Genomic DNA, 121,896 nt, shown 5'->3' on the forward strand with positions numbered 1-121,896 from the left:
AAACATCTGGGCTTTGAATCCTGGAACTTTATCTTAATAGCGGTGCGCCCTAGAGCAAATTGTTTAACCTCTCTGTGTCTCAATTTCCTTATCTGTCAAAAATGGGGAGAATGTAATTGTACTCTACCCATCCTACAGAGGTGTCGTCAGGATTCAAAAAGATAATGCATATATGAAACACTTAGAGCAATAGTAGCTGGTACACCAGTCAACACCATAGCTATTTCTTATTGCTTCAGGAGCTGAGGCCGGAGAGGACGGTGGCTCATGTTAAAACAACAGCACTAGAGAGGGAGAAGGAGCAGAGATTCAGGGCACCCTTGGGCAGGGTGAGAGGGAGGAAGGGAAGGTTGATACAGGTGTGAAGGGCTGAAATGGGGAGGTGGGAGAGGCGAGGCCGGAGGAGGGAAAGGTGTGTGGCCCGTGGGACACCTGAGAGACAGAGAAGGGTGTGTTTTGCTGGGAAGGAGAGGATGGAAATGGCCGAGTGCTGGAAGGGGACTTGGGGCTGAGGTCTTTTTGTTTTGTAAGATGGGGTGATTGCAGGGAAAGCCTGAGACATGCAGAGAGGGGAGGTGCAACCTGGGTGATATCTTTGAAGTAGAGGCAAAGGGATTGGGGTCCTGTGGGGGGGGGTTGAGGAGAAGAGAAAGCTCTGATAGGGGCCAGGAGACAGAGAGAGAACAGAACTCAGTGCAGAGGGTACACTTGACAAGAATGGGAACTTTCCGGTCCTTCCTGTTTATTTCAATCCCGTAAGAGGTGGCGTGTGCCTCTGTGTCCATTTGTGTCTGTCTGTATGTGTGTCTATGTGCATCTGTGTCTGCGTGCATGCGTGTGAGGATGTGAATGTGTGTGTTGGTGTGCAATTGCTGTGTATGTGCTGGTGTGTGTCTGTGCCTGTGTGTGTCTGCATGTGTGTGGCCTCACGAGGTCCAAGAGAGCCTGACATCCCTGTCCTTAGAGTGGAGCCCATGCCCTTGCAAGTGATTGATGCCCCTACCCTAGGCCCATGTGATGGGTGAGAGGCATTGGGGGTGTTGGGGAGTTTGGTATTAGGGCAGGTGGGAACCTGGAGCTGGCATATTGGAGAGTAACCTCTGGGGTCAGTCCAGAGAAAATGAGAGGCAGAGCACAGCGATCCCAGGGTAGGGAGGCTGGAAGTGCTAGGTCCTACAGGCCTGGGGGATGCGCCATCCTCAGGAGCTGTGCACAATTGGAGTACTGCTGCCACCTCGTGGCCAAGCCAGGGATAGCAAGGTAGCCGCTCAGCCGCACAGTCTTAGCCCCACCTGGTGGTCAAGGATGGTCACTGTGCCTGTGGGGACCACGCAGATGTTACAGGGGTGGGGGTGGGGGAGGGCTCAGCCAGACTGCTGGGGAAGTCCCAGCTCCAATTCCTGAGGCTGCAGTGCAGCTCTGGCCAAGCCTCTGGTGCCACAGCTCCACATCTGTAAAGGACGGTGTCGCGTGGTTGGACAGGGCCGCTGGACAGGTGAATTAGGCAATGCATGTGAGGGCACAGCATAATACCCACTTGGCACAGTCGTGAGCTCCTGGTTCAGGCCAGTACACCAGACAATGTGGCAGGGCCACCTAAGCCCAAGATTGGGAATGACTCACTGCTGACCTCTGTCCCTTGACCTATCTTTAAGACTTTTCGCCTGCTCTAGTCCTCACTTCCTCAAGCCAGCCCAAGAGCCAGGGGGGGACAGGTCCATCTGTTCCCAAGTGACCTCAGCCCAGCCCCCTGGCTTCCCTCTGCTTCCACCTCCCAGCGGAGCCCCTTGTGCAAAGGGTCCCCCTGGGCAGTGGGAGGAGCCGGGAGCAGCACTGGCCAGGAGCAGGAGCAGGAGCTGGCCCCTTCCAGTACCGAAGCCAGGACTCACAATGTCCTCGCCCCACACCTGGGGGGTGGGGCTCCCCAGGGGATCATCCAGAGCACTGCTTAATCCCCACCCAGGAGGCATGGGGTCCCCAGGGATGAGGGCAGTATCTGAGCCCAGACCACACCACCCCCAGCTCCCTGGAGAGGAAAGGGTGGAGATGAGGGCAGGGACAGGAGGTGGCCTTCAGTCCTCAGGGCCGGGTTCACATCCCCCAGTGAGGCAGCTCACCCCTGAGGATCAAACTGGCAAACAGCCCTGCCTGAGAGTGGGGGACTGTCCATTGCCTGCCTGACCCTGCCCTGGGCCCCTTGGACAGGACTGTAGGGACCACGAAGCCACATGGAGAGGGCAGGGAGGCCTGTCTCAGAGGCCAGAGCTGCCTGACTCATACCTGTCCACAGTCTGGGCCTTGAGTCTTATCTCCCCAGGAGACTCAAGGCCCCGGGGCTCTCTGGCCCCAGGAAGGACCCTCGGCTGGGGATGTCTGTTTTCTTCACCTCTCAAAGAGCAAGGCTCACATCTGGGAGGTTTCAGCCAGCCAAAGCCAAAGGCCCAGTGGGAATTTCACTGGGGGCTGTTCCAGAGAAGCCCCAACTGGGAGTTGACAGTTATTCTCCCAAATCAATGGGCCTACTTGACCTCTGGGAGCTGCCTGTGGCCCCTTCTTGGGGACATGGTCAAATGGTGCCCTCCAGACTATACCCAAGAAGTGGTGAGCAAACGGGTCAGGGTCAGGAAGGTCGAGCAGATGGTCTCAAAGAGGGACACAGACTGTCCACAGTCCCATCCCCAGTCACATGCAGGCTTATACATGTGCATGCACCCCTTCCTCCAGACACAAATACCACCCGCCCCCCTGACTCCTGTGCTCACACCCACCTACTCCCACAGCACAGGACCAGGCACCATGTAAGACACACACACACACACACACACACACACACACACACACACACACACACACACGTGTCCCTGTGTTGGAGTTGAGTCCACCTTCCCTAATCCCTATGAAGCTTGGGATGGGGTTGGCTCTGGAACTGGATCCAGCTACACTTCAGTGAATTCCAGGTGGAGCCTCAGGGTTGGGCCTCTGGCCTCCAGTAAGAGGTCATGCTAGAGGCCAATAAGTGGTAATTATGGTCTTTGTCTGGATCCTGTGCCTGCTGTCATTACCAGGCAGGAAAAGAAAGCCCCCTTGATAAATGTGTTGTGTGTCCATCCATCCAGGCTTGGGTGTCTCTGAGAGGTGACCCAATGAGGATGTCTTATCCTGCCCCCAACACACACACACACACACACACACACACACACACAGTGGGGTAAGGGTGGCCCAGGGCAATCCTGATTGTCTCTAAGCAGCAGCATGGGGTAAAGCTGCCTGCAGGCTATCCCAGCTGGGCCTCCAGGTGTCCCCTTGCTGAGCAGATGACATGTGACACTCTGCCTCAGGCTTCACCAAATGCATCCATGACCAGAGACCCTCTTGCTGCATCATGAATTCAGTCCCACTCTAAGCCCCACAGCCCAGGGGCAGCTGTCTCGGGGTCATGGTCAGCCGGGGCCCTCCCTGCCTCCTCTCATGTGGCCCTGACCAGGTGTGGGCCAGCCTCTGTCTTTCTGAGCCCCTTGGCATCTGCCTTCCTGCCTTCCCTGAGTCCTGAGCCCCTCAAGCCTGAACCACAGTCTCCTCCCTGCCCCTCTGTTCCAATTGCAGCTGGAGCCAGAGAGGAGGCGCACCCCTGCTTGGGCTCCCGGGTGAACATGGACCTGAGGAGGGAGGCAGGAGGTGGCCTCAGCTCCTGGCTCTGCCTATGCAAGGTTTCAGAGCCCACGGGAGAGGCGGGAAGGGAGAAGCCAGGGCGCGTCTGGCTGGAATCCAGCCCCGCCCATGGCAGGCATCCATCCCTGTCTCCTCCCAGGGTCTGGCTGCAGCTCCACTGGCCAGTGGGAACAGACTGAGAGCCATCTCCTGGAAGAGACAGCAAAGACGCCCACAGAGCGATTCAGAAGGGCAGGCAGGGGCTCCTGGCAGACGCAGGCTGACAGAGCGAGACCTCCATAGGCAGGCCGCACTTCCCTCGGGTGACAAAATCCAAACACAGCGCAGTCACACCCACACTCTAAGCCCCAACAAACACTCCCTCGGAGACCTTTCCAGCGTCACCCTGGCTTCTGGTAATCTCAGAACCATTTCTGGTGTGAAATGTGTGCGTCGGAAGTAGTTTCTTTTATAGCTTCTCCCACTTTCCCCCTAGAACTGCTTCAACCAGGCACCGGCAATCCCAGCAGCCCTAAGGTGGTCTTGTCAGGTGACCAAGTGCCATGGTCAGAGTTGGGGGTCCGAGGTTCAGAAGGCTGGGGTAGCATCCCTCCCCACCTGCAGAACCACACCCAGTGCCCCATGGGCCCCGGGGGTAGGTAGCCCTAATTGGCAGCTGACAGAGGCCTGCCACTGCTCTGGCAGTCCTCAGAGGGCCCATTGCAAGTTACTGTGACAAGGGCCTCTGTGGTGACAGGCCTATCTCCTCCCATCTGGGACACTCCTGCCTCAGGCTCCCCTGTACCAGGGCTGCAGCTGCTTGGCTCAGGCCGTCCTAGGGAGGCAGAGAGAACTCCAGAAGGCAAAGGGCAAGGTCCACGTGTTCCCACACCACCACGCACAGGAGACACCGCTGCTCTGAAAACCATGTGCTTTATTCCCCCACCCCCACCCCTGTCATAGAAAAGCTGCAAACCATGTGGTTTGTACAAGGCAATGGCTAAGGGACTGCAGGAAGTCCCTTACCGCTGGGGCCCTCATCCTCTGGGCCTCAGACTTCCCTGGTCATCGGGGACTCTTGACTGAGTCCATGGGGCCTCTCCCTCAGGCAAGAAGTTAGGAAGTGGGTATGGGACAAGGGCCAGGGTCCCCATCCAAGGCCTCAAGCCTCTCTTCTCCACGGGCCTGCTGCCTCCGAGAGACTCAGCCTCTCCCATTCTTGGAGCCCAGGTGCTGTGAGCACGTCTCAGTTCCCAGTGGGATGTCCCAGCTCCTGCGAGTGGGTGGGACAGGCCCCGCTCCTGGCCAGCCGGCCCCGCCCCTCAGTACAGGTCTGCAAAGGGCTTGGAGTAGTTGAACATCAGGTAGTCCATGTAGTAGAAGTCGTAGGTGCGCTGCCGCTGCAGGGCCGACAGCTGGGCGAAGTACTGGTGCGTGATCCTGGCCGTCGTCCGCGCCTCCTGGGAGTGCCGGTCTTTGAACCGCGGAAAAGTCAGGTTGCGTGGAGCGTGGATGAGGCTCAGGAAGAAGTTGGCATCGTCCTCCATGCTCTCGAACTTGCCCACAAAGTCATAGTCGATGAGGCAGGGGCTGCACAGCCGGCTGACGTGGTCCCAGTGGATGTCCATGCCCACGGGTCGGTGCACGTCCAGCAGGTACTGGACGAACTCGGGGAACCGCACACCAGAGCCAGTCCGCAGGGCCTCCCGCGAGGCGTTGGCCCGGTACCGGGCCAGGATGGCCTTGCCGAAGACAGGGTGATAGTAGCTGTTGGGGTGCTCAAACTTGTCTCGGAAAGCTGAGACCAGCCTCTCAAAAGGCTCACGGACAAAGAGCATCTTGGTGTAGGTGCTGAGGCGGTGCAGGATGCCCTGGCGGTCGAAGGTGTCCAGCCGCTTGAGGGCGCTGCCGTAGTGGACCGTGTTGTGCTGAATGTCCGCGGTGGATGAGGCCAACCCGGCCAGCACCATGAGCACCCGCTTCCAGTTGGAGCAACCCGCCTTGGGCACCTCGCAGTAGAGCACACGGTGGCGGTCCTCCACGAAGATGCGGGACACGTGGCGAGGTGTGACGGCTCTGCGGCTGCTGCTCGCCCGGTACTTGGCACACGCCTCCTGCATCACCCGCTTGCGCTCCTGCTGGCTCCGGTGCAGGCCGACCCAATGGCTGTCCAGCGCCTGGGTCCCCAATCGAATAAAGGCCTCTGATGAGCTGTTGGCTGGGATGGCCACCGCGGCTGGCATTTTTTTGATAAGCAGACGGCGGCGGCGCTGCGGGAGTCGCAGTCGGGCTCCCATCTTGGGGTGCGGTTGAGGCTGGTCAGGCACCCTCACGTTGAGGTCCCTTGGGGTCCGGTTGGACAAGTCCCGGATGACCTTCTCTGTGGATATCTTCAAGTCACCATCCTGGGAGCTGCCCGGTGGGTGTGCCTGAGACAAAAAGAGAAAGTTACCAGGTGGACAGGAAAGTTAAGCGCAAAGGTCATGCATACCATGCCTTCCTCGCAGCAGCTGTTTCTGCCTCTTTGTGGTTAGAGGTATTCTCAGGTGAGGAACAGGGAGACAGGCTGATACTGCAGGTGTGACCCTCCAGTCTTGAGTCCTGATCCCACACCCAGCTGCCCATAGTAGGGTAGTACGTGAAGTGCAAGTGTCATATCCACCACTAGATGGCGCAGTCCTCCCATAAACCTCCACCTGACCACAGCGGGCCGTGGAAGTTGATGGCCCGAAGGAGGTGGCTCAGATTTACCGGGTCTATTAGCATCGTCCAAAGGAGCCATCTAACAGGACAGGGAAATTCATGAACCCAGGGCCCAGGGCTTTGTTCCCAAGGCTCCTGGGAAGAACTAGACACATTTTTCTTTCCAAGAATGGATTTTATATTGACTCCTAAAAATTGTTACCCTGCTGTCCCCAACTTTCTCCAGGGTGTGTATGCTGAGATTGATCTGACTCTCAGAACTTACGTTATGGGGCTGCTGTGGTCTGATGTTGAACTTAATTCCTAAAAAGCAAGCAGAGGAGAGGGCAGTGTTAGCAGCAGAAGTACCTCATGGTTCCCGGGACCGGCTTACAGTCTGTTGCCCGTGGATGCCCAGGCTGGAGGGAGCTGGGAGTGGGCTCTGGGGAAAGGCAGTTCTGGGGGCAGAGGGCAAAAGCTTGGTTCAGTGCTAGACTCCCTCCACCCTTCACCCATAAGAAAATAGGGGTGCAGCAAAGACATGGTCCCATTGGCTCCCAGCTGAAGCTAACTTATCTCACCTCCTGATAGGACCTAGAAGGAGTGGATAGGGAGCTGCCCAGGTGTGTCCACAAACCTGCCCAGTGGAATTCAGGGCTCTCACAGACCACCTTTCACCCCACCCCACCCTGTTATTTAGTCACAGGAAAAGGACTGTTCACAAAGTTCTGTCCATCTCTCTGCACACCTGTCAGCCATGTCCTGGTCCTAGTTGATGTGGATTCTCTGTAATTGGAATATGACCTATTTGCACTCACATCTGGCCCATACAGGGCTTTGGGATGGAGCACACTCTTTCTCCTCCTGCTCCAAGAAGTTCTCTGACCTTGGCATTCACTTTGTGATTTTGATCTTCTCAGCTGTGTGTACGATGGGAAGACACCATATCTGGCTCATCTCCAAAGGCCTGCCTGAAGCCCAGGCATAGAGTAACTGCCTAGCAAGCACTAACTGCTGACTGGGGGAAGATGGAGAGAGGTTTGCTTGACACTGACCAAGCACCAGAATGTCCCCTCTGCTCACCAGGGAGACCCCTCACCCGGGCTGAGCCAGAACAGTCCAGGTTGCAAACTCTAGTGTGGGGAACCTCTGGCCAGAGAGAGGATTCTGCTTGATGCCATGTTTGGTCTGTTTGGGGTGAAGATATTGGAAGCATAGAATTCCCTTTGGGGGATCCCATGCAGCACTCTGGGTCACCTTTCTAATCCCTGCCTAGCTTTTGGAGTGTCAGGGGTTCTGTCCTGCTCCTGTGCCGTATGGGTGGACACTTGTGCCCTGAGGCTTTGCCAGAAGGCACAGTCATAATCAGAAGTTGCCATCCCTTAAGCAAGCAGAGAGGTGGAACTTCTGGAAAGCTCTGTGCCTGGCCACACCTGACCAAGTCCTGGCTGCTGCCTAGGCAAGGAGAAGGTGGTTCTGATGGTCCAGCACTTCCCCAACTGTCTCTGTATACTGGGCAGAAGTCCAATGGCGGGAGCCCAGCTGGCAAGGGGGGCATTTAGGTCTTCCCTGATCTGGAGATTTCTCCACAGGGTCCAGTATTATAACCTTGACCTCATCAGTTTGAGGCTGTGCCCACACACCTTCACGTATTAGCAAACAAGTGTCTATATGAGAGGGGGGGGGACCACAAAAGCCACTATGGGTGGAAAAACCTAAAATTCTCTGAGCTTTCTAGAACCTTCACCTAGTCCCAAGAGAGGTGGGTACAAAGGCAGAACTTGAGCATCTTCTCTGTCTTCTACTGATCCCCTTTAGGTGGAGAACAGGGGAATGCCTTTCCCAGGGCAAAGGGCAGTCAGTGTTTGCCATCTTCTTGGCCATTCCCTGTGTGTGTGTGTGTGTGTGTGTGTGTGTGTGTGTGTGTGTGCGCGCGCGCGCATGTGAGTGTGGAACTGGTGTGAGTGGTGGTGCCTGGCCTGAGGAGAGCCTTTTAGATTTAACGCCCCTGTGTGGCCCCGCCAGCCGCAGAGCCTATTTCCCTCCCCACCCGCCGCCCCCCTCTTCCTCATCCATTCTGCAGCTGTCCCCAGCTTGAGCGTCCGGAGCTTGTTTCTCCCCCAGTGTGTGGGGGTTCTCTCCTGCAGCCAACGATGACAGATCTCTTCACCAGAAGGGACCCGCCGCAGCCGCTCGCTTTTCCTCTACACCACCGGGTTTCCTTAATTATTTTCTTCTGGTGACGGCAGCTGGGTCTGTTAAATCACCGCTCCTCCTCGGAGTCTCAGATATGGGAATTTACTCTGCTTGTCACCGCTGTCAACCTGTCAAGGTGTGATGGCGCTTATTTATATTCCTTTTCTGGAGCAAATGAGTCACGCTAGATTTGGCCAAGAGTGGGCCTGAGGAGCCACTTCCAGAGACAGCCTGCCAGTCAGTGAAGCCGGATGGGGATGTCTTTATCCAGGTCGCAGCCCCCATGGCTGTGGGTCCTGTCTGTGTAGACTGGTTGGAAGGGCGTCTCCTGGACCGCCGGACTCTAAGGTTGGCCCACTCTGAGGCTGGCTAGGGTCCTTGGCATGTGCTGAGGGGGGAAAGTTCCTGCTAGACAGAGCCCAGGGCTAGGTGAGTGTCCTGACCCGTTGGTCACATCAGCCTGCAAAGCCAGAGCCGATCTTAGGTGGCGCCTGTGAGTGTGCCCTAAGCTGTATGCCCACCTCCCGTTCTGGGCAGGCCAAACTTAGAGACCCTGGTGCCTTGAGTCTGGGGTCTGTGCCTGTTCTGCTGCATTTCAGAACCCTGGACAGCTCTGTGGAAAGCCTGGGAAGGGTGGTTGGTGCCCTGCTGCTCTGAAGCCTCCCCGAGGATTGATGCCAGCGCTATGGGAAACTTAGGTAGACAAGAGGTAGCACTTCCTTCTCCAGTCAATCAGCACCAGTCCCTCCCAAGCCCCTAAATGAACACAATCTAGATTTTAATCATCCCCACCCCCCCAAAACAGTGAGCTTGTGAGCACCAACACAAGCTCAGCCTCCTCTTCTGCCCAAGGCCACCAGTGCTGTGTTGCACCTCTCCTGTTTCCAACCCCACCTGAGAGACAGGAGAACTCCAAGGTCCACCTCGGACCTACTCCACTCTCAGGTTCTGGGTTACCTGTCCACATAAGGTTAAATATCTGTAAGGGAGCTCCATCTCTCTGCACACCAAGAAACCAACAACCACTTTCTCTTTCCGGACAGATGACATTTGCAGTGTGGCTGAAACACAGGCGATAGGTAAGAGTGAGCATCGGTGAGAATAAACGAAGCGTGAGTTATGGGCACTGCCAACTGTGCGCTCCACGCTGTGAACTCTTCATCGGCTGAGGGTTTTTTTCTCCAGGCCGAAGCTTCCTGGTTACCTGCTAAAGCGAGGTGGGGCTGGTGGTGACGGGCAGCCTGGGCCTGGGGCAGAGCTGGGAGGGGCTTCGCCTGCACGTGGGCTGGTGGAGAGAGGGGTCCCTTGCCTGCTCCTCTCCAGAGACATTGAAAGACCTGCTAGGTACCACAAAGAAGCCTCAATCCCCGATGTGGGGGGTCACTATGGGTGGCAGCAGGGTCCAGCCTTTCGGTCAGATTTCGTAGACACACCACACCAACTGGGGTGTCGGGGAACCACGGGCTGGAAGTGCCTCATGCACATTCAACCTCCCTCTGTGCCAGGTGAGTCCCATTTGAGAATAGGGACAGTTGCTCTCTACTTGCTCAAATCCCAACTCATGCCCTGATCGGCAGTGGTGAAAGGGTCCTGCCACTCTGAGCACCGTGGTCCGGGTGAAGCTGCCCTGAAGCTGTCAATCTTTGAGAGGGACAGGCAGGAGAGACAACTTCAGGGGCCAGGAGAGGTGTGGGGTGGGTGCCAGTCCCAGGTGCCCGCCTGTTCGGAGTTTGGCTCATGATTTCTGAATCTCTTGGAGTTTCCTGGTTAAGCTGTTTCCCTGGCCACTTTCCATGTCCTGAATCTGGTGGCTGAGCCTGCGTGGCAGGCTGCCCCACATCCATCTGCACTGTGCATTATACGTCCACTCATGTTGACCCACAGGCCAGGGAACTTCCAGGCGTTTCTGCTGCTCTCCTTGGCTCAAGGCTGGCTCCAGGCCAGGGGAGACCTTGGAGGCGAGGCCCCAACTGCAGCTTGGCTCCCTACATGTGCATGATCCTGGGTCCAAGCCTGGCCCCGACCCAGATCCCCTGGCAGTCGCAGGGCCGGGGCAGAATGCTGGTGCCTGAGCCGGGGAGGGTGTTGGCATCTGCTCTGCCACTACTGATTCCCAACTAGAAGGCTCCTGCGACTCACACAGCAGTGAGGAGCCGTGTGTGGGGCGCCCACCCCAGGTGCAAGATGCTGGCAGCAGAAAGAAAGGCAGCAGGTGGGTGTGCTTGTCCCCGCTCCAGCTGTGGGGAGAAACCCCCGAGGGAACCACCGGGCCCCACTTACAGGAAATGGGGACGGTTTCCGAATGAGGAATGTATTGACTAGGGTTCTGCAGAAAAACAGAACCAGGGGAGAGAATGTGGAGAGGAGAGGAGCGGAGGGGAGGGGAGAGGAGAGGAGAGCCCTGCTGGGTACCTCACAACAGTCCCAGTCTTTGATGCCAGAGCCCACAAAGGGTGACATCTGGCCAGTAGGAGGGATCACTGGTTCCCGTGCTTGTGGATGGCAGACTGAAATGTGCAGGGCAGGCCAGCAGGCTGAGATGGAGGGAAAATCTGATGCTATAGTTCAGAATTCCCTTTGGGGAATCCCATGCAGCACAAGGCAGTTTGGAGGCAGAATTCTTTCTTCCTCGGGGAACCTCAATCTTTTTTTTTTTTCCCTTCAGGACTTCAGCTGATTGGGCGAGGCCCACCCACAGTACAGAGGGCTCTCTGCGGTCCTCATAGACGACTGATTTACGTGCTAATCATGTTTAAAGATACTTTTACAAGACTTAGACCTAACAGCTGTGTCTCATGGTTCAGCCACACATACAATTGTGGATCACAGAAGGTGTCTCCCTTTGCCGAGGCTAAAGTAACAAAGTATCACAAACCAGGCGACTCAAATAAAAAAGTATTCTGTCACATTCTCCTTCTGAAGGCTAGGAGTCGGGAGTGTCGGAAGGGCCATGCTCCTTCTGAAGCCTCTAGAAGAGGATCCTTCCCGGCTCCTGCAGCTTCTGCGGCCAGGGGTTCCTTGGCTCTAAGTTCCGTTTCTGCTGCTGCCCCTCCATGCCTCTTCTCATGTTTGTCTCCTCCCCTCTCCTCACCAGTCACCCCAATATACAGCCACACTGATGACCTCATCGTCACTTGATTCCATGGTGCAAAGAACCCGTGAGACCCGTGGTACCAGAACTGGAGGTTGGGACTTCAGCATCCCTGTGGTTGTGGGGAGGGACACCATTCAACCCAGGACAGGGGACCTTAGAGAGTTCTGAGGGCAGGGCAGGGACAGCCTGGAGAAGGTGCAGAACGAGTTCCCCTGCTGGGCTGGGTCTCTGGATCAGTGATGATGGATTCTGTCAGTGCCCAGTGACCTTTGGGGATGGGCCACTTATCTCTGTCATTCTGATGGGGCCTGGCCCGTGGCGGGGGCTCACTAAACACCTCTGGCAAAGCCGATGCTGCCCAGATTGACAGCAGCTGCTGGGGGTGGGTGGGTGTGGGGCCTCCCCCTGCAGAAGCTGAGGCTGGGATTCCAGTGGAGTCACCCACCCCTGGCAGCCTGGGAAGGGCCTGCGGGTGAGGTGGCAGGTGCCAGCCTGGGTGGCCAGATGCAGACAAGAGACACCTGGCTGGGTGCCTACGAAGCCCTGGCTCCCCTGGACCTTGGACACCCCCGGCTGGCTGCCTTCTGAAGCCCTCTGTGGCATGCCAGGCTGGGGGCCTGCTCCTGGGGTGGGCCTTCTCTTGTAGATGCCCCTCCTTTGGCTATTTTTCCCACCAACCCAGGCCTTGCCATTTTGAGATCTCCGCTGGTCCAGGGGTGAGGGGCGAACTGACCCCATGGGCCTCTGACTGCCTCACAGTGAACAGCTACCTTCCTCTGAGCAAGTTGCTAATGTATGCAGATGAGATGCAAAACTGAAGATCAATACACTCAGCAATTAGAGGGCAGCCTGGACTCCAGGCATAGAATATGGGAGGAAGAGGCTTCACTAAAGGGCCTTCAATTCTCTCTTGTGTTCACAGGAAAATGCAGCTTATTAAATTCTCTGCTAGGTTCCCAGGGTACAGCCTAGAGACTGGCGTCTGTCACAGTCATGCCCACCCTGGCTGCCCTGGACACAGCTATCGCTGGGATCCTTGTAAATGAGGTTCCAGGAAGCAGGGCTGCTTTGGACACAGGTGTCAGCTGACCTGGATCCTGAAGGTGGCTTTGTGGTCAACGTGTGGACCTTCGGGCCACACATCTCAGGCCAGGGCAGTGGTTGCCCCTGTAACAGCCTCTACCTGGGAGCCTCAAATCTTGGCCTCTTTGGTGGACTTCTTCCAATTGCTCTGTGACAACTCTACTTAGTTATAGTGGCCTTTCTACTATTTTCTGTTGCTATAACTGAATACCTAAGACTAGGAAATTTGTAAGGAATAGAAGCTTATTTGGCTCATAGTTCTGGAGGCTGGAAAATCCAAGAATGTCACTGACATGGGTGAGGGCCTCTCTGCTATGTCAAATGATGGGTGGCATCCCACGGTGAGAGGGAAAGATCTTGAAATTCAGGTCTCTCTTTTTCTTAAAAGCTACTCATCCTGTGAAAGGACCCCAACCTCACAACCTCCTCTAACCCCAAGTATCTCTCCAAACCCCTTCCTCCAAATATCACAGACGTGTGGATTTGGGGAGTACGTTTCCAACACATGAATTCTGGAGGGACACTGTGAAACCTGAGCAGGACCATACAGTGATTCCCAAGCTCTGCTTCAGATCAGGGCTGCTTCTTTTTTTACTTGGAGAATCCACACCAAGTCACAGCTTTAATGAGCAGTCAGTATATCAGAGAGCCAGAGAGCCAGAGAGGGACAGAGAGAGAAAACACTCCTGTGTGACCTTGAACTCACTCTTCAACCTCACTCAGTTTGTTTCCTCATCTGTAAAATGGGCCAAAATATCCATCTTGCAAGTTCACGGACAAGTCAATGAAATGAGGTACAGCAATGGGCACCGCTGTCCCTGTTAGGAAGCTGCCCATTTCTGGTGTTCTGATGCCCCGGTTCCCTCTGAAGCAGCTGAATTTCCCTGAGCCCAGCTCCCCCATCCAGTGCAAAGACTCTGGTATGCATCTGCGGGGGAAGGAATCAGGAATATTCCTGTCTCAGGCTGATGGGCAGCTGATGGCTCTGACGGTTACTTGTTTTGTTTAGTGATTCCATTCCCTCGCCTCTGTGATTAGGATCTGCGATTCAACTGGGTAGTTCCCTGTCATCTCAGCCCTGGCTGTGAATTCCCTTGGAGCTGTCAAAGAGTCGAGCATTGGAGCCTCCTGTCAGTCAACCAGCCAGCCGTTAGCCGGTCTGCGAACCCAACAGCTGTCTCACCCACCCCATACCCACCCACCTGCTCATCACTTGGTGGAGGGAGGGGAGTCCTGAGCATGTCCACGTGCAGCATGGACCCCTGTAGACAGGGAGGGGTCCACAGCTGCTGTTTCAAGGTGCTTCTGTCCACGTTCAGGGTACACACAGCCCCAGCGCACACGTGCCATGCGTGAACAACTTGCACACGTGTGTTGGGAGAGTTGGATTTGTGCGTCTTAGGATCTGTTGTACCACAAATGCTGAGGGGATGCATCCCCATGCACATCTGTGCTTTGGAGCACATGATTTCTGTTGCATGTGACATGGCATTCGCTAGGTGGGAGGTGTGTGTATGTTCGCGTCCCCATATGGTCTCTGAGTCCACAGCACGTGGCTTAGGGCAGGCCACGCCTTTTCTTTCCTTCATTTATTCTTCAACATGCTCAGGCCAGGAAGGACAAGAAGGAGTTAGCAAATACTGCTGCAGATGAGCAAAAGTGAACTTCGGAAGGAGCTGGCAAAGCTGAGTTGCTGTCCTGCATCTTTGTCTCCCACTCAGTGACTGGCAGCAGGATCAATCAGCTGGCCCACCACCCGAGAGCCCCCAGAGCAGAAAAGTCATGAAGTCTAGAGCCATTGGTTTACCTGCTCACACAGACCGAGCACCTATAAGGGTCAGGCAGTGTCTAAGACACTGGTGACAGTATCTTAGCCGTGAATGGGATGCTCATGACCCCTGGCCTCATGGGATTTACAGCCTGGCCTCAAGTGGGCCACTGGCCAGCAACTCCATGCGTGCTGATGTACTGGAGGCCGTATCGGGCAGTCAGCCAGCCCAGTCTTCAGGTGCTGTCTCTTAAGAGTCGTGACAACAACTGGCACCCAAGGGAAATGAATGAGGACATTTCCGGCAGTTTGGTGGCCTTGCACCATGACGGCAAGGCTCACAGGATGAAGGGATAGATGTAGAGATTGACAGGTATCAGAAAAAGACAGGAAGGTGCATGGAGGAGTGTGGAGGCTGGCGGACTCGAGAGGAAGGGGCCTTGCGGTCATGGCCAAGGCATTAGACTCATCCCCGCAGGCCCGGAGGAGTCTGGAAGGACTTCAAGCTATGGAGTTATTTTGAATTTAAGGTCCATTCTGAGATGAACAGCGGAGAAGATAGGGCAGCAAGATGGGTCAGGTGACGCTGCCATTGTCCAGGCTGCGGTTGGGTTTGGGATGACTTTGATCTGCCAAGTGTAGAGATCCAGAGGGCAGCTGCAGGAAGGGGAGCGAGGAGCTGAGCCGTGGCTGGCGAGGGCATGGGACCAGCACTTTGAGAGGAAAAGTGGGGTTGAAAATAGCAATACGAAGGTGTCAGGCCTGGACCCGAGTTCTGCCTTCCTCTGGGGCCCATGGAGAGCTACCGCTTCCTAGCCCTGTGCCAAGTACATCAAGTGGGAAAGTTGTAACGACTCCTCCTGTCTTGGGGATGGGGCACCTGGTGACTGCTCTCCAGCCAGCACTGCATGAGCCTAATTTGGTCCAAATAATGGCAACGTCTTGCACTGGGGTGACTAGGAAATAAAAATAAATGAGTCAGAGGGAGCCTGAAGTGGCAGGAGCTCCACAGATAGGCTGCCAGGAAAGTGCCAGCAACACCAAGTAGCCCAGACCATGTCAGGCACTCCGGGCGTAGCCACATGCAGCGCATCCTTCACTGGAATGGGGTCAGGCCAAGGAGGCTGCTGGTGGGGCAGCCTCATTACCATGGTGGCCCAACCGAAAGATAATGATCTGTCCAGCTCGAGTGGCCTCGGGATGTGTCATTCTGGCTGCAGCATCAATTACTGAGCTGGCCTGTGGCTGTCAGACCTGTCACAGCTGTTGCCTGTGATACCCTGAAGAGTCACGGAAGTAAATCCGCCTTAGCCGATGCTTCTTTGAAGTGTCCCCCGTTGCAGGCCACTCTATCCTGGGGGAGGCACTTCAGGCCCCCCTGTGGAGAGTGAAGTTCCTGCAGGCAAGACTGAAACAGGCTGCCCACAGGCTCAGGGGTGGATGCTCTGATCCTCGGCAGAGCTCCCCAGATGGCCATGCCCTGTCCACTGATTGTATCCAGAGAGGTCCCTGAGTCTAGGCAGCAGCCCCTCCCTCCCAGCCCTGATGCAAGCACTGGGGATGGGCAGCTGCAGCTCCAAGCCCTCCCTGTCTCCAGTGTCCTCTCCAGCACTCTAAGAGCATTGAGGGGCAGCTGCATTCCAGGGGTCATCCTCTCTGCCCTGGAACAGAACAGAGCCTCTGGCTAGTGGCAGATGGCAAGGGTAAGGTCAGAAGTTGCCTGGGGCGCCTGAGGGGCATTGCAGGAGCTGAGGAGGTATCCATCTAGTTATTTCCTATCAAGATTCCAGATAACTACAGTCCAATTTTGAGAGGAGAGGGGACTCTTCCAGAACAAGGCCTTGAACTTGGAGTTGGATCAGTCAAGGGCTGGGGCAACAGCAGCTCAGGAAGCCTATGGTCTGAGAATTTGTCTGGCTTCTCTAGGGGGTGAGACCCTCAAGTACAGATGTTAACCATGGACTTGGCAGTGGCTGCCTATGGGAAGCTACCCTTTCTGGACAATTGGGCAAGAGCCCACTTCTTGTCCCTTCTGAATGGCCAGCCCTGGCTCTGCCCAGCCCAACCTTCCATAACTAGGAGAACTCTTCTAGTCAGCAGCAAAATCCACCAGGCCAAATGCGGTGGCTCTAGACCTTCATGGGGAGCATCTTCCAATGAGGCTGGGCTACATGCTCCATCATTCACTCACACCCACAGGCCCATGCACAGTAGCACTCAGCCCAGGAGAGGTGACCTGTCCTGCAGCATAAACAGCATGCCAAAATAAGGGGGAAGAAGGGTCCTCTAAAGTTCCAAGGTCATTCTGGAAGTGCCTCAGAAACAGCTGGACATGATGGAGGCCCAAAGGAGGCAGGAAAAAGGATTAGGATTGGGACCCATCTTGATGTGAGGAGTGCCGGGGCCTGAACCTGGGAGGGGCTTGGGGAGAAAGGGAGGGTAGATTTTGTGGAACCACCAATCAGGAGGGCTTGGCGAGTCAAGGGTATGAGGGGCGAAGGTGAGGGAAATACCTGGGGACCCCTCCCCAACATGCTACCAGCATCCTTCACAGAGAAAGGAGGTCTAGGGAGGTGGAGGAGCCAATGGAAGAGAAGAGGGACCCCGGGCCATCCTGCACCTGAGACACAGACCCGGAAACACCTGCAGGTTGAACTCTGAACTGGAAAGAGTACTGAGCCTGGGTGTAAAGTGTTAGCCAGTTCTGGGCCACACATCTCAGCTTTGGAGACTGCATGGACACAAACCGTGTGACCCAGCCTGGGGACTTTCAACATGGCGGCATAATGCTGCCCTCATTAGATCTGAGCCCAAGAACATCAAGGAGAACCAAACACTGGAAATGTCATCCAGAATTTTCACACTTGTCATGTGTACTTGGAGTTTGCCAAGGTCTTTCAAGGAAATCCCTCAGCCCAGATCCCTAGTCTTCTCCCCCTCCAGGATTTTGGGGATGTAGTCTCCATCAGGGAGACACACATGCCAGAGTGTGCCTGGGTGGGGATAGTGGGGCTGCTGGGGTCCCTGGAAGACACTGTCCCAAGTCCCTGAATATTTCTTCCAAGGTTTAGTGAGTCTCTTCTCAGCCTCTCTCTGCATATCTGGCAAAGCTCTGGAAATTAGACCTGGCTGGCTTTGCAAATAGAATATGCTTCCCGTGTAGTGGCTGTGTGTAAGGTGGCTGGGGTCACCGTGAAAGGAGAGTTAAAGATATTCTGAGCTGTTTTCTTGCTTCCTTTGAAATCCAACCAGTGCAAGCGGATCACAGGCACAGAGCCGGCCCCTCCCGGCTGCCTGCATTTCCAGAGGAATTAAGACCCCAGTCTAGATCACTAGGCTGTGTCTGGGGCATCTCTTCGCAGTCATGAAATGTGCTGTTCCAGGAAACAAAAGCAGTCTGGCTTGCGTCTTTGGCTCTCCATGGCTGTGTGTGGTGGAGGTGAGGAGCTGCCCCTGTAGGTGCGGGTGGGGCCATCCTCTCCAGAATTAATGAATCCAGAGCTGAGACACAGAGCTGCTCAGCCCACTGCAGCGTCTTCTGCAGGATTAAACGTCACTCTTTCTAATGACTTGATTTATGTCTGGAGGTTTACAGCTCCAAACAAAATATTGTGATGATGGCAATGAATCACACGAGGGATGCATAGAATGGCGACTTGCGTGTTTGCCGTCTGAGAGTTGATTGCAGAATGAGGCGCTGCAGGATAATGGCACCTATTGGGGGCAGGGTGAGCACAGGGCACAGGTGGCATCAGGTGGTGGGGAGCTTCAATGGGGGCATCAGAAGGCTTCCAATGCCTAAAGGCTTTGGTGAGGATCGATGTTTGGAGATGGCAGTGATTTTGCAAAAGCCAGAAGGCCCTATCCTGGGCTCTAAGGGCAGCACCTGGTGACAGATGTCCCAAGAATGTAATTTTCAGCTTTCAGCCAATGGACCCTGTTGCATCCCCCAAGTGAGAGATGCAAAGATGAGCCAGGCTAGGAAGGCTCCGCGAGACTGAGCTCCCTGGAAGAATGAGGACAGGCTGCAGACAGGCGTCTCTCATTCAGGTGATTGGCAGACAATGATCCCTGGAAATCAGAACCCTGCCCTCCAGAGGAACAGCTCAGACACAGTAAAATAATTATCAAGGTTTATCTCCATAACAGATTTGGATAGAGCCCAGTCAGCTCTGGCCGGAAGTCTTTGAGAGCATGAGTCTCCTCCTTGGTGAAGCTAGTCCTGGCCCTGGCACCGAAACAGAGGGAAAGGGGATAGGAGGAGGTGGGACTGGGGTCAAATTTCAGGCCCAGATCTACTCATCTCAGCAGAACACAGCTGGTGGCAGAGAGATGCATCCTTGGAAGACAGTGTGTCCTGAAGAGGTCATGGTTCCGGGTGACTCTAGATGCTAGGTACTGGTGGAAAGTGATCCATTCCCGGGTATGCACTCCCAACGCGGGCTCAGGGCCCTTTTAACTGGGAAGTATGGTTGGGGTTGGGTTCATATGTCAAGGGATGTTTTTCATGACAGATGCAATGGTACAGCGAGGAGGAGGAGATCCACAGGGGTGGCACATCGATGGCAGGTGGGATGTCGGGAGTCAGTGCACAGAGGATAGTGGGTGGGATGATACCTGGGTTGTGAGTGGTGGATGCGTGGATGGCTCGTGGGTAGGTGTGATAGTACATGGCTGGTGTGTGGATGGTGCACAAAGGGTGGGTGGGAGGCAATAGATAGTGGGTGCCAGAGATGGACGGTGGGTAATATTTAAGTTTTGTGGAAAGGATTTAGGATAGAGGTCCAACAATGGCTGGGATTGGACAGGCCGGGAGCAGAAAGGGAGATGGAGACGGAGCCTGAACCAGAGATGTGGAAGCCACACAGCCACAGGCAAGCTCCTGTCTAGTCCCACTGGAAGGTGCAGCCTTTGGTTATGCCATCTCCGTGGGCCAGAGTGACAGGAAGCTTGAGCCTCCCTGACCTTGTTTGGTTCCTCTGATCCTCAGGGGGAGGCAGCACACATGACAGTAGCAGTGTCAAAGGAAAGCAAGCCCCCCCACCCTTCCACAGACCCCCTGAGAGCCCTGAATATATACTCCTAGCTGCCAGGAAGGATATTGCTTCTTTTTCCACCAAATGAATGCTAAAAGCAACCTCCAATGTCAGAAGACAAAGCTTCTACCCATCTTTGATTAAAACAGGGCAGAAAAAAAAGAAAGTGTTGTTTGTTTTACAAAGTCTGGCAAATTTTGATAATGAAACCTTTGGAACATACAATTTGGAAACCTTTCTAATTCCGTGGCAGATAAGAAATAATGGTAACGTATTTCAACCTCAGAAGCAAAAATAACCTTTTATCACCTAATTTAACAACGTTGCTGGCAAAATATGTTAGGGGAATGTAAAATGCTATTTAAATGATAAAATACGCTGTCTTGGATGGCAAGGAATTTAATTGCCACAATCAGAGTCCAAACACACTTCCACGCCAGCCCTGACAGACATCGCTAATGACGCAGTGTCCGTAATGAGCAGCGACAGAAAGGGTCAGCCTCGACTTCTGCCGTCTCCCCTAGGAACTGCCCAAACCCGACAGCTGTCTGGGCTTTGCGGCACTCATCCACATAGTTGCTTTGTGAAGTATGAATTGGCTCGGATATTAATATTAATCGGCCAACACATTAATATTAATCAGTTAATATATACTTCCCATGACAACAAGAGATAAAGGAATCTTATTATGTGGCGGATCAGGGAACACGGAATACCTAAGTAGATTTCCTCGGGATGCACAGCATAAAGAGGACTAAGCCTCTTAGGCATGTCATCTCTGCTGAGAACCAAGCTGAGGCTCCTGCGTGGGCAAAGGAATAAGCAGGGAAAGCCCCAGGGGCAGGACGGCGCTCCTCTCGTGGGTCGGTGGGACTGGGATTGGTGTGGGTGGCCCCCTTTCTCTCAGGGCTCAGGTGGCCACTGTGGAAGCCTCAATCCAAGCCCAGGGCAAGCAGGGGGCAGGGTCAGCAGTCACAGCAGAGGATATGATGAGGGCGCTCTCTGCCCCGCCCCTCCTAGCCCTGGTGAAGGGGGAACACGGATTCTGTAATTATTCATTCGGGACCTGGTGCATGCCAGGCTTTGAGCTGAGGACACGGGGTGGATAAATAAAATGGTCCAGGCTCAGGTGGTTGGTCCATTAGCAGGGGAAGTTTTCTGATCCTTGATTGGCAGGGGGACACTGAGTCTCAGAGAGGTGAAGCACTTCACCCTTATGTACACTGCTGGTGCGGTGTGTGGCTCAGCCCGGGTCTAGACCAAACCCAATGCCCTGGTTCTAATCATTACCTATCAGTGCCTGTGGACAGGGGGCTGGCCAGGCAGGGGGTGGGACAGGGGTGGGGGCAGGGGAGAGGGGGTCACAGCAGGTCTCCCACTACTATTCCACCAGTGCACACAGTCAGAATGAACACGGGGTCTTGGCCTTGGGTAGCCGACAGTGGGGTTCCTGGGGTGGGGGGGCCAGCCTGCTTGGTGGGGAAAGGGGGCGGGCGGAGAATCACCTCCGTGTCTGCTGGCTTGCAGACTGCCTCCACCGTCAAAGGCACATCTGAGCACAATTAACATTTTAAGCACTAATTATTTTACTTGGATGTTTAAGTCTGAGGATCCTTCAATTTCAGTTTAATTGGAGAAAAATGGTCATCAGTTATTGAACAGCGGGAGGGCGGCTCCATGCTTCCCCAACACCCGCAGAGCCATGAATCAGCGGAGCATCTGGGGCCCGCCACAGCAGCTGGGCAGCTGGGACGGGCGGGGGCGAGGTGGGGACAGTGGGGACGCCTGGGCACCCCGCCCCAGCATCTCGGACATCTTGCTGGGAAGCCTTTCCGGCCAAGTTCATTAGTCGCCTTTTTGTCGTTTCCATTTTGTTCCGTTTTCCGCAGTAGCATCTGTGGTTAAGGAAACCAAGTGAAAGAGGAAATGGGATTCCTTATTAAATGGAGAGCTTTTGACTTTCCCATCTCTCCCTCTTGTACTTGATAATAATCGGGGCTCATAATGAAATCCTCAGGCCCTCCCCGCCTGACTGACGGGCTGGCAGGGGGTGCACTTGCCTGTTGCCGGGGGACACAGGTGCTATTCTGGGGAAGAGGCTTCGTCTGAGGGGTCCTGGAGGGGTCCCCGCTGAGGGGCTCAGGCAGTGCCTCTCCTCTGCCTGGGGGAAGGGCAGCTGGTGCCTGGCATCTCCTGGGAGCACCGTAGGCTTTGGTATTCATGCTTGTGGAAAGCTAAAAGGAATGTTTTATTCTGTGTTTGCCTGTTTTCCCCCTTTGGTCCCCTATGCACAACCTACTCAAGAGGATGAATCATCTGGATCCCTGATGGAAAGGTGGTCCCCAGGACCTGGCTGCTGGGGGGAGTGTGGCTCTCTTTTCTGGTGGCCTTCCAGGACGGCCTGGCCAGCAGGCTCGGGACGGACAGTGCAGATGGGGGTGGCCCAGGACACCTGGAGAGGCTGCCCTTTGTGGTTTCTCCTCCAGATGGCTCTCAGGTCCAGGCCAGAGGGTCCTGGGGTAGCTTCAGAGAGCAATGAACAAGAAACACTGGTCTTGCCCTGTGCTGGCCTTTGCGGGTGACCAGAGGCCCTGGAGGTCATGGAGTTCTGAGCCCTGGGGAAATGGAACACAGCCAGGACCCTACCTGGAACAGCAACAGGCCCCTGCTCAAGATCACGTCCTCCCAGCCCCACTGACCAGCTCCAGGAACCCTCCCCTAGCCACGCCCCGGGTGATCCCTGTGTCATCACTCCCCTGAGACCCCCACCCCTGTTCTCTCAGGTTCAGGACCTCCTTGCCTCTCCTACTTGAGGGGGGCCTTTACCTTCTCGAGGACCGCCCAGGCCTGAGCCTTCTGGGCTTTCTTTGGGCATTTTGATCCCCCAAACGTGCCCGTCTCCTGGTTTGGCCCTAGCCAGGGCTCCAGGCTTACAGGACCTCATGCCCTTTTTGGACATAGTTTGAGGACAGGTGAAAGCAGGCACCATCCAGAGACCCAGAGTGCAGGCCGATGGCTACTGCATAATCCTTGTAATGACGCAGACCCTTCCCTGACACAGGCATTTCAGAGCCAGGTGGCACGGCGCCAGGCAGGACCCCAAAGTGACCTGCGGAGTGCCCAGGACGTGGTGGCTCTTGCCTGCTCTTCTTAGAGCACTTGGCCTTCCCTCCACCCCGTAGGGTCTCTTGATTTGGGGGTGTCCCCCTGTGACTGCTTCCTGCCAGTCTTCCACCCAGGCCCTGCTCAGCTGCTAGAGCTCCTCTGGTGCCCTCGGGAGGGCACACCATGGGCAGGGGGCTCCAGGAGGCTTCCTTAGACGCTGTCTCTGCCTTCAGTCCTGGTGTGGGCCCCTCCCTCCTCCCAGGGGCCTGCCATTGCCTGTTCCTGGGGGAGGCCTCTCCCTCCTCGATGCGCTGCCTTTCAGGTTAGCGAAGATGCTCTGAGTGGCAGGATTTGAGTTGTGAGCGCTCCTAGAAAGCCCACGGCCAGCAGTGTTTCACCTGCCTCAGTTTCCCTCTCTCTACAATGGGGAACCTGGGGCTTGGTATCCAAGGCTGCAAGTGTCTTCTAGAACAAAGGATAATGTGAACAACCTGGCCCACGGCTAGGCAAAGGAGCCCCTGGCTTTCCAGGTCTGAGCCAGACCGGTTTTTTCTCCCTCCCCAGCTGGGACCCCAGCCAAAGCTTCCCTTGGGGAGGGACGGCTCTGGTGAAGGGAACTTGGGCTGTTGGAGGGGAAGGAGCTGCTTAGAGGTGGCGGGAGCTTGGGCTTCGGGACCAAGTCTCTCCACTTCTTGCCAGCTGCAGAGCCCTGGGCAGGTCTAGACTTGATCAGATCCTGCATTTTCTCACATGAAAAATGGAGAAAAATGGATGTCAGAGGTTTCGGGGAGAGAATGTGAAGAGGGAAGCAGGGAGTCTGGCCTGGAAAGAACCTGGGACATATTTAGGAGGTGTGAGTCAGGCCTGGCTTTTGACAAGCACCTCCCGGTCAGAAGAATGGGCTTTAGATAAATGGAGGTGACATTGCCCATTGGTAGTTTGGGTAGTCTGGGGTGGAGGAAGCCCGGGACTGGGCCCTTCTGTTAACAGTCCCCATTCACCTCCCTCCACCTCCTGCCTCACCAGAGGGAACTGGAAATCCCGGTCCACAGGACCTTATTTGTTCTTCCCCAGAACTCATTAGGAGTGAGAGCTCTGTATCATACCCCTAGGCAAGTGCAGGGGAGCCAGGGGACCTGCCTGTGAGCCTCCACCCAAAGCCTTGTCCCATAAGTGTCAGTGAAAACAATCCAATTAAAAGGTTTCCTTGGAATTGTTTTTGCCGTGAAACATTTTATTCAAGCAAAAGAAAACATGTGCACTATAAGGAATACTAACAGGACTAGGGGAGGAGCTCAGAGGTAGAGCACTTGCTTAGCATATGAGAGACCCTGGATCCCATCCCCAGCTCTGTAAATAGTAATAATAACAATACAAACACCCAAGGGTTCATCACCCAGGTGAAGAAAGATAAGTCCATCAGTATCACTGTAGCTCCCATCTTGGACATCCTCCTGCTCCTGCAGGTGACCACTACCCAGAATTCTGTGGTTATCATACCTTCCCTTCTTAATTGATTTTTTTCACATATGTTCTATATCCCTAAGCAACTCATTTATTTTTTACATGGAAGTTTAAAATTGGACATGGTGGAAATATTTACACCATAGAAATTGGCAAATGCTACAGTTAGAGGCTTTCTTTTCTTTCCCCCAAGAGAATGAGTTTATCCAAATGTGGATGGAGGCAGGCCACCTGCAGAGGAAAGTGTCACCTTCAACCAATAGAGGTCACTGTCAGCCAAGGTCAAATCTCTGATGATGGGGGGCAGCTGTGAGCCACTGGCAATCCATCCAATTCCCAGGCGTGGGGAATGGGCACACCCACGTGCTAAATTAGATTTGCATGGGGCACCTACAGTTTCTACCATAATAAGTTACAGTGAGGTCCAGACTAGAAGTGACCCCACAAATCTGCCCCCTCATTTTTTATTCTATGGTACATAATATTTACAGGCCATTCCCTGGAGTCAAACACATGCTTACCAGAGCTCTTCCCAACCTGAAATTATTTATGACTTGGCATTCAGGGAGGAAAAGCAATTTTCTCAAAATGTCTGATGTCATGATATATAGTCTGTTTGACATGCATGTGCCAAAACAGATTGCTTTGCAGGTCTGCCCCTCGATTATTATTACCCTGAATTAAAAAAAGGAGAATTAATATTGCTTGTCAGGATGCTAACTGAAGTGGTATCCAAAGAAAATGCCTAGAGCATCTTATGGAAAAATAAACGCTTTGGAAGAAATAACAAAGTGTACCAGTTATTTGACCAAATCATTGTTTCCTAAGGTCTGCAGCTACGTGACTCCGAAGTGGAGTCTGCGCTCCTGGTTGATGTGCTCTTAGTTACCTTCTGGATGGGTGGTTGTGTGTACAGGTCACATCTCCTACCTGAACTTCACTAGGGATGACACTGCCTGGGTCCAGGCATGCTGTGACAGTAAACGGAGAGAACACGTCCATCGACAGGTGAATGGATAAATGCATTATGTCACATCCATACAATGGGGCACTACTTGTCCTTGAAAATAAACAAACTACCAATATGCATGCCAAAGCGGATGAACCTCACAACAGGATATTGAGCAAAATAAGCCAGACGTAAGAGTACGTACTGTAGGATCTTACTTATATAAAATTCTAGAACAGGCAAAACTAATTTCTGGCGACGGAATAAGATCAGTGGTTGCCTAGGGGTGGCTGGCGGGACTTGAGTGAACAGGGGCGTGAAGGCATGTTCTGGAGTGAGGGGATCTTCACTAGGATGATGGGATACATTTGTCAAAACTCACAATGAATGTGTTTTCTTGTTTATAAATTAAACCTCAATTAAATTGACAGAAAATCGTGTGAACATATTTTCAAACGCTAAAGTGTCATGTTAAAAAAAAAAACCTATTTCAGTTTTGCAAAGATCTTGCTTGTATCTCAGAAACCAAATGGCAACAGTTGGAAAGAAAAGGCTTTTATAAAACTGAAAAGGGAAGTGGGTTCAATAACACCAGCTACAGTTAATGTTCAATGATCCCTCAGTATGCAAATTTGGAAAAACTGGCACCTTGTGCACAGCACCCTCCCTCCCCCGCCCCTCATGCAAAGCCAGCTTTAGGCAGTTCTTGTCCCTTGTGGGTGGTGCTGAGAGCCAGAGGTAAGGGGGCAGGGGGGCTGGGATCAGATAAGATGTGGAAGCCCAGCCAGGCAGCTCAGAGCTGAGTCTCCCTCCAGAGACCATTCTTTGCTGGAGAAGGTCACCTCACCAAGGTCGCAGTTTTTCCCTGGGGCTGCCTGCATCCTGCAACTGGTTGAAATAATTACATTTCAAAGGCCCAGCTCCCCTTTGCATCAATCCAGCACATCCCTGAAGCCCATCCTGATTTCTCCCTCTGCCCACTCCTTGCTTCTTCCCCTCCCCCCAACAGGTGTCAATCGAAGAGCATCCCCCACCCCAATGCACTTCCTGCAGTTCCTCAGAATCTGCTGTCAGTGGTCTGAGAGGGAAAATGCTATGATGAAATGTTAGGGTTACAGCACCTGCTGATCCAGCCAGCAAAAGGATATCCCCAGAACTGGTGGCAGGTGGAGCACAGGTCGCCCCAACAAGAAGCAAGAGGCAGTAATGCCATTGTTAAAATGTTTACTGCTGGTGAATGAGGCTGGCACAAGGTGGAAGGAAATACTCTGGTTTATACAAAAGTGCATCCAAATGTGGAGAAATATGGAAAATAGTAGCTTGGGGACAATGGATTATCTGGCCACTGCCTCTTTGGCAGCTTTTTTTTTCTTTTTTTTTAGAACTGGGGATGGAACCCAGAGGCATTTCAACATTGAGCCACATCCCCAGCCTTTTTTACTTTTTATTTTGAAACAGGTTCTCGCTAAGTTGCTTAGGGCCTTGCTGAGTTGCTAAGGCTGGCCATGAGCTAGCAATCCTTCTGCAGCTAGCAGCCTCCCGGGCTGGGATTTCGGGTATGCACCATCACACCTGGCTTGGCAGCCTATTTTTTTAAAAAAAGACCAGAGGACCGACTAGTCCCAGGACTTAATGATAAGAGTAGCTCCAGGTGCGGTGGCACACGCCTGTAATCCCAGCAGCTCATGATGCTGAGGTAGGAGGATCCTGCGTTCAAAACGAGCCTCAGCAAAAGTGAGGAGCTAAGTAACTCAGTGAGATCCTGTCTCTAAATAAAATACAAAATAGGGCTGGGGATGTGGCTCAGTGGTTGAGTGCCCCTGAATTCAATCCCCAGTACCAAAAAAAAAAGTAGCTTCAGAAGATGAATTCTTGACAATATTAGTCACCTGAATGAGAAGGAATGGGACCCTCAGAAATGGAATGGGGACATCTGAATGGATACATGAGTAATCTTGGATTTCCTTATTTTCTTGAATCCTGTGGGCTGCAGAAGCTCCCTGCTCCGCAATATAGGCTGGTGGTCACCCTTTCATTGAGAACATTGCAGAGGTCTCTGTTGTAAAAGACAGCAACACCCCCCAGGATCTATTCCCACCTCTTCTTCACTAAACAATTAATTATAGTTAAGTTGTAATATAACGCAGCTGGGGCAGTGCCAGATTTGCTAAGGGAAGAAAGGAATAATACCCCGAGAGAGGCAAAGGACGCAGAAGACAGGTCCTAGGAGGAGCCAGGAGAGTACATGGAGAACCTGGTGCTGAGGGTGCTGAGTAAGAGAGCAGGACATGAAGTTGGATAAGGGAGCATTCTCCTGGGATGCAGGATTGGCAGTCTGGTACAGGTCCCAGAAGACAAAGCAGGCGTACTACTAAGATGTTTCTTAGAAACACGGAGAAAACAATGGCCCACAGTGAATGAAACAAATAATCAAATTGCTGTGTCAGAAGAGACAAAAGTTTCAGAAAGTCTATCCTGCCATTGAAGACGTACTATCCTACAAAAGGCTGGAAACCCCTCCACTGACTGTTTTGCGGGACACTTGGCATGACTCCCTTTTGTAAAGCAATATAGAAAGCCCTGGTGAGAGAGGGGCCCCTGCTCTGCAGGACAGGGCTGAATGCAGGAGATGCTATTATAGACCTAGACTCCCTGTTATTGACGGGGGATGATAAAATACTGAAATAATAGCAACCAGATGGTGGTGCTTGGCCATCCTAACTAAAGTGTGCGCACTTATCCCAATGAGCAGCAAGGTCAGTCAAGAGGGGCTGACGTGCAGAGAGCTAAGGAGATGGTTAATGGAACATGGCATCCCTAAGGGCAAGAGAGATGGGCAGCCAGCAAGGGTAATGACCAACATCTACAACAAAGGGAAATCAAGACAGGATGATCAGGAGGCTGAGGGCAGAGTTTCCAATCAAAAGGCACAACTCCTTGCCTGGTTCTCAGATTCAGAACTCAATAGTCAAAGGAGACGTCGGGTCCCCAAGTGGAAGAGCTCCATGACGTCATGGTACCTGCACATGGTAATGCTTCCCCAATTCTTCCCCAAGGTGACCTGCAGTCATTAATTTGGGTAGGTATACACTAGGATGAAAGAAGCATTCGTGAATTTTTCGATTTTGGTTCAAGTTGACATTTATACCATAGTGTCACTGTGGCACCTCAAGGAGAGTGAAGGTATATGGAGGCAGGTACGAAATGGCCCACATCTGGCTCCTCCTGGGTTCACAGACCCCCGACCTGGTGATCATTTCTGCCGACCCTGAATAGGTCCTGGAAGAGTGCTACAAACTCTGAATGGGAGATCAGAATGGATTCTGTCTGTGATAACTGGCAGAACCCCTTGACCTGTGGGATAAGAAATATCACAGTAAGAAGCACCTAGTGGAAGCCTTGGAAAATGACCCTTTCTCCTGAGTCAAACATTAAACCCAACATATTCCTTCTTGGGGCATGGCAGAGATTCACGCCACTTTAAAAGACTGAAAGGATGCAGGGGCAGTGATCACTATCCAACCTCCAGGTAATTCACTCACTTAGTCCCTAAAAAAGACAAATAGGCCCTAGAAGAGTACTACAAACTCTTATCAGGTGGTAGTCGCAACTGCAGCCACAGTGTCACATGTGTTATCTTTTCTAGGGAAGATTTACGTGCCTGAGGCACACGGCATGCGACCACTGGTCGGAAAAGTGGATTTTTTTCTTATCCTTGTCAAAAAGAAGTATCAGACATGGTTCACATGGACTTAGAATGGACCATAGACATATAGAGTTTTGCTCTACAGTTTTTAACTCTTCTGCCTTCTGTCCTAGTACAATCCCAACAATCTTCCTCCACATAGGACTTTACCTCTGCTTCCCCAGGGACCTCAACATGCAATGTATGGTGAGAATATAGGTTTGCAGTCAGAGGCCAAGGCTGGCTGGGGGCTGGCAGGACTAAGGTTATAGGCAGAGTCATGATTGACAGCAAAAGACCAGATTCTGGCTGCGGCCTAAGCGGATCAAGAAGCAATAGCAAAGGACAATTAAGTGGTCAAAACCAGATGAAGGCCTGGTACCACAGTCCCCTCTGACCCTCTAGTGGCAGCTCAGCCAACTGAAAAAAGAAAGAAGGCAGCTCTCAGGATTATTTAACACCCCAGATCTAGCCCCAGGTCCTGTTCTCTGAGATAGAAAGGCCCTGGGAGTGAAGATGTGAAATCTGTGAACCATGATTAACCCATCTGAGGCTCTGGCCATCGGCACGATGAACTGACTACACTGGCCTCAACACCACGGACAGCTCCTCAGGGTCTATTTATTCTGAAGTCAAGATCTGCAGATGTACCATACATACCACATGATACCAGCGGATATAAAAATAACTTATCTCTAGAGAGGTTCAATCTCTATCTGAGGAAGACAGGTAGTGGACATGTGATGGTCTTTAAGAGTCCAAGTTGCGTGTGTATGTGAGTGTGTGTGTGTGTGTGTGTGTTTGAGAGAGAGAGACAGAGAGAGAGAAAGCGAGAGACCCCCAAATGTTAAGATCCACTGTAAAGCATTAGGATCCATTCTCCTCTCTTTACTTTTGACTGAAACTCCGTGTTGAGGCCTAATCTCGGGGGTGTGCCAATCTGAGAATTTCAGAGTGATTCTCCTATCCCTGGGAAAGTTGTTTCCACTAATACTCTGAAGGGACCCACTCCAGCAGGGTGTCTCTTTCCCACGTCATAGGACCACACAGGCCATGGGCAAATCCAATGATGTCCTTAGTCTGGCAGGAGGGGATGGGTGTGGTTTGCAAGACAGTTCTGCAAACAGATACTGACAGTCTTGAGAAAGGTTTCTAGTGGTCCTTAGAGAGGTCCCCTGACCCTTGGGTATTAGACATTTCCTCCAAGGAATCCCACAGCCCACTGTGAGGTACTATTGGAGGGGCCTGTTTGAACCCATTAGAGGTTTCTCTGCTCAGGGGCCCTAAGGCTTTCTGGATGGTTCACGTACAGTTCATATTTGCATCTCATTCCAGAACAAGTTGTAGGCATCTGTTACAAATTGATTTAGAACATATTTTTAAATAAATCCTTTAAACGTTTCTTTTGTGGTGCTAGGGATGGATCCTGGAGCTTTGTGCATGCTAGGCAAGTGCTCTACCTCTGAGCCACTTCCTCAGCACTAATAATTTCTTTGAAAAAGTAACATGATGCTGGGCACAGAGGCTAAGACCTGTAATCCAGCTATCGGGGAGGCTGAGGCAGGAGGATGTCAAGCTTAAGGCTAGCTTGGGCAACTTTGTCTTAAAAAAAAAAGGGGGTTGGCAGGTAGCTCAGTGGTCCAGCATTTGCCTAACATGTCAAAAGCCCAGAGTTCTATCCCCAGCACCAGAAAATAATGTCGACAAAAGTAATGCACAAAGGTTCATTAAGAGAGCAATAGCATTCAGGTCCTTACTCTTGCTTTTGAGAATGCCCTCCTCAACCCCAGCAGTCTGATGCATCTCAGTCTTTAGTAGACTGTGGCTTGTTTGTTTCTCTATGGAACCTTTGTTAGCTGGGGTCTCTTCTGATACTTTGACCATTTTTTTTTGCGAGACACCCAGAGTCTAGATATCAGGAAAGAGAGGTATCATTTTCAGCTCTTGCCTGGCATTGGGGAGTATTAGAAGAGACTAAAGTTGCTGTTTTTTTTTTTTCTTTCCTTTTTGCACAGATCAATAAGTACAGGTGAACCCTTGGGAATGCTGTTTGGGGGCTGATGGAATGAGCCTTGAATTCCATTCAGCACATAAGCAGATACGCGGGTGCACACCTGTGCGTTCATAAATGTACGCACCACTCAAGTATCACTCTGTGATCTGAAGCAAAGAGTAAATGGATGACATCATGTCTAATTACTAACCAAGTCTGGTCACGTGGGACAAAGCAACAGCGTGATGTGGGATCACGACTGCAAACACTGCAGGATGTGAGGAGGATCAGATTCTCGGGGGAGGAAGACAAGCGGTCTCTCAGTCATGATGGAAGGGGAAGGAGGGAGGGAGGGATGGTTTCCTGCTTCCATGACTTCTGGGGGGTGGGTGAAGTCAGAAAGGGGAGGGTGGGATTAACCCTTCTCTGCTTGTTAACACCCCATTTGCAGGACTTGGAAGAGTCAACTGGGGCTGGGAGTTGGAAGGGGAAGAGGTTAGGTGGTCTGAGCTCATAGTTGAAAGCCAACTCCAAATCTCCACAAACTTACCTTTTTTCCTTTCTCTCTGACTCTTCCTCCCTCTCGTCCCCCAAGATAGAAAAGGAACAAAAAGTCAAGGCAAACCCCCTAACTTTCCATGGTCCATGGATTTCTGAAGGAGGGCAGGGTTCGGGTGAGGGACTTTTGTTCTGATCTCCAAGGACACAGCCCAGGCCAGGGAGGCCTCCAGGAAGGCGGAGGAGACAGGGTCTTCACAGTCTTAATGAATCCTGGCAATTTCCTCACCTCCTACTCTTTCCTTCTCTAGCTGGGAAACAGTCTGTGCATTTGCTAAAGAAACTGTGCTCTATCTTTCCAGATACCGAAAGAGAGAACTAATATTTACATCAAAATAATAGCATAAGGGCTCCTTACTGGTTTTCTTCTTCATTTAGAATCAGTTACTCTTCTGCTTCTGAGGGGGATCGGAAGCTTTGAAGCATTGTAGGAATGTGTCTGATTCATCCTGCTCTACCGAGGGCCACCTGGTTTGGGGCATTTTGCCAAAATCCAGGAATAGGAGTCCTGGATGACTGCAGATCCATGAGTCTTCCTGTTTCTGTTGTTGTTCCGTTTTCTCAATCAATGACGCCATGAGGAGCAGGGATCAGACATCCATATTTTCCAGGCAAATATTTTCAGGGCCTTTTAACTTGGCCAGTCCATGACCCCATGCTCTCCTACAGGCTGATGGTGAACGGGAGGGTTGCCGAATCCTCCAATCAGCCCCCGGGAAGTTTTGAGCAGTCAGAGATATGATATATTTATCTAGCAGAATGTTCTAGCTGCATGTCATATCCTCATCAAGAATAAGAAAAGGGTAATTGGATTTAAATGTCAAGATGTTCCCGCGTAGGGTAGAAGGCACATATCTATTTTCTCAGCTACAGTTTTTTTTTCCCCCTTCTTGTCTTAGGATAATGAAAATTGCAACCACTTGTTGCCCGAGATGACAGAAGGAAATTCTCCAGAACTTGGGGATAAATGCTGAGTCATAATCTGGGGGCCAGGAGAGTGGCTCTCGAAGGCATAATCAATGCAATGAGTGGGGGTGGGGGGCAGGGGAGAGTGAAAAGCCTGGGACTTGAGGAGCAGTTGGCTGAGCAGAGCACGCCGTGGTGGAGGCCCAGGGGGAGCTCAAGGCAAGTGCTGGCTAGCAGGCTCATCCCAGGAGGATGGCTGGAGTTTAGAGGAGAGTGACAAGTCCTGGCAGTCCCTGGGAATAATTCTCTTCTGGAAAATCTGTCCTGTGGCTTTTTTCTGGATCTCAAAAAGCTGTCGACTGTCAGCATGAAAGGTGGACTCTCTCTTCCCCCCCTTTTTTTTTTGGTTCTGGGGATTGAACTCAGAGGTGCTTAACCACTGAGCCACATCCCTAGCCCTTTTTGGTATTTTATTTAGAGACGGGGTCTTGCTGAGTTGCTTAGGGCCTCACGAAGTTGCTGAGGCTGGCTTGGAACTCGCGATCCTCTTGTCTCAGCCTCCCAAGCTGCTCAGATTACAGGCATGCACCACTGCACCTGGACAGCCAAATTCCACCACTGGGGGGAGATGACTTCAAATCCTTGAGCCAGTGGCCCTGCACCTGACTGTGGAATGATAATGTCACCACACACATCCTTTTGGGTATGTTGGGGCCAGGGCCGTGGACCGCATCCAGGATGGCCACAGACCCTCGTCTCCCATGGTATAGGGTAGGAGGTGGTGACCAGGACATCTGCAGATGCTAGAGACTCTCTCCAAGAGCAGGATGGGAATTTGGACAGGCTATTTCCCAGCTACCCTGAGGACCTGGGACCTCTCTCAGTGCCTAAAAGAACTCAGGCACATTCATCTGCCAAGTAAGTGGTCATCATGGTCGGCCCGGCAGGCTATGCGTCCAGTCTGCATTCAAGTAGACCCCCAGAGTGCCTTCTCTGTGGAAGTGAGGTCCGCATCCTACAGGTAGGACGGTGCAGGCCCAAATAAATAGCCAGTGTAAATCACAGGCAGGGAAGCAGGCTGTTACAGTGAGACCAGTACCAGCCAGAGCCTTTCTAAATGCCCACCACTCCCCTGATCCGAGGGCCTGGGGGGCATGTGATCCTGATGTGAGTCCACAGTTCACCCTGGTTAGACCAAGCCCTTCCGCCTTCCATCACTTCTCACAGCTACTGTGGAGAGGGGGTGCTCCCGGGAGCTGGGGTGGCATGGAGACAGGCAGAACTCGGGTCAGCACTGGGGCCAGAGTCATCAGCCCCTGTCTAATCCCCACTGCTGACGCCCAGAACCACCCCTCGGATTTGAGGCTTCTCTAGTCTATCCCCAGCCTCCTCTCTTGCCCTTCAATGGTCCCAAGTCGCAGCTCAGAAAGCACAATCGACAGGGACAAGAATGAGCACAAACCACTCAGCTTGACAGACGCGGGGTGTGGCTGGGTCCCCAGCCTCCGTGGAGCATGGGCCTCGGCAGGGTTTCCAGGAGTTGCCTCCACCGGGACAGTGTCCAAGGAAGGTGGGCTTCTGAGATAGCCCCAGGCTGAGAGTCCACGCCAGGGGAGGGAGGTCAGAGGCCCTTGCAAGAGAGCTGGCTTAGAATCCCAACCCACCCAAGTTCTCAGCTTCTGGGTCTCTCAGCAGGGAACAGTTCTCTCAGTAAGGACTTCGCCAGGTGGTGGGAAATGCGGGTCCTTAGAGACATATGCAAGGGGACTCCATTTACAGGTGGAAAGCAAGAATCCACCATCCTGCTGGTGGAAAGCAAGAATGTGATTGTCTCTAACTGATAACCACGAGAGAGAGAGAGAGAGAGAGAGAGAGAGAGAGAGAGAGAGAGAGAGAGAGAGAGAGAGAGACAAGACATTCTGTCTGCCAGTGGGGGCAAGAGGTCAGGAGAAGCCCTGTGCCTGGCTGGGGCAGACTTTGCTTCCACTGCAATCCACGTTCTGTTGCTGCCAGGGGCTCATTTGACACCTTTCCCCATCAATCTTCGAGTTCTCTTCTGAGCTCAATTGCTCACTGTCTACGAGGTGTTTTAAGCCTTGTCTCCATGGATGTGCCCCCCCACTCCCCACCGCTTTGAGGCAATCGTGGCTCCTGGGTGGGAGGGAGGCTGGGAGCCAGCGGGGGAGGGGGCCTGGAGCGGTCCCCGCCCCTCTCTTCCATCTCTCCCCAGTCAGGCTGTGAGCAAGGATGGTTTTTGTGCCTGCCAAAGCCTGGGATTTTCTGATCCACGGCCAGGCCTGGCACCGCTGCATGCCAACAAGCACAGACTTTTAAAAGGATGCCTCCTTCTCCCCTGGGCCAGGACTTCCCTGCCTGTCATTTGCTATGCCTCTGGGATCACCCAGGCCGAAGCAGGGAGGACCCTCAGATAGAGACCCCCCAGAGGAGACAGATTGCCAATAGGACCTCACCCTACAGGTCACACCCCCACCCCACACACCAGACCAAGAAGGTAACTTAAGAGCTTCAAATGGAGTCTTTGCTGGGCATGGGGGACAGGGAAAGAGCTGGGAATAGGAAGGTGGGTCCTCATTCCCACAGACCTAGTTGTGGGTGCCCTTTGGCCTGGGTGCTACACAAGCCACTCTCTTGCTCTCCTGTCCTCTTAGGAGCTCCTAGAGTTGAAGCTACATGGAAGGGCATTCTCCTGGGAGCCTGGGGCATGGTCTCAGTGGCCACCACCAGGTCCCTCCATCTCCAACCTCTCTGCAGCCCTTTGTGTGGGTCCCTCAGACTATCCTCTCACCCAAAAAGGACCTGTGTCTCGCAGGATCTTTAAAAGTTAGCAAATGAGGTCCATGGGCCTCTTTCTCTGCAGCAGGTTGCAGGTTCGGCATGGGGGGGCCTGATGGTGCTGCAGGATGTTCGGTGTGACACACAGAGTAAGTTTCAGCTCTGCTGTTACATGTTCTTTTGGATCTGAAGCTAGACCCCAAAATAACTGATCTGCTACACTCCACCTCGTGCAGACCAGGTTTCAGGTAGCATGTATGAAATGAGAGCATTGGGAGGTGGTGGACATTTTAAGAGGTGGAGCTTAGTGGTCATTTGGGGCATTCCCTAGAAGGGGATTTGGGGACCCCGGTCTCTTCCTCTCTTTTTGCTTCCTAGCCCCCATGACATGGACAGCTTGCTCCACCACACATGCCCAAACATGATGTGCTGTCTTGCCACAGGCCCAAAAGCGATGGGGCATGGACTGAAACCTCTGAAACAGTGAGCCAAAATAAATCTTTCCTCCTTATAATTTGGTAATCCTGGGCATTTTGTTGTAGTCCTGGAAAGCTGCCTGATGGAAATGGGTGGTGATAGAATAAAGGATTTATCTGGATTTTGTCCTTTGATTCCTGACACAGAGCTGCAAAAACTCTTGGAATTCCCTGAGTGGTGAGAGTGTGAGGTTCCGGAGTGTTATGCTCGTGAGACGACTGACTCAGGCGGGCTTCAGGATGGGGGCTGATCACCAGAAAATTCAACCACGTGAAGAAGGGTGACGGGAGGACGGTGGGCGATTAAGTTCAACTATGTGACCAATGAATAATCAATCCTGATTACTCATCATTAATGAAAACCCAACATATAATAAAACCCCAATAAAAGCTTTAGACAGCAAGGCTCAGGGGGGCCTCTGGTTGAACACACTGATACGCCGGAAGGGAGATATGGGGGAAGGACTGGAAGCTCTGTGTCCAGAACCTCCCAGGCCTTGTTCCATGGCTCTCCCTTTTTATACGACTGTCATATTAAGTGTTGTACTTTTCTGAAACCTGTAGAACTTTCTAACAAACCCATAAATCTAAAAGGGTCATAAGAACTCCCCATTGGTAGCCAGCTGGTCATCAGTGTGGGTGGCTTGGGGAATCCTACTTGCAGCTAGTGTCTGAAGTTAAGGTCAGTCTTATGGAGGCCCCTGTCCTTAACTTGTGGGGTCTGATGCTAACTCCGGGTGGTCAGTGTCAGCGTTGTATTATAGTCTAGCCCAGTTGGGGGTGGAACAGAATATGGGCTCATGCATTAGACATGAGCATCCCAATAGCCCACGTAGAACAAAGACTCTTGGTAGTGAACTAGATGAGAGGATCTTCCAAGTGACAGGGGAATATACTTGAACTTATCCTTAAAGTAAGGTCAGTTCTGAACTGCAGGGGGCTGTTTTTTCAGACCCTCAAAAGAAAGACGATGCATCTCAATGGAGCATAATCCAGTTGTCAACTAAACTCACAGAACAAGCTGCTCATGCGGTGGCAGACCTGGCTGGTTTAAATGGAAGCTCAGCTATGGATTGGGGGGGTATGTGGATGATGGGCACCCCTCTCCCTGCACTGTAATCTAAGCCACTAACACAGGCTCTTCTGTGTCCCTGAAGGTGTGAGCAGCTTCAGGTGGAAAATGGTTCTTAGGCATCCTGCAAGGAGAACAGGGCATTTCATGTCTTTTCTCTTTGTTCAGGATCATCTCAGAGACAACCCGAGAATCTAGCCACACCCTCTGAAGAACTTGAACCTTGTCTCCAATCATTGTTTGCACTAAAGGAGCCACAACAAGACAAATCAAGTGAACTGAAGGGGCAGCCAGACCCTAAGGGAAAGCCATGGTGCATCTAAAGGAAAAAGATGACATGTCTGTGATCTGTGTTGAGCCAGGTCTCCATGTTCGCTCAGTTAATTCTCACAGTGCTCTCTGAAGTAGGTTCTGTTAAAGATGGTCCTCAACTTACAGGGGTTCAACTTGTGATTTTTTTTTAACTCTATGACAGACAGAAAGCAAGAGGCAATCAGTAGAAATCATACCTCGAATTTTGAATTTTGATATTTTCCCAAGGTAGTGATAGGTGGTACCACCTTCTCTTGTGAGACTGAGTAGTGACAGCAAGCTGCAGCTCCTAGACAGCCACACAATCACAACAGGAAATTGCAGGGTACTGTGTGGCTAAGCCATGATGTAGGCTGGATGCAGTAAAAGCATTTTTGACTTAAGATATTCTCAACTTGCCGTGGGTTTATCAGGGCATAACCTCATTGTAAGTTGAGGAGTACCTGGACTGACCTTGTACCCACCTTACAGATAGGAAAACCAGATTCAGTGAAGTAAAATTCTTCCCAAACAGACTCCCTGTATCATCCTTGCTCCACCCCAACTGTTCCCACATAGCAGCCACAGCAATCCTTTTACATAGTAAATCAGAACGTACCCTCCCTATGTAAGAACCTCAGTCACATCCCAGCTGTGGTAGGCAGCCTCCAAAATGGCGCCCAGTGACTCCCACTGCCCAGTAACCTGACCTTGTCATTCCCTCCCCAGGCATGTGAGCTAGATCCAGAGACCACTTCTAACAAACAGAATACAATGGAAGTGATGGATGTCACTTCTAAAGTTAAGTTACAAAGACAACCATGATTTCTATCCTGCTTCCCTCTCTTGCTTGCTCACTCTGAAAGAAGCCAGCTCCCTGTTGGGAGCTGTCCTCCAGAGAGGCCCATGTGGCAAGGAACTGAGGGAGTTCTCTGGCCAACAGCCCGAGGGGGACTAAATCCTGCCAACAGCCACTTGGCTGAGCCTGGAAACAAATCCTCCCTTAGTCGATGAACCTTGAGACGAGAGTGGAGCCTCAGCCACACCTCGATGACAGCCTAATTGTCACTGGGCTTCCACTGGAAAACTTTCCACTGAGGTCTGGAGCTCCAGAGATGCCCACATTACGGGGAATTCTGGTGCAGACTGGTGGAGAGCGCATCTCCCATCCATTCGATCCTGCTGCATGTCAGAGGAGCACTCCCCACGGCAGAGGTCTTTCTGTTTGGTAGATGTTCTTGTTTATTCCCAGCCCCTCCCACAGGACTCAGATGTGGTCCACAAGGTCTGGGGCCAGTAGTTGGACTATAGCAGCCAACACAACGTGGAAGATGAGCTCACCTGCCCAAGAGAAAGCTTGCTGTATGATGCATCCCCCCTCCTCTCCCTTTCCTTCTCTTTCTCACTCTCCCCACCTCCTTCTCCCTTTCTCTTTCTCTCTCTCTCTCCAGCTCCCCTTGTCCTGGGCTCCCAGGTCTCCCCTACTCTCTCTCTCTCTCTCTCTCTCTCTCTCTCTCACACACACACACACACACACACACACACCCCGCTCGACTTTGAGTGTGCATGATTCTCTTCTCAGTAGGCTGGGAGTCGGCGGAGGGCAGGTGCATGTCTGGGTGCCTATGGCCAGCTCAGGGATGCTGATCAAACCAAACTCAAGTATCAGGGGAATGCAGGAGTGCTCTCCCAGACTGCACGGGGCCTGCAAGCCTTGGTTATATAGGTTCTGCTAATGGGCTTCTTGTTTCTTGCCTAGCACCAGCTGGCACTCCATCCCCCGCCCCTTCCTTTGATCAGGCAGCAACCCTGAAAGACATCCCTTGTTGAAGTGTGAGATATTGTTTTAGCCCGTTCCCTTTTGCTATCGCAAAAATTCTCAAAGCTGGGTGCATTTAAAGAAAAAGACGCTTATTGAGTTTTGGAGGTTTGAGAGTATGGCGGCAACGTCTACTTGAGTCCCACAGGGACCCTTTGGCTGTATAACATGGCAGATGGCATTGTGGCAGGAATGTGGGTGAGAAAGAGGTCTCAAGGTGAGTCAGGAAGCCATAAAGTGGGGAGGGGGTCAGGCTTACTCTTTCATAACAACTCATTGTCTTGGGAACGAACTGGGGTCCCACAGAAACTACCCTTTGGAGAGAGGCACTCCCAATGACCTAACTACCTTCCATGAAGACCTCCTGCTATGCCAGAACACGTGTGGCTGCCATAGGTGTGGCTGTGAACCTGCCACGGGAGCTGAGGCGCTTGCCAGGGGCCCCAAGCTCTGCTCACAAGAGCCCCAGGTTGGTGGTCCAGCTACACACAGCCTGCCCTTGGCTCTTTGGGCTGGAGGAAAGCATCATGGGGTGGGGAGATGTACCAGTGCCCCCGTCCCTAGATAAACAGCCTGGTCGGGTTTGGGGCTCAGCAAGGTAGTGGGGTCCAGGAAAGAGGGGTGCTGGGTGGGAAGATGCACAGGTTTATGCAAACAGCACACAGACTCTGGAACACTGCCACCAGCCTGCTCCTGCAAGAGGCTTCCCCAGGGAGCAGATCCACTTGGCACCTGGTCACGGTAATTACTGCTGAACTTTAAAACCTAACGCAGCAAAACCGCAAATATTTAACATGTGCTTCTCCTCCTGGCGGGGGTGGGGGTGGGGGGATGGACAGGAGCAAACGGCCAGATTCACAACATGAACTTCCGAGTCTACTCACAAAATGGATTAATAAAGAGGCCGAGACGAGAGGCACACCCCCCCCCATCAAGCAGCCCCAGCGCTGCCTGGCTGCTCTGTGGCCCTCTCAGACTTCGTGGCACATATACGGGGACAGACACTCGTGCAGAAAAAGGACCAGGACATTGGCACTTTGAACATAGACAAGGGCCCACAGCCCTGCTCCTCTGGTCATGTGGGCAGTGCCAAGAGCACCACAGGAGCCTCATCCAGCCTTCCAGGTTAGCACAACTCATGGCCCTGCCCTGCCTGTCTGTCCCAAGCCCTCCAGATGGAGGATTTCTGGCAAGGGATGCCCAAGGGACCTGGCAGGAACTTAGGATCAGCACGGCGGCAGTGGTTTGAAGAAAAGAGAGGTGGCAGGAGAGGATCCCAATTGTGGAATTCATCTGGGGAGCTGTCTGTGGCTCCCGTGTGACTCTGAATGTGTCCTCATTACAGTGAGGGCCCAGGAGGGGGAAAAGCAGACTCAGGATCAAGCCCAGAGAAGGTGAGCTCTAAGGAGCTGGCTCTGAAAAGCAGATGTGATATCAACTCAAGAAGGGGATGGTCAAGTGGACGAACAGGTTGTGCAGGAGCTGGGAGGGACCTGTCACAGAAGCAGCATCTAGGCAGCTTAGCAGGAAGCAGCGGCTGTGTGGGAGGGGGCTGAGCAGAAGGGAGGGCCCCAAAGCCACCTGCAGGCATCCATTGCCTTCTTCTCCCCTCTGTCCCCAGCCCTGGCCTCCTGCTCCCAGCCCCTTGTTCATGGCTGTCAGAAAGAAGAGGCGACCCCAAACCTGCCCTTGCCAAGGTTGGGACCATACCGTCACCCACTGGGAGCATATCTGGTGGCTTTCTTTGCTCTGGAGAATGGACTGAGCTCCATTCTGAGCCCCAATCAGACAGAAGCTCTGGGATCCATGGCCTTGCTCTACTTCTGGGTTGATGCCTCATATTTAAATGGGTCAGTGCCAGATCCCAGCATGGCCAGGTGCTCACGATCTGGTGTGCTGCTGGCTGGCTCTGGCCATGGCCACATCTTCTACTCCAGCCCAGGAAAGCACAGTCGTTTCATGGGGTCAGTCCCCTCTGCTCAGTTCAAGAGGGCCTCAGGGCAGACCTGGTCAATTCAGATCTCAGCTAATCACCATCCCAGGGGGAAGAGTGGGAGAAGGGCCCCCCTACCCCACTACATCGAGCAATGAGCTTCATGCCCATCCAGGTAAGAGCCGTGAGTGTCCCTATTCATAATGCTCCCCACAGTGATCAAGCCTGGCTCAGCCCTGGGTCAGCTACCTGGGTCCTATAACCAGGCTCCAGTGCAGGCCCCTCACCTGAACCTCCCCAAAGCATCCATTACAACCCGGCAAGGGACACAGGGCGCAGGGAGTGCTGTGGCCAGGGACAAGGGGCCACCTGAGGTTGAACATTCCAGCCCTGTTCTCCAGGCCACCCTCGGCCCCACCTTTCTTTGCTCCCGCCTCAGTGCTGAGACCCCAGAGTCCCAGTCTAGGGAGGACCAGGGGAGGGCCGTGTGGGGGGTGGAGGAGAAGGCAAGGAGGCAACAAGGGATTCCCAGCTCTCCGTGAGCCCTGGGGACAAAGCCGGCGCAGCTGCCTTCAAGGCCGCACATGGGCCCCATAGGGACCCTGGGCCACTGTAGTGACCAAGAGGCTGTGGCCTTTGGATTTCAATTTTCAACTTTCTCAAATTTCACTACCAGGGATTTCAGGTTTGAGGGATTAAGACCTTGGGCTCAGCCCATTTAGGAGGAGCCCCAGATAGGGGCAGGTGGGGAGAGCATGGGGACAGAGTGCTCAAGGAGTGTCCCTGGGAAAGTGTGTGAGGGGTGGGGGTGGGGGTGGAGGGTCAGCTGGCGGTCAAAGAGACAGAGGCGCCTTTCCTGGCTCTGTGACTCTTAGAGGCAAAGACGTGGGGACTCGGTGGTGTTCCACCATCACACACAGCCTCCCTGCCAGTGCCCAGGGCACAGCTGCTGAGAAGAGGGGCTGCTGGGAACAGCCCATCCTGGCCCTCTCCAAGCAGGCCTCTTTGCCACCCAGCCTGCTGCCGGGCTGGCCATGCCCACCACCTGCAGCAGGCCTTCCTGGCTGACCCTTTCCTGACCTGGGGGCTCCAAGGATGGGAAGAAAAGGGGAGGCTGAAAAAGAGAGGGCAGGGGTCAGGGCCTGAGAGTGGCAGGCAGGTCGAGTCCTGGCCTCCGACTGGCTCCAGGGTCATCCCTGGCAGATGGGGCCCACCCAGCAGCATTGTCTGGGCCCGCTGCTGCGCGCGGTGGGGGAGGGGCGTCCTCCGGGCTGCAGACACACATCTTAAGGTGTCTTCAATTATTCATGGAGACTTGGAAGAGCTGCCTGCCAAGAGCAGCCCCGCAGCCGCCTCGCTTTGCAGGGAGTCTGCTTTCAGCTCCTCCGGCTATCCCCCATCAGGGACAGGCCTGTCCTCATCTAGGAATAAGGGAGCCACTGGGGAGGGGGCCGCCCTCTACACTGAACCTGACCCCATGTGTGGGGTCTGTCATTCCCTGTCTGGGGCCTCTTAGCAACTTCCCCTTTTACTGAGAACCTGCACAGGATTAGGAGACAGGAGGTACCAGTCCCCTACACCTAGGGCACAGCTGCTGCCTGGGGGCAGGGTCTGTGGGGAGGGAGGGAGGTACAGTGGGAGAGGGTGTTCACCAGCCCAGGCCATGCACACGTTCCTGCTGAGCCATGGAGTCAGGAAGGTGTCTGGGTTGCTGGGACCCACCAGGGAAGACTAGTTGAAAGGGATGTGGCAAGAGACCAGAGCAGCTGACCTCACTTAGGGCCTGCAGAGTGGCTGGCAGCAGTGAGGAGCCAGGTCCAGTGTCCTGTAGGCTGAGCCTGGGATAAAAGCCTGCACCCCAGGGAGGAAAGTACCCATCTACCTCTTCTACCCACGAACCCCTCCAGCCCCATCCACACCACCACTTGCTCTTCCTCAGGAAGAATACAGCATTGCCTGATGCTGTCACTTGCAATAAAAATATTCCTGTCCCATCCAGGACTCTTCTTCCTCACACTGCCCTTGGGCACTTGCTTTCTCCAGCAGGAAGAGGGACAAGAGGGCTCTGGCCACCATTCCTTCCCAGGCATAAGCCAAGTAGGGAGTGACAATGAGATGGTCTCAGGTAGGGCAGCCTGCAGGGTATCTGGTCTCTTGGAGACAGAATTCAGGGGTACCTAAAAGGGCTACAGCCTCTGACATACAGAACAGCTTCTGAGGCTGAACCCAGGCCACGATACACCGTCATGAAGACACACGTAAACACACATGCAGACAGACTGGTGTGTGCATGCACACACTCACATGAAGACTGCAAGATAATGCATGGTTATGCACACAGACACCCTCTCAAGACAGCCATGCATATTCTCAAATACCTGGATGTTCAGACACTGACAGGTGGGCTCACAGGGATCCCACAGGCCAGTCATTCAGCCTCTAGGCATGAACACACAGGAATCTGCTCGCACTCATATATGACTGTTCACCAGCCCAGGCCATGCACACGTTCCTGCTGAGCCTCACACCCACCGTGGGACCACATGCCCTGGGTTGGGCAGGCGAGCAGGGCTGAGGAGCCTCTGTTGGTGCCTTCTTGTTTCTAGAAGGCCCCTCTGCAGAGCCGTGCTGATCTTTGGAAGGGTGAACACCAGGTGAAAAATGATTAGCTGTCACTCAGCGCGTGATAGATGCAAACCCCTCCTCCCCTGGCTCTTGGCAAAGGGCTGACATGATATTGATCCACTTAGCGTATTCATATCAGCAGTCACAGAGGCTGAGCCAGACTAGCTGAAGAACAGAACAGTAAGGAGAGGAAAGATCTGCGTCCAGGTGAGGGCTGCCAGGCTGCTCCAAGTCCCCAGAGCCCTCGTAGGACCAGTGGTTAGGCTCGGGGTGGGCAATATTTGTTTCCCCCTTGAAATCTCGTCTTGGGACACTTTCCCTTGTGTCACTAGTCACAAATGCCCAGGCCCAGGTGAAGGAGGGAAGGAGGGCGAGAAAGAGAGAATGAAGTGGTGAGAAAGGCAGGGGGCAGAGGGGCACCTGATGACAAGACCGCAGAAGTGCTGGGTGTGAGAGCCACAGAAGACGTCAGCTCTCAAAGTGCCATTAAGCTTTCTCCCTTTGGTGGGAGAATTTAGTGCCACCAGGGGTGTGGCTTCAGTCTATTAATAAACCTTTCTGGAAGTTCCTTTATATACTTTGTTCTTATAGTCTATTTACTTATCTAGTCATCCATCCATCCAGCTATCTGTTCATCCATTTGTCTGTCCATCCATCCATTCACTCATCCTTCTTCTGTCTGCCCATCTATGCACCCATCCTTCCACTCACCCACATATCCATTCATCTATCTCTCCACCTACCCATCTATTGATCCATCCATCCCAACCACCCACCGTCTCACCCATCCACTCACCTAACCATCTTTCTGTCCATGCATCCATCCTCCCACCCACCCAACCACCCACCCGTTCGTCTTCCCATCATCCATCCATTCATTCACCCATGCACCCTCCTGCTAACCTATCCATCCATCCATCTACCCATGCACTCAACAAGCATTATCAAGCACACTGCATCTGCTAAATCTCTGCACCAGTTATAGTAATGGGTGCTGGGAATGTGGCTACGAGTGGACAGAGGCAGGAAAAGACCTGGGTGGGCCCTGTCCCCAGGAATGCCCAATGAACAGAAGACTGAAGGGTGGACTAGACTCAGGGTGGACTAGACCACTGTGAGCTGGCTCAGGGTGCCCTCTGCTGGTGTCAAGGCAAACACATCACTGGAGCCAACACCGGCTCTAGGGACCTTAAACAGACCTTCCGGTCTCAGCCCCAGAATGGGTCCCCAGAGACAGCCAGACTCCACACTGGGCCTTCGTCTCCCTCAAAGGTTTCCTTTGTGTATATGTGAACTTTGGATTTCCTGTTTCCACAGACCAAGAAAAAATGACCTTGAACCTGGGGACAATTGCAGGTGCAGGCAGATGGTATCTGTGGTCAGACCAAGTCGCAGCCAGGCTTGGACCAGATCTGAGCACCATCCGCCCTGGTTCCAGATCAGCCCAGTGCCAGCAGCCAGTCTGCTCTCAGAAACGATGGGCATGCCCCTCACTCTTGGCCCCAGACCCCAGCCTAGGGGTGGCATTTAGATAGGGAACCAGGGGTCAGTCCCCAGATGCCCCTGACACCATACCTTGATCTGCTCTGCTCCTTGACTCTTGTGTCCTCCTGGCTTTGCAGTGGAAAAGGTCCCAAGCTCTCATCAGTGTGCCTTGCCCAAGTCACCGTGGGACTTGGCTGCCCCTCCACAGTGAGCAGATGCCAGGCTTGGAAGAGGAGCTTTGGCTAGAGAACAGAGGCCAGTGGATGGTGTGTTGTGTATGTGTGTGGGGTGACATGGTGCGTGTCTCTGGGGTATATGTGTATGTGTGTAGTACACATGGTATACTTGTGTGGTATATGTGTTTTCTGTGTGTGGAGTGTATATGTGTGTGGTGTGGTGTGTACATGGATATATGTATGCAGGGTGTATATGGGTGGGATGTATGTGTATGTGCTCTGGTGTGTGATGTGTGTACGTGTGTGATGTGGTTTATGTGTACACGGGTGTGAATGCATGCACACACTGTGATGCTGGGGTCCGGCCAGTCTCTCTGGGTTCCCTATCCATCCATCCATCTGATGTTGGGATCCTCCTGTGCCCCTCTGCAGCTTCTGATAGGCAGGCAGTTTCTCTAGGGTGGAAGGCCTGGTTGTGGAGTTTGGGGGGGCCCCAGGGGTAATCCTGAGCCTCCTCAGGAGTGAGCCACCCACAGGGATAGCAGGATGGCCCCACCTGCTGTTGGCCCCCTGCCCATGAAGAAAACCAGTGGTGCCGAAGCCGCGCAGCGTAGCCAATAGCACTGCTTCAAAGACACTCCTCCCTGCCTTCCCAAGGACAGTCCCTCATGAGCTCAGGCTTTCCAAACAGATGCCAGATATCCTCAGACACAAAGCCACTTCCCTAACAAGGACACAAAGGCCTCCGAAGGAAAAAATTTGACAAAGACTAAAACCAAATTACCATCCATATGGTCTATCTCGCCTCGGCTGTACAGCCCCTTCCTGCCTGTCCTTCAGGCCCCCAACCACTTTCAGACACAGGGACAGAGGGACCCGTCTCAGCCCCATCCCCAGGGTCTCTCCTTCTCTCCTGGTGACAACCCAGAAGCCCAGGCTGCTCCAATCCTGCCTCCCCAGAATCAGGGTTCCCCACCCGACCCACCCCCAGCCGACAGAAGGTATTTGCCTTATATCAAGGGAAGTGTAAACGTTTTTAAAAAACATTTTAGCAGCTTCAGCAACAGTTTTGAAAACACATTTTATTTTGGAGGTGGCAGACACCACCAGCCTGCCCGGTCTCTGGCTGTAGAGAGTCACACCTATGACATCATCACCAGTGGGAGCAGGGAGAGGAGGCTTGGTGGGTCCCAGGTCTGAGGAACTGGAGACCTGGGCAGAGGCAATCAAAGGAATGAGTAAACACACACCCATCCAGGCTCTAGACCCTGCCTTCTGCAGGGCAAGACCTGGGAGCCCCCTAGGATTCCGGAGTCAAAGGGCAGAGGCACAGGCCCCGCCCACGGCCTCTGTCTCTCTGCCTCCTAAGCCCCAGGTGCCGACTGGATCCAGCAGAGCCTGGAGAAACTGGCGGCTGGCAGAGGGGGAGCTGCTGCAGCACCTTCCTCTGCAGGCTGTGGCTTCTACCTCTTCTTGGGGAGAAGCCAGGAGGCTTTCGGGTAAACACAGAGAACTGAGCAAATACATTTATCTCAGCTTCCTCCCCAAATCCCAGCATAATGACAGCAAATAATAAAACAGGTCCATAGTCACAAACAGAACTGGAGGGAACAGCAGCCGATGATGGATTCCAACACATTTTCAGAGATGAAAAGTGGATGGAGGGCTGTGACAGATTACCTGGCGAGAAGGGGACACGTTAGCTAAGGCTTCAGGGGCATGTGTGATGATTTGCCCCATAGAATCCAGGGATCCAGGGAGGTATGGACTTGGAAGTATCCGGGCAGGCAGATGGCAGGGACAAAGGGTGGGCTTGAAAATCCAGCAGCCAGGCATCTTTCTCCCATACCACCCCTGGCAGGAAGCAGAAGGTTTACCTCTTATCAACCTTCAGAGAACAGGAGGACTCCACATTGGGAAGAGCAGGAGAGCCAGAGGATTAATTGGCAAGAGCAAGAGGATTAATTGGGAGCTTGGGTCTTTCCCAAAGCTGGAGACTGTCTCTCTATTATGGGCTCCATTGCGCTCCTCTCCACAAATTCCCGTATGGACGTCCTAACCCCTAGTACCTTACACTATGACTATTCAGAGACAGAGTCTTTGAAGAGGTGATTAAGTTAAAATGAGGTCATTAGGCTGGCCCTGATCCAATATGACTAGTGTTCTTATAAAAAGAGGAGAGTAGGACACAGACACACACAGAGAAGTCCATGTGAAAACCACAGGGGGAAGATGGCACCAACAAGGGGGAAGGCCTCAGAAGAAACTAGCCCTGCCAACACCTTGATCTTAAACTTCTAGCCTCTAGGAATGTGAGAAGAGAAATTTCTGCTGTTTAAGCCACCCAGGTTGTGGTCTTTTGTTATGGCAGCTATAGCAAACTAATACACTCTCCCTTGGAAATCTCCAGCAAGGTGGATGACTCCTCACACAAACACCTGAGTTAGGCCTCACCTCTTTACTTCACATCAAACAATCAGGTGTTTAGTGCCCCTCTCTCAACTATGAACGGGTCACAAAGTGTCACTCGGCATCTGAGGCCAACTCCCAACACCAGAAAGATCAAAAGAAGCAAAGAGAAAAAGATGACCCCAGAGGAAATAGAAACAATTCATAGAATGGTTTAAAAAATGCTGGAAACAGATTAAACTTAAATCACTAAGGATCTGGTTAAGTAAACCAATGGTATATCTTTATAACGAATACCATAAAGATGATGAAAGGGGTGATAACAATCCATGTGCATTAATGTGAAAGAGGTCTACCTGGTAGTATTAAAAGAAAGAGAACAAGGTATGTGAAGTGTGACTGTTCATACAAAGGACAGGTACATAAGAAGGGTCTGACAGAAGATGGTCAACCCATTTGCAAGATGGTCAACCCATATGGGTTGAAAATATCATCTAAATGGGACCAGTCCCATGCTGCGTGAAAAATCTTTACGGACTTCCGGATTGCCAAGCCTGATTAGGTGCCTCTGGACCCACAGACATATTCCTGGTTGACCTGGAGGGAGAGGAACTCACCTATGTGTCTGAAGAAGCTAAAATGAGGCTAGGAACACAGCAGATGCTCAATGACTGCTTATTGGATAAGTGGATGGATGGTTGGGTGGATGGGAGGGAGGAGGAGGAGCAGGTGGTTGGACATGATTATATTATCATGCAGGCAGCTAGATGACAACCTGGGCCAGCTAACTCAGCAAGGAGGTGAAGATCACCCTGACCTCTGAGTCCTCAGCCCACTGAAGATCCTGCCCACCTCCATGGGTCTTATCACCTTCTGCCTGAGCAGACACCAATGCACAGGATGGATGTTATTCTGTTAAGTTGCCAAGGCAACAGAAACATGCTGGAATGCAGAGGTGACAGTCCCAAGGAAGTCCTGTCTTCTATTTGTTAAATCACTGTCCATCGCCTCTCTCCCTGAAGGCCTGATCCTATCAGTTCAGAAACTGGACTGTTTTTCTTCCCTGACCCCATCTTCCAGGGGACCCTGCAGCAGCCCGGCCAAGATCCTTTATGTTGCCCACACGTGGGTCTGAACTCCAGCATGGGCTTAGATTATTTTGGAGATAGCAGGACAAGGACAGTGATGTCATACCCAGAGGGTATTGGGAGATTCCGGCCCTTCACAACCCATGGCCGTGACCAAACTCTAGCCCCAGGTGAGTGGGGAAAAGGAAATATGGAAGTGACCTATCAAGAGCAGGGCCAGAGTTCTTTATGGTTTGGAGAAGGGGACAGCTCAGAAGGCAAAGGCAAGCATCCAAGACAGGTCACCTAAAAAGAGGAAGAGAAAATGGAAGAAGTGACAGTAGACTTGGCACTTGGGTCTCTCTGGAGAAAGGGGAGATCAGATCTGTCGGGGTGGACTGGAGTTGGGGGACTGTGCTTGGGGAGACTGCCCTGTGGTCAGCAGGCTGCACTGTTCTCCATGGAGCCCAGTCACTCTGGGCCTGAGCCTCGAGAATGAACGTGCCAAGCCTGGACCCAAGCTTGGAGGACGTGGGGAAATGTGGGGCAGGCCCTGAACTTTAGGAGCCCACACCACAGCGGGATGGAGAAGATGGGCCGGAGCAGAGCAGACAGGACAGACAGCCACAGGACAGCGAAAGAGAAAAGAGCTGTCAGGAGCTGGAAGGATGCAAGCCCAGATTTGTCATCTGATGGTGACAAGATGTTCTTCTGAGACCCTTTTGCTGGCCTCATGAAAGCATAGGCCACCTCTTCTTTGGCTGGGGCACTGAAGTCTCCTAAAACCAGTGTTTCTCAAACTCCAAAGTGCATTCAAAACTCCAGGAAATCTTGTTAAAATGTAGACTCTAAGGTCCATAGATCTAGGGTCGGGAGTGAGAGTTCACATTTTTAGGATGTGCAGGTATTGCTGATCCTCAAGGCCTACAGAACATGCTTTATGCAGAACGATTCTGCATATAAACTCTCCCTGTTAGAGATGCAGACTCCTGGGTCCCATCTCACTGCCCATCAGAACCTGCAGATGAACAAGTGCTGTCCAAGGGCTTGATGGTTACATTCCAGTGTGAGAAACTCTATTTTGAAAACAATGGCTTTCAAACTTGCTCATCCAATGGAGGCACTGGGGTGCTTTGAAAATTTCTGATGCCCGACTGGTCTAGGGTGGAGCCTGGATAGTGGGGTTTCTAACATCTCCACAAATGATTCTAACCAGCCACCAAAAGCCTTGGTAGGTTGAGAACTGTGCTTTTAACCAGTGCTGGATCCTCCCGGAGCCAGTGGACAGAAGCCACAGAATTCAGGCTGCTCTTGCCCCTGCCTGCCCTCCTAAGCCAGGCTCTGCCAGGAATTCTGCAGCTCAAAAGAACGGCAGATGCAAAACACCAATCTCAGTCTCTCCAGAGATAACTCAAAAAGCTCAGGCTTTGACGGCCAGCTGCACATTCACAGGAAAGATAAAGACCCTGAAGGAGAAGAGGGAGGTGGGGAGCTGCCTGGACAACTCAATTGCCTGGCCACAGAGAGTGGGGTTACAGGGAGCACCTCCAAGTCTGTTGAAGCAGGGGCCAGGCATACCTCCAGCGTGCGGGAGCAGGTCCCCAGACACGGAGCCTGGCAAGCATTAACCAAGTCTCATTCTCCCACTGAGAGATCACACAGACTTTGTCCTCTATACAGACAGCCTCCTTATCAAGGGACCCGGCACAGGGACTCAAAGTCATGGCATCTCCTGGATCCCCAAAGAAGCAAGTAGAACCTCCCTGAACTTCAAAGTTCTGGAGAGGGCAACAGCCCCCCTTGCATGGGCCAAGGATGGATGGCCTGTGTCAGCTGAAGCTGAGCTTACCTATGGCAGATAGAATGTGAGTACCGGTCACTCAATGCAGGCTTCAGAGCCTCATCACTGAGGCCCAGCTGCTGTCCAGGAGGTGGACCCACCTAAGTGGATCAGTCTCCATCCCATCATTTAAGAAGCCAGGGAAGTGAAACCTGGGGCTATGGGTTTTGACAGCACGATCTTGTAAATGGGGGTGTGCAGATGGTGGAGAGAGAGAGATGTACAGACAGGCAGAATGGGAGGGAAGAAGGTGACCAGGGCGGATGCTGATCCGAGTCTGGGCGCCCTACTGATCCCCTCCAGGTCATTGTCTGGGGCTTCCCCATTCAGGTTAAGGTGTTTTTACCATTAGGCTCCTATGGGACACTTTGCCACTTCAGTTTAAGGCCAAAATTAGGGCCCTTAAAGTTATGTGTTACCTTGACATCTGGTGATATCAGGGAGGAACTCAGGTACCTTAATTCCAAGTCCCCGCCCAACCCCATCTCTACCGCAACAATTTAATTGTGTAGTGTCCTCCTTCCCCAGGCGGTGGGCGTATACCGCTGATAAATTCTGTCTTACCTATTGAGTGTACAGCACTGACCCCAAAACCATCCCCCAACCACAGGATGATAATTTCCCTCACTAAGAAAAGTCCAGTCCCAGAAGGCTTTGTTAGTGAATTCTATCAAACACTTAAAGAATAAATAACACCAATCCTTCTAGACTCTTCCAGGAAAATACAGGAGGAGTGGGAAACACTCTCCAACTTATTTTAAGACCTGTTAACCTGATATCAAAGCCAGACAGAGACATCATAAGAAAAGTAGACTACAGATACCTATCCCTAAAAAATCCACAACAGGAAAGAGGACATAGCTCAGGCAAAACATGTATCTAGCAGGTGTATGGTCCCTCATTTGATCCCCAGTATTCTCACACACAAAACCCCACAACCTAATCCTAGAAAATTGAATCTAGTAACATATAACCACGATCAAGTGGGTTTTAACCCAAGAATGAAGGTTGATGTGTTAATATAATACCAAGTTAACAGAACAAAGAATAAAGCCACATAATCATTCAAATAAATGTAGAACAAGAATTTTTTTTAAACAAACAAAAAAGGAATAGAAGAGAACTTCTTCAAACTAATAAAGATCATACACAAAAATTCTTATAGCTATCCTTATATTATTAGTGAGAGATTGGGAACAAGGCAGGGATTCTCACTCTCACTACTTCTATTTCATATTGTGCTAGAGTATCTAGCCAGTTCAATAAAACAAGAAAAAGAAATAAAACATATTCATACTGGAAACCAGGAAGTAAAAGTCTATTTGCAGACAACATGACCTCATTTGTAAAAAGTCCTAGGGAATTCATGAAAAGTGCCTGAAAAGAATTAGTTAAATTAATCAACAAATTGCAAGGTAATAAGTCAACATGTGAATATCAATTATATTTCTGTAAACTAGTAATGGAAAACTCAGAAATGAAATTAAGAAAATAATTCCTTATCAAAAAGGAAAAAAATGCTTCAAAATAAATTTAACAAAAGAAGGGTAAGAAATGTATACTGGAAGTTACAACATACTGCTAAGAGGAATTAAGATCTAAATAAATAACTGGAGATACCCATTTTCATGGATTGGAAAACCCAGTATTATGAGGACAATTTCCCCCATGTTTACTATTGGTTTTAGTGAAAATTTTAGCAGACTTCTGTTGGCAGAGATTGACAAGCTGATCCTAAAATTTATGTGGACATAAAAAATACTCATAATAGCTAAAAAAAATAGCTAAAATCTTGAAAAAGATAAACAAATCTGGAGGTCTCAGACTTCCCAATTTCACAACCTTAAATAATAAAAATATAAAAGAAAATTTTGACCTCATGTTAGGCAAAGATTGCTTAGATGTGTGACCCATAACATGAAAAACAAACTGACCCTGAAAATTTTAAAAATGATGAATTATATTTCTTCAAATACGAAAACTTTTGCACTTCAAAAGACACCACTAAGAAAACGAAAGGACACATCACAGCTGGGAGAAATGATGTGCAAACCTAACATTAGTTGTGCGCAGAAAATGAAGAATTACAACTCAATAAAATAGACAACAAGTTATTTTTTTAATGGGTAAAGGATTAAATAAATATTTCACTAAAGAAGATATTTGGCTGTCTGATAAGCACAAGAAAATATGCTCCATGTCATTAGTCATTAGAGGAATACAAATTAAAACCAAAATGAGATACCACTTCACACCCACAAGAATGGCCATAATAATTAAAAAGATAGATAATAACAAGTGTTGATGAGGTCGTAGAGAAATTAGAACCCTCTTCCATTGTGAGTGGGAATGTAGATGATGTAGGCATTTTAGCCAACAGTCTGGCAATTTGTTTTAAATTTAATATAAATTTATTATACAACCTAGCAATTCCACTCCTAAGTATCTACCCCAGAAAAATGAAAAGATGTTCACACAAAGACTTACATGTGAGCATTCATAGCAGCACAATTCATAATAAAGTAGAAATAATCCAAATAGCCATCAACTGGTGAGCAGATGACACACAATCCCATGTAATGGAATACTATTCAGCAACAAAGAGAAACAAACTCCTGATATGAGCTAATACATGATCAATCTCTAAAATATTATTCTAGCTGGATGCAGTGGCACACACTGTTATGGTTTAGATGTGGTGTCCCCCAAAAGCTTATGTGTGAGACAATGCAAGAAGGAGAAATGATTGGGTCACAGGTTTATTGGAGAGCTCATAGTTTCAGATGTATCAGTCCATGGAAGGCTGGCTCCATTTCTCGGGGCTCCAGGTGAGCTGAACATCATGGTGGGAGAGTGTGGTGGAAGGAAGCAGCTCACATCATGGTGGTCAGGAAGCAGACGGAAACTCCACTTTCCAGATATAAACTATATATTTCACTAAAGAAGATATTCGGATGTCTGATAAGCACGAGAAAATACGCTCCATATCATTAGTCATTAGAGGAATACAAATTAAAACCAAAATGAGATACCACGTCACACCCACTAGCATGGCCACACCCCCCTATGAACCACTTCCTTCAGCCACACCCTGCCTCCAGCTACCACCCAGCTAATTCCATCAGGGATTAAGTCACTGATTAGGTTAAGACTATGACCCAATTTTTTCTCCTTCTTGCATTGTCTCACATGTAAGTGTTTGGGGGACACCACATCTAAACCATAACAGTGTGTGCCACCGCGTCTGGCTAGCATAATGCTTTTGAGATTGATCATGTATTAGCTCATATCAGCAGTTTGTTTCTCTTTATTGCTGAATAGAATCCCGGTAGACGGAACTTGGTGTTACCTGCTCACCAGTTGATGGCCACTTGAATTGTTCCTACTTTTGTTATTAGGAATTGTGCTGCTATGAACGTTCATATGTAAGTCTTTGTGTGAACATCTTTTCATTTTTCTGGGGTAGATGATTAGAAGTAGAATTGCTAGGTTGTATAGTAAATTTACGTTAAATTTCTTCTCCTCTACAATTGTGCTGACTGGGTCCTTTAGTCACAGCAGCGAAAAAGCAGACTAAAACACACGCCTATAATCGCAGACTTGGGGGTGGGGGCACTGAGGTAGGAGGATTGCAAGTTCAAGGCCAACTTCAGCACCTTAGCAGGAGCCTATCTCAAAATAAAAAGGGCTGGAGATGTGGCTCAGTGGTTAAGTACCTCTAGGTTCAATCCCTGGTACCAAGAAAACAAAACAAAAAAACCATTATGCTAAAGTGAAAGAGTCTGGATGCGAAAGGATCACATATCACATGATTACACTGATATGAAATGTTCAGGAAAGGCAAATCAATAGAGACAGAATATAGATTTGTGGTTGCCTGGGCTAGGGTTGGGAATGGGGAGTGACTACAAATGAGCAGGAGAGTTTTGGGGGGGACAATGGAAATGTCCTAAAATTGCACAACTCTGTAAATTTACTAAAAATCATTGAAGTGTATATGTAAAAATAGGTGAATTTTATGGTATGTAAATCATACAGTCGGCTCTCTGTATGTGGGCTCTGCATTCTCAGATTCAATTGACCGCAGAAGAAAATATTTGGGAAAAAAAAAAATCGCAGCCATACTGAACATGCACAGGCTTTTTCTTGTCTTTATTCCCTAAGCAATACACTATAACAACAATTTACATAGCATTTACATTGTATTGGATATTGTAAGGAATCTAGAGATGCTTTAAAGTCGACAGGAGGATGTGCCTAGATTATATGCAAACATGACATCATTTTACATAAGGAACTTGAGCATCCTGGGGTGGGGGTGGGGTCCTGGAACCAATCCTGATGATGTGTGCCTGAATAAAGCTCTCTATAAGTCCCAGCTCGCATTCGGGAGGTGAAGCTCAGTGGAAGAGAGCTTGCCTAGCACCTACACAACCCCGGGTTCCATCCTCAGCGCACGCGCACACACGTACACACATACACAATCCAAATGGGGAGACTCTGCAGGCATCCCTTGGAACTCATTGCTTCCCTCCAGGGCCGCTCGTTTTCTGGCTCCCAAGATTTCTCTTCCCTTCTGGAGTTTTAAGGAAGTTTTAGGTTCTGTTACCCAGGGGCGGGGTGGGCACAGCGGCTCAGTGGGCCCTATTGCTGGGTCTGGCCACACTGCAGGTTATTTGCTCTCATGTGATTCTGGTTTTTTGCACCTACGTATGAGACAGTTCCCAGAGGAAGGCCGCCTCCCCCATGAGTGAAGCAAATTAGAGAAATTAGAAACAGCTCTGGGTAGAGGGAGGTCCTGGCCAGGGTGTGAAGCTCCAGGCAGACTCTTCCACCACTGAGCAGGGCTCTCTCCCTTCTCTCTAGTGGTTAGGCCTGGTCAGATGGGACCTGCTGTGGTTTGAACATATGCCTCAAATTTCTTGTGTTGGCAACTTACTCCTTGGTGTATACCCAAAGGTTTAAAATCAGCATTCTTCTTCTTCTTTAAAAAAAAGAAAAAATAAATAAAAATGAATAAAATCAGCATTCTACAGTATGCAGCCACATCAATGCTCACAGCAGCTCAATTCACAATAGCTAAGCTATGGAACCAATCTAGATGCCCTTCGACATTGAATGGTCTAAGAAAACATCACACACACACACACACACACACACACACACACACACACAGAGTGGAATATTACTCAGCCATAAAGAAGAATGAAATTATGGCATTTGTCAATCAGTGTATGGAATTGGAGACTCTCATGATAAGTGAAATAAGCCAATCCCCTCAAAACCAAAGGTCAAATGTTCTCTCTGATATGTGGATGCTGACAAACAATAAATCGAGGGAAGGGAAGAACAGAAGTTCATTGGATTAGGCAAAGGAGAATGAAGGGAACGGAGAGGGGAATGGCAGTAGGAAAAGACAGTAGAATAAATCAGACAGAACCTTCCTATGTTCGTATGTGACTACGTGACCTGTGAAACTCCACACCATGTACAACTGCAAGAACGGGATCCTACACAGAGTGAGGTATACTCCATATATGTACAATATGTCAAAATACACTCTACTGTCGTGTGGTATCTAAAGAGAACAAATAAAAGATTCATCTGTGAATGATATTCGGAGGTGGGACCTTTGGGTATTTGTTACAGGAGCCGCACCATGCCACTGGCCCTGGCCCTTCTTCTCCTTCTCTGACCAGCGGGAAGTCCATTTGTACGATCTTAGCTTCATATTCTAACTGACGGGCCCCTAAGTGGATGGAGGAGGCAACATCATCAGTCCCCTGGCCTGGGTCATTGCTGGATACCTGTGTGGGAAGAGACGGGGTGGGACAGGAATTCCCCACCACTTTACCCCACTGTGGGCTCCATCAGACCAGGGACCGCTCAGTAAACATGGGTCCAATAAGTGAGTGAAAATGGAGACGTTCCCCAGCAGTAAAACCCCATCCCCCCTTGCCTGTGGTCCTGCCCTTGCCGACTGTCCTCCCCATTCCCCAGGGCGGGGATGAAGCCCTCAAAAACTCTGCCAGTCCTATATCCTGTACATGCTCGATGAGACCTGATTTCATCCAGGAAAACCCTTTAATTACGCCGTTACTTCTGAATGGGTTCTGGGAAGGAACTAATTCAAGCAGGGATCACTCGACCTGCGATATTATGAATGTCATTTCATTATTTGGCCTGTCCAGGTCACGGGCGAGGGGTTACCATAACCATTTCTGCTGAGTTCCTGAGGGAACGGCAATTCCTCAGTCACTTCTGAGGCTGGCAAGCCACAGATAACTCATCCTCTGGTCCCCAAGTCGCCTGCCCCTGCTTGGGCTGTGACTGTGTGTCTTCTCCCTGTGTGTGACTGGTGAAAACATCAGGGATGCTCAGAGCAGCCAAACTTCACTGTGAACTATTTTTTTTTTTCAGGAGGTGCAACCCCACTTCCATGGTTTGCAGTAATACTGAGGGGAGAGCATATACAGGATCATGGATGAGAGCCAGAAGCACGCATTTTCAGGACTACCTGAGCCTCACCAACCCACTAAAGTGTGCCTAAGAATCACAGCACGTTTGCAAAATGCAGAAGCAAAACATCAGTGGGACAGTCATGTGCAGGCACCCTAGGCTCACCTTCCAATGCCCTGTGTCTTAGAGTGGGGTGTTCCCAATCCCCCAATCGCTGTCAGGGTCATCAATAAGACTTCACAGATCTTTGGAATCTGGGGACTCAGATTCTAGTTCAAGTACGGCCACTTCCCGGCTGTGCGAACTTGGGCAAGTGACGTCACCTCTCTGTGCTTCAGTTTCTCCATCTGTAGAACAGGTGGGTGCTGAGGCTCCAGTATGAGATATTTACAAAGTACCATAAAGTATAGTGCCTGGTATACAGTAGGCACTCAGGACCGTCATCACTTCCCAACCTTCTTACCTTCTTGAAAGCTATGAGGACTCTCTGGTCCCACTCACAGCCCCAGTGACATTGCCACTCACATGGAGGCAGCAGAGAAGAATCTGCAAGATACCCCCTATCCTTCCTCCCTCCAATGATGAGCACCAGGGGCAGCCTTCCCAGGACTGGATCCGTACAGACACACCCAAATGCAAACACAACCGGGGGCTACAGGCCACCCTCCTCAGGACAACCTTGGTGAGAACCCTTGGCTAGAGGCTGGACCCTCTGGCCTTGGGGACAACCAAACAGCTTCACTGGGAGTTTGGACAGGGCCAGCTACTCTAACAGTGGCCTTCAGGCCTTCCCAGGGAGCTAAACAGTGCCCTGACAAATCCTCAGGGCAAGGCCAGAGCCAGTCCCCAATATCCCTATTGGACGGAGACCATGAGAATGAGGAGAAGCCCCCAGGGTCCCTCTGGCCCCGCCATCAGGGCCTCCCAAGTGACAGCAGCAGGGGCAACAGAATTGATGTCAGCTTGGCGATCTCCCCCATATAAATAAATAAACGAATAAAAGTAAAAAAAATTTTAAAATGGGAGAAATCTTCCAAGGAGCTCCTCTGGGACTCAAATTAACACAGCAGAACCTCAAACCCTGTAAAATGATCTTTATAACGAAGACGTCCGTGGGTGCGTCATGGTGGTGAACTGTGGGCTTCAATGGGATCTTTCCCGCCGCGGCTCCTGGCTTCCTGCAAATACGGTGAGAAGGAGAAGAGCTGCGTTGGCCCTAAAGGCCCAGGAATGGTGGCTGCAGGGGCACAGGGCCAGCTATACCACCACCGTGGGCAGCTGGCCCAGGGCATCGGCCTTGTCCCACGACCAGGCCCTCCCTGGCGGATCCACTCCGTCTTGGACAGGCATCCGCTTCAGGGCCCTCAGGACTTCTGCTGTTATGACTACCACCATGACCTTTTCTGGGTTTTCCACCACCAAGACTCACCCAGCGGCTATGGAGAAGGACAACCGCAGCCCAGCCGTGACAACAGCCCTGTCAGGGAGCGATGGCTGCCTCGGGGCCACTTTCTCACTATTCATGTTAGGAACAGAGGCTCCGGTCTGTAGGATTGGCAGGGGTTCGGAGCCCGCTGGATCTGCCCCACCCTGGCAGTGGGTGCCCTGCTCCCATCCACTGTGTGCCCTGAGGCCCTCCCAGCTTGACCCTGAGGCTCCAGGCCAGGTGTGGTGAAGGAGGGGGAGGTGGGGGGCCAGGCTGCTCACCCGCCACCTCTCAGCCTTCTCCGACCTCCTGCCGCACTCTGCCCTGCCCCTCTCCTGGCACACCTCCCCTTCTGAGCGCGAGGCTTGCCCAGTCAGTGAGCGAGGACACAGGCCAGGAGAGGGCACCCGTGCAGAGACGGGAAGCTCAGCCCCACGTGGATCCCTCCCAACACCCAGCCTGGAGTCCCCGTGGGGTCCTCATAGGGCACCACGCCTGGCCCTGGTGCGGTCATGGGACATTCTGGGACATCTCACACACAGATCTCGACCTCCGTCTCCTCCTCCCTCAGTTCCTCCAATTCAGTCTGAGCCAGGTAGAGTGGGAAAGGGGCCACCCCACACCCGAGACCCTTTCCGGACCCACCCAGCAGTGATTCACCTCTCAGGTGAACAGAGCCCGATTCATCCCCTGCCTGGGGTCCTCTGGGGGAACAATGGCCTGCTGTGGAGGCACAACTTAAAACCGGGGCTACCTGGGGACGGAGTGGGCACCGGAACCGCCAGCCCTGCTCTCGCGGCGGCCGGGCCCACACACAATGGGAGACCCAGTTTCCAGCTGAACTGTAATTTCAGAAGGTGGCTTTGTTGTGAGCTGTTTAACCGAAACAGTGGAGGAGCCTGGGGGCCTGGGATCAGGGAATTGGGCTCTTACCAAAATCGGCCAGGTGTCAGCAAGAAATCCCCTCTGAGGAGATGGTAGAATAAAATCGAAAAATAAAATAAAGAACTTGATATTAACTAGTAGCAACAGGCAAGGGGGACAGAGTGGGTTAGACACAGTGTGGGGAGCCACTCTGAATGACCTACACCTTCCATCCTGAAGCAAGAGACTCTGACAGAGGTGACTTGGGCGTTGTCCCAGCCTAGGAAGTAGAAGGCATGTCGGTAGGAGCTACATTCACCTATTCCTTTGTAATACTACCCCTTGGCCCTGTTTGGGTTCGAATGTTCCATGGAAATGCCCTTTGTGTGTCCCCTTTTTCTTGCTCTGCCTATGGGTGTGGTCTTCCTAGCTGTCAATCAACCTGCTGACAGCAGACATCAGGAAGCTAGACTCAACCCCTGAAACCTGACTCCTTGCCTCATTTGAATGGCTTCTCCCAATAAAAGGGGTCAGTGTGTGTGTGCTCTCTCTCTCTCTCTCTCTCTGCAGACCCTTAAGTTCAGAGGAGCTGTCACAGGACCCACAGAGAAAGGTATCTCTGTCTCTTGTGTGGTTATTTCGTGCAGCCCAGTTCACCTGGAGTGACCCTGAGTGTTTTAGTCCTGAGAAACGCGACAACACGGGTTTTGGAATAAGCCAAATCTGGGTTTCATCCTGGCTCAGCCACTTCAGGACTTTGAACAACTGACTTAACCCAAGTTGAAGGGAATGGCATTGTAGGGAGAAGGGAGAGTGGATGAGGGCACTTGGGGACAGTGCCAGGCACCCAATTCACAAGAACCCTGACTTCCAATCCCACACACTGAAGCTTAATGACATTGTCTCCTTTTAGAAATGATCAGCATGCAAGAGTATGGATTTCTGTGTTTTTTCAAGGCCACTTTTATCCGTTAATTCATTAGACCTATAGAGTGATCCTGTCTTCTGTTTTTAGCATTTTACTATGTAATTCCTTTAGAACATAAATCTCACTCTTATTGGATCTGATTGTCCCAATTTTCTATTCTATTCTCCTTTCTAATTCCGCCCCCCACCCCACAGAGGAACTTTTAACATAACAATTCTGGGACCATTTTCTATTAATATCAATTTTCAGATTACAGCAATATGATGTCTGTTTCCTAATTTAATTAGGTGATTCCTGTTATTAGTTCCTACATGCTCATTATTTTTCATTTAGCATATTTTAATGCACCAAAGGAAAGTGAGGATCCAACTGGAGACACACCCCCCTCCACCCAAGGCATCTTTTGTAGGAGGAAGTGAGTGTTCCCCCTACCCACAGGAGGGTGGAGGAACCCAGGAAGTGGGAGGATGGAGATGCTGGGGAGCTGAGGGCTAGGGCTGCTACAAAGAATGATCCAGGCTCAGGTGAGAGGGGGTGGTGACAGACCAACTCCCGGTGCAGAGTCAGGGCTCCAGGTGGGCACTGCCACCGTCTAAGGAGTATGGGAGTAACGGTCACTTCCACGACCCCCTCCCCACATACAGCAGCATCCAATGATGGTTCCAAAGTCAGCACCACTAGAACACACCAGAGCACACTGGGCTTAGAGTTCCAACCCTGGTGCCTCCCTCTGGCACCTGTTGATCATCACATGGGTGCTCCATGTCTGTCCCTTCGCCAGCACTGACCTCTGCACAGCTGCAGGGGTACCCTTCACAGTGCAGTCTAAATGGACACTGAACACAGAGCAAAGAGCCATCTGTGTCCCTTGGCCATGTCCAACCCCTAGTCCCCTCCCCATCTGAATCCTTCTAACGGTGCACGCAGAGCCCACCAGCCTCCTTCCTTTGCTGGCACAGTGATGGCTGGGCTGGCTCAGAAAGAACCCCCACGAGGATGCTCTGGAGTCTACAGGAGAAAAGTGGGGGCAGGAAGTCCAGGGCAAGGCTGGAAGCGCGCTTTTACAAGCACCTCCAGGAAAGCCCGGTGCAATTATGTGACGAGTTGGGGACACTCCAGGAGAATCGAAAACCCAGTGGGTGGCTCTCCCCCAGAGTGAAATTATCTCTGCTGTGGCCCCAGAGAGGGGAGCGGAGGCCAGGGAGGGTGCGGCAGCCCTGGTGAGCTCTGGGTGGGGTTTTGGCGAGAGTTGGAAGACGCTGCAGGTGCATTGTTTAGAAACATTGGGTTCCGAGAGTCCCAGCCCTGCTGATTTTGCAATGATATATTGCCAGCTACTTAACAGGATGGATCACTGCAATTACATGTCACTTCTGATATTCACAGTCACAACAAGGATGTGTCAGCCTCGCAAGGTTTGTAGGAAATATATATGATGTTCCGCAATGCCGTTAGAAAACCGTTTCAGGAAACAGACTCGAGAGGATTCCAATAAAACCCACCTGCCTGGGGAAAGCAGCGGCTCCATGGAAACGGGAGGGGCTGGCTCCCCGGCTCTGGGGGGAGCGTGGGCTTAGGCAACCCAGTTCTAGGAGGATAGGGCTCGCTGCCAGGGAGGGGGCGGCTCACACTTTGCTTGGGTGAGCTCTTGAGAGCTCTTTGGCATTTGCCCCTATGGTCCTGGTCCACCCAAAGCTCTTGGCCTGAAGCTGTGGTCTTAGAATCTCCAGAGCCACACATCTGGATAAAGACAGTCACTGTAGGGTCCAGACAAACCTTCTGACATTGCAATGTGGCCCTCAGCACTGTGATGGTAAAACTGTGGGCGCTGGGACTTGGGCTCTGCGGATTTCTAGCTGAGATGTGCGGCAAGATGCTCAGCAGGGTGTGCTCCAGGGAGAGATCCCTGCTCCACAAGTCTCCCCCAAGCCCACTTTGCTGCTTCCACTGGAGGTCATCGCTGCTTGAGGACTGGAGAGGGAAGACACTGCTCCCCTCCTGCAGGAAGCCCTCCTAATTCTCCAGATCTCTCCTCCAATGCCTCCAAATTAGAGCCCCTCTAAGAAAAAGTCCCTGACCTCAAAGACTGTGAACGCCTAAGAGCAGACCTCACCTCATCGTCCCCAACCTGTTTTCACTCTTCCTTGCACCCCTCAACCAACCCAGACAGCTGAGTAGCTGGATCGTGGCAGTCTCTGCACAGATGGGCACACACAGTGCTCTCCATCCTGCTGCCAAGCCCAGCGACCCAGGCTCAGAGGCTCCATCCCGGGACAAGGTGAGCAGCTCTGGCAGAGGCCTGATTGTCAGCTCTGGCCTCCAGCCCAACCAGGAGTGGGCAGCTTCCAGGGAAGACTCCAGTTTCCTGGCCTAAAAAAGTGGAGCAGATGCAAGAACTATAGAGACGCCAGCCCCCCTCCCAGGGCAGGGTCTCCATCAGCCCTTTCCCACCCGTGTGACCTGGCACCTGCCCCTGAGTGTGTGAAAGTGAAGGAGAAGGTAAAGGAGCAAGGGGGCGGGGGCGGGAGGGGGCAGGTGTGCTTCCTGCGTCTCATGCCTGGTTCCACGGCCCGTGGCGCTGGAGCCCCTTGGACAGGAGTTATAGGGCAACACTCACATCCTGCCAAGCACGTCAGATGCCATAGTCCAAAAGGAAACACGTGGCCCGGCCTCTTCCGAAGACCACTCCCATCTGTCGTATCTGCTTTAGTGAATGGCACTTCTGACTCCCATCTGCCAGAGTGCCCCTAAACTGAGACCACTGCCCTCCTCACTCTTTATATCCTCCCACCCACCAGCTGGCCGGCTCTGCAGCCAGCCACTTTGGTGGTGCTGAATCCAGACCTCTCCCATCCCCATCTGCCCTGGGCTTTGTCACCCTCTGCATCACTGAAACCCCTCCCAGCTGGTCACTTGGGGTTGTTCCCCCACTCTCTGCCCACACTGCACGCCATGCTGCCACTCCTTCCCACCCCAGCATCTCCAGAGCTGCCCATTCCCTGGGCAAAGGCCGGCTCCTCTACCACGCACCCCGGGCTCGCTGGGTCTGGGCCCGGCTGTGTCCTCAGCCACTAGTCATATTCCAGCCCCTGAACCACTTGGAGTTCTTCAGGGGCCACACTCTCTGCTGCTCCAAACTTTTGTCCACACATTCTTTCCACCCAGGCTCTGTCCCTGGTCTGGGTCATGGCAATGCCAGGTGCCTCCAGTTCTGGGGAGACAGATGGAGTGTGGTTACTGCCAGTTGCTTAAAGACACATCCCAGCTCTGAAAGCCAGAAGCTGTGTGGCTTGGGTACCATTCTTAACCTCTCTGACCTTAGTAGTTTCATCTGTTAAATGACATAACAGTAATTAAGTTATGAGGGGTTTAAAGTATTAAATGGTATTAAATACATGTAAAGCGCTTGTGATGGTGCCGAGCACATGGTGAGGGTCTGAGGGCCTTTGTGTTGTCATGGCTTCTATGTCTGACCTAGTCAGCTCTCAGCACACTGTAAGCAGAAATCGAGTATAAGAATCACAGGCATTGAAACCTGTATAGTGCTTAGCACAAGAAAGACCTGGCACATGGTAAATGTTCCATCAATGTAGTTATTATTATTAGGATCTGAGAAGGCTCTTGTGCCCTGCAAGGAATGTCCCAGGGGCAGGCTTCAGACAGAGGTGTCCTCAGGGGCTGTCCGTTCCCTTTGTCTGCACCAGGAGTCCCCGAGAGGGAGCCTTACTGTTTACCAGGGCTGACATCTCAGCACCCGCCCTTAGTTCCTCGACTCTGAGAAAGAGTAAAGAGCCCTGAACCCTGGGTGGCCCCACCCTAAGAAAACTCACACCGAAAAATCCAAAAATTAAGGGGAAGAGGAAGAAGAAGGAGGAGGAGGAGGAGGAGGAGGAGAGGAGAGAAAGAAGAAATATATTTATAGTGTGTGCAACAGAAGCTGTACCAGAAGGTGCTATTGTTTTATGTATCAATCAACCAATCAATCCACCATTCACTTTGGTTTCATGGGTCACTAACCATGATTCGCCTGGCCCCATTAAAACAAAATCCATTCCACTTAAAAGAATGAAGAAGAATGATAAAGTGAGAACACAGGCCTCTGGAAAGCCCGAAGAGTGGGCGGACCTAGGACGGACCATCAATGGCTCTTGGACAGCACAAGAGAACCTGGCAGATGTAAACCTCCTGATAGAGGAACACAGACGCACGTGTAAATGTTGGCCAAAAACCAAACAAACAAAACTCAAACCCCCAAACCTTTGTAGAGACTATCAAGAATAAAGGCCTGGGCTTGGTGGTGTATACACCTGTGATCCCAGTGACTCAGGAGGCTAGGGCAGGAGGATTGCAAGCTTGAGACCAACTTTGGCAACTTAGTGAGGCCCTGAGGACTTAGTGAGACCCTGTTTCAAAGCAAAACATTAAAAAAAAGGGCTTGGGGATTGGCTAAGTGGTTAAGTGACCCTGGGCTCAATCCCCAGCACAACCAAATAAAAAGACGAGACCTAAAGAATCATTGATCAACTGTAATGTGTGGCCTTATCTGGATTCTGGATGAAACAAAATGGAAAAAAAAAACGGATTTATATTTCTGAGATGATTAGAAATTTGTTGTTATTAAGGAATCATTGGATGGTTTAGTGGTAAAGCTAAAAAAAAAGGAGTTCTTTTCTTTCGAACGCAGAAACATTGAAATATTTATGAATGAACTGATCTGCTTTCTGTTTATAGGTTTAAAAATCACATAGAAGGAGGAATACAGATAAAGCAGTGGCCCAGCCAGGTTGGGAGGGCTGGGTGACACACACATGGGATTTACTGTACTATTCTAATCTATTACCATTCTACTCAAACCCTCTGCAGAAAAAGTTCACGGAGAAAGGTGGTTCATAAAATTCAGTTTGCCCAAGTGAATGTGAAAGGACTCTGCCTTCTGCAGTCCCCAGAGTCAAAGGGCTGGCTCCCAGTTCTGGCCTGAGTCCTTTCTCTGGAAAAAGGGATGAGCCTTATCTCTTGGGACAAGAAATGAACTTCCTGAGGGCAGAAGCTCTGAACTCAGTAACTGGCAATATTGAAAACTGGAAAATATCTGTATACTGGGATAAGTAAAATTCTCTGATAGGTAAGACCATCTTAGAATGCAGGTTGGTTAAGAGATAGCTATCCCTGTTTCAAATATACTGATGGAAAATATAGCAGCTGGGCACGGTGGCGTATGCCTGTAACCCCAGCATCCTGGGAGACTGAGATGGGAGGACTGAGGGTTCAAAGCCAGCCTCAGCAAAAGTGAAACACTAAGCAACTCAGTGAGACCCTGTCTCTAGACACAATACAACATAGGGCTGGAGATGTGGCTCAGTGGTTGCATGCCCCTGTGTTCAATCCCTGTTACTAACCCCCCCCAAAAGAAAGAAAATATAGCAAAAAAATGAGTTTTTAAAAACCATAACTTACAAAAGTTGGCAACTGTGTATGAGTCCACCTAATCACGCATTACCCAGGTGAGGTGGGCTAGCCCATAAGAAGTTTAGGAGCTACTTACTAACATCTGGTAGCTGCACTGGTGGAAATCTGACTGGTGCCAGACCCTGAGGGATTGTAAGCAACACAGAATGCCCATCACCTTCTCAAGCTGGTTCCTGGATTTTCACCTGCCCACCCTCCTCCTCCTACCTTCATGACGTAACCAATGACAGATTTCAGAGAACGCCAACCATTCACAAGAAAATTTATGACGCCACGTGGATTTTCCTCTGTAGACCGGGGCTCCCCAAGTGGCCTTGCCAATCCCGACGGCAGGGCAGCCTCCCTAGTCTGCACCTCCCTTGGACAAAAGCCCATGGGAAGAAGGCTTGTCAGGGGCCCCTGGGGCCACCCAGCCATGCAACTGGACATATACACTTTGTAAGCACTGGTTTCCAACAGATAAATGTAATCAAGGTTTATATGCTCAGAGAAGCCAACAGGATGGGATTGTTTCACTTGAAAGATCAGAAGAAAATTGTAACTAATGTTGTGGAAAATTACTTTGATATTGCTTTCTTGGTACCGAATCACAATTAGGCTGCTGTGAGAAGTACAGGGAAAGAATAAATGAATAGTAACAAATCAACACAAACAGCTTGTGTCAGGAGCACTTTGCTCGGGGAAAGTAACGTAAGCATTACTTAAAGTTTTATGACTGTGTTTGGTGTGATTTACCTAGAACGTCAAAGTTGCCCATCATGTGGCCCTTGGTGAGAGTGGTCCACCTGCATTTACCAACAGAAGAAGATGGCTCAGGACCCAAGTGTGTTCTTTGCCTGACTCTGCCGACTGCAGGGGGATGCTCACCTCAGCTTCACGCCATCCTACGTGTCCTGCCTGCCTGGGGCTCCAAGCTCCTCTCTGAGCATGCTGCCCCGTGGGCCCTCACCCACCCGTAATCCACACATCTGTGTACTTGCACAGCTGTTCAGGGCACATGGGCAACTGTCACGAGGGACAAGAATCCACTGCCTGTAGAAGCAAGTGCTCTGCTTTGCCAGCTGTCTGCACCACGGTAGGGCAAATGTTGGGGCCACCAAGGCACAAAACAAATGGGAATATACCACCTGTCCCAGAAGTGGACTGCTGATCCATGCCCCTGTCCCAGGGGAATGCCACAGATAACACTCAGCCATTCTCTTCCTGGCTCCTCCCACAGAATGCAGGACATTGGGCATCTGGAACCTCTGCCCACGTGTGCATCCCCAAACACGCACACCAGGGTATGCACCAAGGATGCACGGCACCCTTTATCCCAAGCAGTATTCAAGTGCCCTTCCCCCCTCACCATTTTGCTTTGGCACAGATAATACAAAAACCATGGGACCAACTCAGTCTGCCCTGATGGCACCATCCTATGGTGCACTGCTTCACCGACAGAGTCATCCACTATTACAGGGCTCCTGAGAGGCTGCAAAGTCCCCAAAGGAGCCAGATTGGTCAGGCACACTTGCTTCCTCACAAGACAAGGAGCAGACAGACAGATTTGAGACAGCCCCCAGCTAAGGGGGTCGGGCCAGGTGCGTCAGCACTGTGGCCCTTGGCTGTCTCCTGCCTCTCATTCTTTCTCGTGCGGGAAGGTGCTGCTCATTGTGCCTGGTTCACTCTGTCAGCAGCTTCTGGGCCTGAGTGAGCTCTGGCCTCCTTCCTGGTGCCCACGGTCTTCAATCTGTTCGTAGAAGTGAAACAATGGGGACATGCATAGAGGAAGGGGTGCAGTTCTGCTCAGAGAGCCTGAGTCTAGAGAGCAGATGGTGAAACGGCAGAGGTGGCCTAGAGACAGGGTACCCCAGCTCTCGCCAAGAATAGGCGATCCTAGGCCAAGCACCCCCATCCTATGCTACAGGTCGCAGGCAGGGGGTGGCACAGGAAACCTAAACCTCTGGCTTCCACAATTCTTCCATCCTGTCCCTGGTTCAGAGCCCTGAGCAAGTGGGGGTACATGCACAGGTCTCCTGGAAGGAGGGTTATCTGGGGGTGCATCAGTGTGCCCATGTTGTGGAGCATGTGAACTGGGAGTAGGGTTCTTCATGGACCCTCTTCTAACAGAAGCTGCTGCTGAGACACGCTGCTGCTGCTGCCTAGAGCCCTGTCTTCCTCTCACTCCAAAGCAGAGCAGCCTCTGGCCTTGGTCCTATGCCCGTGACCTGCAACCCTGCCATGTGCAGAGGTGGGGGGACCTTGCAGAGCTCTGACTCCACATTTGGTCACCCTGAGATGCCAGAACCACCCTCAGGCTCTCACCATGCCACTTGTCCCCAGAAGACCTCAGGAAGGGTGCCTCAGGAAGGGTGCCTCAGGAAGGGCACCATCCTCCTCAGTGGGTCACAAGGCCCAGCGGGGATAGGAGGCAGACAGCATGGGTGGGTTTCGGCCTCACAAAGCCAGTGTTCTGCAAGCCACAGGGGCCAGATTCACAGGATCTACAGGGAAAGTGACTAGTGTCACTTGGCAGTATGGATAGGTTCAAGGAGATGTTTTTCAACCTCCAATGTCCTAGATAATATGGAAGAGGCCCCAAGAGGTGGTAGAATCATCCTTAAATCCAAGTTTCACCAAAGGCAATACCTGGCTGAATAGATGGGTACCTCACCATCATCCCCAAGAGGGGACACCTTGTTGCTATGGATGCCAGAGGCCAGAGCCCTGAGGTTGGTGACTGGGCCTCAGACAGAGTGTTCCCATATTGACACAGATGCCCACCAGAGGGAGGACAGGACCCCTCCTCTGCCTGCTGGGACTCTCGTCCCCCAACCCAGCACAACAGGGCAGCCACGGAGGCCTGCACCCCGGGTGGGAAAGCAGAGGCCAGTGACAGTGGGAACAAATGCAAGGGCTCACCTGGCACCTGCTGGGGGGCGAGCTCCGTGGGGTCCTGCAGGCTGATAAAGAGCAGGAGGCCTGCAGCTCCGAACAGCAGGATGGATGAGAACATGCAGGCCAGCCGCATTGTGCCAGGTCGCAGGGTCATCCAGGGCACACTCAGGGCTCACCTCTTGGGTGTGGGAGGCACTTTCTTCCCTCATCGTCCAAATCCGGCATCCATCAGGCTGAGGTCTACAGGGCAGAGGGGGAGAAAGAATCACCTCTGAGTTGCAGGATATTGAGGTCCCAGTCACTGCAGTAACCCCGTGTAATCAGATCCCCCGCTCGACCCCAGGAACGGAGGTGTGCCCCTTGCACCTTTTCAAGCTGACGGAGGCTGAAGGAAGTTCTTTTGCCATATGTGGTCAGGACACTGGCTCCTATCAGGGCCTCCTATATCTGTACTCTCAGCATGCATATGGAGAGAGGCACTCTCCTACTGAAGCCTGGGAATTCAGGGGGGAGCCTGAAGACCCACAGCTGAGGACCAGTGGACACCCTCTGGCACTGTCCAAAACTTCCTTGAGCCTCGCAATGAGTATGTGAGCTCCCCTGCAGGGGTCTAGGTACAGGCAGGAATATGGGTCCTCATCTCTGGAAACTGGTCCAGTGCATAGATCTGCCTATACTCTGGCCCCTCTCTACAGGATGTTGGGACATGAGTCTCCATGGACAGGAGGCTCCAGAGCCAGGAGATGCTCAGACATAGATCAATTCCCCCACATTAGGCAGAGCTGTCCTCACAGCTGACAGACAGACAAATGGCCTGGCAGGATCCAGGCCCTGCTGGATAGTCACACCAGCAGGAGCTGAAGCTCTGGCCAGTCCTTGGTTGTCTCAACACTCAAGGAAACTGGCGTGGAGCTGAGGTCGGGCAGTCAGATCCACCACCTTCAGATCCCAGACTTAAGATCAGAGGCTGGGTGTTACGGCTCTTCTCTTCCTGCCTGCTTTTCTGGCCCCTGATGACTCAAATCAGGTTCATGTCACTTGCCCCTCACTCTGGTTTCTCCTAAAAAGCAGAAGAAATGTCCAATATCCCACATATCAATCTGTGATCCCCAGCTGGGTCAGGCTATGGGTCAAGATAGAAGCACCCTAAGGCCATTTGCCCAAAGGAGGGGTGGGCATGGTGCAGTGGGATGCGCTGAGGAACAGGTGTACAGATGGCCAGGCTAGACAGGAGGCAGGTGTCCTGGGCACCTCCCCTTAGAAAGACCCTGTGTCCCCTTACCTTCCTCCAGTTCTACTGGCCTGAGCCTAGGGATTCCACCTGCCTTCCACCCAAAGAGCCTGCAGGGGAACTTCCCCATCTTAGCACAGGGCAGTGCCCACGGGAAGCTGAGGCACCTGGGCAGCACCCAGCAGCCTCCAGGACCACAGTTAGGTAGCTGGTCTGGCCCCAAACCAGATGAGCTCCTCAACCAAGGAGGTTTCCCTACCCAGGCCCTGAGATGGGGAAACAGCCCCCACCACCTTCTGTGTGTCCAGCCTCTGGACGGTGAGGCAGAAAGTGTTAGAAGGAGGCCCTTCCTTCTCTCCTGCCCCCACAAAAAACGCTCCCAAGGACGAGAATGCTTCTCAGGAAAGTTCAGGGGCTGAGGAGTATAGACTGCAGGTTTGGGTTTCCTCCCTCTGCAGTCTCTGTAATTATTTTTTCACTCAGTTAACTTTAATTAACCTGCCTTAGGCCTCTACGCGCCTGGCGCAGGGCTCCCTGGACTGTGCCGAGCAGGTGCTTCTCACGATCTCCCAGCTTTTAGGTTGCACTGAGCTGGGCTCGTTTTGTCTCCGGAGCTGGCTCTGGAGTTTCGTGCAGGCCCTGACCTCAGTGGGGAAAAATAAAGGACTGCCACTTCCTGCCATCAACCAGGGCCCACCTGGCCCTGCTTGCAGTGGGTAAAAATGGAGAGCCATATGTCCCCAAAAGTTCAGACCCAGAAACTCCTCGTGTGGAGCCAGGGCCTCTCCTCCTCCATGATGGCCCTGGATGGAACCCTACCGGGGGTCTGACTCATCATCCTGCAGAGACACAGGTGCACAGTGCAGGTCTCTGATGCCACTGAAAGACAAGGCCATTCATCACAGCCCCCTGCCAGCCTCCAGCTCCTGGAGGAACATGGGCGACTAAGGCAGAGGTGGCTCTGCCTGCCACAAGCAGTTGGCTGAGCCCCTCAGGAAGCTCAGGCAACCCTGGAAAGGAGATAGAAGGGTAGAAATGACATTTCACACTGATGCAGTGGAGGTCAGATCCTCAGGCAGGGAACAGGAAAGGCAGTTCAAGGCCTCTCTGGACTTATTTATATACGCACCCAGCCCTGGGCATGAGCAGGCACATGCACACTAACACGTATACACACACGCCTTGGTGTGTGCTGGCAAGTGCCTGAACATGTGCGTACACACACACACACACACACACACACACACACACACACACACACACACACACACCATCCATGGTCCCCAGCAAGGCCCCAGCTGGCCATAGTGTTGACAATCTTTGTGCAGCCACGTTGGCCTCCTGAGCCAGACAGCAGGCAGCCAATTTGATTGAGAATGGGTAACCGTGGGCATGAAGACCTTTTGTAAGGAAGGAGAGAGGGATGGAGACAGGAAGGACAGAAGAAATGATAAATGATAGCTAGCATACTGAGCTGCCTGGCAAAATAGCTAATAACGTGACCCCCAATATCTGCCCCAAGACTCCATATGATGAACAAAGGGGTCTCGGAAGCATGCGTGATCGTCATCGTGTTTGTTTAATAGCTGGTGCTACAGATGTGGCTACAGGAAGCTGGTCGGCCCTCCCCGTCCCAATCTTCTGTCACACTGTCACCATTTGAGCTGATACAGACTTCCCCTGTCGATGACTAATGGGTCCCTACAGCTGTGACCTATCTTAGCTTTCTGAACCTTGCTCACATCAAACCCACCACACAGAGCCAGGCTCCAACCACCCACATGCCTGGTAGCCAGGACAAGGATCACATCCCTGCCCCCAGATCTGGTGAGGAAGAGAACACTGTACCCTGCCCCGCCCCTTCACTGCAACAGGAGAATCAACTGTGCACCTCTGTCACTTCCGAGAACCTCCAGAGAACACAAGCACCTTGGCCACAGTCAGGAAGCTGGGGTTAGAGCACCCTGTGGCTTCTTTGTCCAAGCCCCTAAGCCCCAGACCCCAGTCTTTCCCTTGGGAACCCTCTTCTCTGTGTCTGCTCTCACTGGGGACCACGTGACCAGCTCAGTCCTCAAAAGATCAGCCCGCCTCTCCGGGATAACCAGCTTGCAAGCCTGGCTGGGTCTGTCATGCCTTAGGAGGGGGCAAAAATTCTAGAATCTGCAGAAGACTCCCGGTCCCAAAGGTGAGGAGTGGATGGAAAGTCCCTGACAGGCCAGAGACTCACACTGCAGGTGCCGTGGGCCTCACCCACCATTGTTCCCTTGAGGGTTCTTTTCTACAAAGTCACAAGATATTTTCAAGACAATGGGGAGATGCCAGTTCAAAGCCATTTTCTCCACCTCTTTCAATCAAGCTATTGCCTGGGGTTAGATGCTGTAATCTGTCACAGACCAGGGCTTGGCTGTCCCAGCGCCCTATCAGGACTCAGCTCCCACCTGGGACCGTCCCATCCTCACCACCCATGACATCATATCAGCTCCAGTGACAAGTGCAATCCCCCCTCACCTCCCTTCATCCTTTCTGAGACTGAAAAACAATAAGAAAATTCAAATGATTAGGTGTGGAGAAGGAGGAGGCTTAAGGCAGGAAAAATGCACAGTCCTTTTGAGTTTCCGGAGCTACTTGCCCTTCTCAAAATTCCTAGTCCTCCCAGCAGCTTCTCTCCCCAAGGCCTGAGTGGCATCGCCAATTTTTACTTTAAGAAGGAAAAAAGATCCAATTAATCTTGTAAACACCTCCTGGGACACAGGGCAGGGCCAATGATTCCTCCCATTTCCTTATTTATCTGATTTAAATTTTTGTCATTTTGAAGACATTGACTTCAGGGCACAAGCAAGGACTTGGGAATCGGGCCAAAATACACGCACCTCCAGTGGCGACAGCCGGACGCTCGGACGGCTCCAAGGACACGCTTGGCTGCAGCTGCTCCAAGGCCTGGACACTGGCCACCATCACCCTGAGGACCCTCTGGCTGTGGGAAGCCACCCCAGCATCCCGATCCAGACAGCCTGGGTGCACCCACGTGGTCAGTGGGCCCCAGGCCCAGGAAAGTTCTCTGTCCGTCTTTCTCGTCACACGGGCAGGAGCGAACAATGACGTCCCTCCCGGCTGAGGGCTCCAGGAGAAGCTGCTCGTGGGGAGAGAGGCTGCTATGGCAACTTGAGGAGAATGGAGCCAGGCACTGCCGTCACCTTGAATCCGGCACCGTGCCTTCTGCCGCAGCAGCCTAGGGGACCTGGCGCCCAGCTCTTCCCCTCCCTCGCCGGAGCCGGGCATGGGCAGCTGACCCCTGGCTTCCCTCCTCAGCCTCCTGGCCTCAGAAACTCATCTGCTCCTCGCTGATCAGAGTACACAGCCCGGTCCCCCGAGAGTACCACCTCCATCTGTTTTGTCAGACTAGTTCTTCCATGTGTGCGGCTCCAGCTTACTTCTGAGATGGGGCTCTTCTTGATTTCAGCTCATTAAAATCCTGCAGCTAATTAAAACCGCTCTAACGGCGGCGGCAGCAGCAGCCGCAAACTCTGGGACAAGTCCCTCCAGTTTTTATGCGTAGGCATAAAGTTGCGATGCTCTCCCAGGATGATGGATGGCTGCAAGCGCTAGGATTCCGAGGCGGGGCTGCAGACTCAGAATTGCTCCTGCCCCGCCCGCCACTCGCTGGGTCTGGGGGACGCTGGCCTGGGTCCTGAAATCCTCAGGGTCCAGCCATGCACACCTGGGCCTGTCCAGCTGCACCAATTACTGGGGGAACAGTAATTCACCTGCCATCCACTCTACTACCACAGCACAGGATCCCCTTCAATTCCTAAAGATTTCTGTGGGGCAGAACAAGGGTATCCTAGGGTATAAATCAGGCTCAAATACCCCCCAAACCTTGCTCTGGGACCCCCAATCCCCTGCCGCCAAGGAACACCGAAGCCCAGCCTCCCACTATCACGTACACAAAGAAGAGCTATGTGAAGGCTAAGGATGAAAATGTGCAGCTGCGATGAGAGGTCCTGTGGGCCTGACCAAGGAGCCACAGGACACAAGACCATCGATTGCTGCCAGAGACAGAACGAGACCATGGGTACCATCTCTGCCTAGGACTTACATGCTTAGGCATTTTACAGCAATGGGACAGAGTAGGGGATAGCAATTTTCCAGGAAGAGAAACTGAGTACCTCTTCACCCCCACCCTAGCAGCTTGGAATGCCCACTCAGCACCCCAAATCCCCTAAGCCTGGGGGCCTCGGCGCTGGCCCCTCTCCCCCACGTGCTTATCACCAGGCTCAGACTCAGAGCTATGGGAGCTGCTTCTGAGCCTTTCCTCATCTTTGTATTCCCAGCACTTAGCACAGAGCCTGGCACAAGGAAAGTGATCGATAACCTGTGCCGCATGTGGAATGAGTACGAGTTAATAGATGGAAGTGTTGGGGGCCACCGGGAGAGAGGCACTCCATGAACTTGGAATTTTAAAAAGGTCATTTATGTTTCAGGGAGCTGTGTGTTTGTTTTGATCAGGTTTGGGATGGAATCAGGTCCAAGGAGTAGCCCAACCCAGTGATGGGAGGAGAGGCAGGAAGTAAGCTCCACCTCACTCGATTCCTTCCCCAGGAACCTGATGGAGCCTGACAGCTCAAACCTACTCAAGGCACCGTCTCCACCCAAACCCCACTTCTGAATCCTCATGTTGGGGATGAGAGATTGCTGATCACGAGGCTTGAAGACTGATATATGTCTCTCTCTATGTGTGTATAGTAACATGCTTAAGACTTGCACAAACACACGCACAAGTCATTTGGATGCTGGAAAACGGATTCTCTCCAAACCTTTCCAATACTGCGTGATGATAGGAAACCTCCAAACAAAATTACGGTTTTCCTGGGTGGACCAAAAGTTGGTGAAAGCAACACATGCTTTCACCAACGTGTCTTACCCCTGGAAGACAGGCTGAGTGAGACAAGCCAATTGCAATATATATAAAACGATTCCATTTATATGAGGTACCAAGAGTTGTCCAATTCATAGAGACAGCAAGTAGAATAGAGGCTACCAGGGGCCAGGAGGTGAGACAGGTAGCTATGATTTAATGGGTACACAGTTTCAGTTTGGAAAGACAAAAGTTTTAGAGATGAAAAAATGGTGAGGACATACTAAAGGCTACTGATCTGTACACTGATGAACGGTTGAAATTGGTAAATTTTATACTTTTTAGAAAGAAAGCAATGAGCATCTTGAACTAAGCCATGAGTATCATGGGAGGGACACCAGGCTCAGAGCAGGGAGCCCTGCTTCTGGGCCTAGCTCCCCCCCCCACCAACCGCACGAGCCCCATGACTTGATTCCCCTTATCTTGGACTCAGTCCTCCTTCAAAATATCTACTGCAGAGGACCTTCCAACTGCCTTGAAGCTCTGCTGTGAGACAAACGTCTTAGAAAACAGAAAGGCACCTTGCACATTTCGTTTATGGGATGCTACTTTCAGGCAGAGCAGGTGGTCCTGTGGAGAATGTCCCTCTTCCACACCTGTCACCTGTTTCTCACCATGGATCTGGGCCACTGCCACACCATGGTCTCAGGAAGACTGCCAGGGGGCATATCCCAGTGTCCTACACCCTGAGAGGCGCTGTTCCAGAGATAACAGGTTCCCTATGGACCAAACAAGCCTGCCAAGCTGTCCCCCTTCAGGACAACTCTGTCCTTGCTCGAGGGATCAAAGGCCCTGATACAGGAATTGTATTCTCGGGTTCTTTCTGGTCTGCAAAGCCTCCAACTCAGGCTAGCCTGGCTAAGATAAATCGCATCTGGGGCTATGCCCTACCTAGGGGACCATTCCTCTGTGTGGGAACTTCTATGCTGGGTCTGCTGAGGCAGTATCCCATATAATGATAGAAAATATTTAGAGGCAGAAATCTACAACAGGGCTAATGATATGGATCCTGTGATTTCTAGAGCCACTCTTTCCATTTAAAAGTCTTTAATTTTTAAAGAACTTAAAAGGACAACCTAGGGACCCATGTGGTGGTGGAAAGGTTCTCTCTCTCGACTGTATCGATGTCAATATCCTGGTTGTGATATTGTACCATAGTTTTGCACAATGTTGCAAAAGGGGGAAACTGTGTAAAGACTTCACCCCATTACTCTGCACTCTTTCTTACTATTGTATGTGAACACGTAACTATCTCAAAATAAAAAGTTTTAAAGAATCAAGAAACTTAAAAATAAAAATCACTGGCCTTTCAGCTCATGCATAATGGAAGCAGATTCTAATGTTGTACACGTAAATAATAGATAACCATTTTCATGGATCAGTGCCATCCCCTGTTGTATAAGAAACATTTTAAAGTTAAGGGACTATGCCTTTAATAAGAAAATTTGATGTGTTAGCAACTACTGGTTGATCTTTGTGCATTTTTCAATTGCAAAACTGCACTTTAAAAATGCAAACAATTATTAATATTGATTTGGACTAAAACAATATTGAAATTCAATATATTTCCAGCTCTTTTATGAATTACCCTGTGGATACAGGGTGATTATGATAGAAGAGTATTTGCATGCTCAATTTCTTTTTCAGTGAGGATCCTTGAAGAGGGCTGATGTGATCCATAGATAATGAACTTCACAGGGACAAGACTGGCTCTGGAGTCCTTGGCCCAGGATCTCTGATTCAGACACTGCACAGTCTTTGAGCTACCACTTTCTTTGCTGGGATTTTCCCAAGTCATTCTTAGAGAACACGGGTGCTAAACACCTGCTCACGGCCTAGAACAGGATTTCAGTTTTTAGAGGCAGGCTCAGGAAAGGAACAGATATTTATCGTGCTCCGCCTATGTTTCAGGATACACAGGATACGACAGAAGCATCTCATTTAACTTTCACACAATAACCTCTTGAAGTGAAAGTCATTATCCTTATTTATCACAGGTTTGGTTCTCTGTAAGGAGATGCTGAGATGGAGTTTGGGGGTGCAAGATGCTTATTAAGAATCAACACCTGTGAAGGGAAAAGAAGAAAAAGTAGACAGAGAAGCTCTGGAGTGAGAAGAGCCTTCAGAGTATCTGGCAGCAGGCAAAAATGGCCATATCTTTAGATCTCCAGAATCTTCCATAGCTAGACGTGGGCTGACCAGGGCAAAGTATGACCACGGATGAGGCAGTTTGCCACAGCTGAGGCATGTCCTGAAGGAGCTGACAGCTGAGTCTGACTGCTGACCACATGGCCTGTGTGTGGTCAGTAAGTTCTTCTGGAAGGGAATCCAGGCAGCGTGTGTCAAAGCCCACCTCTGTTTCACAGCTGACAAAATTAAGACCCAAGGAGACTAAACACGCCAAGGTTACAAAGTAAATAAGAGCCATCCCCCATCTGTCTGACTCAAATCCTGTCTCTCTCTATTCCAGCCACTGCTTTTCCCAAAAGCTTAGATTGGACTGTCCTGACCTTCAGTTACTGAGATATGAAGGTTTGGAAGTCTCTAGAGGAATATGCCGAAAGTAAGCAAACAAACTCACCTCAACATCCTGACAACACAAAGGCATACGTGCGCTCTGTGTACACGCAGTCACGCACGGACACACGTCTGCTTCTTGACCATTATCTCAAGAAGGTGGGGACATGGATTATTTGGGTTAAGATCTCCCCTGACAGCACAGTCTGGAGAACATCTCCCCCAGTAGGGCCCTCGGATCCTGCCAAGAGCAGCCAAGGATGCTTCATGCTGCATGGCCGGCCTCCTTTTCCTTTTCGAAAGCACTGAGCTATTCACATTTTCCAGCTGCTCTGACATCCACAGCCTCAGCAGGGAAAATTATAGGGAAGAAAAAAAAATTGCATATTTACTTCTCAAAATTGAAAGTTGGGGTATAATATGGCTAGAAAGGAGTTAGTGTAGTAAACCCCAAGTGCCCTGGCCCCTGGCAGGGTGCAGCTTCCTCCAAGCTGCCAATAGCAATCCAGAGACTCCAGAGGGGGAGAAAAGGGCAAGGAGATTGGCTTCTTTCCAGGGAATCCCTTTCCCTGTGGTTGGCACCAGGAGGGCCCAGAGGACTTGCCTTTGTGTTTCCAGTTCCAGCCGGGCCTGGCACAGAGCAGGTGCTTGGGCAATGTGTGATGAGCAGAGAGACCTAGAGGACGGTGAAGGTGAAGAGCAGCTCCTAGAATCGAGAATGTTCCATGGGCCTGTATCCATGCATGACCATCCCCTTTGCAGGCTGGCTGACCTAAGCTGTCTCTGGTAGTGACCACTGCATTCTCGATCCCTAACCACTCCAGAATGATTTTTCGCTGGAGCTCACCTCTGAACAGGCTGTTCTCTCCCAATCTGAAGGACTCGAGTACTAAGAAGATGGCAGAACAGTCAAACCTCCTGGCCCTCCCCTGGTTGCTCTGTGGCCACAGGATGGGGTCAGGTTTCAGTGACCTGGAAATTCTAATGCATGGGTAGCCATGAGAAAGAAGTCTGCCTCATGTCATCCTCCAGCTGATATCTTCTTTTCCAAGTCCTCTTCAGCCCAACGGATCCCTTGGTGGCCCCTTCTTTCTCCAGGGGATATTGAAAAGACAGAAATTTGGGCCTTCCTTACCTTCCTCCCTTCCCCCCTCCATCCAGCCACAGACTCAGCCTTCTGAGTTCAAGTTGTCTCTCTTTTTCTACTCCTTGGTGCTACACAGATTCAGCACCTAGAGCCTGGACAGCTCCCGGCCTTTGTATAGATCCTGCAGTACATTTGTGGTCCATCTGGTCAAACTATCTGAGGGCTCCATTCGACCAATGTCCTGAGTTCTTCAAACATCCCTGGGTGACCCACAGGCTAGGTGAGGATCAACTCTCTGCTAACCTCTCACCCCCAGTCTCATCTCTCACCATTTCCTAGTAGCCCCCAGGCCACCTCCACGGATCCCTGAGCTTTCCTCCAACAAGGGTAATGGTAGGAGGATAGTGTAGAGAAGACAGCCCCAGGCTCCAAGGGTCTGATACTGAGCACTACATTTTCTCACTGAGTGACTTGGAGCATCATCTTGTCACACTTCTGAGCTTCAGTTTTCCCAACCAGTAATTAGATCCTTTGTGGACTAGCACCATGGGGCTACTGGGTAAGATTCCTGCTATGGTGGGTGGCTGTCCTGGAGTTAAGGAAAGAGGCTCAGGTCAGGCAGATGTGCTGCTCTCTGCAGCTCCTCCACAGCTGGTCTTGACTTCTTTACAAATGGCTTTGCTGATTCTTTGCTTATCCTGAACAATACAAAAGGGGGTCTAGCCTTCTCTCTCCCTGAGCCTGCAACCTCTTTCCTACTGTCTTGAGTGCTGGACGTGCTTACCACTCAGCCTTAAGGACACAGGTAGAAAAGATCCTGGGTGTGGAACCCCATGGTATCTGTTTGCCAGGCCAGGATGGTGGGACAAAGCAGCCCTGAGCTGACTGGAGCATTTTAAAATACAATGGCACCCACACAGGCCCCGTGCTTGTGCCCTATACCACCCTGTCATCTGATCACCTATGGGGCTGCGTGAGCCCTGGCTTCATTGCCCAAAGGAGGAAGGCAGACAGGTAGAAGCATGCATTTTTATAAAGGGAACCAAAGTGGTCAATTGCTGATCTTTAGTGAGCACCTGTGTGAAGAAGCCCATTTCCAGTAATAACCATATGACCCTTTTATAATGAAAATTATTTTTAAAGTAACACATCCAATAACCATCTGCAGCAGATCCAGAACTTCAGATCTGCCAATTTGGAAACCTGGATTTTTAACTTCCAGTTTCTGATTCTCAAATTGGCTTGTAATGCACATTTTAAAAACCTACTCAAGGGGCTGGGAGTATAGCTCAGTGGTAAAGCACATGCTTAGCATGCACAATCCCAAACAGAAAGAGAGGATGAAAGACAGACGGATGGAGGAGGGAGGAAGAATAACCTATTTCAGCCAATCAAAATCGATGTCCAGGCTCTGTCTGGGGTCCCCCCAATGCCACCTTTGCTATGAAAAACAAGGTAGCCTGGATTGTGGAATGGCGTGTAATCCCTGGGTTTCAAATTGGTTCAAAGATTCTGGTGCAAAATTAGCTGAGCAGAGGCAAAGCTAACTTTGCCTCCCTGACCTGTGAGCTGATCGTGTGAGGAAAAGCTGCAGTGGCATTGCTGGTCAGCAGCTGGCTCCTACGGCTCTGTAATCCAACGGCACTGTACAGAAACGTGGGCTTCAGCACAAAGCAGGAGCCCCTGCCTGGAAGGCAGTCATGGGCAGGGGCAGGGGAATGAGGCACAGTCCAGCTCTGCCTCTTTCTCCCCACCTGTGTCATGTGAGTGTGTGTGTGTGTGTGTGTGTGTGTGTGTGTGTGTGTGTGTGCGCGTGCGCGCGCTTGCATTTGTTATGGGTTGAATTGCATTGACCCTCCCCCCATGCAAAATTCTTATGTTGAAATCCTAACCCCCAGCACCTCAAAATCTGACCTTCCTTGAAAAAAAAAAAAAAAGATCATCATAGAATATTAGTTATGATGAGGTCATCCTGGAGTACAGTGAGCCCCTAATCTTATAGGACTGGTAACCTTACCAGAGGGAAACTCTGAACACGGATGCACACAGATGCATGGATAAAGAGAGAATCTTTTATGCCCCCATGGCTCTGTGCTGTGTATCTGTGTGCCGGGGTGAGCACTGGGCTGAGTGGACACAGGTGCACACACATGGTTTCAGAACCTCTCGTTCCTGTCTGTGGCCACCAGCTAGGAGCAATCCATTGGCAGCCAGGCCCAACCCTGTTCCTGGCCACAGGAGAATGGGCCCTCAACTGCCCCACCCCATCTCAGCGATGTGGCCCTCCATTCCGGTGGCTGCTCGAGGTCAGGCTCCTTCCTGGCAGAGGACAGTGAGGCTTTCTTCTTCACGCAGCTTGGAGGGAGGGTGGCGGGAGGGTGGCCTGGGTTGGGAGGGCTCGAGAGTGGCAGCTCAGCAGGGCCATCTGGCATCTGTGCCTCCACTCCACTCTCTGCTCTGTCCCCTCTCTGCCTCAGGGTGCATCACTCTGGCGACCCCTGGGAATTGGAAGCTAATTTTCCACGATCATTAGTGATGGAAACACCTCAGGTTCTGCCTTTAATTAAAGTCAAACGCAGGGCCGAGGAGAAGCGCTGCATGCAGACATCCTCGTCTCACTTGTAAAAGCCATATGCAAATAATTAAGCAAGGCATGGAAGCCATAATTAAAAATTTCACAAACCCCCTCATTAGCTGAACAGTCTGCACAGAGAAGCAGGACCGAGTTCCTCCCCCATGCCGATGGCAGCTCCTGCAGATGGTTAATTGGGGCTGGGGGGAGCAGTAGGCCACACCTAGGTGACAGTGCACCTGGCAACGAGCTGGCGGGGCTCCTGGCCTCCTAGGCCAGCAGCTATGACTGTCACCTCCATCTGGGAAGCCTATTAGCCAGAGTCAGGGCTCCCACGGCAAAATGAGTGAATCCATCCCTTCATCACAAAGCAAGGAGCCACCACTATACAGGACCCCGGTCACAAATTTCTCTGGCCCTCTGGCCCCAGCCCTGATTTATGCACAGTTGGGATGCAATAATAAAAGTGAGAAGGGTCATGGCTAAAGACTAGAGACCCCCCCAGGTGTGGTGGTGCACAACTGTAATCCCAGTAGCTCCAGAGGCAGAGACAGGAGCATCACAAGTTCAAAGCCAGCCTCAGTAACTCAGCAAGGCCATGCCTCAAAATAAAAAATAAAAAGAGCTGGGGATGTGGCTCAGTGGTTCAGCGCCCCTGCATTCAATTCCTGGTACCAAGAAAAAGAAAAATGGAAATTCCTCCAGCTGAACTCCCCCCAGTGTGCCCAGGAGGGAGGCAGGCTCAGCCTGCTGGTAATCTCTGCTGGTAATGATGTGTCCTGAGACCTTTCAACCCCTTCCACAAGGGCAGATGCCCCTAGGGCCCGTGGTCCCTGTACACAGTGACCCATCTCAAGCAAAGACCCTGGGCAGGACACACCCACACACCCCAAAGCACCCTGGGCTCAGGTCTAATCAGCATGGCCACAACTAGGGGAAGGTGGGAAATGTGTTGGACATTTCTGTTCCCGACTTCTCTGGTCCCTTCTCTGTGCCTACCAAGGGGCACTGGCTATTGCCCTCAGCCCCCACAGTCATGTGGTTCACCTCCTGTCAGCCATCGATCCAGCCAGGCAAGTCCCCGCAGGCACAATCTCCACTGGCTCATTGACATTTTCAAATGAATATTCACTCGTCCCAATCGCGGCCACTTGTTTTTCATCCGGTCTGATCAATGGCACTCCTCGAAAGGAAACACGACCAGAGGCAATATTGACATCCGGGAGGCTGCCTGGCTTGTGCAGGGACCAGATGTGTCCTCCCAGGCATGAGACTTGGATGTTGGTCAATTCACCTCAACCACAGACAGCCCTGCCCTGGGCGGGACCAGAGCTACCAGGCAGCCAAGAGCAGTGGCTGTGAACTGGAAGTGATTACCAGCAAGTCCAGAAAGAGGATCTTACGGGACAGCAGGGAGTCTCGAGCTGAGTTTGTCCTGCCTGGGTGCCTCCAGACCCCGAGGACTCCTCCGTGTGACATCTTCACCAGGTCCTTGAATTCACCCCCTTGGGGTTCAGGCCCCACCCTTCCTGGTGGCTCACAAGACATCATTTCTCTTTTCTCTCTCTTCTCTGTCACACAAAGAGGACCCGGGACCCTCTGCCAGACACCGCCCTAGGCGTCCTGCTCGTAGAAGCTGGCCCAGCACTGCAGTCCCCATGCTGGCTGACGGACCTCTGCGTTTCTCACCCTCCCCAGCACGGATGCGACAATCGGCACGAACCCCAAAACTTCTTGGGTGTCGACCCGATGTCACGAGTGGGAAATTCCACACCAGGAAACTTTGCTTCACACACAGAATTCATCAAAATATTGTCTAAGAATACTTTCAGCCTATGGGTATAGAGTGTATATGAAATAAATGAATTTTGTGCTTAGATGTGGGTCTCATCCCCAAGATATCTCATTGTATAAATGCAAATATTCCAAAATCTGAAAAATTTAGAAATCCAAAACACTTCTGGTTACAAGCATTTTACATAAGGGATACTTATCTCATACTACACAAACAAAGCGATACATTTGGATGAGGAAGTGGATTATCCCACTCGTACAAATCAAGCATAAAATTTGCTTTCTGTGCTTCTTGATTTCTTTCTTTTTTTTTTTTTTTATGATGCTGGAGATTGAACCCTAGGCCTCACATGTGGTAGGAAAACACTAAGGAAACATTTCGAATATACAAAATATTCAGATTTTTTGTGTACACACACACAAGAAGTGCATTCAGCACCCAGCTTAAAAAATAAAACAATTACCAATATTTGGAGTCGCCTTGGATTCCTTCTATTACTTCTCTATTTCTTACTTCTAGAGGTAACCCATCCATATAATAAATATTTAATGAACGCCTACTACATGCCTGGCATTAATAGAGGCAACTAGGATCCATCAGTGAAAGATCCTGCCCTCACAGAACTCTATTTCAACCAGGAGAGAGACAGACACTGTAATAAACATAATAAACTAGTAAATTATATATATATATATCACTAGAAGGTGATCAATACTATAGAGAAAAGAAAACCAGAGCGGAGTGAGGGGGTGGGGAAGGCTTGAGCTATAGGTAGGGTCTCAGGACCTAAGTATGTGGGAGTCCTCATTGAGAAGATTCCATTTGAGCCATGTGGATACGTAGGGAATAGTCTGTGCAAAGGCCCTGGGGTGGGGGCCTTCCTAATATCTAGAATGTCTAGAGAGTCAAAGGTGACATGATATAAGGGGGAAAGGGGCCAATCCCATGGGCCATTGCAAACACTCTGGAGTGTAGAGGAAGGACATGTTCTAGCTTGGATTTTGGCAGGATCCCTCTGGCCATTCAGGTATGCAGGGGCAGAAGCAGGGAGGCCGGTTGAGAGACTCAATCATGACATGGAAAGCTGTACCTGCCGTTCTTACGTGAGCACTGGTACTTTTAGTGGAGGACTTTATTTTGATGTTGGAGTGCACAGGCTGTTTACTGTGATGCTGTGATATCCATGGGTATCTTGGGTCTACTTTGCTGGCCAGGAGCTTTTTCTGGAATGGATATTCTGGATCCTGTAAAAACTACAAGTCACTCTTATCATCAAACCTGGCCCTCCCTGCAATTTTTCCCAGTCAGAAGCTTAGGAGCCCCAGTTGCCCAGTATATGCCTGTGAAATGGGACCGCAGGACAGACAGGGATGACCGACCGGAGGTGGGCTTGGAGCTGCTGGGCTACCTGGATCCAAACTCTGGCCCTCCCACCACTCAGCAGCTATGTTACTCACCCTGGGCAAGTTACTTAACCTCTCTGTGCCTGTTTCTGCAAAATGAGCACAACAGTGGCTTCCGGCTGCCTTGCAAGACTGTCATAAGGACTACGGGGACAGGAAGGGTGCTGTCCCTGGAGCACTGTGTGGCTCCTAGGGGGTGCTTGACCATGTGGGCGATTATGCTACGGAAGACGAACAGAGCTCCCCTGAGTGCTTCCCTCTCAGGCAACCCTATCATCCTGGAGTTGGCAAGTTCTGAATGCCTGCAAGAAACAGGAGCTGTGGATGCTTCCAAGGAGGTCTCCAGGAAATGTCCCATGAGCCCAGAAAAATGTGACATTCCTGGAAAGGGCTTCCAGGAACCTGGCCCTGGAGCACTTCATCAAGACAGGAGGGGGAGCTGCCCATTCTTGGCACGATGCTCTGCAGCGAGCGCTGGCCTCGGGCTACCTCTACTGGCGTGTGTCCTGACGAGCCGTGGGGTTGGTATTTATTTGTAAGTTCTGTGTTCACAAAGCTATTTCAGTCACATCTGCTGAGTGTGCCAAGCGCCATGCAGAATGATCCATTTGGAAAGTCTGACGCAGCTGCTTTTCCCCCCAGATGATTAAACTCCTGGTAACCCTCAGCCCATACATGCACCCCTCACCTTTGACAATTTACGTTCAGACCAGAAGAACCCAGTGGTGCAATTTGAATTCATTGGCCTTCAACTTCCCAGCATCGGGAAGATAGCACAGCATCTGGGGGGTTTTGTTTGGTGGTTTTTTTTGATGTTTTGGATTTTTTTTTCTTCTTTTCTTCTTACATAATTAATTATTTCGTTCACAAGGTTGAAGTCTCCGAAAAGAAATATGGCAAAATGCTAGAAGCTGACACTTGGCAGGGAATGACAGAGTATATTTTAAAAATACTTGTAAAGTTTTTTTATTTTCTCCTGTGTTCACACACGGGGACACATGCAACATGGTTGTCTTGAGTTCAGCTTTGCTGGAAAAGGCATGGAAGTCTAATATTATTTTCTAATTCAGCTCATTTACTTCGAAGAAATCTGACTCCAGTCCAGAGACATAATCAATTCTATTGGCTGTCCCCAAGGCTTAAGAAAACAAGATTTTCTCTTTTTTTTTAAAGATATTTTTTAATTGACATATTGTGCGTGTTCATGGGGTACAGCGTGACATTTCAATACATGGATACAATGTGTAATGATCAGACCTGGGTAACTGGCACATCCATTGACTCAGACATTCATCATTTCTTTGTGTTAGGACTCAAAAATTCTCTCCATTAGCTATTTGGAAACAGATAATTAATTGTTGTCATCCATTATTATCTTACTGTGCAACAGAACATTAGAAGTTATTCTTTCTACCCAGATGTACCCCAATACCCTCAGCATTTTCTTAATGATATCTTTTATTTTTTTGTACCAGGGATTGAACCCAGGGGCACTTAACCACTGAGCTACATCCCCAGCCCTTTTTATGTTTTATTTTGAGACAGAATTTTGCTAAGTTGCCCAGAGTCTCGCCAAATTGCTGAGACTGGCAATTGAGTCACTGGGATTATAGGTGTGCACCACCACTCCCGGCAGTGATAGTGCCTTTAACCACATAGCATGTACACCTGGGCACTTGCAGGCGGTCTCCCTCCCACTCATTCATCACAGATAACAGAAAATAGAGGTTTACCCCTCTGCAAAACTTGAAGTTCTCACTAAGTCACATTTGGTGAGACGTTTCTCAAAGAAGTCCTCGGGGCTGCCTTCTGAGTTTCTTGGCCAAATCAAGGTCCAGTTGCCCTCAATGAGGGTTTCGTAGGAATTTCCCAAGAAGGTGAGGATTTCTGTGTTTTAGGATTGTGAGGGCATTTGGGATCCCTGGGAGATGTCCCATTGCTAATTTCTCTCAGGTAAAGCAGAGAAAGAACTTCTCAGAAAGAAACCCAAAATACTTAGGTTTGGGAATCAATTTCACATGATCTCAGTCTAAGGTTATTGAAGTCATGAGGGTGGTGCAGTATCCAGAATTTTCCAGCATCTCCAAAGAAAGTAAGCTCCGGCTTTGCAAGAGACATCCATCCATCCTTGAGAGGTGCTTCAGGCACCATTGTCAGCTTCCCCCAAAAGGGACAAAGAAAGGAAAAGCAAGAGTCCTGATGCTTGTGCCTATTTTTGGATGACCACTGGGAGCCTCGGTGGCCTGCAGCCAGAAGCAGGGGGTGTGGCGGGCCAGGCATCCACCATATTGGTGCTCTAAGATGCAGGCAAGGGTTGGTGTGTCTGTGGGTTTGCCTAGCACACAGAGTCAGGTGCCAGCACAGCATACAGGTGCCCATGGCTGATGGAAATGATCCTACCCTGGAGGCCTTTGGGACTCCTTGTCATAGTGTCAGGACCAACTTCCACGCTTGTAAAGGACAACACTAAAAATGTGACACAAACAAGTTTTCCAAGTCCGTTTTTGAGCTCTACTGTTGTGAATGTAAAAAAAAAAAAAAAAAAACTTTTCCTCAGAGCATGTATTCATCGCCAAACAAAAAAACACTTACATTTATGACACATAATGGGAACTACAGTATAAATGGTAACATAAACACACAAGGACAGTCCAGAATGTACCCAGCACAAGGGCTATAGAACCAAATCTCTTCCTCAAAATTCTGCAGAGCCCTACTTACCAGAAAAATGATGAAAAGCTTTACCTTCTATAGTTTGATTATAAGAACATAATTTTCCATTTTGAACTCCTCCAACAAAACCTCTCCAGTTATTAAATATTCTTTTTCAAGCTTTACAAATCCGCCTTTCCCTCCCCAGAGATTCTGATAGACCGAAGTTCCCCTGATCTGTTTCTCCTCTCCTCCATCTCTGGGGAGAGCTACTGCACTTCTCAACCACCTCTGGGGAGAGAATGTTGAGACAATTCCACTTGTTTTTCCAAAGACTAATTGCTCGAAGGCTACCCTTCCCTGCTCACAAGCCGTGGCACTCACCTCTTTCCACTTCAGACATCTGTGGACCAAGCCCCAACATCCAATATGGCGGAGACTGTGGGTTCTCCCAGCCCAGTGATGAGGAAGGCTGGTAAAGGCTCCCCAAAAGAAAGCAGGATTTTAAGCACCATGCATACAGCACGGAAAACCCAGGGTCCCTGAGCCATCAGCCTCCCTCCCTTGGCAACAGTCACTCAGATGCAGTTTAGTTTAATTCCTTTCCACACCATCTCAGCATGCATGGCCGCCTTCCTGCATGTAATACCAGAAGGGGCAGAGTCATGGGGATGAAGGGACCTCAGAATTGTCCTTTCTCAAGCAGCGACAAGATCGAAAAGCAAATGTCAGGTTTGCTCCCTGACACGTGTGGGGTCATGCCCACTCTTCCCCCACAGGTGCTGTTGTTTTAGGATGATATGAAGCGACTTTAAAAATGGCCCACATTTCTCCCCCGACACAAGAGCATAAATCACTACGTCTTTGGTGCTTTCTTTGTGGTATTGATTTTTTTCCCGAGAATGAAGGCAGATGGTTCCGATATGGCATCATCTAATATTCCCCCAGCTTGATTTATAGATTTCTTTGTGCATTACCTGAACATAAACGAGTCTTGCATTATTTCCTGCACACTTGTCAAATTAAGGTAAGATATTCTTGTTGACCTTTAAGCCTAAAAATAAATAAATAAATAAACGTGTCAGAGACATTTTCCAGCAAGCATTAAAACCCCGAGCTGGGTCCTTGGATGCCAATTAAGAGGATGTAATTATGAAGGGGGATTGTCGTCTGTGGCTGCGGGTAATGATTTAAATTTAGTTTTAATGCGTTCACTCAATGGAGGAAAAGAAAATAAGCTGGTTACGAATCATCTTGTGAAAGAGACGAGAACAACTTGGCACCATTTGTTCCCTAATTTACCAAAACGGGAAGGAGCTGGGGGTGCTTGGCACCCGAGCTTTCCAGAAGGAAAGAACGTTTCTCAGAAGGTGCAGAAGGAAGAGGCACTGGCAGGAACCAAAATAGACACAAGGTGGCCGTTTGCTGTGATGTTACCAAACAGAGCCCGCGCCAGGCAGCGCGCTGGGCTGCGAGAGGGTGTGAATTGGATCTGACTTTGGGCAGCGAGGATTCCGCTCAGGGGCTGCACCAAGCCTTTCCCCCATGCCGTTTCTACCACTGCTCTTCCCGTGGCCAGGCTTAGACCCAGGGAAAGGGTCCCTGAGTAACCGTGCCTGCTGGGACACAAAGGGATGCAACCTCCCAGCACCTATAGTTACTAAAGGGGAGACCATGCTGGCTGCACCCACCTAGGCTAGTGTCAGCGTGTCCAAACCTAGGCACATGCATGTATGTGCACACCCATGCACACACACACACACATGCTTGTGACCACGTCAAGCCTGGCCCACCAGGCTGGCTTTGGCATCCCCAGGGTCCTTTTTAGAAAAAGACCACTTAACAATCAACCTCTAATAAAGTCTGTCTTCAAGTTAAAGATACAAAAGAAATTGCTCGTGTCAAGCCAGCTGCTCCACAGACCCTCCTGTCTCCACTCTGTCCTGGTATCTCTGCTGTCCCTCTCCCCCCTCTCTAAACTCCATCAGTGCCCTCTCCCCTCAAAGCCTCCAACCCCTCCAGCCTCCTGTCCAGGCCCTGTCCCTTCTCACTTCCCGGGACCTTCTTTTCTCTGTTCTTTTCCACGTAACCCTGTTCCCTCTTCCTTCCTGGGCCACTGGGATCTGTCTTCTTCCTTCACACCCTGTGGACTCAGGAGACACCAGGCAGACAGAATTCTCCTCTGGAGACTGGGAGGAGACACTGGAGTCCTCATCTCTTACAGATTGTTCTCTGTAACACCCATTTGCAGGTGTACACACACACACACACACACACACACACACACACGAGCACACGCATATCCTGGAGGGCTTTGGTGGGTGTAGAGGAAAAACACGCTCCTTCTGGGTACCCCAGTCACATGGGGCATGAGGTACTCAGTTTCAGCCACGACTGATCCATCTCCGGCCATGTGACTCAGAGCCATGTGAGCTCATGGGCTCTTCCTGTCCTGCAGCCCAAGTTGCTTCAACGTCAACCCCAGGCCACCTGCTGAGATGTGATCCACCAGAAAGCTGGTGAGGCACAGACCCTGGAGCCGCAGGCCTGCCTTTCAGAATCCAGTGTGGGGATGCCACAGGTCTCTTACCAAACCTGAGGATGGCATTTGTCTGCTCCAGTCTGCCCACATCAGGGGCCTTCCCCTCAAGGGCCTGTTCACTTTCCCAAGCACTTACCAACTTCCCACCATGTGCAAGCTCAGGCCCCCTCCAGCTTGCACAGGTTCTGGGATCCACTGGTGCATCCCAGAGGGCCTGCTGCCCCCTAAAGACCCAGAGGGTACCATTTTGGCACAGCCTTGCTCCTGGGCTCTGGCAGCCCTATCCTCACCCTAGTCCAGCTGGAAGAGTCTCAGGACAGTGCTCAAGAAAAGCCATCCCTCCCACCCGCAGTTTTGCAGGTTCTCAAACAATCCTTTGAACACGACAGTTCTGATTAAACGCCCTTCTGTGACTTAAGATCAATTAAACCAGGGTTGAGCAAACCGTGGGCCCTCCAGGCCAAACCTGACAACTACATATTTCTGTAAATAAAGATTTATTGGAACACGGCCATGCCCATTCATTCTCACAGAGACTGCACTACAGTGGCAGAGCTGAATGGTTTCAGCCAAGACATTTTGGCCCAAAGTCTAAAATATTTACCACCTAGCCCTTTAAGGAAGAACTTGCTGACCTCTGACCTAAACTTTACATACAATTTATTTATAAATTATCCGACAAGTAACCTTTTGGGATGTCCAATAAACTCTGGGTAAGCTGTTCAACAAGGAAGTAAAAATGAAAATTCCAGAAATTCAGAGTGAACAATATAGATTCCCAATGCTATATCCATACACACGCACACAGGAATACACTCTCACAGAGGGGAAAAAAAAACCACTTCAGACATTACAATTAAAGTGAAGATTCTTTTGAAAGTCACCCCAGGTGGATAGAGCACACTCCTGTAATCCCAGCTACTCAGGAGTTTGAGGCAGGAGGATCCCAAGTTCAAGGCCAGCCTGGATAACTTAGTGAGACCTTGTCTCAAAAAATAAAAAGGGCTGGGGATGTAGCTCATTGGTAAAGTGTTCCCTGGGTTCAATACCCATTACCCCCCACCCCCGCCAAAAAAAAGTCACCCCAATTCAGCCCACTCTGCACTTGGGATCATCAGTGGAATTCCTTCCAGACGTCCTTCTAGATATGTATTTACGAATATGTAAATAGAAGATGTTGTGACTTTTGGGGTGTCTGAGTTTTTGTCATAAATGATGCAGATGCAATATTTTCCTACAGTTTGCTTTTTTGACTTAACAACGCCTTTTGGACATCTCTCCTAAGCAGTACAAACAGACCTACCTCATGCTTTCTAACTGTCCGGAATATTCCACGGTGTGGGTGTTGCAGAGATGAATCTCAGTGCACACAGGCATTGGGACTGGTCCCTGTGCTAGCACAACCTTTTTCCTCTAACCCTGTTAAGCTCTCCTTTTCCCCAGGTAAAGGGATCCACTGTCCACAGGTCCCTTTGGAAATTGGCCTGGCAGGTCCCTTGCCCCACGTCCCACGCCCCACGCATTTGGGGACACCCCTTATCCCACTTCCTGCCCACTCTGGGAATCCCTGAATCCTTATCTACAAAATGAGCACCATCAAGGTGTCGCTGCATGACCCTCAGCCTCTCCTAGCATGGTCCCTCAGATCCACGACTCCAAATACCCCATTCAAAGAAGCTATTTGAAAAGAGAATCACTGTGAATATAAATGACTTTCTCAGAAGCTTGACTTTTAAAAAAGGAAGATGGATCTGGCCCTCGCAAATAAAAAACAGATTGAGAAGCTGAGCTTCGTGGAGTGACTTAAACAGGCATTCAGAGTTGGCACCCGCTGGGAACAGTGCGGCAAAAGCGGGTGATCGGAACAGGCAGAGCCTGGAGCCTGGCTCAGCAGCAGCCCTCCCGCCCCTGTTCATCTCCTCCTCCTCCCCTCCTGCCTCCACCGCTCCTCCCTCTCTCCCACCCCTGCACCTTCGTCTCATCCCTTTGTTCCACAGACCCTCTCTGAACACCTACTATGTGGCAGTCTGTGTGCTGTGCAGCACCTGGAGCCCTGCAGAGTTCCCAGTGATACAGTCAGTCCCTGAGCAAGGGACCACGGCACGCAGCCCTGGTCTGCATGAGAGAAGGCCTCAGTGCTAGGATGACATGCGTGGTGAGACCTGAAGGAGGGGTGGGGGCAGGGAGGGTGGGAAGAGCATGCCCAAGAAAGGTCTGGTGGGAAGGATTTGACCAGGAGGGTGAAGCATGTCACTGTGGCTTCGGGTGGAGAACGGGTTGGTGGGGGGAGCTCCTCTGCCCCATGCAATCTGCCCATAAGAGGGGCAGACAAAGAAGCAGGAGCCCCACATACAGCCTGGGCAGGGGCTGTGCAGGCTGCGGGGCAGACCGTGGCTGGGTAGTGGGCACTACCTTTCTTTGAATAGCCCAGCTGCGGATTGTCCCTTGGGCAAAGACAGAGTGGGTCCAGGAGTTACCGAGCTTTGGAGGAGGCCAGGAACAAAGGACCTGGATGAAAAACCCACCAGGCTGCCGAGCAGCTAGATGGCGACACACCTGGTGTTTAAACCTGAGTTCCCCTCGTGGGCTGTTTTCAGGGGTCTGTTGTGAGAACTCTATGAGATAACACAGTAGTGCGCCGGGTCCCATCCTGGGCACTACAGATACCATAGATGACCACACCCTCACATCCAATCAGCAGAAGAACAAATTCCTGTACAATGGTCCCCCTTAACCATGGTCTCCATTTTCCCTGTTCAACCATGTCTGAATAAGCACAATATATAATTAACAATAAAATAGGACAATTATAATAACATCCCCCATCCATGATTTCAGGTGTCCCCAGGCCAACATGTAGCTCTGTGTCCCCAAGTAGAAGGTCAGGGGTGCTAGATACAGTCCTTCCTGACCCAAACGCATGTATGAATGGACCACATTCACCTAGAGAGAGTGGAGAACCGGGCTGAGGGAGGTGGTGAGGCTGAGTCAGGAGGGAAGGAACTTTCATGTTTCCAAAATAGCAGCAGAAGGAAAGGGGCTCTGGGCTAAGGCTGGCAACAAGCACCACTTGTTTAGTTCCTTTCCCTTCCAAATTCCCATTGGAAGGATCAAAGATATAAAAATGGGAGTGAGGGGGTGGGGCCTGCATCCACAGAGGAAAACCAGTGTGTCAGCCAGCTTTCTGTCACTGTGACAAAATAACTGAGATAATCAACTCAAAAAGAGGAAAGATTTAGTTTGACTCCAGTTGCAGAGGTTTCTGTCCACCATCACTTGGCCCCATTGCCTTTAGGCATGTGGTGAAGCAGTACATCATGGCAGAAGCAGGTGGAGAAGGAGGCCTGTACACATCAGGGCAGCCAGGAAGCAAAGAGAGTAATCAGAAAGGGCCAGGGCTCAGTATCTCCTTCAAGGCCACGCCCACAATGACCTCACTTCCTTCCACTAGGCCACACCTCTTAAAGGCTCCACCACCTCCCAATTGCATTCCAAACAAGGGGCCTATCCTTGAACTCATGGGCCTTTAGGGAACATCCCACATCCAAACCCTAGCAGTTGGTTAGGGTGTGGCAGCAAGTCAGACACAGAGAGGAATCCCTGCAAGCCACAGTGTAAATGGCACACGGGGAAAGGCTGGACAGTCTCTCAGAGGTCAAGGAGCCAGGCAGAGCTCATGAAGACTTTGAGGGATGCCAGGAATTATCCCCCTGAGGGATCTGCCATGGACAGGCATGGATACATCTCCCAACACAGCTGCCTGCCAAGTCGACAAAGCCACGGATTGGGGCCAAAGAAGGAGACCTGACAGATCCCCAGTCATCTCAAGGCTTTAACACATTTGAAATGAACAATTTACACGATCAAAATTAAATGAAGAAAATCAAGGATCTGACTACTAAAATCTGGTGTTCCTTCTCACACCTTTGTGTTCAGCAACCAGAATATGGTTTTCTCAATCACTCACAGATTACATAGAAAAATGGGCGTACATTAAGCTAGTGAAAAGAAATCTCAATGGAAATCATTAACTAACCACAATACGATAAAAAATAGACTCTAACGAAAATTAGAGAAAAAAAATGTTGGTTTCAGCATTGTTTTGTTTTTTTTAAAAAATATTTTTTTAGATGTTGAGGAACCTTTATTTTATTCATTTATTTATATGCAGCGCTGAGAATCGAAACCAGTGCCTCACACATCCCAGGCAAGCACTCTACCACTGAACCACAACCCCAGTCCTACAGCATTGTTTTTATTGAAAAACACTAGAAAAGTATACGTTTCCCTTAGTAAAAAAAAAAAAAAGTTTAAATAAATGCTTAAGTGAATAAATCTGAACTCCAGAATCCTATACAATTGTTGAAAAGAATCATCTTGTTCACCTGATAGGGAGGCTCTAGAAAAAGAACAGGGTACTGGCTTAAAAAAAGGGGGGGAGGGGGATAAATTGAGGGGATAATGGCTGATTATGTTCCAGAGTTAAACAAATATAATTTATTTTACTGAAAATATAAACAAAGTACATGGTAGAAATCAATAAAGACACTTATCTTGGTAAAACTCCAGAATACTAAAAACAAAGAAAAATATCTTTAAAATTTTATCAGGAATAAAAGATACTGTAGTTCCCCCTTATTAGCAGAGGATCTCTTCCAGGGCCCCAAGTTTCAGTGCATGCCTGAAACTGATAATACTGAACCCTACTATATACTACATTTTTTCCTGCACATACATACCTACCACAAAATTTAATATATAAATTAGGCATAGCAAGAGATTGAAAATAATAATTAACAACAAAATAGGACAATTATAATAACACCCTGTAACAGAATTGTAATCATCACTAGAGTTGTGCTTTAGGGCCATCATTAAATAAAATAAGGGTTACTTTGAACACAAGCACTGTGATACTACAATAGTCAATCTGATGGCTACTACGTGACTAACAGGCAAGTAGCATATACAGCTTGGATACACTGGACAAAAGGAAGAGTCACATTTCAGGTGGGGCAGGCAGAACTGTACGAGATTTTATCATGCTGCTCAACAGTGTGTAACTTAAAACTTAGGAATTGTTTACTCCTAGAATTTTCCATTTAATATTTAATATTTTCAAATTGTACTTTACCATAGGTAACTGCAACAAAGGAAAAGATAACAAGGTTAGGGGAGACTACTATACCTACCAATAGTTAGACTGACAGCAGACATCTTATGTATCAAGAGATGCCAAGAAGACAATGCAGTAAGGCAATTTTTTTTCCTGGTACTGGAATTGAACCCAGGAGCACTCTCCCACTGAGCTACACCCCCAGCCCTTTTTATTTTTTATTTGAGACAGGGTCTCACTAAATTTCCCAGGTTGTCCTTGAACTTGTGATCCTCCTGCCTCAGCCTTTCAAGTAGCTGGGGTTACAGGCATGCATCACAGTGACCAGCAGTAAAAATGTATTTTTAAAGTGCAGTATTGAATCCTATTTAATTATTTAAGAATAAGAGCAAAATAAAGACATTCTTAGACATCCAAAACTTAGTTTGTCACCTAAATTGAAAGAATGACTAACAGATATGTTTCAGCACAAAGGAAAAATGAACCCAGAGAGAAGGAGGAAGATTTGCAAAACAGAACGTTAATACAATTCATTAGTAAATTTAATTCACTACAACTGTAACTGTTAATTCTATTTTGTATCCTAGTGGAAAAAATTCTCAACTATCACAATAAAGCATAGGGAAGAATGCTCACTCAGTGCATATTGTGCTGTGTGAAGGTCCTTGCCTGTTTGGGTGGGGAACAGATAACTTTATACTTGCTAAAAAATTTATAGTTAAATCACAGGTTAACATTTTAAGGGTACTAAATCAAATGATAGAAACAATCTATAGCTTTCAAACCAAAAGAGGGGGAAAAAGGAAGAATATTGCATTAATTGAACAAGAAAGAAGTGTGATAAACAGAAACAACAATTAAGGAGATAAAAATACAAATGGTCAGCAAATATATGAAAAAATGTTCATCATCCCTAGCAATTAGAGAAATGCAGAATGGCAGTTATCAAGAATACAAGTAACAATAAATGTTGACGAGGATGTGGGGAAAAAGGTACACTCATACATTGCTGGTGGGACTGCAAGTTGGTGCAGCCAATCTGGAAAGCAGTATGGAGATTCCTCAGAAAAGTTGGAATGGACCTACCATTTGCCCCATTACCCACTCCTCAATATATACCAAAGGACTTAAAAGAACTTAAAATCAGCATACCACAGTGATGCAGCCACATCAGTGATTATAGCAGCTCAATTCACAATAGCCAAGGTATGGAACCTGCCCTTTGACAGATGAATGGATAAAGAAAATCATACACACACACACACACACACACACACACACACACACACACACACACACATATATATAAATTGGAATATTACTCAGCTATAAAGAAGAATGAAATTATGGCATTTGTCAGTAAATGGATGGAACTGGAGACAATCATGCTAAGTGAAATAAGCCAATCCCAAAAAACCAAGGGCTGAATTTTTTCTCTGATATGTGGATGCTAACACACAATAAGTGGTGTGTGTGGGAGAATAGAATTCATTGGATTAGACCAAGGGGAATGAGGGGAAAGAAGGGGGATAGGAACAGGAAAGACAGTAGAATGAATCGGACACAACTTTCCTACGTTCAAATATGAATATACAACCATCGGAACGCCACATGAACAACCACAAGAATGGGTAGTTATACCCGACGTATGCATGATAGGTCAAAATACACTCTACTGTTATGTATATCTAAAAAGAATAAATAAAATAAGAAACAGGTTTACACACGCACAGCCTCCACTGTTGGTCATGCACCAAGAGACGAAGATCATATTCTGGGTGGAAAACTCTAAAAAAGCAACACAGCCGGAAAATGGACAGGAAGTGAGATATCAGGAAGTAGTAACCCAAGAAAAGCTGACACCAATGTTGCATAAAATTGAACTCAAGGAAAACATCATTAAGAGGGTTAAAGAAGAGGCGCGATAGGAAATGCAAACAACAATCTAAAAAGAAAGTGTAACCATTAGGAACTTTAGGCCTCTAGCAACAGAGCCTCAAAAGATACAAAGCAAAACGTGGCAATCTGAAGATGGAGAGGAAAAAGCCTGTTCTGTGCTCATGACACAGGTTGTTATTCCTGTGACCCAGAAAAGTGTGGGTCTTTCTCCCCAACAGGAAGCAATTACTTCTGCAGCAGACACCAACCCGGTGTCCTCTAATTTGATTCAATTCTTAGGCTGTCTACCTGGAGATAGCATCAGATCTCACAGCTTGAGGGCTCAGTCCCCAGAGCCACCCACCTCCGCATCAGATGACAGTCAATAAGGCCCAGGTTGGTTTCCCTGTGCTTTGGACTCATCAGTCACAAATCAAGGTGCCCACAACCCCGTTCTTTGTTTCAATGAAGTGGCTGAAGCAGCTCACAGGACTTGGGGGAACCCTTACTTACATGGACGGGTTTATTCCTGGTAAAGGATGTTACCAATGATACCAATGAAGAGATGCCTAGGGCAAGGAATAGGAAAGAGGTAGAGAGCGTCAACCCTCCCTGGGCATGCTACCCCTCAGGAACCTGCTCGGCTCTCTGGATGCTCTCTGAAACTCTTGTTATTTTGCATTTTTTAGAGCTACACGCTACACTGGCATGATTTAAGGAAGCATGAATAATAGTGTAGATATGTGACCGGACAGAAGGAATGTGACCTAATGCTAACAGACTGGGTGGGGAGACCCAGCCAGGCCTCTCTGCTCAGAGTCTTTTTGGCTTCTCTGGGCAGCCTGCCTTCCTCTCAGATAGGAGGCAGGACCTCTTCTGAAATGGAGGTCTGATGACAAGGGAGGTCAGAGAATGTCTTTATGACCAGCAAAAAAAATCAGAGGAGATAATAGAGTCTTTGACCTGCCCTGGGAAAGAGAAATTGTTTCCATGGCCTGCCCAAGCTATGAGCCAGGAATTGCAGATGAAAACCCAAATATCATAATATCCCAGACCATCACAGGGAAAATTAACAAATCCACTACCACAGTGGAAAATTTTCACAGGTTTCAGCCAGGAGCAGGCAAAGATCGAGAATTTAAAAAAAAAAAAAAAAATTTAACAAGAATACAGATTTGAAAAGCACAATATCAACATTCATTTTATATGTCCATATGAGTATATGCATACATAATGTATAAAATGCATGGAAATTATATATATATATATATATATTCCTATAACCAGCAAATAGGAAAAAATACATATTTTCTAGTATATGTAGAACATTTATAAAAAATGACCACACACCACATGACAGGTTATAATATATTGCAAAGAACTAATACACTATATATCACATTCTCTGGCTACAATACACTTAAATTTATGGACAAATAAACTCCATATTTTATACATTCTAAGATGTACTTTATTTTTTAACATCATCTGGAAACCAGGATGCTTCGAACAATTGATGAGATGTTGAGTTTAAGTAGCAATGTTTTTTTTTTTTTCCTTTTTAGTGACACCTAAAATAATGGAATGCATTACAATCAGCAGCATTTTAGATTTCATGAAAGTAAGGCAGTGTTTTTTTTTTTTTTTAATGTACAGGATATGTTGCTATCTAGCTAGAAATTAATAATAAAAGGAAAATGCTCTAAAGTACACTCCTGAATAGCTCTCTTGTATCAAAGAAGAATATAAAAATGTCAATTTTAAACTATGAAAAATTATAATGACAATTTATGCATATCAAAATTTATGGAATACAGCCAGGACTAGGCTCAGAGGAAACTGTGAGTTTAAGTGTTTCGTTCTTAAAGAAAAAAAAAAAAAAGACAATAAATGACCTGGACATTGAACTTTATAAACTCGAAAAACGAGGAAGAAAATAAGTCTTGATGGATATTAAAGATAATCAGAAGTGCCAATTTTTAAAATAGCTCAATAGTAACTCAAATAAATTCAACAGCTGTTTTTAAGAATAGGCCAATAAAATAGACCCATCTCTGGTAAAGTCTAATCGGAAAAGAAAGAAAAATGTTAATGAGAAACAGATGCCAAAAAAGTCATTAAAATGGAGGAATCCCACTTAGGACTCTAGGCTAATAAATTTTAAAATCTTGATTAAATATATGAGAGTCCAGGGAAGCAAAAATGATACAAACTGATTTAAGAAGTAGAAAAGTTGAATAGAAAACAATTATGCCCCCCTCCCCGGCAAAAAAAGCACTGTCCTCAATTTCAAGCCTTTAAGTAACACAAAATATTCCATGCTATTTAAAATATTCTAGAGGATAAGAAAGGAAGAAAAAAAACTACTTAATTTTTATGAATAACTCATAACCCTGGTACTAAAACCTGTCAAAAATGAAAGAAAAATAAAATCACTGACTAATCTTGCTTGTCACTATAGATGCGAAAATCCTCAATAAAAAAAATCATGGCACACAGCTCTCATTGTCACCACCACCCCCAGTCCCTAACTGATGCATTTCTACGCTGGTACAATAGAATATAAAATAATTAAATATATGTGGTTGAGCTTGAAAGAGAGCAAAGGAAATCCTCAAGATTTCTTCATAGGAGAAGGAAGATGAAGAGGAGGAGGAGGAAGAGAAGAAGAAGAAGAATTAGATGCAAGAATTAGAGCAATAAACTGTTAACTGGGTGTGTCAGGAGTCCTGAGTGACAAGATGATAAAACCTCAGAGGTCAGATATCTTGGGCCCTTAGGGCCCACAAAGGGAGAAGAGATGCAGCCTGATTCCTTGTAAGAGGAGGAACCGGAACTGAGCTCTTACACAAAGCTCAATTTCTACTGAGGGAAAGTAAAAAGATATCCTGGGGGAGAAGGGATTCTCCAAGAAAAGAGTCTGCACCAGTCCCAAGCCTGCATCATAGCTGTGGAATCCAAATTTATACTACCTCTGTGGTGCTAGAATCCCCAAATAAAGAGATAATGGGAAAAACAGGTCCCAAACCGATGTCTTCATGGGAGCTCCCAGCAGAAACAATTTCTAAAATGTTCTGAAACAACACTTTGACAGCCCAGGAAGCACAGGACTCTCATAAAAAAAATCATCGATCTTAAATTAGTTTGGATAATTTTTGCTTCCCCAGAATATTATATAGAAACTATAACCCACCAAAGGAAATGATTCATCATGAGGGAAAAATCAGCTGAGGCACTAACAGGAAGGCTAGAACCTGAGATAAAGGCAAAACCTGATTTATGTCAATTTACTTATGGTCTATATTAACATTGATGTTTTAAATTTTAAGTGAGGAAAAGAAAGAACAAAAGCAATAAGGAAAGAATTGGAAACTACAAAAGCAAGCATGAAAGATTTTGGAGATCTCCATGGAATTTCTAGAAATGAAAACCACAGTGACTGAAACGAAAAACACATTTCTAGAGTGTAGGAAGAGATTAATTAGTAAACTAGGAGATGTAGGGATTCGGGAGATGAAACTGACATAATCACCCAGAAGGTCCAAATTAATGTGATTAATCATGGCAACTCTGACAGAAATGCATCCTCAGAAGCTAAAGTGGAATCAGGGTGCATTTCAAATACTTTACAATAACCACCTTTAGGCAAATGTGTCAATGTCTGCACGAGGACTCTGGTACATTCCATGATACAATAAGAACTAAGGCTTACATAAAGCTGACCATGTGCCTGGAGTTATTTTAAGTACTTCACATATATTAACTCATTTATTTCTCACAATCAATTAAGACTTTGGTAATAGCCCCAATATATAGGCAAGCAAACAGAGGAACAGAAAGTTGAAGTTATTTCCCCTAGCTTTTAAGCATTGGAGGGGAAGTCAAAGCCAAGTGGATATCTCTGGAGCCCGTGTTCTTAACCACCATGCTACACTGCCCTTTAAAAAAGGGACTGGGATTTTCAAAGAGCAGGTGAAAATAACTTGAAGAGATGATGACTGAAAAAAAAAATTGCCAGACCTAAGAAAGCCACTAACTCTAAGGCTAAATAAGTGCTTCAACTTACAAGAAGGAATTATATACCTAGATCTAGCTCAATAAAGGTGAGGAATATCAAAACAAGAAAAGTCACAAAAACACCCTTAGAGAAAGACATTATTTGCAAAGGATTGAATACCAGAAAATATGCAAAAGGTCTTCAAAGGGCTAAAAAAAATAATGACTACCAAAGAAAAAGGGAATAACTCCTCAGGAAGATACAATAATCTTGAAATATCATGTGCCTAATAACATCACTTTACAAAAATACAGAGTCAAAGTTGAAAAGTTACAAAGACAAATTCAAAACCACATTGGGAGATGTTTTTTTTTAACACATCTCACTCTAATGCTGATTTTAAAGAAAAAAAAAAACAGCCCAAAAAATTAAAGAGCCTGTTGTGGTGACACATACTTGTAATCCCAGCTAATTGAGAAGCTGAAGCAAGAGGCTCCCAAGTTCAAGGTCAGACTGGGCAAATTAGTGAGATCCTATCTCAAAAAATAATAATAATTTTTTTAAAGGTAGGGGATATGGCTCAGTGATAGAGTGCTTATCTAGCATGTGGGGCCTTAGGTTCAATCCCTAGTATTGCAAGTAAGTAAATAAACAAAAATACAGAAGATGCAAACAATACGATTAACAAGGCTAAGTTAAAGAATGTATACAGATACAGATATAATCTAACAAGTAATGCATTCTTTCAGACATAATGAAACAAAAATGACCATATCCTAACCAGGACCCAAAGCAATTCTCAACTAAAGTTAAACAATCAATATCATGCAAACCACAGTCTGATTTCAACACAATGAAATTGGAAATTGATTTTTTCAAAAGCAGAAAAGAAAAAAATTGCCCTTGAAATGGATGAGTCTAAATAATTCATGAGTCAAAGAATCACAAGGAAATTATGAAACTTATGGCTGTTGAACAAGCAGTATAATAAAATAATTATGTATACCAACAAATTAAGAATTAATTTAGAAACGCATTAAAAATGGCCCAATATTCAAATATCTACTAATACAATTAATTGCATCAATAGATCTAAATAGAAAAACTATGTTTATCTCCACAGATTAAAATACATGGAGGGGGGTCCTTGATGATTTATAAACATTATTAATATAAAATACATTTTTAAAATTTAAAAAAATCTTATTCTGTAAACAACATCATGATTAATGGCAAAATATAGAACAAGAGAGGCCCACTACTACTCAACATTGTCCTGAGAATACTTGCCAATACTAGAAATAAAAATTAAATAAAAAGTATAACTGTATAAAAAAGCAGAATAAAGCAAATCACGATCATATTGTGTCTAAGAAGGCAAGACACGACCATATTGTGTCTAAGAAGGCAAGACCTTCTAAATTGGACTATAACAAAATTTAAAACTTTTGTGCTATAAAAGATACTATCAAGAGGGGCTGGGGATATAGCTCAGTTGATAGAGAGCTTGCCTCGCATGCACAAGGCCCTGGGTTCAATCCCCAGCACCACAGTGGTGCACACCTATAATCCCAGGGACTCCAGAGGCTGAGGCAGGAGGACCAAAAGTTCAAAGCCAGCCTCAGCAACTTAGTGAGGCCCTAAGCAACTCTTAAAAAAAGTGAAAGCCTGTCTCTAAATAAATTACCAAAAAAGGTCTAGGGATGTGGCTCAGTGGTTAAGTGCCCCTCAGTTCAATTCCTAATATAATAATAATAATAACAACAATAACAACTCACAAAATTGGGTAAAATATTTGCAATTCATATATCTAATAAGTAATTTGCATCCAGAATACATAAAGAATTTTTACAACTACTTAATTTAAAAATTCAACAACCCAATTAATTATAGGCAAAGAATCTAACCAGACATTCTCAAAGATATACAAGTAGCCAATAAGCACATGAAAGTATGTTTGACATCATTAGTCATTAGAGAAATGCAAATCAAAATTACAATGAGATACTACTTCACCCCCACCAGGACAACTGTAAGAAAAAAAAGGGCAGATAACAAGCATTAACAAGGAGGTGGAGAAACTGGAACCCTCACACATTACTGGTGGCAATGTCAAATGGTGCAGCCACTTTGGAAAACAGTTGGTGATTCTTCTAGGCATACATTTATCAAATGACCCAGCAACTCCACTCCTAGGCATATACCAAGAAAAACCAAAAGATATATCCACAATAACACGTGTCGATGACTGAGTACACAGAAGTTTAGTTAATAATAGCCAAAAGATAAAAACCCAAATATCCATCAACAGATGAATGGACAAATTAATGAATGTGATCCAATCAAACCATGGGATTGTGTTCAGCTATAAAAAGAAATGAAGTATTACAACAAAGACGAACCTTGAAACCATTATGCTGAATGGTGGAGGGGTGGACAGGGAAAAAAAAAAAACCCACATATTGTAGGATTCAGTTCATAGGAACCGTACAGAACAGGCAAGTTTGTAGAGACAGGTAGTAGGCTAGTGGTTGTCGAGGAGTGGACAGGTAGGAGCAGGGAGAGACTGTGGATAGTGGGCTTTCTTTTGGGGGTGATGAAGATGTTCTGGCATGGGGGGGGGGGTTGTGCATTGTGCAACTCTGTGAACATACTGAAAGCCAGTGGGTCAATGGTATGACAGTGGTTCTGTCTCAATAGAGCTGTTGACCCAGAGAGCTCAGATCCCAAGCACCACCTTGGCACCCACGATTCTGCATTTATACATTTACCATAGATCAACTGTCCACGCTCCTGCCTGGAGCCAGTCCCTCCACCTCCTCCAGCTCCAGTGCTCTCCAACTCTCTGGAAGACTTGGCTTGGGCAATGCTCCTCCTCCTTCCTGTTTTCCACCTTCAATTTGGTCAGGGTCATTAACATACGGATGTGCTAAAACAAACAAAGGAAACCTCTCAACCCCACCCCTTCTCTCCACCTCAAGTCATCCATATTCACATTCTACATTCTCCTCCCATTCGCTCACGGAAATAAGACCTCAGGGCCCACCCCTCCACCCAACCTGCTCTGGCCTTGAGCGCGTTGCTGAAGCCATTGGTGAAGCCCTGGTCCTCATCCTGTCTCCCCTGCTGCCGGCGGTGGACAGAAGTGACCACTCAGCCCTCCACGATGCACTGTCCTCCTTGTCTTCCAGGACATGAACTCTCCTGGCTTCTTCTGGCCTCTCTGGTCACTGGTCTTGAACTTTTCTTTTTTTGGTGGTGGGGGTGGTGGGGGTCGCTTCTTACTGCCCTGACTTCTCTTCTGTCCTTCCCTTTCCTATCAAGTCTTTTAGCTTTAAAAACCATCTCCACGTTGAAGACTCCAAACTTAGACCTGAGGGTTACCTCCTCTCCCCAGCTTCACACTTAATGTATCCCCCAGATGCTCGGCATGTCATTGGCCATCAATCGGGCATCTCCGATACTGGCTGTCCTTAACCACACTCCTAGTCACAGCCCTCCAGCTGAACTTCCCCTCTCTGGTGTGGGTGACTCCATCCTTCTAGATGCGCAGACCCTGGGTCTTCTTTGCCTCGCCCCCCACCCCCCATCTAACCCATCAGGAAGTTTCACGGGCTCTACTTCTAACAGACCTGGAATTCAGCCCACTCCCTCACCCCCACTGCCACCACGTTGTCCCAGGCTGTTGTGGCCGCCTGCCAGCCTCCTTGGCCCCTCAAGGCAGCAGTGGGAGAGGTCCTCTCCAGCTGGGTTTCAACCATAGCGCTTCAATGTCCAATCCCTGCACTTGCTCCCCAGCTCACTCAGACCAAAGTCCAATTCCTTACCCTCCCCCACAAGGCCCCGTCCTCTGCCCTCTGCCTTTCTCCCTCCCCCACTGGCCTCAGCTCTGCTGTCCTCTCGGTTTCTCGACTTTGGCACTATCAACATTTGAACCTGGGCAATGCTTTGCTTGGGGGCGGGGGGGGGGCTATCTGTGCACTGGAGGATGTTCTGCAATAGCATCCATTACATGCCTCTAGCCACTGGATGCCAGGAACACCCCCTCAAGTCAGGACAACCAAAAATCTCTCCAGACACTACCAGATTCCCCCTGAAGGGCACAATCACCCCAGGGTGGGAACCACTGGCCGAGGTCATCTGTACGCTCTCACATCCTTCACATTTCACTTTTATTTGAGTGTCACCCTGACCATCTGTATTAGTCCATTTTTTTGTGGCTATACCAAAATACCTGAGACCGGGTATTTTATAAAGAAAAGAGGTTTATTCAGCTCGGTTTGGGAAGCTAAAAGTCCAAGATTGAGCCACCCCATCTGTTTGGCCTCTGCTGAAGGCAAGAACATTCAGTTTAATCACAATGCGGTGGGTGGCATCTCAGTGGAAGTCAGTATGAGAAGGGAGGTGGACTCTAATGGTCAGGAGAGAAGCCAGAGAGACCAGGGTCCACGCTTGCTCTGTTTATAACTCACTCTCTCAGGCACTTAACCAGGCCCACGGAGAACTATATTAATCCAAGGACAGAGCCCCTGATGCATGACTACCTTCCCGCTGGCCTGCCTCTGGAAGGTTCCATCAGCTCTCACATCATCTTGGGGACCAAGGGTCCAGAACATGAACCTTGGGGGGACTCACTCAAACCACACCAAAACGTAACACCACCCTCAGAGTTCTTTGGCCCGTCCTCCCCTCCCCTCCCCATACTTCTAATCTCTACCCTGTTTGGCTTTTCCAAGCAACTCCCCTGCTCTGAGACTACATGGCTTCTTAGTCCACTTAGAATCCATTGTCTGTTCCTGTGCTAAAAGGCCAGCACCACAGAGGCTGGGATTCCCCCTTGGCTTGGGTTCCTAATGTATTTTTCAATGCCTAAAACAGTACCTGGATCACAGTTGTTTCTCTATAAATATCTGTTGACTCATTGGATCAGATCAGAAGACTCAATACGTAATAAATACAGCCACCAGGACTGGTGGTGCACGCCTATAATCCCAGCAACTCAGGAGGCTGAGGCAGGAGGATCACCAAGTTTTGAGGCCAGCCTCCATGAATTAGGGAGAGCCTTTCTCAAAAATAAAATGTAAAAAGGGCCAGGGATGTGGCTTAGTGGTAGAGTGCCCCTGAGTTCAAGTGCCAGTATGGGGGTGCGGGGTGGGGGAACACACACATAATAAATGTAGCAGAGTCCCATTTATCTGTAAATTTATCCTATATTTCTCTCCACACTGAAACACAATCCCAAACACAAATCTTCACTGGATATTGTTGGAAACTTGACTCCATCCTTCCGAAGGGCCCCTAAAAGAAGAAAAACGTGATGCGACTCAAGAATCGTATAATGAGAGGAGACTCGCTCTCTAAGATATTAAAAAGGTGTTCATAAGCGACAATAATTAAAATAGTGGATTCCGGCATGAGAATAGATGGACTAGAACAGAAGAGTCCAGAAGCAACCGGAGTTAAACACAAGCATGAAGCAAATGACAGAGCTGCCACTTATAAATCAGGAAGCAAAAAGCGAATGTTCAATAAATGACGTGGGGACAAAGTGGCCGGCCATCTTATACCTGCAGTCTACGCATGTTATTCCAGAAATACAGAGTTGGTAATGCACGGTAGGACCTGGCTGTGGGAGTCACCAGTGGCTGCCTCTGGAGCACGGTGGGGGGGGGGGGAGGGCTGCTGGGTCCATTATGAGCATTTTATTATTTATGCCTTTTCAACTACATACATATATGACTTTGGTAAAAATCAGAGTCATGTTTAAAAAGCAATAATCGTGCTCCTCTTTGCCCTGTCAAATTGACACAGATTTTTAAAAAATGAGGATTCCCAGTGCTGGTTGTGATTATGAGAAAAAATAGGCATGCTCCACGCGCCAGTGGGTCTTTCTAGAAGGTGATTTGTCGGGAAGCATTAAAAGTCTTAAAATCATGCCTCCCCTTTGAGGCAACGTTTTTCCACTTCCAGGAATTTATCCTGAAGTGACACAAAGGTATACAGCAAGAACCGTTCACTTCGACATTCTTTAAAATTGAAAAACAAAAATGAAGACCACCAAAATGTCCAACAGGGAACTGGTTATATAAATTATGATAAATTCATGCAAAAGAATACAGCGCAGGTGTCAAAAGCAGAATAGAAATAGATCCATTACGGGAGAAAGGTGTTCGTGATATATAAAGTGATTAAACAGGTTATGTGCAGTAGGCATAAAGATTATTGCATTTTTATAAAATGAATGTGACTTATGAGTTTATAAATACAGAGTGATGTAAGAGACCCTCTCTCTGTAACGATAGATGGAGAGCACGGCATCCAGGAGGATGTTCTGGATGGTGAGACTTTTATTTTCTTCTTTTTTGCTCTTGTGAAAGCATTTCTGCAGGGTGAAAGTGGAGGCAGGTAAAACCCTTCAGAAGTAGAGTAGGGGTCTCTGATAGGCTCCTCTGTTGCCCACTCATCCTCAGAGCCCCGGGAAGAGTTGTCCAGCTGGAGGGCTGGGCTTGCCAGGATCCAGGGACACTCAGGGCCCAGCCAGCAGCTCACAGCCCAGAGGCCAGAACTTCGACCCTCTTCCTGGCAGAGGAAGACCTCCCAAGGCAGAGGCCCTACTGACCAGTGCCGAGCCAAGCAGCTCTGAAGCCTTGGCCTGTGGTCTTGGTGGTTAAGGTCCCTTTCCATAGCTCTGGCCAGGCACTGTGCACGAGGCCCTCACCTCCAGGTGGGGAATTACCTACCTTGCCAAAGAAGCTCTGGGATCCCAGTGGGTCCTTTCCAGAAGCCAAATGCAATTCACAGCCATTATTTGGTCAAAGTAGGACTGTGGTTTTAAACTGTCCAGATTTTAGAGGGGAAGAGAGTCACATAAAAAAAAAAACCTATCTGTTCCTTTCATCTTACTCCAGTCAAAATGGCAGCTATCAAGAATACAACGATAAGTGTTGGCGAGGATGTGGGGGCAAAGGTACACTCAGACATTGCTGGTGGGACTGCAAATTGGTGCAGCCACACTGGAAAGCAATATGGAGATTTCTTGGAAAATTGGGAATGGAATCACCGTTTGGCCCAGCTATCCCTCTCATCAATCTATACCCCAAAAAACTAAAAACAGCATACTACAGGGACACAGCCACATCAATGTTTATAGCAGCACAATTCATAATAGCTAAACTGTGGGACCAACCTAGATGCCCTTCAATAGATGAATGGATTAAAAAATGTGGCATATACACACAACAGAATATTACTCAGCAACAAAAGAGAATAAAATCATGGCATTTGAGGTAAATGGATGGAGTTAGAGAAGATAATGCTAAGTGAAGTTAGCCAATCACAAAAACCAAATGCCGAATGTTTTCTCTGATATAAGGAGGCTGATTCATAGTGGGGTAGGGAGGGGGAGCATGGGAGGAATAGATGAACTCTAGATAGGGCAGAGGGATGGGAGGGGAAGGGAGGAGGCAGGGGGTTAGCAAGGATGGTGGAATGTGATGGACATCATTATCCAAAGAACATGTATGAAGACATGAATTGGTATGAATATACTTTGTATACAACCAGAGATACGAAAAATTGTGCTTTTTATGTAGAATATGAATTGTAATGCATTCTGCTGTCTTATATAAATTTAAAAACTTTAAAAATCTATCTTTTCCTGAATATTTGACTATCTGGCCACCCTGGACTCCTATCCCTTCATCCAATGACAGCTGAACTGAGTTCCATTGTCTCCTTCCCAAGTAGCAGGTGTACGCAGGCATCCCAGAGCCTGTCACTCCCTTACCCTGAGGACCTAGGGCAGCTGACTTGTTTACCCTGGGCTGTCCCAGCCTCCTAGTTTCTGGGCTGCCTGATGTTCCCTCTCCTCCACTTTGCCAGACCCCCTTACCTCCCACCCTCAGTGTGGGAACCAGAGCTGACCCTCCACTGCCCCAGCCCCTGTCTCGATTTGCCCCTTTAGGACATGGAGATTTCCTATTTAAAAAATTCTTCCAATTCTGCCCCTCACTCAGGGCTGGGGGTCGGGTCGACCCGAGGCTGACAACTTAGATCCGGGAGAATCTGGCTGTCCTACCACTGCTCAAGCCCTGCCTAGGGGGGCCTGGACTGAAGCCAAGCACTGGTCAGTGGAAGGAAAAATCCTGATCCTTCGGGACTTTGATCCCAGACTAAGAGGACTCACCTGACAGGTTCAGGAAAAGGGAAATCCCTGCGTCCAGGAGCAGGGGCTCAGTTCCCTGGACACCCTGGGATGGAGAATCCAGACTGCTGACTGGGGGAGGAGTGGGTCAAGGGAGGAGCCCATGCCAGTGCCTCACCACCGTCCCTCGGACACTCTGCAGCTGGGAGGGACCTTCAGCGCAGTCCCAGACAGAGGCAAGGGGGCTGGGCCTTTGTACCCCCACATCAGTCAGTCACCGAATGCAGAGTAAGGCGTGACCTTGGGCAAGGAACTAACTCCCTGAGGTCCAGGACACCCCTGGGAGCATCAGCAGCAGATTTTCCCAGTGGCCTCAGCCTGAAGAGGGTCTCGGCAGAGCAGCACCCTGTCTGTGACCCAGGTTCAGCAGAGAAGCATCCTGAGAAACCGTAGCAGGCGGGAAGCAAGGAAGCCACCTCAGAGCTCCCCGGTGGGAAGGACCAAGTCCCCTCCTTAGGCAAGGCCACATAGGGAGGGCTCAAGAAGAGTGCACTGGAAATTCAGTCACATCCCCGGCGTTTATTTGAAACAGAACATTAATTCTGACTGTCCATTAGAGTCCATTTCAATTTTGTAATAACATAAAAAGTTAAGAGTCTAATTTATTCATACAAATCTTGTTAGCATCCAATTTCCACATAATGTAACATATTCCTTAAAAAGCTGACAAAGCAGGAGAAATTAAAAACACACACACACACACACATACACACACACACACACAAAAGACATTCAAGGGCTCTCACTGACAGAGCCAAAGGTGAGGAGGGGGAGACCAGGGCAGCTCCAGAAATCTCTGGAAGCTTGGAACAAAAAGAAGCAAGACTTGGGAGAGGCAGGCTGAGCCTGGCTCCCGTCACAGCACCTGAAGGAGCCCTGGCTCCCATTACAGACCCTCCCCCTCCCCCAGGGGAATCCTTACCACCTCCTTGGCCCCAGGGCTGTCCCAACAGCAGGTCCCCACCCTGGGGTTCCACAGACAGCTCCCCAGCACTTCCCTCAGCAAATTCATCGAGAGCCTGTAACTCCTCTTAATTACACGTCTGCAGTGTTTGCATTAGATAGCTGTCACCCTGTAATTTACCCGTACACGGGTTTTAATTGTACATTAATCTTTCCTACACGCCACTCCCCTGCTAGAATCTGTAAGAGCAGAAGTTTGGGCCATTTTGTTTATTTCTCAACCAAAAATAGCTGATGAGTGTAATTGTGCATTGTCCCTCCCCCGCCACCCCCCCTCCCTCCCTTTTCCAAGATTACCTGCTGGATGCCAGGGCTGGAGAGAAGCTCCTGTCACCTGCAAGCCACCTTTTAAACACAATATTTGACTGTTTGGTGGCTGACATCAATTTGAGAGGAAAGGTCAGCGGCAACAAACAATCTTCCCATCACCTGCCAAGTGCTTTCTGGGTGCCCCTCTTCGCATCCATTCTCTAAGCTCCTACCTGATGAGTCCCCAGGAGCCCTCACTCCCGGGACAGAGGGCAACGTGGGAACCTAAGGAATTCCACCAGCTTGCAGAGGTTCCAAGGTCACTCGGAGAACCACGAAGGAGAACTATAAATTACAAAGGGCTGGATGGCTGCCAGGGCCCCAGGAAGCTACATTTAGCATATCATTCTCCCAGCAGCGGAATGAAGCCTTAACTCCCTTTCTGAGGAATTTGAATGGAATTTGTTACAAGAACATTGTGATTGAAATATCACCAATTGGCTTTTCATGACAACTCAGCAATAGATTGCAATTGCGATGGGGAGCCAGGGTAGGTGTATGGAGGGGGGTGACTGTTGTGTTCCGCTGGCCAAGGTGGCGGTGAGGGAGCCCCATACAATATTTATGAAATCCAGATGAAGCCCTAGGCTGGCAATGAGCTGATATCATAACACAGATTTCAAAAAAAAACAAAAAAAAAACGCCTTGACATTTGCCCAAGATCAAATTTCCCCTTGTGAAAACCCAGAGGCTTTGTGCTGACGGCGGTGTGCTCTCCACCCCCTCCTCCTGCTCCATGCACACACCTGCAACCTTCTTCATTTCAGCCCAGGTAATTAACACTGGGATGGGAGGCGGCCAGGGACGGGCACGGAGGAGAGAGTAGGACAATGGGTGCAAGGCCACTGCGCCTCTTCTTTGTGGAAAACATCAGCAGTGGTTTTCAATGATGAAAGACAGGAGTTTTGATAATTTTTATTGCTAAACACTTTCTGATGTGCCAAACAAAGCTGAGGTGATCTCCTGACACTGATGAGGCTCTGACAGCATATTCAGGCAAAGAGAGATGGCGAGGCTGAGATCAGGCTGAGATCTGTCACACGGTAGCCTGGGAAACAAAAAGGAAAGCAAGAAATATATCTCCCTGGGGCCAAAAATCTGCCCCTCCTCACCTTTGGCTCCGTGGCAGTGAGAGCCCTTGAATGTCTTTTTAAGTGATTCCTTCTGGGACACCCTTAGAGATGGAGGAGCAGTTAGGAAGGGGACATTTCAGTCATCCCAGAGGAGGGACCATGCTGCAGGTCCTGAGCCTTTCCAGAGCCTGGGTTCCTTTATGTCACCTTACACCACCCCACCCCGGGGATCCTTCCGTGGCTAACTCTGTGGCTTTTGGAGACAAAGACTCCCGGTACATGTATCAGGACCCCAAGAGGTGACACATGAAATACTGCACGGGATTCAGGGCTGAAGTCCCCAGATTGTTTACGAGTCCAAGGCAAGCACGATTTAGGTGGTTTTTGATAAACACTTCATATTCCACATCCTAAGAGAAGCAGAATACTTGTCAAGCATGCATCTTTATGAGCTGTCCGCCTATAAAACTTGCACGAAAGGTCCGTGTTTAATGTTGGTTTGGCAGTAAATTGGCGCGATGCACGGGTCGGCTGCATCAAATTAGCATCGACCCGTAAAACGTTACTGAATGATTCCTCAAATCTGCCAAGTCTTCAAATCAATTTTGCAAAAAGCGTCAAGATTTTTTTTTTTAACTTTGATAAACCTTTCATATTAGTTATCACAGAAGAGCATAAACCTCTCTAATCTGTCTTCCCACCAAAAAAAAAAAAAAAAAGGTGTTGTTTTTCCCCAACTGCTTTTAGCTCTTCCATCTTTGCACACCCGCCTACACATCACATAAACAATGTGTGTGTCATGGATTCATTTGTTGTCCTATTTTAAAGTGACGGGTATTTGGTTCACACTGCCCGTGCCCTGTGGACCCAGAGCTTGGAAAGAAGTTCCACCCGTGCCAGGATGGAGTTCTGGCCCCTCCTGGATTTGGAGGTGTGCTGTCCCATGCTGGCCTCTTCTAGGAAGCTTCTGAAGAGCTGAACTGGATCATTGTTCCATGGCCTGGGGTGTCAGGTTAACAAGACCACCACCTCCTGGGAGCTCAGCATCCTTCCTTCCCTGTGGACCCCCTGTGCTGCTGACCCTCCAGGGCAGGGCTCATACTGAACAGCCCATGAGATGTGGCCTTCAGGAGGGTCAGCTTAGGCCTCCCTCCTCCATATGCCCCAGCCAGAATCCCCGGCCCTCTGTCCCCAATTTCAGAGATCTCAGCCAACCCCAGTCTTCCCACAATCGCATCAGAGTTCTGTATGGATCTGCCTCCGGGCCGGGGTCTCAAAACCACATAAAGGACAGAATCGTCCACCGGAACCCAAGGACTCGAACACAGAGCTCTCATCCCCCCAACCTGCTGCTTTCCAAGTAATTCTGTTCGACTGGAGGAGGAAAAGGGACCCATCACAATCAAATAAAAGAAGGGTTTTATTATGGGCAAGAGTGTTGGGGGGCAGTGTCAAACATGGCCTTTTGCCTCTGTTGGACTGGAGAGTATGTCAGCTCTGAAAAGGTAGCACTGAAAAAGCTGAGATGTGTAGCACAGGGTTGGGGGGCTGCGTTCAGGGGGAGCTTCCAGGCTTCTGCAGAAGGATCCAAGCACAGGCACACCCAATGGAGAAGTCACCTAAGAGATGCTCTTCGATGTTCACTTCCTGGAGCACGGGTGGGGAGGGGGTTGAGCATGGTCGCTGGCGGTGTGGGCAGCTCTGCGGAGGGGAAGCTTGTTGAGAGCAACAGGCTCCAGCTCAGGAGACCCTTTAGGGATGGAGAACTGACTCTCAGAGCCCTCTCCATGGTCCCCAGTTTACTAACAAATCTCCATCAAGCGAGGCTGGGGTGGAAGAGGCCGAGGAGGCCAGCGGGCAGACCTCCATCCTTGTGGGCCTCCATCCAGTGGGTTTTCATGGGGCCCCACTCTCTGCCAGGACTGTGTTCACTCAGCAGTGAACACAACCCACAGGGTGGTCTCAAGCCTCAGGGCATCTGATAGAGAAAGAGACAAGCCCCAGACAGACTAAGGGATCCAAACTCTCTAGTGATTCTGGGGCTGGGTGAGACCAGCTCTGACCAGTGGCCCAGGTGATTCTGGGACAGGTGACTGGTTTCCCAGTCTTGCGCAAAGAAACCTCTGTCCACTTCATCCCCTGCCTTCCAGCACGGTAAATTCAAACTCACCCAGCAAAAGGAATCGCAAGCACCCCTAGACATTTAAGGACCCTACAATTTGGGGATGGATGGAAGTGAATTTTCAGATTTGTCGAATAAGGTTTTCATGTTCAAAATATCCTTGGCAAAAAATAAGCTGCCTTAATCATCTGAGAAATGATGTTAAAACCATAGTGTGATATTCATAGAATGGCTAAAATGAAAAAGACCAATACCACAAAGTGTTGGGAAGGATTGGAGCAACTGGAACTCTCAGGCATAACTGGAGAAGGCTAAATATCTACAACTGTTTTAGAAAACTGTTTGATGGTTCCCACAAAAAGACACACAGCCTGAGAACCAGCAATTCTCTTTTAAGACCATGCTTATCAGAAATGTGTATATGTACCCGAGAAACACATGCAAGAATGTCTGTAGCAACACTATTCTAAAGAGCCAAAAACTCTAAAACACCCAAGTGTCAATCAACAGGAGAATCAGAAAATAAATTAGGTTATATCCAAACAATGGAATTGTATTAGTCAGCTTACTGTTGCTATAACAAAGTATCTAAGGCAATTCACTTATAAAGAGAAAATGACTTATTTAGCTCAAGATTCTAGAGATTTCAATCCAAGCTGGGATGGCCCCATTGCTTTGGGCCTCTGCTGAGGGCTCCCGATGGCATGTATTAAAACAAACTACTCATATCACAGTCCAGAAAGAAGAGAGAGAGGACCAGAAGGTTCCTATAATCCCTTTTGGGGCATTTCCTCCACAAGACCTTCCACAATGCCCCACCTCTTAAAGCTCGACAGCACCTCCCTGTAGCACCATCCTGGGGACCAAGCCTTTAACACATGCACCTTTGAGAGACACTCATCCAAAGCAGGAATCTTATAGGGTAATAAGAACTAACAAACTGCAGTGAAGCACGTCGGAGAAGAGTCTCACAGACGTGATGCTGATGCCAACAGAAGAGTGTATATACCGTATAACTCCATTCTTATCATGTTTAAAATCAAGGAACGCTAGTCTATTCCTTTAGAAGCAAGGGGCGGAGAGGAAGTGACTAGAACAGGTCACAAGAGGGTTCTGGGGTGCCAGTCACATCCTGATTCCTGCTCCGCTGCTGGGATCTAGGCGTGTCAGGTCGACAGATATTAATTGCATGGTTCACATGTGATCTGCCATCTTTTCTGAATGCACACGATACTTGGAATAAAAAGCTTAAAAATGAACTGCAGGGAATGCCTCTCTACAGGGAAAAGTGTCATCAGGAAACTACTCAGAGAAGGAAGGACTTGAGGGGACACTAGCCAATGTGGCCACATGCCCCATAAGCCTTTGTGACATCACCAGTTTAGACCCTGGACTGATATGCTTCCTGGTACCCAAGATGGAAAGGGACTGAGCCTTGGCGGAGAGACCCAAGACAGGGGATAATGGTAATAATAATAATAGCAGCTGTCATTTACTGTGGGGTGACAGCTGGGTACACCAGCTCCGGGAAGTGGGTTACACTGTTATTCCCATTTTAGACACGAAGAACCTGAGTCCCTAGGCCACACGAGGACCAAGTGGTAAAGCTGGACTTGAACCCGTGCAGTCTGACTCCAGGTGCTGGCTTCAGTCACAAACCAGAGGTGGCTGGCTGGAGCCGAGCGCGGTGTAGGTGGTTGCCATGGCTATCCGTTGACATTTTAATTCATGGAAAAGGGAATTGAGAAGACTTAAATAATAGGCATAGACTGTGCTTTCACGGGGATGAATGGTCATGAAATTAAATTTGCAGATGAAGCCAAACCTCATGAGACCCAAAAATCTAAGCAGGAAACAGCAAAATGGGCCAACCAGAGAAATGTCATTTACCATGCACCCAGCAGTCATCCACGCTCAGTGACTTTCCTGAGAAAAGGGCGTGTAAGGGGCCGCCGCAGGGGATGGGGGGTGGGGATGACCACTGACAGCAGACAGCTTCTGCACCAGCAGAGGCAACAGGGAGGGGACATCCAGGTGAGATCACAAAGTCACAGCGAAGACTTGAGAACTGTCAAGGGGAAGGAGGTCTCAAATTAGAACCAGATGTGCAGCAGGGGAAAAGGACAAGGAAGGGTATTCCCGGAAGAGACCCACGCACAAAGGGCAAAAGTGACTAAGGGAACACAGAACAATGGCCTCAGTAAGCCACACTAGCTGCACAACCCCCCACCCCCCATCCCGGGCTCAACTAGTATAGACAGACTACCTGCATCACATGCTGAGCTCAACCAGTATAGACAAATGACTTCTTTGAGCACTGGCTCAACCAGTTTGGATAGAATGGCTCTAAAAATGCACTGGTTTGACCAGTGTAGACAGACTATAAGAATCGTAAATGGGCCTGTATCATGAATTAGGGGCTCAGCCAGTGTAGATAGAAAGAGTGCTTGCATTTGTGCATTGGCTCAGCCAGTGTAGACAGACTCCGTTGCACATTAGGCTCAATCACCCAGACTCTGGGAAAGGAGACCTGCTGGAGCAGGTCTGAGGGGAAACTGGTGCCTGAGAAGGGCTTAGTTACAGGGAAAGTGACTAAAGCTAGAAAGAGCTTAAGAGCTCTGAATCTCGTGCAAAGACCCTTCAGAGAGGCGGGCAGACAGAGATTAAATGGAAGTTTCTAGAGCTCACGCCCTAGACTGAACCAGTGTGGACAGACAGCCTGACTCACACTAGTTTAGTTAGCAGAGACTGCACACGTCAGGCACTGGCTCAGTGTAGACAGCCTGCGTAGTTGAGCTCTCCCCACCTTCCAACAAGCAAAAGCTGAGGACTTTCTCTGGGTGGCACCCCTCATGGCCAGTACCACTGGACAGAGCGGCATTTGCATTAGCATCGTAGTGGGCTGGTGTCCACACAGCTTCCTCGGGGCCAGGAACAGCGTTCTGCACATGGAAGACCATAGTCGGCATTTTCTGGGTACCTGGATGCTCCCTTCAGGCACTGTCCCCCCAGCCCCCATCCCGAGGCACAGGAAGCCAGCCACCACACCCCACCCAAGGCTGAGAGGGGTCTCGGTGCTCACAAGCCTGGGTGGATGAGTCTTGTCCAGAGAGATGAGTCAGTCCCCCAAAGAGAGGCAGCCTCAAAGCTGGAGATGACTTATCTGCCAAGCATGAGTCAGTCTGGGGACTGATGGCATTGGGGCTCTCCTGAGTTACCTCCCCACTGATAAGCATCTGGGCATGACTCGTGGCCCAAGATCAGCAGTCAGAAGAGATGAGAGGGCCAGGCCAGCCCAGGAAGCCAGAACCAGAACGGAGGAGAACCGCCCCCCAGGCAAAGAGCCCAAGGACTGAAAGAATCAGCCCCAGAGAGGCCAAGGGAACCATCCCCTGAATCTGCACCTCCCAAGGTCCTCTTATCACTCCCATCCCCGAGACTGGCCCAGCCAGGGAGCAGCTGGCTTAGGCCCAGGCAGAGAGAGGACAAGGTGACAGTGACCTGGGTTGATGCCTGCAGCTCGGCAGTCACCCAGCTCAGGGCCCACTGCAAGCAGCGTGGGCACCACGGGAAGCGGGGTGACTCACAGGCCTGCTCCCTGTACCCCAGCACCCCAGAGCCTGGGGGAACCAGCTAAAGGCTGTGGGGAACCCGGGGCCTGAGCAAAGCTGCAGCCAGCTACAGGAAACTCACCAGCCCTCAAGAGGAGAGAAGCAGGCACAGACCAACTCCATAGGAAGAGCTGTCTAGGAGGAGGGAAGGGTGCAAGGGAGTTCTTTCTGGGGCAAGCATCAGGCAGACATCAGTACAGATCAAGTGGGTGGCAGGTGAAGGACCTACTAGGGGACCAGAAAGCTAAGTGGATGAAGCATAGGCCAGGGCCACCTCTGGCCAGCAGGCCTGAAGGCAGGCGACTCCAGAGGAAGGTGGGCATCAGGGCCAGGGCCAAAGTAGAGCAGGCAGAGGGTAGCAGCCTCGCTCCACTCCCCAGGGGGAGGTGAGTGCTGAGTAAGTTGGTCCTGCAGGGAGGTAAGAACAAAAGGAAGGAAGGACCACACCCTGGCCTCCAGCAGCTGTCTCCACTACAGAGCCCAGGCATGGGTTGTCACTTACTGAGCGCCCAAGACATGCATGCTAGTGCTGAAATAGTGAGTACAGAGAGGAGGTGGCAAAGGCTTTGAGGATAGCCAGAAGGAGGTGAACTGGGGCAGAGTGGGGGCAGAGGCAGGGCGGCACAACCAGCCACCTGATCGCCCAGTCCTGGGAGGACAGAACCCACCAGGACAGGAGAGGAGCTTTGCACCCCAGTGGAGCGCTGCCTCAAGAAACCAGCCATGCCCACTAGTGTCCCACAGGTCACACCCCAATCACCTACCAGCTCTCTCCAGCACCTCACCCAGCTCCAGTGCCTGTGGGATTCGTGCCTCCACTCTTCTTTGGGGTATTGGTCATCCTTCCCCACAATCTCTGCAGCTGCCTCCTCACTGGTCTCCCCTACTCTGCAGCAATTTGTAGAATAAAATCCCCAATCCCAATGCACCCGGCCTCGAAGGCCCCACATGGCCAGGTTTGCAAATGCATCTTTTCCCCCCTTCCTTCTTCCTGCCTGCCACAAGGGCCTTCCCACTGCTCCTGCATGGAGCTCCATGCTTTCTCAGACATTCCCTTGGTAGGGACTTCTGTGCAAACTCTTGTCAGTGCCCAGAGCTCTCTTTCCCGACTCCTTCCTTCCTGCCTCCTACCAACAACTTCATCAGATCTCAGCTGAAAAGCCAGCACTACCTCCTCAGTCCTCCCAACCCCTCAGTCTAGTTCTTAGGTCTTGCAACAACCTGGACATTCTCTTTTATCTTTGTCAAGCTTAGAATCACACATGCATCGATTATTGTTTTTATTAATGTCTTTGGCAGAGAAAGAACTAGTGAGTGATAAATGAATGATGGGGAAATCTCTGTCCCACTAGATCTACAAACCCCACAAGGGCAGGGACCACCCTTATTTTGCTCACCCTTATTTTTATATCCGCTGTGTCTCCAGGGCCTGGCACAGTAATGGGCGCCTAATACATGCTCCATAAATATTAATTGATGGCAGAATAGAGAATGACAACAGGGCTGGCCCTGGGAGTGTGGCATGGAGAGTCATTTGGCTCCAGGTTTCAATGTTGACAATTCCAATTTAGTTCAAATAAATGTCACTTCCAGGGCCAGTTCTGACCATGGTTTGCAGGAAAAGGGTGCCTTATCCTCAGTCACCAGCCCCAGATTGCACTAATTTCCCAGAAATGCATGACATTCCAAGTGGGGAGAGACCCAGGATGGCCAGCCTGCATGTAGACAGACATTCTATGACTTCCCCAAAGATGGTTTTGGAGGTAGGACCAGTGCTATTTCTTAGAGTCAGCCCACCCGGACACAGCCTTCCCCAGTCTCTTGGTAGCCCCAGCTGCGCTTTCAAATTTCTAACCACCCAGGAACAAGTCCAGCAGATATAGCTAGAGTGCCAGATCACAAATGACAGGTCGTTTTGTACAGGGTAAAAGTCACAACTTTTTTTTTCCACGACCAATTGGTAAGTTTCATCTTCTGCCACAGTGATTTACCGACCAGAGGGGTCACACATTCTTCAGCTGATAAGAAATGAGCCGATGACGACCGCTGCCTCTGCCACCTGAGCTAATGTAGCTGTCCCCAGGTTGTCTGAGCCCCTGGGTATCCTTGCCTTTGGGCAGCCTTTTCCTAGGAGGGAGGGGGACACAGCTGCTGTGGAGTCAGATAAATCCTGACAGTGACTCCAAAGCACCAGGAAGCCTACTGTCACCACACTGTCACCAATGCAACCTGCCCATGCAGCAAACTTCCTGGGGCTCCAGGACGCCCTTTATACATCCAGAAATCATCCTTGATCTTTTGTTATTTATTTTTTTTTAATGTGGGGCTCTTCCTCAGCAGGGCCACAATGACCTCTTCAAGCCAACAATACACAAATCCCCTTTTATAACTCATTATCTTCTGATTAGCTGAAAGTATGGTCACTTGTTTGTCACAGCGTATTCTGACTCTAATTGCCACGATCGCTTTCATTAAGGAGCTTCCATAATCCTCTGTCCATTTTCCTGCCTCTAGTTTCTTCCTCTGCCCCGAAATTCTCCTATGTAGCTGTCATACATGGTAAGTCAGAGAGGTGAGATTTTTTTCCAAACTGGAAGCAGCAGGCGGTGTTAAGGCAGAGGTCTCACACTCTAAGGCAGGCAGCGGAAGGAGCCCTGGGAAGTCAGCTGGAACCACATCTTCCCCACCCGCCCCCACCAGCAAGCCAGTTCCATTCACCAGATGCACTAGCAAAACAATAAAAAGCTCTGAGCACCCACCCTCTTTGATCAATCAAACCACAAAAAGCCTATCAGGCAGCCACTGGCACAAACTCAGAGTAAAGAGAACAGGGAAGCTGACTGTGCCATGTTTCCAATCAGGAAAATCTGACTCTTCTTGTAAGTGAAAGGAAGGCAAATTCTGAGATGAGCCTGCCAGACACACTTGCCCAACAACCATACGGCAAAAAAAAAAGTAGTTGCTGAACTTTCCCAGACTTAGCTTACATAAACAGATATTTGAATAAATGTTTTAAAAATGAAATTCCCTTGATACTCTGTAATCAGTAAATGTTCATTACGGAAACACAGCAAATATGCATGAAATTTCCCAAGTGATATTCCAACTACAAGATGAAAAAAAAAAAAGCATCTCAAAAAGCAGAATGAGTTACAAAGCATCCTCTTCTTGTCACAGACCAGCAATTCTTTGCCAAGCACAGGAGGTCAAACAAGCCAGCTCTCCTCTCCAGACTGGAGCCAGGGAAAAGCAGATCTTATTTTGCACTCTCAGGCAATTTATAAATGAACGCCCCCCCCCTGATTGATGTCTCTCTATAAATAATTAATCCTTGACCTTGCTTTAAGAAAGCCTTGACTTTTTAATTTGGGGTCTTTTAAAAAATCAATACCCCAGGAACATAATTCACTCTTGCAGAGTTTGACTCCTGGTAAATAAATAAATAAGTTTTACCATCTGCCTGTCCCAGGCGACTGTATCAGGCAATGAGATGGAATCAGACTTTGAGGTTTTCTGCGTTCAAATGATAATTATTGGTCATCCCAATGGCAGCTCAGTCGCTTCAGGGTCTGAATGCTATTCCTTCTGTGTCACTTCACAAGAGGCAAATCTGTTGAAGACACTTGGGAATGCTTCTGCTCCCACAAGGGGTCCCCAGGTCCTATCTGGCCATAGATGGTGAGATGCCTTGATTTTAAAAGGATCCCCTATGGGGACCAGTGTCACTCTTTCCTGTGGCCTGTCTTGCCTTTGGGACAAGAACTGGGTCAGGACAGATCATAAAGGGGGCTCTAACACTTGATCCAGGGCAAGACCTAATTAGGAAAAGCCTGGGTAAGGGTCAAGGTGAACTAGTAAGTGAACCTAAAGAAATTGGCCATATATAGTGTAGCCTATGAGCAACAGGGGGATGGGGGAAGAAGTTAATATAATCTGCCTCTTACCCCATTACCCCTCCCATCCACTCTAGAGCTGCTGTGTCCTTGCACGCAACGGCCTCTCCCACGTGCTCTGCCAGGCAGATCCTGAGTTCTGGCAGCCAATCACCGCTCAGGGTCCAGCTGGGAGGCAATTCAGAGACACAGGAATCCACTCTGACACCTGAAAGGGATGCGGGATTGACCCCTACTTCTGGGTTGGTACCGACAGCCAGGCAACTAGTGGCGCTGCGCAGGGGCTGCGCCAGTTCGGGGTCGGGGTCTCCGGGCCCAGACACAAGGTGTACTACGAAAGTTAAGGTGGCGAGAGTCCTGCGCCGTTAAAGTGACAGGGGTCACTTCATGCCCAAAAGCCAAAAGCGAACTGCCAAAACCCGCGAACCGCGCCTTCGCCCAGCCCGGCCGGCCTCGGGCGAGGCCAGAGCTTATGTGCAGAGAAGCAGCCTGCTTCGCAGCTAGAGTTGCAGTAGCCGCCAGAGCTCAGCTGGGTCCCGCAGCAAAACGGATTGTTTCACCGCCTACCTAAGCTGCCCGAGGCTCCGACTCCCGAACTCTGGGACACTGACGCGCACACAGTTTCCGGGAACACAAAGCAGGCCGATGCCCTGGAGAGTCGCGGGGTCGGGAGGCGCGCGACGGCGCGCGAGGGTACCTTTCGCCACTTGGTAGGGGAAGCCAAGGCCTCCACCAACTTTCCCCCTTTGCCTCTGGCCACCATCACGCGCCCCTGAGTCCCAGCGCACGGGAAAGCCCCGGGGCCTTGGGCGCTCCAACCCGGCCCTCTGCGCTCGCAGCTAGGCGCCGGATACTGCCTCTGTGCGCCACCCAGGGCTGGGAGGAGGAGCGGAGGGTCCGCAGAGACCGCGCAAGCCGGAGGGAAGGCAGATCACAGACGCGCGGCGGCGAGTGAAATTCAAGGAGCGAAAGTCTAATTAAAGTTCCCGCTACTGGGGCTAGTCCCCAAAGTGCGGTCAGACCCGAGCCCCGCACAGCCCATCAGCACCCACGACTTTGGATTCCTATCCACGTCGGGTCACCAGGTTGGCGCGCAGTGCAGTCCTCGGACGGCGCAGGAACCCTCGCTGCATCCCTTCGGGCCAGCAGCCAGTGTAGGGCGGGAACCGGGTGGGGTAAGGGTGCAGCCACTCACCTGGCGCAGCCGGAGCTCCGGAGGCCGCGCGTTCCTCTAGTACGGGCGCGGTCCTAGGCGGCGGGCAAATCCTCCGCTCGGGGCGCCCAGGCGGCTGGGAGAACCTCCGCCCCAGCTCGGGCCCGATGCCTTCTCTCGCTCTGTGCGGAACCTGGTGCGGTCGGCGGGCGAGCGTTGTGGGGATTGCGATCGGAGCGCGTGGGAGGGAGAGGGCAAGGTAGGGCGCGTTCCTCCTCGGCCCCTAGCCCGGGTCCGTCCCCCGCCTCCGCCGCCACCGCCTTGTCTTCCCTCCTTCCCGCAGCGCCACCGGATCCTGCTCACGCGCCGGGAAGGCTCCCAGCGAAGTGCGAGCGAAGCCTCCGGCGAGGCTGGAAATAGCGCCGCGCCCGCCCGGCGCCCCGCCCCCGGCCCGGGCCCCGCCCCGCGGTGGTGGAGGCGACGGCGGTGGCCGGGCCGGGAAGGGATCTCTCCCGCGATCGCCCGGCCCTCCTGGGAGCTCACGGGCGCAGCGCCTACGCGCGCTCTGCGGTTCCCGCGGCCCCGCTGGCCGCGCGCTCCTAAGGAGCCGCCGCTGGGTGCGGTCCGGCAGCCGCGGGGGTGGGGCGGCCATGGCCAGGGCTGTGCGGGTCTCCCGAATCTCTGAGAGCTT

At 50.0% G+C, this 121,896-nt stretch overlaps 1 protein-coding gene across 6 annotated transcripts; it reads right to left on the minus strand.

The window, feature by feature from the left end:
* Positions 1-4,562: 4,562 nt before the first annotated feature.
* On the minus strand, positions 4,563-121,644 carry Chst8 (carbohydrate sulfotransferase 8). 6 transcript variants are annotated; one of them, XM_078032169.1, is made up of 5 exons: positions 121,248-121,644; positions 87,323-87,399; positions 68,350-68,413; positions 6,617-6,654; positions 4,563-6,077 (listed from the first exon to the last, which is right to left on the minus strand). In XM_078032169.1, exons 3-5 carry the CDS (start codon positions 68,396-68,398, stop codon positions 4,971-4,973), a joined length of 1,194 nt encoding a protein of 397 aa, XP_077888295.1. In that variant the 5' UTR covers positions 68,399-68,413; positions 87,323-87,399; positions 121,248-121,644; the 3' UTR covers positions 4,563-4,970. The 6 variants fall into 6 exon arrangements, with proteins under 6 accessions (XP_077888295.1, XP_077888294.1, XP_040135185.1 ...); XM_078032168.1 differs by having other exon boundaries at positions 68,198-68,413; positions 121,248-121,638; XM_040279251.2 differs by lacking the exon at positions 87,323-87,399 and having other exon boundaries at positions 121,248-121,642.
* Positions 121,645-121,896: the final 252 nt, after the last annotated feature.

This window comes from Ictidomys tridecemlineatus, chromosome 15 (assembly GCF_052094955.1).
Source record: "Ictidomys tridecemlineatus isolate mIctTri1 chromosome 15, mIctTri1.hap1, whole genome shotgun sequence".
NCBI lineage: Eukaryota > Metazoa > Chordata > Mammalia > Rodentia > Sciuridae > Ictidomys > Ictidomys tridecemlineatus.

Excerpts from the sequence above, each read along its gene's own strand:
- Chst8 (XM_078032168.1), bottom strand. The coding sequence starts at position 68,327 with ATGACCCTGCGACCTGGCACAATGCGGCTGGCCTGCATGTTCTCATCC. Across the intron at positions 6,655-68,197 it reads CGCCCCCCAGCAGGTGCCAG|GAATTAAGTTCAACATCAGA; the intron begins GTGAGCCCTTGC and ends CTTGCTTTTTAG. Across the intron at positions 6,078-6,616 it reads GACCACAGCAGCCCCATAAC|GCACACCCACCGGGCAGCTC; the intron begins GTAAGTTCTGAG and ends TTTTTGTCTCAG.